This window comes from Amyelois transitella, chromosome 17 (genome assembly GCF_032362555.1).
Source record: "Amyelois transitella isolate CPQ chromosome 17, ilAmyTran1.1, whole genome shotgun sequence".
Lineage (NCBI taxonomy): Eukaryota > Metazoa > Arthropoda > Insecta > Lepidoptera > Pyralidae > Amyelois > Amyelois transitella.
Window position 1 is genome coordinate 6,343,890 of NC_083520.1, and position 124,398 is coordinate 6,468,287.

General features: G+C 34.4%; 3 protein-coding genes across 6 annotated transcripts; 1 reads left to right on the top strand and 2 right to left on the bottom strand.

The window, feature by feature from the left end:
* Nucleotides 1-3,971: 3,971 nt before the first annotated feature.
* On the bottom strand, nt 3,972-4,988 carry LOC132902751 (uncharacterized). The gene has a single exon (XM_060948983.1). It carries the CDS (start codon nt 4,986-4,988, stop codon nt 3,972-3,974), a length of 1,017 nt encoding a protein of 338 aa, XP_060804966.1.
* Nucleotides 4,989-21,343: 16,355 nt separating this feature from the next.
* Nucleotides 21,344-26,109, top strand: LOC106134250 (UDP-glucosyltransferase 2). Of its 2 annotated transcripts, none has more exons than XM_060948930.1 (10): nt 21,344-21,461; nt 21,874-22,029; nt 22,146-22,230; nt 22,679-22,850; nt 23,263-23,457; nt 23,748-23,967; nt 24,279-24,498; nt 24,969-25,188; nt 25,475-25,578; nt 25,893-26,109. In XM_060948930.1, the coding sequence occupies exons 2-10, from the start codon at nt 21,889-21,891 to the stop codon at nt 26,066-26,068; spliced, it is 1,533 nt and encodes a 510-aa protein (XP_060804913.1). In that variant the 5' UTR covers nt 21,344-21,461; nt 21,874-21,888; the 3' UTR covers nt 26,069-26,109. The 2 variants fall into 2 exon arrangements, with proteins under 2 accessions (XP_060804913.1, XP_060804914.1); XM_060948931.1 differs by lacking the exon at nt 21,344-21,461 and adding an exon at nt 21,511-21,611.
* Nucleotides 26,110-53,586: 27,477 nt separating this feature from the next.
* LOC106134299 (histone-lysine N-methyltransferase PRDM16) lies at nt 53,587-120,046 on the bottom strand. Of its 3 annotated transcripts, none has more exons than XM_060948786.1 (8): nt 119,901-120,046; nt 90,954-91,372; nt 76,726-76,854; nt 75,041-75,134; nt 64,699-64,804; nt 57,463-57,619; nt 56,871-57,041; nt 53,587-56,472 (listed from the first exon to the last, which is right to left on the bottom strand). In XM_060948786.1, exons 2-8 carry the CDS (start codon nt 91,275-91,277, stop codon nt 54,718-54,720), a joined length of 2,736 nt encoding a protein of 911 aa, XP_060804769.1. In that variant the 5' UTR covers nt 91,278-91,372; nt 119,901-120,046; the 3' UTR covers nt 53,587-54,717. The 3 variants fall into 3 exon arrangements, with proteins under 3 accessions (XP_060804769.1, XP_013189761.2, XP_013189760.2); XM_013334307.2 differs by having other exon boundaries at nt 56,871-57,014; nt 90,954-91,375; XM_013334306.2 differs by having other exon boundaries at nt 90,954-91,375.
* Between the last annotated feature and the right edge of the window lie 4,352 nt (nt 120,047-124,398).

Genomic DNA, 124,398 nt, shown 5'->3' on the forward strand with positions numbered 1-124,398 from the left:
ATGTCAATCTGCTATTTATTACATCATACTGTAAGTAGCAGTGAGAATACAATATGCACTAAGGCAATTATAGTTTTTCTGATTTCAAATCGATATTGAAACTAACCAACACGGTTTATGCAAACATAATCACGGTAGATTATTCAATTTAACGTTATTGCGCCAACTATTTATCGTTTATAGCGGCGCACGTGCGCGTCCGTGTTGCAAGTGTGCACCCGGGCTTATAATGAGAGTGATTTCAGTGAATCACCTGACTATTTTGGAGAAGAGGTGAATCAACCAATGAGTATATTAATTGACCGAGCGAGCAAGATCTGCCAGTGAATTTGGGGCGAAATAATTTTTTTTTGAAAAAAAAAAAATGAAAATGAAAATGCATTTATTTGCTACAATAAACATAAACATGACCATAAACATAATTTACAGAGAAGGTTACATGTATATTGCAGAATATTTGCCTATTATGCTTAATATCTATGACTTCCTCACTAGGCAAGCCTGTATCGAGGAAGTCAATTACAATAATTCAACATACAATTTCTGAGCCAGACGGAATTTAAAAATAATTAGTTACTTAAACTTAAATTAAAAACTAGATAGTAAGTGGGTAGGGAATATTTCGACTCAACTTTCAATGATTAATATTTCTTCTGTTTCATCATAACTTAGAGTAGACAACCAATTTTTAATAAGCCTCTGGGCTTCACGTATAGATTTTCTCTTAATATTGCAGAATTTGATTACATAGTTGTAAATATATATTTTAATGAAGATGCCTAACCTTTGCGCAAATCTTGTGTTAACTAGGGGAACCGGTACTCTAAAAACTCTTCGATTTGCAAGATTTTCGTAGTTACTGGCAGAAAGAACTGATTTATGCATAGCAACAGACATTTTTAATACATAAAGTTGGCGCACGGAAAGCACACCAGCCACCCTATAAATATCATCTGTCGGGTATCTATATGGTTTACGAAGCATGGTTTTCAACACCGAACGCTGAGCCCTCTCAGCTCGAATAATAGTAGTCTTAGCAGCATTTCCCCAACATGAAATACAATACATAATTATTGATTGACAAATCGCGTAGTACACAGATTTCAGAGTATCAATACTCGCAGCATTTCTAAGATTACGCATTACATTAACCACCTTTCTTATTCGAGCGGAGAGAATCTCAATATGTTTCTTAAAATTTAGATTTTCATCTACGTGAACACCAAGGTATTTCATGTACTCAACGCGTGTAAGAACGTCACAAGAACAGTGCTGCATATTGCATAACCTGCTATGAATTTGTATTTTTAGATCTAGGTTAGGGGCAGACGCAGCAGTCCTGTGAAAGCACAGATACATGGTCTTATTTGTGTTCAGGGTTAATAGGTTATTATGAAGCCATTCAGAAACAAGAGTCATACCACGTTCAGCGGCATCATGAACTTCAGCCCATGTAGCACCGTGAAAAATCAGTGCAGTATCGTCTGCGTAACACAGAACAACGGAGTTTGGAATTTCAATATCAAATATATCGTTGACGTACAGTAGGAATAAGGTTGGTCCAAGTATACTTCCTTGTGGAACTCCAAATCGTACCGGCTTAGTTTGACTAGAGACCTGACCAATCCTTACACACTGATTTCTGTTCGTCAAGTAACTCGTAAACCAATCAAGACAGAGGCCACGGATTCCCATGGACTCCAGCTTTCCAAGGAGAATAGGCACTGACACGGTATCGAATGCCTTGGTTAAGTCCAAAAACATACCAATACAGTTCCGTTTTTCATCAAGGTGAGATGCAACCGTGTTTATTAAGAGAGAGACTGCATCCTCCGTACTCTTACCCCTTCGGAAACCAAATTGTTTTGGGGATAGTAAATTGTGGCATTCAATAAACTTTAATAACCGCTTGTTGACAAGCTTTTCTAGTAATTTAGAGAAAGTAACCAAAAGTGCTATAGGTCTATAGTTATTTACTGAGTCTCTAACTCCATCCTTATAGATTGGTGAGATACAGGCAACTTTCCAGGCAGTTGGGAAGACGCCACTCTGGAGACTTAGGTTAAATATATGTACGAGAGGTATAGCAATTTCATTTTTAATATATTTAATCAAAGAGTTTCCCAAACCGTCGATACCCGGGGCTTTCTCATTTTTAAGACCAGATATAAAACCTTGAACTTCCTCAGTATCTGTTGGAGTAAGAAACAATGAATTTACGGGATTATTTTTAATTTTAACGTTTGCCACAAGTTCCGCCTCTGTCTTGTTAGTTATAGAAAGTATGTCGTTTGCTAGTCTTTGTCCTACCGTTGAGAAATGCAAATTAATGCTATCAAGAGACTGCTGCACGTCGCGACACCCTGGTTGTTTAAGTAGTTCGGTTGGCTCTTTCTTAGAGTTAGTTAAATTACTTATTTCCTTAATGATACGCCATAAACCTTTAGGGTTGTTTTTATTTTCTTTAAGTTTCTTATCCTCATATTCTGTTTTGACCTTTCTCAAAAGGTCTACAAAGAAGTTATGGTAGCGTTTGTATATGACCTTGGCATTTATGTTAGAAGGGTCATTTTTTGAACTCAAATGTAAACTATCTCTATGCCGCATACAACGTATAAGCCCTGGAGTTATCCATGGCTTAAGGTTAAATTTAGATCTGCTTACTGTTATCTCTCGAGAGTGTTTATTAATGATAACATTCAGTCGCTCCATAAACTTATCATTCGCGATATTAACATCATCTATAACGGTAACACAGCTCCAGTCAACAGTTGCTAGTTCCAATCTTATAGCTTCGTAATCGCGCCTTAACTTAACACGACTTGGTCTGGCCGGTTTTTGATTTTGGACGCATATACCAACCATTACCATAGAGTGATCAGTTATAGCATTATTCCATACAATACCCTTCGCGACCTCAGGATTGCGTATATTTTTGATATATATGTGGTCAATGCAACGTGAGCCTCTAGTTCTCTCTGTGATAGCTGGAAGGAAACCGTGTTCCGCCATGAAACACATGTATACCAAATCATCTGAAGTACTCAGACTATCCAATATATTAACATTAATATCGCCTGCCAATAAGAAGGGTATACCATGGTCTACAATACAATTTTGGAGAGAAGAAAGGAAATTTTCAAGATGTTTAAAAGAAGGCGAACGGTATATGGCAAGAATGTCCATGACATTGGGAATGTGGACTTTTAAACTATCAGCCTCTTCTATGGGAGGTTCAGATACTGTGGCGCACCAGTTATCCTTGATGTAAACTACAACTCCACTATTTTTGTTGTGAGATCTATTTGTTCTGTGGTGAGTATAACTAGGGATGTGAGGTATAATTGTTGAAGCAGAAAGCTGACACTCTGTTAAGACCATAACGTCAAAAGATACGTCAAGAGACTGAAGAGCTACAAGCATAGCGTCGATATTCTTTCCTATTCCTCTAATGTTAAAAGCAAGAAGTTTAAAATCGTGAACTGGTTTAAAAGACCGTTTGCAACTGGTAACGTCGTCAAATATCTCACAGTTAACTTTTATAGAATCCAATTTCGATGTGATTTCGTCGTTAACCAGGCCTTTTAATATGGTAATTTTCCAATTTTGGATGTGTTAGTAGTATCAAAAAAAAATATATGAATATTATTATACCTCCAGTAAGCCATATCCTTATTTTCGAACAGAATAAAATTAACATTTTGTTTTTTGACGCGTCAAAAACACATGGATAAAACATAATTGGCAGTATTAAACTTACAGTAAACCCATTGACACAAACATTACTTGAACATAGATACATTGCAGAGAGTGTCACCTTGTATGAACCCAGAAAGTATTCCTTTGGAAAGCTTAATTTTACAAATTTATTCAAAACAGCTTTGTTTGCATAAACTACGTTGCTCTGATAGTAGCATAACCTCTTAGAATAGCCCAATATAGAAAAAATCAACACAAGCACAAGAAAAATCCTAATGTTCTGAAGTTCCGGATGGAGATTGCACAGGAAGAACACGGTCCAAATCGCTTTTCGATGATATGCGTACAGCCCCCTGTCCCTCTCGCTGTCTGATGTAGATGGTGCTATGATTACACCAGCAAAAAGCATATCCTTGCTGTTTGGCTCTGGCCCGGGCATCACGAAAAAGTAATCTGCCCTCTCTTGTCAATCGCTCGTTAAAAAATACTCTTCTGGTACTTCCTAAGACGTCCAGGTCAGTACTGGAAAGATTTTTCCGAGACTTCGAGGCTTTCAGAAATTGGTCGCGTTTTGTACGACGCAGAAGTCTAACCACAACTGGACGAGGGGCAAGCAGCCTGTCCTCAGGCAAGGCTGCGGTTACAGGGGGTCTTTTGGGACCCACCCGGGCAATCCAGTCTATGTCGTTTTCCTCCAAAGATACTCCCACCTTCCTTGCCGCCAAAAGGACAACGTGATGCAGGTTTTCATTGGTGTTTTCTGGTATTCCCACAATTTCCATTTCATTGGAAAGGTTATACTGCGCTTGAGAATTTAATTCGTTCTGGAGATTATTAATTTTTGCCTTCAGGATGTCCACTTCTAAGTCCCTTTTCTCCAAATATCTAATTCGTCCCTCGGTTTCAACTATTTTGGACATTATCTCATCCATCCTTCCGTTAGTGTATGATAACGAGCGGGTAAGGTCTTCCAGATTTAATTTTACGGAAGAGAATTCTTGAGTTAAGGTGCGTAGTTGATCAGTTAATTGACTCAACTCATTTCCCGCTGAGTCTGACTTCTTACGAGTCGTCACATTTTCGTTGTTGGCTCGAACTGGTGTGAGGCTATTATCACCACCCTTCTTGCTAGTGGCACAACACTCAGGGCATTTCCATAGTTTTTTACGGTCCGCTGTGAGATTTGTTATGTTTATACATAAAGAGCAAAAACTTTTTTCACAGGAAGACGATGTACATTTTACAAAATTTTGATCCTTAATAGTTTTCATACAACCAGCACACTTCATATTGGCCGATTTATGGATTTCGTATAACAATGTCTATTAGGCAGCGATATACGACTCTCAACCTTGTTTAATCTATGACACACACTCCACTGTGACGCACGAACCGCGTTTCGCCGGTACTGCACGCGATAATCGCACTTGCGTTGACTGCGTAACCGCGACGATGCCCTGGCGGTCGAAACACAGTAATGTGAACACTGTACCCGCACAGAAAAAACAAATCCAATTCACGTCGACGTAATGATGTTAATTACACTAGTTTTGTTGAATACTATGCGTTAATATATTATTTACGGTTGAAACTAATAGGGTTATTATACTTTAAAAATTAGACTACCACTTTTACACTGTTTATTTAAATTAATTCATACGGAGATCAAAAACACGGTGTTGACTATCTGACTCGGTTGAGATGAATGATTTTGCATAAAGGTATGTTAATTTGTAACGCGATAACTTTCAAACCGCAGGTATGACTTTGATGAAATTAAAAGTGTGTGTAGGATTTATGAATAGATTTTTTAAGTTCTTAGGGCATCAAAATCGGTAAAGTAGTAGCTTTTGAGATATTCACAATTTTGTAAAAATGTTCTCGGCGAACGAATAGTTTAAACTTACATCCCAAGCGACAGGGAGATTGTCTTCTTCTATCGTTTCAATGTGTTCAAAGTAAGTAGGTATACCTATATTGAGCACATAATGCAAAACACGACGTGACGTCCAAAGTAAAGTCACAACCAAATTATAAATAAAAGTGTAAGTAAAGTACTTATAAAGACAACTGGGGTACGACAGATAACATACTTCCAAAAACCCCAGGGGTTTTACAGGTGGCAATTTTTCCTCATTCTTTTTTCAAGTGCGTACATATGTTTTATGTTATATGCTTTCATTGCTTTCTTTTCTTTGAAGATTTGGCTGACATATTGAGAAAGACAGAATATCTTTTACTTGAGAAAAAGTACAGTTCTCGATAAATTTACCAGTTTCATAGAAAATTTTGAAGTACCTAATCTAAATAATAAAGACTAGCAGGCGTCCGCGTATAACAAGATTTCTTTCTCATTGGACCCCTAGACTACAAAAGGAATCTAAAGTTTCCAAAGCCAAATTTCAAGTCTTTTTAGACCGAGTGGTTTGGGATTTGCGTTGTCCGTCAGTCACTTAGTACCAGTAGAGTTTCCTATATATTGATAAGGCTGTAAAAGAATAAACTTATTTGTTGCTAAGTCGATATTGAGTTGAACAAAAATAACATTTTACTCAAGGCGTAATAAACGAAACTGTATTATGCAACTTATTTCTCTATTGTCTTACTTTGTGACATCTGTTTTACAAAATAATTCCGATTCGACCGATTGAACTTGCGATGTTTCGCAAATTTTAGAAGATCATTAAAATATTGTCAAGAAACCCATAAAGTAATAAAGCTTACAAATTTCAATTTAAATATCTTACTTACCTTTTCAGCTTAATCTTAATCATCCTTCGATTGCTTATCCCGTTTCAAGCCTCAAACCCTAATTCTGTAAAACATAATCTAGAAATCCAAGTTTATTATAAATATAATATTTCATTAATCGTGGGAGTATTTCCCGGTTTTGCTTTTATCTCCGCCAAACCGTGCGAAAGAAAAAAAACCGCGTAAAACCGCGATCGTCGTTACGCACCGAATTCGTTCGGCGCATAGTAATCAATTAGTGAATTTTCACGCACAATCGAATTTCGCTTTGCTCTACTTCCTTGTTGCGTCACTACGCACTGCAACCTTAATGTCTCAACCTCAGCGACGTGATCCTGCAAATGGTTGAGCCGAATCTATTGCGTTTGCGCATAGTATACTTTATATATATATGTCATATACATATCAAGTTTACACTGACGAGTAGTGCAACTGAAACATTTCGGGAAATTTCTATGCGAGATCGTCGGTTTAGGCTATTCTTGACCTGGCATTTTGTGAAGTCGTTTTGATAAAGGTGCAATTTGAATCAATTCCCACGCGTGATTTTTTTCTTCTACAGCACGTGTAGCAAAAGAAACCCAACTTTTAGCAACAACTGAAAATGCAATTGGGAGTGAGATTCGACCTCGCATTTCATTTGTTTGGTTATTCTACACTTACTACCATGAAATTACAGCGATAAACGATCTCTAACCTAAACATAAGTTTTATTAAAATGTTATTTCCAAGATATAGTGAGCACAGGTGTTTATTGTAGGTAATTGTATTTGATTACGTATTAGACAAGCTACGGGGTTATCTTGGTAGAACAATGCGCCGGTTATACCACTCTAAGAGGTGGTTACGCGGTCATAACAGCGTATAGTACTTAGCTTTCCTCTCATTTGAGAACATTAAGCTTTACAACTGTTGATTCAGCTTAAGAGAGGCGTGTTAGATCGTCAGATCGTAATTGATGTTTATCAAGCGTTTTATGACACCGGTTATTGTTTGTTAATACTTTTTATTGTTAACTTTAATGCTTTACAAAAATTACAGTTTCTATATAGGTAAGTTCGAAATTTATATTTTTTAAGTTTTATTTATGTTTAATCTGTCTGTCTTTCATCTTAATGGCTTCCCTGAGAAGCTTGGAATCCGCGTTTGTTCGCATCCACGATCCTTGGTAAATTACCTTGTAGAAAAACCTCATCCATCCTATTCTAGTTACATCGATTATTTCCGATGTTTACGCTAAACAAAAACTATGCGTGATCTAAAAGCGAGCGATCGGTAATATTGATTCATTTATCTTATTTGACATTTTGTAAAATTAATAAATCTAAATCTAGTTTGTGAAACAAAATCATGGTCTGGAGGCGGATTGCACTGAGCGCCATGTCAGTTCAGCTTGCTCGCTAAATTAAGTTTGACAGATAACCAAATCTAGCAACAAGTTTGTTAAGTTCTCATATTTCTAGTTTAGCAACGCTAAATTAAGTCTTATTTTATTTCGGTAGATAATGTCAGCCTTGGAGATATTAAAATAAATATAGCCCATTTTAACTTAGACGACCTGCTCAACCTAATTTAGAATATTACACTTACTGTTCACCCTGAGAAAGGAATTCCTAAGAACTTTGTTTTTGTGGTATATAATACAATAGTTGTTCAACAAAATCATAGCTGTGTGCAATGCTTTGAGCAGTACCTACTTAAATATCTCTAGCTATAAAAACACAAGCAGAAAAAAAAACAGAAGATGAAATGCATTAATACAAATAATTTCAAGAACAGTGTTTAATATATCCACTTTCATTTCTTAATGAAGTTCTCTGCAATTATGCTCCTGTCAACTTTTCCGCTTAATTCGTACTTTCGGCCACTCTGCAGTCCATTAATTTTAAGATGAATTAAAATGCATAAGATCCAATGCATTATTCTGATGTATTCTCGTCACTTTAACATATAATTTATTTTACTCGACTGCAACAAATAAAGTACAGAGTTGTAAAATGTATTAATTACAATTATGAAGCAATAACGTCCAATGTATAGTGAACATTCTATATTGCGCCCGCGATTCGTGATCGATGATAATCTTAATAATTTCTGTCGCCCAAAAATTGGGAAATGCTTTTCTTAATCTCCATATACAAAGGCTATCTCGACTTACCTGGCTAAATTTGAAATCACTTAGACCCAGTAATTTAAGCTGTGTGTTGTATGTCAGTAAATGTCCATTTATAAATATTTAGAAGCGGAAGATATTATCTTGCAAAAATATGCTGTATTAGATTTTAACATTAAAATTAATTAAAGAGAAGTTACATGATAATTTTACATTCAGAGGTCAATAATGACTTTAACTAAAAAAAAATCAAAACTCCTTTTTTTATGCATTTTCTTTTTGTTAACATTTTGTGTTTCCGTCATCAAATAGAGAATATTATTTCAGTCTACCCGAAAATATATGACTTAAAAGATTATAAAATTTATATTATGGATGGACAAAGATATTTCACTATCAAGGGTTATTAGAGACAGTATATCTTCGGCAAATGCCAGATAATAGAACCTTATTAAGTTGCCATTTGCGATATAAATCATAACATATTAAAACATTCGATACGCGGTGCTTCCGAGTTCAAATGAAAGGCGAGGTCAGATTATTAGTTAGTTGATTAATCTTTTTTAAACCTGAGGAAGATATTTGTTTTATATCATAGTAGAGATTATCGAAGAGATAATAATTTGTTGCAGCTTCTGAAGATAGATTACATGTTCTACTGAAATTACTTTATAATAGAATACGATTGGTGTTCATTTTCTTTTAAATTTGTATGTCAATGTAACTTTTGACTTCGGAATTGACGTCAAATTTTTGGCTTTTTTTTGTAAAAAAATCGTCAATACACGAGTAAATAAATCACAACGATGTTTAATTGTTCACAGTTTAAAAGCGAACGACTAGACTAATTGTCATGTGGGTAAATAGATTTCGCTGTTTCCTTAAAGAATTTTCACAAACTTGTATCAACAACAGCTAAAATCAACCTAAAGCATAGCCCTTGTTTTAAGTTACGAAGATATTTTGCACCTGAAGAGAGGAGACAGAAAACAGTGGTGTTGGGAGACCCGCACCAAACTGAAGAAGTAATTACGACATGTTGATCTAAACTCGGCATAAGATCGTATAGTAGAGCAGGTACAGAAGGCTTAATAAACTATACTAGCAGATGTAAATGGAACGAGCGAGGCCCGAGGCTAGGGCGGGGTCCGGCAACACTTTCATATTATTACGGCCGCATTGCACGCACACAAACAAACAGACACCCACACACACACAACTGAGATTAGATCGAGCTGCGCACGCGATCCGACCACTTTCAATGATTCGTTAGCAAAATCATTAGATGTATAATGTCGGCGTATTGTAATACGTGTTTATGGTTATTTAAATGATTTATTTTTATTGATTGTTTTTGCCTTGTTGCGAGACAGAAAATAATGATGGTTGCTTTGAAATAAGGCTACTATTGCGAAGGTGATCGCTACTATGTTATTTGTTTGGTAATGGGAGTTGGAGAAAATGAGTTGTCAGGTGTGCTGAGCTCGGGTATTCGTCATCATCATCAGTCATCGCACTCTAGGACAGTTTGTTGACTGCTGGGGGCAATCATTTGACTGATGAGAGCAGCTAGGAGCCAGGGTCGAATGTTTGAAATAAGATTAAAAGTAAAAGGATTTTTTACGTTTATTTATACGTGAGCATGTTCCTTATATTAATATTAGCTTTATTAAGAAATAGGAAACATGTATAGGTATCTTGTCTATATGCATTACGGGGCAAACAGAGCTAAATAAGACGCGAAGTTAAACAATATTATAAACGTACATACAATAATTTTTTTTAAAGCTTTAACTTTAAATAATTCTCAGACGTATAATAATCTATTCCAGCAATTAGGGGAAAACAAAATGCTGAAAGAATAAATAAAAAAGACTATTTGCGCATAAAAAGTGCGGGCTAAAGATATATAATTACGTCCCTGCAGTATAAGGTAATAATTGAACGAACCTACAGCGAATCAACCTATTTTACGGCAAATTACACGAAAAATATCATTTCTGAACTTAATTCCATTTTATATCACTAATATCCCACTTCTCACCATAAAGTGTCTTATTATTGCCAGTAATACGAAATAAATGAGAGAAAATATCCAAAACAGAGGGCATCGAATTACATCCAAGAATACAATTGTCATGCAATAGTGGTTAATTCTGGGTAATAAAATTTTACAGTGGTATGTGCAGTTTACAATTACCACTGAGAATGTAAGTCTCGATTGCTTTATCCTGCGATCGTTTTACAGATAAAGGTCCGTGCACACTGTGACAAGAAATGGTCATAAAGGCGGGCGCGACTGATGGTACAGCGGGATATTTTTGGTGAAGGGCTTAACGCTTATCCTAACTTAAAAACATCTTATAAAGTTTTTATAAAATATATTTATCTAAACATTATTTTCTAGCTCTTAATTTGGAAAAAAACTTATACCTAAGCATAAAACTGATTTAAATTATTATGCAGTACTTACTTTATAAGTACGCATAAAAGACAAATATTATATAATAAATGTATTTTTTTAATTTGTTATGCACAGTCGATTTTAGACGTAACATAAAATTCTCCATTCTGCCAAATTTGGCAGAACTTTTCGTATATTTCCTTGACTTCAACCAGTCAAAAAATATTATTTACCCCAAATTATTGATGAAACTGTTTTGACGTTTCACCCATTCGGGTCAAACTTATCCCTGTCAAATCTCATACAACACAGGCCATCCGACATGTCGAAACATCACAATTACCGCGTCAACATCACAATGTCAGGAGCGGACAAATCCGGTCCAGCGACGGTGTACTCCTCTTGGACCTTTCCTTTATCCTCCCATTAAGGCGTTCCACTTCTGTTGGCCCTACTGAAGGTAAAACTAGCTTTATTTTTAGAGAACGTAGTTTTACTACTATTTCGAAGTTAACGTTTGATTTCGATGAAATTTTGCCAATGCATATATTTTTGATTAGGGATTTTATGTGAAGTTTATATACCTTTCACAATCTGCACAAGAAAAAAGTCTTCTTCTTAGTGGGACCCCCTTGTCAGAGTGGTTATGGTTGCGCAGAGCAATACATTAATGTGTTAATCACACATTATAAAAATAATGTGTGATTAACGCTGCCCTTAAAATGGAAGCAGTCGAGAGCATTGTGAGGACACGTGATAATGGTAGACTTTTTACCATCGAGGTGCTGTGCCCAAACAACTTCAGTATTCGTAGCTGTAGTCCATGAAAATCGACGAAAGAAGAGAAGCTGGCTCGTACTATGTTTTTCTACTACATACAAGATCTCTGCTAAAAATTACACTGCCGAAATTCACTCCAATTGATTGGTACAAACAAGAACAAACTCCAATGACCAAGGTTGTCCCTAATTATACCTTTCGAATGAGACGTCATTTCCTCGCGCTTACGAAACATTTAATGCAAAAAGAGGCTTTTTCGCTTTTCGAAGGTGTGAATTTAAATAATTGCAATAATCGAGTGCTGGCTGCATGCGAACTTAATGATTGGTTGGCAGAAGACAGTCGGAACCGAAATATAAATGCAATAATGCTCCTGGCGGTATCGTCGAGTGTACTCACATGTTTTAATACGTGCAGGAAGATGGCACACTTTTTTATTTGAGAAAATAAACTTTTAACTTGCCCTAAGTTTGTGCAAAATCGTGAAGCGATATAGTTTTTCACATTTTATTATTTAAACTAAAGATAAAACTACTTATAAAAAAGAAAGAAAAAAAATGATTACGAACTTAAATTTAATTTACTACTTGTACAGTCCCTGCATAGCATCAACATTGTCTTTATGTCTTGTAATTTCTGTCTGGAATCTAAATGAATTTGAAGTTATTGGCTAGACCAGGAATTTGGAAATTTCTTTTGAAAGTAAGGCTCAGGCTTTAGTGTATAGTTTACCTAGAAGAAAAATACAGATTACCTTATTTGTATAATATATTAGTCATCGCAGTATCACTGTATCACTAAGTATGAATCACTTATTCTCTTTTTGTGTTGTGGCTTGATTACATACATGTTAATTAGTGACAGATTAGGAACTATCATCTCGAATCGATTGACACATAACATCAAGTCAATTAAAAAATGTTTTCCAACACTGCTCGATTTGGATATATCGAGCAGTGCAATGTTGTAGGAAAGCCGAACAGTATGCTAATTTTCTCGTTTGGGCTCGAAGTTATTTAAATTACGAGTAGATAGTTTTTTTTTTATTCCAATGAGGTAAAACATCTGCCTGCAAATTCAGACAATCGAATGTGTAACGGTTATACAATACTGATAAGATTTCCCTGCAAAGTTGTAGTGAGGTGGGAGTAGCGTCGTGTAAAAGCCTGACTTACCCAATCCAGGATGATACGCCCGAGCGCACCTTGGGCAGGAGAAAGAGAAGTATATACTCGGTGATATTGTTTAAGACTAAAAGTAGCCATTTACAGCTCTTGTAGTTAATAAGAAAATGTAAATTAAGGCTTAATGATAGAATTGAGATTCAAATAGTGACATTATCCAACGCCAAAAGAAGAATCTCAAGTTTATGAGCCTATCCCTTAGTCGCCTTTTACGACATCTATGGAAAAGAGATAGAATGGTCCTATTCTATTTTTCTTTTGGTGCCAGGAACACATCAATTTTACTATTTACCTCTATAAAATAAAAAAAAACGATAAAATAGACAAATAAAAAATGAAGAAAACAAATTGACTACTGGGAACATTCAATGCTACTCACTAAGGGTTTACTAGTAAAATCCACATAAACCAAATGCTAAATAAAGACGTAAACGCGATTATAAAGACACCGAATCGCGATACTATCGATACGAATACAGATTGTATCGATTACCGGTCTAGTTGGGCTCATTCCAAACTCATTATTACTTCATTTACATTTTAATATGAATATTAATACGATTCGGTTCCTATATGTCTAGTTGCAATGAGATTTCTTTTACCAGAATAAGCTAATTTGACTACTTAAGCTTTATTGGCAAAGTTATTAAGCCCTTTTTGTAAATAGCAACTTAATTTTGCATCATATTAAAGCAAAAAGTAGAATAAAATGAACATCGCATCGGACCGATTCGTTGATGTCTTTAGTTCCTTTGATTTTTGCCTACCGTAAGTCGTCTTCGTCCTAGCGTTAATTCTGGTTGCATCCTTCCTGGGGGAGCCCGAGATGTGCTTTTTGACCATGATCCCTGGTGTCCCTTCGTTCCTTTTGTTTCTGTATATTTTAAGTGATAAGGGCGAAGTATGTATATTATATAAAGCAAAAATGATCACAACCAATATAACAGACCCCCCGCAGCCGGTGCACAGATTAATAAATTAACAATAACATCCTTGGCTTCCGCAACCGTCACCCACTTTGTGATGTAGTCCAGCGGTATCGATTCCTGCCGTCGCCTTGGACACGCCCAGGGCACTAACCCTTGTCGCAATAAGCATCGCAGACTTTAAAGCTCTTAGAAGTGACTAAACTTGAAAAATTACCACTGTTCTGTGTATTAAAATAAAAAAATATGCAATATTGTTACGTAGATATTCCATTTAAATAAGTATCATTATTATTTAAGTTACACTTTTAAAGTGTTGGTTGTACCATATTATTTTTACGATAACCAAACCATACAAAACTGTCAAATCACCTGAAGTAAAATTTGTGTTGCGCTATTTCAATTTTCGTGGCATGTTGCCTATATTGTTACCGCTAAAGTTGAATTTGACGTGAACTCTAACCAGTAATGGTTGCAATTCACCCTGAATCTTAGAGGGATGAGAAAAGTAAATACTTACTTAAAACGAATACACAAGCCACCGGGAAGTGGATACACCATTATAACTTTTATTTTGCCAGCGATATTTTATAGCAACGTTTAAATTTTTGAAACGTCTATGAGATTGCTAAGCCTATGGCCAACTATTATGCACCCAGAGTAGGCGCACACTAGCACTAGCCAAACGTCTAAGTGTGTAGTCCAGTAAAATAGATGGCCACCCTCCCTTTCACTGGCGTAACAGTGCCGCAGCCATAGTACGGGCAATTATACTATACTAAGTCATATTTTGATAAAGTTATTTTTTTATATCTGATTAATCATACATGGCAAGATCAGGCTAAGAGTACCATGAACCGACGAGCTTGCATGTAGTTTAATGTGAATGATTCAAAAGAAGTATGCAGGATTTAATAAGTAATTTAGTTAGGGTAAGTTAGGGTTGGATACAGTTATGAATATTATTATAATGTTGAATTCAGAATCAAGTACTCCTGTACTTGCCTGAAGATTCAGAGTTCAAAAAGCAGTTGAACTGTAAGTAAATCTAACAAAAAAAATATAACAAACTGCCATTGTATGTAATTATTTTTTTTATTGCGGTCATATCAGGAAGCTCATTACAAACACAAACATTTAAATGACCTTTAAAATCCTCATTGCAATATACATTTGACACAGATGAATACTGCAACAAAACCAATAATACTACTAACAACATTACTGATCTTGACATTACAAATCGTGCGCAATTTGTCCAAGTCCTGCAGAAAACAATTAAAGAAACTAATGTATGTAGAAACTTAAGCCAATAGTCATCAGCCCTTCGCAGAATATATCATTCATTCGTCAGCTATTTAAGCATGTGTAATACCTCATTACTATTTGTACGATTACTCTTGAAAAATGTACTGTAAACAACAAGAACTTTACGTTTGTAGCCGTAATAAATAACATATTGTATCAATTGCATCTCTTTCTGTGACCATTGTAGAATTTAGAGAAGAAAGACAGTTTGGATTCTCCGTTTAGGCGATAGACATGGACTAATAACCAGCCACTATTTAGGTTTTTTTTTGCCTCTATGCACCTCGTATAGGGTAAATACGTGACATTTGTTTGTATTTGATAAATAATCACGTTTTTATTACAATTTCTTCAAATTTGGTGAAACAAACCCAAACTTAAAAAACTATCAATAAATTAATAAAAAGTGTACATAATCATTAGGATTTTTTACAAAGCCACTTGCAGTTACCAAAGGCGTGCCATTATTGCTTTATCATAAATAATCTCGATAGGCTAATAGATTTAATGCAATACCAAGTATATTTTTGAGCCCGACTTCAAATCATGAACTAAGAACAAAAGATTAACTGCGGCAATTAAAGGCAACAAAAGCCCACTCTACGTGCAAGGCCACCCACCGAACTATAGATACGGGCAGTCTCCAATAAGGTATCTATCCTTATACTGATAACAGATAAGCCTGTCACTGACGGGGCGGCGGCTGGCCACTAAATATATCCGATGTGATATACTGCGCTTGCGAAGCTAGCGACGTCTACACGGTTGCGAAATTGGAGCGAGCGGCGCGCGCGCAGCGCCCGTGCCTCTTATCTGGCCAATTCCAATTTAAACGCGTGAATAAATAGACTATTTTTATTGCTCGAAAATTAATCTGTGATCAGATGGCTAATGATATTTTTTTAGACTTTGCGAGAAGATTATTATTATATTTGCATGTGCGCAATTGACCTGTGCAATCGATTTCTAAATTTTAATGATAGAATTGAGTTTCAGAATGATAGTTTTTCATATTTTTTTGCTCTTTTTACTCTACTAACTTTACTTTAGCATGAACTTATAAATATTAAAAGGTATAGATTTTACACAATTTTCTTCTAAATTTCAACTACTAAATACTTGTTCATGAAACACTTCGATGTTTAATTAGATGCTGTCAAACCTCCCACATAAAATTAATTACTAATTAATATGCATTTCAATTCGGAAGATGCAATTTCAGGGTTCATTTGTATTATAATACCTACAACTCATTAATCTTAAAAGTTACACGAACGTCTATCAAGTGTCATAATTCTTGACTTTTGACCTGTAAAACTTTAACTTAAGACAATTGCAAACGTAATAAAAATCCTTCCAATATATTTTAGGTGCCATTACGAAGCTTCAATGTCATAGATTTTATACTTCTGTCCTTTGCTTTTAAAGAATCCAACGAAAGATATTCGTATGAATTTAGACAAGAAATAAATCTACCGATTGTCGGAATTTTCTATGGAAATTACCTGTTGGAGGAGTGCTTTTATTTCATTGCTGCAACATACCATTTTCACATTTTTAATTTTATTCAATCATAGAAAACAAACAGAATAAACATTTATTTATTTAATTTTCTGAAACAACAAAATTTCGGGTAGCGCCATAACTACGTCTGCACGATACGTGTAAAACATACTAAAGCATTTTCCAAGTAATATTCATAAAATTATTCCTTAATTGTCACGTAATAATTATAACACTTACATCTACTAACTATCCATCTATTTTCGAACAACCTACCACAGATCTCTATAAAGCAATCAATAATTCCTCCGACGACTATAAAACGGACCTATTGACCGTAATCATTACCGTACATTATTTATAAGATAAATGAGCGACTGAACAAATTAAACACCCACGTGATGGATCGATTCTCTGCATTTTTGAGTTACCCACCTTTATTAATCACAGGCCATCTTGGAATTTATTACATCTAAGCGAATCTGCTTGGAGATTTATAAACTGATTGTGTGGGCCCACTCATCGATGTGATTATGCATGTGCAATGATTATATTTTAATTATAAAATCAGGGTCAATATTGTCGTCCAATTATGCTGCAAATTTATATCATTTTTTATGTAAGTGTTGTAGAAACCCTAAAAAGTTAGGTACCTACAGCAAAATGCACAAACACTTAATTGCAAAACTTATAACTAACAAAACATTGAAATAATAATTGGACATTTATTTTGCTGCTATCACAAAATAAATTAGAAAACTACTAGGTGACTAGTCTTTTTAGGTTACGAACGAAGTTGCTGACAACTAGTCATCACTATCTGTGAATTCAGATTCCATTATTATGCCATTTATTCCTATTGATCCTATGATGTTCGAGTCAGTGAGAGCTGAAGTAATATGCAAACAATATCTGTAAGCGATGGATGGTCAGGCCAAATAAAACACCAACGAGTGGTCAAAAAATTACTTGATATAGATTAGACTGAATAAATAAAATAAAAAATAATGCAGAGAAACATTTAGGAGCGATCGGTTCATTGTGCGCGGATAGGTTCCAATTTTAAAAATTGGCGCGAACGTGCGTTGTCACAGACAAATTCGGATTTCTTTTTCGAATCCTAAAATATACCACCAGTAAGTCCACCTTTTGTAGCTTTGAGGTTCAATAAGGTTTTGAATAAATAAATAATGTGAGCGCCTCACTCTTCAAAATCTTCTTACATTTCTAATGATAACCTAAGTGATCGCGTCGCTAACATTATCAACGTAATACTTGCTTTGGCCCTTGTATTTTACCCTCAGCATACCAGCGTTGTGTTTTCCGCCATAACAATATGCTCAGAAAAATTAATATTTAGAAAAAATAAACTTATAAGGATTAGAAAGGATTTTTTTTATTTTTTATTTCCTTCCACATTATGTTTATTGTATTTAAGTTTGAAAACTTTTTTCTTTCATGCTTATTTTATTTTATCAAGTTTTAATTTTAGTCTTATTCTTTTGTTATAGGAAGAATTTCTTCCAGCTATTTTTAAACTAGCGCCTATTCTAGGATACTAGTCGCCAGTTGCTTAGTCGTAGTATGATAATAGATGGCGCCGAAGTTACGTCTTTTTTTGACCTAAGAAAGTAATGTTAATTTAAAACTGATGGTATATGGATATGTTTTTATATATAGATTATAAGAATACAAATAGAAAGAAAATCAAAAGTCCTCAGCAAATAATAAAAAGACCGAAAAGTCAAAACAAACCGATATTGATTAATTATTCCTAATTCTACTACTCTTCATTCATTTAGTAACAATACCTACAATCTTTTTTATAATAATAAAAATGCACTGATTTAATGACAATCAATCAAAAGTCTCGGCATACTATACCTACAGTACTCCACCTACATTCATCAACTTCCTACGAGTTTGGCAAGGTCGTCTTGTCCGTCGGTACAACGGGAGTCTTGCATAGATAGCTTAATAAAAATAATAGCTTTATAAAAATTTTGCCATGAAAAATGCAAAAATATACATAAATAAATTTTTATATTCCTTTAAAAAATACTCAGGTTAAATATCAGTCGGATGATACAGTTATTTAGACTTCAAAGCATTTTTATTTTTTACAATATATACCTACATTAATAACTATATAGGTGTATTTCATACATCCCTTGAAGCGTTTAACAAACGCAAGTACTACTAGAAGAAGGTAGATGAAAATGATAATTGCAACCAATTTCATCATCCACGAACACATTCAATCATTACGAGGTACATACTTGTACAAATACTGACAAAAAATTCTCGTTTCATTAAATTAGCCGTTATTTTCCTCAATCAGTATAAGTTTTTTATGTCTAAAAAAATCATAATGTGGAAGTGGCATAGAACTCGGAATAGTATGAGATTGTAGAAGTGGTCAGTACTGGTAAATGCATCATCGCAGTTAAATCAATCTCTGTAAGAATATTAAATTCCTATGATTAACTTATTATTAATAAACATTATTTCATGTTTGATATTATTATTAAACAGTAAATCTGTAATAATTACGTGAAAAGCACGGAAATATTTTATCTGTTTTATGTTATATACCTGATGGCGGAACATAGCGAACTTATTTTTATTTTAATGTACCAAACTGTTTATAACCTATGTCTGACAAAATAAATGAATTATATTTTACTTGTTTTTTCTCCTGGCTTTCACCACTCCGGAGAGGCAGGCCAGGGGTACGCCTTTGACCACCATTTCTAAAGCTTCAAATACAATGTAGCATTTCTATTGTCTTATTGTTACCGACTACTATGACTAGCAGTCAGTATCATCAATGTGATGTCCTCGACCAGTTATTAGTCACTACCACAAAGTGGATATACGACTTTATATCAGAGTATACAGTGAAGACTCTTTGTTTATATTAATAGTGTCTAAATTGCAACGTGTTTGGGTCAGCTGATGCGCTAACACTGTTTACACATTAGAACATCGTATGTAATATTAAACAATTTGTTGACAGCAGTCAATTCAGTCAAGAGCATAGGTTGATGAGAATCGCGTGTATATTGTGAAATATTATTTTAAAGTATTATAAAATTGAGTGTAGTTACTGAGTGTGTTTATAGGAAAAGGTTTGTTAATACTACATTTTTAATACGAACTTTTGTGTTTAAAATATCAGCGCCATTATTTTCTTCAAATTCCCACGTTTGCATATTTTTTTCAATTCCATATAAAATCCTGAAAATAAATTGTAATTTTTTGTTCCTTTAACAAATGTCAATAATTTTTTACTATACCAAAAACTACTTAAATCCAAAAAAAACGTGTGAAAAAGCCCTTTCTTGAATGAATAATAATTTGTAGTAGAAACAGGTTTTAATCCAAATATCAAGGTCATAGCGAATTTGCTTACATATTAGCGCATCTGCCTCGTTATGGGTCCGTCCGTCATTCTATTAAAAAAAAACTATTGGAATTCTCATGAACATGCTAAAATGTTTTTTACATCGACAACTATAGGATATTTTTGGTATCTTAAAATTTGTTTTATTAATATTATTCAGATATCTTTAAACACAGACATACGTGTACTAATAGTAGCGACCGATAAGTCTTGTGATAAACAGAAATAACAAATGATTTCACACGTATTTATTACTAGCTTTTTCCTGCGGCTTTTCTCCAGAACTAATAAATTCTGGGATCATGTCCATAATTTTCTTTTCGACCAGTACATTTTCTATAAAATGTACACAATAGTCCTACCGATGTATATGTATGTTTATGAATGTAAACTATGATATGTAAAGTGCTAAATGTGTTATAATTTTTATATTATTATTTCTTTTATAATTATCGCACCACCCCTAATCTATCTCAGTTAGGTCCAAAGATTAAAATGGCAGAGAATAATACTTTTATGGCATTTAATCCACCTGTTTGTACATTTTATGAACATAAAGTTCAAATAAATAAATACCCATGGCTTTATAGAATTACTTCATTGGAAAAGTTTTGATATCAATATTTAATGTAAATTTTTAGTCTTTCAAAACCCTCTTTTTTACCACTTCAAAACTATGTCAGACCGCCAATACTCTCTATCATGCAGCAAAACGAAACCCTCTCTCAGCTGTAGACGCGTGATAAAATTGTTTTGTCTCTCTCTCTCTCTCTCTCTCTCTCTCAGCCCATCAAAACTATTCAGCTCTTCAAAACTATGTCAACGTCACCACAACTCTTTCTCCACTCTCCGTGGGTAAAAATTACCCAACTCTTACTTGCTTCCCGATATTTTTGTCTTCATTTTGTGTAGTCATGCTCAATTCTCTTATCGGCATTATTATTGTTTATAAAATCTTTGTTTTAACAATATGTAGGATGGGATTCAAAGAAGACTAATCATAGACAATATTAAATGCCGTAAAAACTCTATTTTTTTCGTAACGTAGGTAATATCATTCAGGCAAAGCTTCGAGCAAAAACTATTCTAACGTAAAAATTTATTTTAAAATTTCTAAAGGCGACCATATCATAAATAATAAATTACTTAGAAGGTAAATCAGTATTTATCAGTTGATAACGTAGCCATAGTTACACAGATAAAAATTATAAATCGTATCGTACTACTTGTACTATGTACGGCCATAGATAACATAATATCACTTTATGACACAGAAGTTATCTTAGACCATTCAGTAGATACACATAAATAATAAGAGGTGCACGCGTTTATAAGTTTCTAGTGAACTCATCCGCGTGTTTTTTGTATACGTAACGACCTAAACGATGTAAATTTTATTTTTATTTAAATATGATACTAATTAAATCGTGTATTATAATCTTGTTCAGTTTGTATCAGATAACACAAGTCTTCACAGATAGGTTCATATTCTAGTCCGGCCGTTACCGATGAGTTATTTCTTAGTTATTTACTCACGGTGAGGAAAAATAGTGTAAGGAAATCTGGATATTCGGACAACTCCATGTGTAATCATGGTCCAAATATGGTTTCCTGCAAAGGTTAAAAAAACCTGACTTAACCAATCCAAACTTGGGGTCACAGGACCACCTTTTGTCCATCTCCGGAAAGTTAAGGATGTAATCGGCACTCATGCCAGGAGAATGACGCTAAAAACAAGTCTCAGACTTACTTTATAAAGTCGTTCCTAAATTATCATTAATACTTTTTTAATTTTTCAGAATTTGGCTCTTACAATGAGGGCAATACTACTTCTTCTCTCAACCTTATCAGTGGTGTATGGCTACAAAATATTATGTGTGTTCCCAGTACCTTCTCCTAGTCATAATACCCTCGGCAAAGGAATTGTAAATGCGCTGCTCAAAGGTGGACATCAGGTAAATATAAAATTATTGTTGATGATATAAGTCTATATTTTGGTAATTATCTACGTCATATTTTTTCTTCATAAAAATTAAACTAACACCGTGCTTAATATATTAATTCTTTACAGGTGACTTGGGTCACTCCCTACCCATTCAAGAATGAGAATAAAAACCTTACCATAATACCGTCTCGAACAGAAATGCTTGGAAAAGGTAAATAATCAATTCTTCCAATGAATTAATTTATTCTTTACGAGTAAGTTGATCATAGTAACTTTCCTCATGCTATCAGTATTCCCGGTAACATTCTTAGCGGCAATGTTTACCCAGAACCTATTTAAATCTAAGTAATTAGGCAATAAGTACCTTCATCAAATCTTCAATCGATAAAATCAAGACGTCCTGGAAAAAGGTCAAATCAAGATTACCTGACACCAACGAGCTTGCATGAAGAGAATTATAAATGTAGATAAGCCGAAAGAAGTATGCCTACTGCCTACCCTACGGGAAAGAGACATGATTTATGTATGTATGTAATGAGCAATCTAAGCTAGAACAGAAACAAAAACTCGATAATGCTCATGTCTTATGTGATATCACGGAATAACAAAGCCTCAAAACATGTTGAAGATTAATATTACAAGAAATAAACACTTTCCAGATCACAACATGGCCGATCCAAAGTACGCTAAAAGTGGCATATCCTTCGTGAAACAGTTCGGCAGAAACATATCGCATGCCACCATAGAAAACGAGTTGTTTAGAAAAGTCCTGATCAACGAACAGTTTGATGCTGTTTGTACGGAGTGGTTCTTCAATAAACTTTTCGCTGGGTGAGTAAGCCAGTAATATTAGCCAATACCTTGTAACTAATTGTTCAGAAATCATTTAATCCCCATAGCTGGACATCGATGGATTAATAATATTTTTTACTGGCCCCATCTATGCCCCCGATCCAAAATGGAGAGATCGAGTAACAACAGAGACTATAGACCAAGGATCCTTTTAAAAAATTCGGGCGTTAACTAAAAACATTTTCAGTGGAGCTTTAGATCATAAATGGCATGTTTTAGTCTCTTCTCAAACTTTAGCTCGCCTACTGTCTTCCCCGCATATCCTTTTACGTGTCTCAAATAATTCCATAATGATATTTCCGTGGTCACTCAATCACTAATATGACCTGCCATAGTCAACACGCTAAAAGGTAGAAAAAGTGACTTGATTATATATATTTTTATTTTTCAGTTTTGCCGCCATCCAACAGGTTCCTTGGATCTTATTAAATAGTGTGACTTACAACGCATTCATGGAGGAAATAGTGGACGAAGTGCGGTCCTTGTCCACAATTCCTTTACTTATTAATGATGCTCCGGTACCAATGAATTTACTTCAGAGGCTGAAAAATACTTGGATTTATTCTATGGTGGCTGTCAGTGAATGGTGAGTTCAAGTTTTGATTGGCAATAAAAAATTTACTTAATACATCAATAATTTACCAGTGGCTTTGCTTATATCACTCATTTTGTTTCCAAAACATGTTTTTTTCATAAATGCCAAAATCAGCCTGTTTTAACATTATACAGTTTACAATACAAAAGGACTATTGGTTTTATCCCGATGAGAAGTACTGTTCCTATGGAATGGAAGGACTAAACTTCAGGAAACCCTGGCTTCTACGAACAGCTGGTGCATCAATTAAATTGGAAATTACTTCATACTTTTTATTCCAGGCTGGACAGTTTTTCAGCTCAAGAAGAATTCGAAACTTATTTCGCTCCCCTCGCCGCAGCCAGAGGAGTCCCATTGCCTCTCTTCTCGGAAATAGAGAAGAACGTATCCGTGCTCTTTGTGAACTCACATCCATCGTTTGATGTGCCATTCCCCATGCCGCCGAATGTTGTCCCGATTGCAGGGTACCATATACCGGAATATGTACCGCCTCTACCCAATGTAAGTAAAGGACTTAATACTTCAATTTAAATATATCTCAAAAAAAAACAAAGTAAGTTTACCGCTTATTAATAGTTTGACTTCTTATATCAATTGTATGTTAAGTGAAATGTTACGAGCAACATATATTATACACGTACTTTTACCACCATCCTGATTTTTCGAGACTACTGGCTCTGCCTATTCCGTAAGGTGTAAAGACGTATAAAAATATTTACAAAACAACGCTTAAATACATAAAAATCATTATCCTAAAGCCTTTTATCAAACATGGACTGGACAGTAGCTGTACTAACATTTTACTGTCATAGGACCTGCAAACTATTCTGGACAACTCCCCAAATGGCGTCGTTTACTTCAGCTTGGGATCTGTGATTCAAACATCAAACCTTCCGGAACATACCCTCAAAGACCTGATCAGAATCCTGGGGGAGCTACCTTATACTGTGCTGTGGAAATTTGAGAAGGAGTTCACAGGACTGCCGAAGAATGTGCACATTAGGCCCTGGATGCCCCAGCCAAGTATTTTGGGTAACATCTAATTTTTTCTGTAATGCATGACATTTTCATTGTTACCTTAAACATAAATATGATTCAACTTTTAGTACCAACATCACGTTTTTTTCCTAAAGGTGTACGCAGCGACTACATCTTTTATTTTATCACAATTCAACCCAGACCTTCTAACAAATCGTCTCCGATAAGAGCAATAGCGCTAGTGAACAGATTTAACCTACCCCTCCGGGAAAGGGTGATTTTATGGGTAATTTTGCTCATATGTGACCCCGAAGGTCCAAAGCAACACTAGGAGGGTAACTGGGAATATGCCAAAATGAGAGAACGAAAGTCATCATACAACTAATCTTGTCTTTCGTAGATGTTGAAGAAAAATTAAAGGTATTGGAGAAAAATTGGATCATGTATTCTATCCAGTCATTACAACATCACGATTTACATACTTCTTTGATGAACTTTAAACCAACCTACTTTTTTCTCTCCAGCACACCCCAACGTCAAGCTCTTCATCACCCATGGCGGTATGCTCAGCTCATTGGAATCCCTACAATTTGGGGTACCACTTCTAGCAGTGCCCGTGTTCGGAGACCAACCCAGCAATGCGGCCAGGGCTACCAACGCTGGGTACGCGAAGACGGTACCATTCTCCCATGATATGGGACCGAAACTGCAGGCAGTACTGAAGGAGATGTTGAGTGACGATAAGTGAGTTTTTAATATTGTACTATAAGCCGTTATCTACTTTTTTAGTAAGCTACAGATAAAACCCTCTATAGGACCAGTACTTAGTTGTCATATCAACTTTTTGAAACATCTGTTAGTAACTACTTAGCATAAAGTGGATCATTTCACTGCTTGGTAGAATAAAACTCCTTGTTAATATTTGTTTTGAAAATTAAAGGTTTGGTCTCTACATTATCTGTTCTACAGTGTTTATGTTTTTTAATTAATTTCACCATTATCTTTGCTTTAACAGTTACTTCTGTTTCAGATATTACAAGCGTGCCAAGTACCTCTCCGCACTGTTCCATAATCGTGAGGTGGCACCTTCTAAACTCATCTCACATTATGTTGAAGTAGCCATCGAGAGCAAAGGTCAGTTATCATCTATCAAAATACTTCCACTAAGACCGACACCAGAGACTATATATTATTTGACCTTTTTAAACCTAGATCATGTCATAGGTAATAAAGTAATAAATATAATACTATATACTCAATGGAAAATTAACTGCGAACTAGTTAATACTATTGAATAATAAGAAGGTGTCGTTTTAGTTTAATTTTGATGAAATGAACAGTTGTGCTATTTCTAATATTGATCCAACAACTAGTCGCAGGATATCTATAACTACTAACTAAAGTTATGAGAGATTTACTATTCATTATGTATGTATATCTTTTCACAGGAGCATATCACCTTCGCTCTCCAACCCGCCTCTACGCCTGGTATAAACGATGGATGTTAGACCAACTCGCTATTCTTTTAGCAGTGGTCTATCTTCTAGTGGTGATAGTGAAGAAGCTTTTCTCACTCGGCTCCTCAAGCAAAGAAATGAGCAACATAAAGAAGAAGAGAAATTAAATTGGTCGTGGTGCAGTATTATTACAAATTACTGATAAATTATTCTTTATAAATGAAATTTTGTTTTTATTTTTAATTACTTAGGTACTTACGGATTCAGAAAAAGTTACTACCAAACTACTGTTTGGTTTATACTCTAACAATGACATTCATTCATTCATTCATATGATCACGTCTATATCCCTTGCGGGGTAGACAGAGCCAACAGTCTTGCAAAGACTGAAGGCCACGTTCAGCTATTTGGCTTAATTATAGAATTATGATTCAAATAGTGACAGGTTGCTAACCCATCGCCTAAAAAAGAATCTCAAGTTATCCCGCTTAAAGAAGAACAATGACATATTATAACATTTCCTCATCAGCTGTATTTAAATTATTTTTATCAGCAATACACTTCAGCCGAAGAATATACTTAATACATACATTATGGCCTTTTAATCTTTTCGAGACTGTTAGCTCTGCCTATCCTGCAAAGAATTTAGTCGTGACTATATGTATGTATGTACCAACACTCAATAAGCTTGTCATAATAAGATGACTTTACTATTAGCCTACGCACGTTAATTACGGTCTGCCATCCGACTTTCTAATTCTATATACAGTTGATTGCATGTGATTTTAATCTTGATAGATTTATACACTTCCGGAGAGCCGGTGGACGAGTAGTTGAAATATCCGACTTGTATGTATACCGGTACTATGGTAATCGGATTCAAATATCACTGTGATCATGTAAAGCAATAGTTATTTACTGGTTATTTATTTCTCAACTAAAAAGTATAGTATAAATGCTTACCGATACTCTTATGGTGAAGAAAATATATTAAGAAAATCTTTCCATTTAGGCAGCTGTTAATTGTTACCTTGAAAGATCAATGGAATCTTATCATTCAATGACTCTATACAAACTTACAAGATATAATTTATGGCCGTCAGTTATAACACTCTTGGGGATAGTAAAGTATGACATAAATTTTCATCTTTTGTGTATGAAGAAATGCCTGATGACTGGATGGGTGAACTTTGGGTGATAAATATAATAAAAAATGGACATTGGGTACATTTATTTCTGAAAAATTTATAATTGCTGACATCAAATTTGGAAAGCCAGTAGAATTTTTAACGTTACGTACAGCTAATTCTATTTTATTAGTAAAGAGTGATTCCTGGCACTTAAAAATAGGGCCATCTATTTCCCATGGATGACGTAAAAGGCGACCCAAGGAATAAGAACACATTCGTCTAGTGCAAGTTTTCATGCTGGTCTGTTAGCGAAATAAAAACATGTGTATACCAGCTAAATTCCCTTCCCGTGAAGATTGCGAAAATTAATCTAGGGATAGGCTAGTGAACTTGGGATTCTTCTTCTAGGCGATGGGCTATTAACCTGCTACTATTCGAATCTGAATTCCATCACTAAGCCATACAGCTAAACGTTGGCCTTACAGACTTTTAAGACTGTTGGCTTTGTCTACCTCGTCCAGGTATACCTCGTAGGGATAAAGACATAACTCTATATGTAATTATTCTATTTTATCACAATAGACTATGAAAACTTAAAAAAAAAAAGTATTATTAAAACCGTCATAGAGCACGTGTCAATCGCATAACGGTTAAGTGGGTTCGAACCCGCTACCTTATTGGACGGCCCCGACGCCGCGACGATATACCTACAATAGCCCTGGATGTAACTATAAAATGACCAAGGACTAAACACCGCTGTCTCTTATTTGAGACTAACTTGCCGGCGATTTCGTACGCGTGGAAGTCTACCATGGTACTTCATCAGGTGTTAAAGTTACCAAAATGAATTGCGTAAGTATCTTAGAGGTACCTATGTTGTCAAGGCTTTATGGTTTTAAATCAAAAGAAGTTTCATGAAATAATTATATAGGTATGATTTGTTTAAGTACAGCTTTATGTTTTCTTATTCAGAATAGTTTTTGGACTTCTATTCATAGAGGTGAGAATGAAGCCGGGATTAATACGAGGAGGCAAAAGAAGACAATGGACTTAAGCATAACCATAATTTATTTTTTTAATTCTTAGTAGATACCTATTTTTTTAAGTATGGTGATTTGTGGAGAACTAAGTATAAAGATATTTTCGATTATAAAAAATGAATTTCTGTTCTAAATTTGTACCAACGATAACTATCCAGTAGCTAAACTTATGTTGTTTAGTAGCTCGTTTATTTAACATTATTGTTCTGATCATCTTACCGGTAGCATCCGATATGGCGGGTCCATCTGATAGCCATAACAGCTCACTGGCGATTCAGACTCCTTACCCTTTCCAGACTTCTTAAACTGTATAAAATTATCGTTAAAGACGTGCTAGTTATATTTTCTGGTTACGTTCCTAAAGCGGCCGCTCAAAATACTTAGTATAGATAGTATAAATTTGTAATATTTTGTGGTTATGTTTTTAATGCTGAAGATAAGTTAAAATGAAAGGTATGAATAAAATGAAGATTGTACAAGCCAATATACATACAAATAAACACACTTCTGTTCCATTGCGGTATTTAAAAAACAAGCTAGGGTTAATATGACTCCTCTCAGCATAGTGAAAATGTAATTGGTACTGACGACAGGGGGATGATAGAAGGTAGTATGGGTCACACTTTCAAATATTCAAATATTATTGGCAAATCATTAAATTTAATTTATTATGTAAATGACAATACTAACCATCCTTCTGACTGATTAATCGAATTATCCCATGACCAACCTGCTTATCGTAACTAGATAATAAATAAGCACGTAATGACGTTATTAAATGAAGCAATAATGGTACGGTTTCTATTTGACACAAATAGATTCATCTGAAGTTAGTTATTTAATCAAGACAAGCCCGCGTGGGTTTCGGTCGGCGATGTCCTGCGGCGCACATCTGTTTGTGTAAAGGTGAGGCTACACTGTTTACAAGACGTAAAACTGACACCATACAGAAACTTACTCCTTCCAAAGCTAACCCTTTAAGAGTCAAGATTCTGTTAATAGCCTAATACGGCGCTAAGAGGTTTGCGTACTTACCCGCTTTGGAGTCATTCATACCTTCCCTTATTTGAGCCTATATAATTCTTCATCATAATGAAAATAAAATTGTTATTACATAATTGAATCATATGTTGTTACTAGAATCAGAACGTTGCTGATAGGCATCGATCCAAAAAATAAAAAAACTTTTTACCTTAGTATAAACGCGGCCTAAGAATTTCAACAATCCCGGCTCCCGGCACAGATAAATCCCTCAACGTTGGCCCGTGTCCGCGATGACACAAACGTATTGTGCTCTCTGATCCTCCGTTAATAAAGCCCCGTTGATTCCACTCGAGTTATGGTAGAAAGATCACGACTCCTGAGTAATTGTATGTGGTGGAACCGGCCTGGAAGCGTAGTAGGTAATCGTTTTCAAGTTTCAGCCAGTTTATCACAATGGCTTGCGATTTGACAAGTATATTGGTTACAGTATTGCACGCGATTTCGTTCCGTGTATTATTATTATGCTTTACGTCATTAATTACGTATTTGTTTGACTCCTAGCCGGGTCTTTTTTTAAGAGAAGGCCGTCTAGAATTTATCAACGCCATAGTATTTACAGTGATCAAATTTTAAAAATAAGGCGAATATAAAAAGATCTAACAACCAACTTTATAATCAGCGTTTTGAATTCAATCACTTTCAAATTTGATATTAATTAATATTGGTACGTAATAGTTTCTAACTGCTTGATCCAACCCATATGCAGTAGTTAATGCTGTTTGACATGCTTACTTATCTCAGTAACAAGCGTGAAAACAGTTAGCCCCTGGCAACCTTTTATCTGGAAAGTTAATAGAAATAACGAGATCGGAGAAAATGGCCCAATTTTGTTTTAAATTATCCACTTATTTGTTGTACTATAACAAGACCGCAATCAGATTTTATGGTTTTGAGTAACACGTCTATAGTAAGTTTTAGATTTTAAATTCAACAATTTTCCAAAATGAAAGCGTAGTAAAAAAGTATATTCTTCTTCCTCCTGGCGTTGGTTCTGGTTACGTCCTCACCACTCTGGAGTCTCGTCTCCTGGATGTGCATTTTGTCAGGTTTTAGTTTGGTTTTTTCAGGTCAGGAAGCGACTCTAATTTGACCACCCTTATTTGATCATAGCTGTATCTAGTTGCCTGAATGACAGGTTCCTATCGATGGTGTCCGTCACTGTAAGAGCATCTGTTAGCACTCAAGCTTCTATGAATAACTCAGAAAAGAGTCATTGGTAATTCCCGAGGTGGGATTGTGATTACAAGAAATGTATGAACGTCTATGTACAAAATAAGATGTAAAGATAATCTCTCGTCTTCGAGAAGTTTATAAATGTTGCATTTTGCAAGAAACATACCGGTGTTCAATAATTTATAACCACATCCAAATATCATTATATCCAGTTTTTGAGACATTTGTTGTCCATACTCACTACAATACCGTATACATAGACTGGTTTCTTACTCGCCCAACCCAATTTCGGAGTTAAATGTTAATATACCGGCGTACACAATACTAGTAAAGTTACTGTTTTATATCGTGATGATAAAATACATAGGTATCTAAACGAAGTTTACGTTAATATGGTTAATGGTTACACATATAGATACTATCACGTCTATTCCTTACGGGGTTGACAGAGCCTCGAAAGACTGAAAGGTCACGTTCAACAAAGTGTTTTTCGGTTACACGCTTGCTTAAATTATATGTTCATTTCATAAGGCAAAGACTTCCAAATTCACACAGCATGGAAATTGAGGAGTAGAAATGAATAATGAATATAAGTATTTTTGCACACATAGGAAGCGTTCCCTATATAAAATTTGGTGAGCTAAAAATGTTAATATCAAAAGTGATGTCATCGGATATCAGACCTATCACGTATCACACAATAAGAATGCCAAATTCGTATCATGAGATGAAATATTATTCTTGACTCGCGCTTAACTAATTTACATACACGACTCATGCTATTTTTATTACACTCGCCTATGATAGCTCATTGGCTGCAGTCAAAAAACTTGTACCTACATAATCCTATAAAAAATAAGAGTGTAAATATTTTCTTCAGGATGGATCACATTGTAAAAAATATAAATTATAGATGTTGCCATTTTTGACAACAATAAAAAAGATATGACATTTATTAGGTTTGAGTAAAGTTCTATAAGTTATGTTTTACATAAAAATTGATTTTAGATTTGGTTATTGGTTTCCGTTATAATGGAGTAGGATCGAAAACCTGCCTGTAGATAACGGTCATAAAAACCTTGCCACAATTTCAATTGGTAGTTACGTGATGTTCTTATACTGTTACTCATTGCAATAGGGAATAACCTATGAGAAAAAGGGAAAGAGAAAACATATATAAATGATTCAATAGGCAGCTCTTTTCGTGTTGAACACGGAGCGGTATTTAAACAAAGCTTCATGAAAGTAGCATCGCCGCCGCGCAATTCTAACTAGACTCACAGAACAAAATAAAGATATGATAAATACAGAACTGACTTAATCGACTTCGTGTTATTTTTCACATCTTACCTTTATATAATCGGCAATGTTGTTGTTATATATACTAAGAACATTGCATACCATACAAAGTGGAAAACGAAATGGTGGAAAGCGGTCTCGAAGCATAGTTGCTGAGAATGCAACCGCAGTTGAGACAGAGAGTTGTAATCGTTATAGTATTTTAGATGAATTTTGTTCCTGTTTGTCACTCGGTTTTCTGAGGAAGGTGATATCTATAATTGCTATCCGTGTGAAGCCTTGGTATAATATAATATTGACTAGATACTTACTAAATTAAAATAATTATCCCTCTTGGTAATTAAACAAGTATTTTTCTTCACTTACATTATTTTATGACCATACACAACACATAGGGCATTCTCGCTGCGAATAAGGCTCTCAGGCCATTCTCAGCCTATTGAGATGTTAGGCTAGCTGACAGCTTGGTGTTCAAAGGTATTTCAATAGAATGTTACCAATGTTAGTAGAAACCAGTCAGCCTTAATGAGCTAGTGTGTTCAGTTAAAAATAACCATTGTTTGTCGTAGTGGGGTTTAAAAGCTTAAAATGTAGTAACAGATTAAAATACAGCTTTTGCGAATATTGACAAAGCACGTAAAGTATTTTTACGTTCTTTCACATTTTTGAAGCTTACTGTAAATATACTTCTAGTTACTATTATGTAAAGTTAAATATATGTGTTTGACTGATATACTAACAATTTTCCCACAAGATGCCATATGAGTAACTGTGCTCCATATAAGCTCAACGAAATTAATTTCATGTCACAACAACTATCGAAGTAACGATATGTCATTCAAGTCTCACAATTTTATTAATTGTCAGCATTAATAAAACACATCGTTAAACAGTATAAAACGCTTTGAGATAACTGTCAATAATATTATTTATGACTGAGAAGGTATGCGCTTTAAGTAAAAAAAAAACCTCATTAGTATTGATTTTCCATAAAGAAACCGCGTGCGTGACTCGATACAAATACCGAACAAAAACAATTGTATGACATGACTCTCTCAATGAAACTGTGGATTGTGACGTCATGAAATGTTAGAAATCTCGACCTTGACATAACCATAAGGCAGATTTGAACGCGTGTCAAATCAACGCGTGATCCTAATCTCCATATAGTCACCTTTCACACTGACGTGCGGCCAATGCATTGCTCCATAATATAAAAAACAACAATCAGAAAGTTACCAGTAAAAATTTTATATCCTAGATTGTTCTAAAAGATTTACAAGATGGACTAGATTCAAACAAATAAAATTACAAAGATCCTTAAATTTAAACATATTTTTCTTTTAACGGTGCGAAACGATATGCTGATTATAAGTTGTTCTTTCTGAAGACATATTCATAGCTCTCAGGTCTCTTTCCAAATTATTGCATCACCAATCACCAAAGGTTATTACAATAACATAAATTATATTCAAAATCAATTATCCAGTATTTTTGAATATCTTCATACTGTGTTTAATATTCTGGATTAAATGCTATTCAATACCTATTCTATATTCTTTTTAATATTTAAAAACTGTATAACAGATTATTTTGGACCTACTCATAACTAAAAAAAGGGGTCAATTAATAGTAATAACTAATAGCTAATATGGTGCAACCATCTCTCTTAAAAAAAAAAAGTACTCTACATGTTGGCTTCGTCCCCATGAATCCCAAATGACCTCTATAGGTCCATGTACATTTTACATCTACCAACATAATAAATAATATTCTCTGTACTGTTCTGATAGAGTGAAGATTGTCTTCTGCTCGATTTTCTTATGCCTTCGCTCATGCATTACATCATTCTATAATATCATCAATCAAACACTACAAGAGCCGTATGCAGATTTTATTTAAATCCGAAGATTACCGGGACTCACCCACATGACAATTTTCGTAGTCTATACTCACCACACAATAGAAAGGTGAAAAAAGAAAATCAAATCAACACCAAATAGTTAAGGCTGCTATTCGAATGATGATACACTGAAGATTAAAATGACACTAGTGAAATGCATTAGGTTGTTTTGCATACAAAGCATTATAAATATTTTCTATGGTTAAGTCCTACCCTGAGTTTTGACAGCATGGATGACACACGATGATGCATCCGACTGTATTTTATGCGTTGAAGTGGATGTAAATGTATGTAAAGTAGAAGTCGTCTTGTCATGAAATATTCTTGAGAGTGGTGACTATTTATTGTATCCTAGTTCGGTAGTGTGTTTGTTAAGTTGGAAGCTCCTTGACTTTATTCTAAGAATAATACTTACATTTTGTTAAAAAAACTTCTCAGTTTACAAATCTGATTAAAAAAATGTAAATTATTTATATTTATATGGCAAATCAATTAATGCCATTTCTCTGTGCAGATTTTTCATCCTTCTTACCGTTTATATATCCTCTATTACCATGACAGGAGGACATAATTTTGATTGCGCTATTTTCTGAGATTCTATTTTTGGCCAATAGGTAATCAATTATAATAAATAAATCGATACTCAACCAACAACCAATGTCTTTTGTCATCATGTTTATTAAAGTGTATGTCTAAGTCGTCAAGAAAAGTGAGTGCCATTTTTTTATATCGATAGCATCACTGGCTTCGCTAGCAAATATCCGACATCGGTTTCCTGTAAAGCTATCGACAGAACGTATTTACGTCTAAAACAGTTAATATTTAAATGGGTCCGGCCAGGCGGAACACTTGTTCGATTTGACAGGTGATAGGAACGCGCCCAGTGAAATATGGCTGTCGACGGGCGATAGTGCGCGGGCGCAGCTGGACTTTGCGGTAGGCCCCCAATGACGTATGTTGCGTACTGAAATTAACGGTAACAATGACTTATTTAGTAATATCGTTTTGCTCTGCGTAGAACATAATTAATTAAAGTAAAAAAAAAAGAAAAAAATAGGAATACGGATCGTGTTAAGACAATCGAGAACAAATTGTAACTTCCTTAAAATAAGGAAACAAGAAGTGTTAAGAATATGCGATAGTGCGTCGGTCTGGCATTTTAACCTGAATTGTATTGAGGGTAATGTGTCACGTTCCATAAAATTCTTGGTAAATCATTGGATTAATCACAACTCAAAACATTTTTTGCGATACCTCTGTTTCCCTAATCAAATCTCAAACAATACATAAAATATTGGTGTACCCCATAATAGATAGATGATAATAAACTTCGGTACTCGAACAATATTAAATAGAACAATATTAGCATAACAAATAAATGAATTTAGCGGCTGCACAGGGGCCACTCGTGAGATCTGAAACTCGATAATCTGAAATTCTGACCCCAACCTAACATTTAGTAGGCGTCTTTATCTAGATCCGTTAAACAGTCTCATTATAATCGTAGAACAAAAGATAGCAATGGAACCTACGGCGATACCTTGTTTGTATTCTGCTTTGTGAACTTCATAGTTTTATGTGTACGTAAGTACACGGTGTAATTATAGAACTTTACACCGTGCTATATGATTATAATTAAAATTATTTGGCGGATTTCGCTCAAACTTTGTTAAAATGCTGTAACTCTATGAAATTCGTTTATTATTTTTGGATGTATATTATAATTATGTGAAGCGCTTTCAAAGCTTTCAAGAAAAGGAATATGATGCAGTTTACTTGAAGAAATTCTGTCCTCACTTCTCTTTCTCCTAACCAATAGGGATAATTGGGCCTTGGTGACACGTTTACTTTCTTAAAATGTAATGTAATTTTCCAATCAATATAGGCAATGTAAGTACTAACGTTATTCGTTAAATAGACATTGATAGATATGAACCTACGCAATGTGTTAGTATTCTAATAAACTTTAACGATAAAAGCCAAATCTCGTTCAGTTCATATAACAACTTATATGCAAGTCGCATTATCTAGCAAGACAAATACATGCTAATGTTGTTATTGAGTAATGTAGGGTTTTAGTGAAAGCATCGTCCTACACGCATGCGCAGACTGGTTAGGGATGGGATGCTATTATATCCTGGCAATTTTTATGTATCTTAGTATGAAGTAATGAAATGGATTTTTCATACATACGGATTTTTTATATATTTTTGCATTGTTGTTTCTTATTACTTTCAAGAATATATAATACTACTTATAAAAAAATATTTGTATCGTGTTTAAAGTAAGGATTATTTTATCTTGTTCGATCTGTTGCTAAACCATCGTAACACTGTTTCCTGTATGAGCAACATACCATTTGAGTGCCTTTCTTCCGTTGAATGTTGTTAGAAGGCAATTTAAATATTTCTATCGTACAGTTCCATTGTTTACATTTAATGTTTCAGTTTTCTAAAGCTCCATTATATTTCACTGGACCAACATCATCCTAACTTCTGTAACGTCCATAACCTCTCTGGAGATCTGGAAGATTGTGTGAATCAGATTTTTACACGAAATCATTTCCGTCTGACCTCCGTAACGTTAGCCTCATTGGATCTAATACTTGAAGTTGGTGAGGTTATTCATTCAGTTGCCTTAAAATGTTAGTCTTCTTGTTCTTCCTGTACTGTGTATAATAGTCTAGAATTCTTATAAGTGACTGGTCTGGTCCTTGTGAAAAATGTCAGCTTCTCCTTAAATAATTATCTTAATTCACTTGTCTTTTGTTCACATTTGGTCAAACCCTAGCACGCGCTAATCAGCTGAGCAAACTAAGCGGCGACGCAATTATACTGATTTGAATATTCTGTCCGAATTAGAATTTGAAATCGTGATTCATACAATGAAGACATTGTGGCAGGGGTATGCATGGCATGCTGAACTGATCTGGATTGTCAAGTCCGGTGAAGGAAATGAATCAATATAATCTTGTAACATTGTTAAATAATTTTTATGATTTGAAGTAAATTTATACTAAAAAATTATTGCCTACTAAAATTATAAATGAGTAAGTGACTTTGGTAAACTCGACTATTCTCATGCATACATACATACATATAATCACGTCTATATCCCTTGCGGGGTAGACAGAGCTAACAGTCTTGTAAAGACTGATAGGCCACATTCAGCTATTTGGCTTTAAGATAGAATTGAGATTCAAATAGTGATGGGTTGCTAGCCCATCGCCTAAAAGAAGAATCCCAAGTTTATAAGCCTACCTATTCGCCTTTTACGACATCCATGGGAGAGTGATGGACCTATTATTTTTTCTATTGGTGCCGGGAACCACACGGCACTCATTCCTTTAGTTTGAAGTATAATATGACATATATTTTTGTTCAATTTCTGTATTCTTTTTCCATTTTCCCTCCTTATCCTCCTCTATAACTCTCTCTATTTCGTTCTGTAATTTTAAATACTCAGTGACAGGAACTAAAACACTTAAAAAAACTTGTCTATTATTTCATCATATTCAGTGTCTCAACCCATTGAGTGTTAACTTTCGCAAGCTGCTTGTAATTATCGTTAACGGCAACAAGGTTCTTCTTGAACCCTCGGAGGTGCTCCAAGTATGCTCGGAGACTGGAGTTCATCGCTCTGGCTTCTATCTCCTCCATGAGTTCTGTTGTGACTTTTTCACGTTTAGACGAAAAAACAGAAACACTCGACATGTTAAAGTTGATGCTAAATTGCTAATAAAATTTGACTTGGCTTGGCTTATTATTTATAGCGAAAAGCGAATAGACCGCCAACCAACCAAACCGCTGAAACCGCCAATTATTTTAAACGATGAATGTGGATGTGAATGAAGATATTCTCATAAATTTAACTAAAACGTTTCCTCCTATATTACATACACCTTCGATTCCTAATCCAAGGCGAAAATGCTGGAAAAAGGAAGCCAGGTCTCAAAGGAGATGCTGGCTTGCCGATCTCCGCCAATGATTCCACGTCAAGTAGAAGACTGCAGGCTCTAATGGCCTTTATATTGGCGCCATTAAACGTGGTATTTGTATACTATACTGGCTGGCCCCGTAAGGAACAAAGCCATGATATGTGTACCCAAGCTACTAACTTAAATTATCAGTTGGAAAAAACTAAGTATTTAAAAAGACTAGGTACTCCCGTTCTGGCTCGTTTTTGGTGCAAAGAATGGCCATAGTTATACAGCGTGGTAATGCAAGTGTTCTGGGCACCTTTGCACTGGAAACTCTAAAGGATGGGTTGTAATCTATACTTTTATATTTCTTGACGTCCTTAAAAATTTACCTTTTTATAAAGTATTTAAGTCATTTACCTAAGCCTAACCTACTCGCCAACAACCATCAACTTATAGCTTTCTACAAGTAGCTTTATTTAACTATCTTGTATGAAAGTATGTGAGTCGTCGTTAGTCCATAATCAGTAGTTTAGTAATTATATGTTATGTCTAGTACAGAGCCACCTGGCGGCCTCTAAGGTGGCATTATTACTCCTTAGGCTGTGCTTTAGGTGTGTTCTATAATGATGTGGTACAGTCAGTTATTGACGATACCTTTAAATCAAGTTACGTATAACTAATACGCTTTATAAACAAACAAAGTATACTATAATGGATACTCCATACAGTTTAAGTAATTTCGATTCTTATCACAACTATTCAAGCGAAGAAGAAAAACAGATAATGTATTGGCGTGAATTGATAGTTGGGGTTCTTCATTTAGGCGATTTGCAAGTAAATTTTTATTAACTATGCAGCCAAATAGATTTGATATAAGCAGTTTTGATTCTGAGAAAGATCTGCTCTCTAAGGGATGAAGACATGGAGTATATGACTCAGCAAAGCATTAAAATTTCTACGTACGGGTGTTATATTATAGCATACTAGAGGCCGCCCGCGACTTCGTCCGCATGGAAACCCTATCAATCCCGCGGGAACTCTGGGATAAAAAGTAGCCTATGTGTTATTCTGGGTCTTCAGCTACCTACATACCAAATTTCATGGTAATCGGTTCAGTAGTTTTTGCGTGAAAGAGTAACAAACATCCATACATCCATACAAACTTTCGCCTTTATAATAGTAGTAGGATAGTAGGATGAAAATGGCACACTTTTTACAAGTTTTGCAATAAAACATTTGAACAACATCACAAGGATTTGTTTAGCTAAATTCGATCGGCGAACTACAAAGGCGATCACAATAGGATCTAGACAGCGCAAACGAGATGCCTACAGCGACGCACGCAGGCGGTGTCCTAACACCGACCCCTGTTTGTGAACTAGTTAGACCTAGCTTGACTGTTATGTAATTAATAGTACATTGTCATCTGAAAATAAAACTAGAGCAGAAGAGAAAAATCTTCGTAGTCAACATCGACCGCAGAAATTTAATGATGCATATACCTATTACGCATCTCTATTGACTATACAGTATTTCTTTATAGGCTTATAAAATTGGGATTCCTCTTGTAGGCGATCTTCTAGCCACCTGCCAATATTTGAATCCCAATTCCATCATAAAGCCATACAGCTGAACGTCTTTTCAAAACTGTTGGCTCTGTCTACCCAAGGGATATAGACGTGACTATATGTATTTCTACTTGCCACGATATCAGTGCATACTTCTTGTTCCTCATCTTCATTCATTAATCTTTTCATGCAAAATTCGTTGACTAAGAATACTCTAGATCTGTCCATAGGTAATTTTATAATAGTTCAAATAGTCTTACTGTTAATAATTAACAATAGATTGATATTAATCTTTACTTTCAAGGTAGTGGTAGCTAGGTAGGTGACGGGTTTTCACCATCAATGTTCAATTCTAATCTTCTTTATGACATGTTAGAATGACATCGAATCATGTATTTTATTTATTAACATTATCCACTCACAAACTTCTGAATCACTTATTCTAAATATACACAACCTCTTTCTCCTTTCCTATTCGGTCACAATTTGTACCGTAACTGGATTTTCGCAATGTTTCAATTGAATAGGCCACTTAGCCCGATAAAGTTGAATTTATTATTTTGTTGCCGTTGTCTTGTACTTTCTTGTTAAGGTGGTCGGCAAGTTTCGCCAGCATCCATTGTGGTCGATTGAAGACTTGTCGCAAGATTCTCTGAGACTAATTGCAACACTGGATTGGAAATATCACCTTTTGTTACGTTAATATTGTTTAATTATTACCTAATTGAAATATTTTTTTTTACTTATTATTCGATATAAAATAACTAAAAATTTAAATTTTAAACTAATTTAAGCAAGCATTCGATGGTCATCTACAATTTATTATGACAAAGGTGCATTTAGAAGCAAGCAAGTTAGAAATACAAGGCGACAAAATAGGCTAATTTGCGCGAGTGAAATACGAAATATCAATCCACTTGTTTCTCTTATCTTGGCATATCAAAGTTACTTAGTAATACTTCTAGACCGAACAAAACCTAGAAACTGACAGAGAATTGACACACAATGACATGTGAACAAGCAATTATCGCGTATTCGGATTTATTGTACACGTCATTTATACGCAACCAACGTATATTTCAATCTGACGCATGTTTAATGAAATATTAATGTGCGCTTACCCTTATCTGGATCCAGTAAATGACCATATAGGGAACAACCAGATTTTTTTCTAGATATATGCGTGATTAATTTTGTTAGATGCTGGTATTTGCAAATTTTAATTACAAATGAGAAAATTTTGAATTTCACTTAATGATAACATTTACATATTAGCTCATGACTAAGATAAGACACAATTTTATTATGCAGTAACCTAAATCAATCACGGCAAATCCTGCCATTTATTTTATTTTTCTAAGTTTACAATTACATTAAAAAAGACATTTTGTTCATCTTGACCTGTTAATCTTTTCTAAAGTAACATTCCTAAAGTTAATTTGCACACTTTACAACTTTTCTAATTAATAATGCTTAGTTTATTCTCCCTTCTTTAGTCTTTTTCACCCCTTCTTGTAGAATTAACATAATCCTTACCTAACCATTATCAATAACGTGTTTTTATATTAATGTTACCTTTCGATTTATGCTTCTTCAAAAGTGAAAAGTTCATATGAACAAGTCGAAAAAAAGCTCTAATTCAAAGCTGATAGATATTTTTGTGTCACATTTAAAACAGGGTAAATACATTACCCTTAAACATTACCACATTTAAAACAGAGTAATTACATTACCCTGTTTAAAATTCATAGAACCAGTTTCGAAGCAGCGAAGAATTTAAATTTATTGGCACTCAAAGATTGATGCGCATCGAAGGTAAATTCTAAAATTGCACACCTTTTACGGCAACCCAAACAGCCAGATAATTACTCTAAATCTATTTACTAAACGTTAATTTCGTTACAAACTGTTTTCAATCCATCACTTCTCAGGTACTCGTAAACATCAAGTGAATAACGCATTCCGATAATCCATTTACCCGATTAAAATCGATTAAATTGATCCTTGTATATCGTTAACATCGATCCTAGTCCATGCGTGGACGCAGCGCAGTATAGCGTTGTGACATCTTCTACATTCCGAGCATAGAGTCGCGTACGATTGAACTAGAGAAAAAGATTTACTCCCTTTTGTCCCAAAGTAAATGCAGTATTATATAGAAATCTGAAATTTTATTAATGCTTAAGTATTTTAAAATACAAATATGTTGATTAATTAAATAAATATACATGTATAGGACAAATCACAAGTCAGATTCACACATCGTAGTTGCGCTTTTATTTTCAAAGGTTATTTGGTTTTCAACTTGAATTTCAATTTTGAAGCTTGTATACAATGTTTTTTTTTTCTTCTAAAAACCATTTTTTTTTATTTCCTCTAATAGTTAGGCAACTTCTTTATTCACCCTACAATAGCATTCCCATCACATCGGCTTAATAGGATGGAATATTGTTTAAGAACAGTTTTTTATTTAAAATTGGTATTATTTGCCCCACCTGTAAGTCGAATAAGGTACATCCCAACCTTAACTCCTATCCGTACGATTTCGTTAGGCGTTCCAAAGTTGATTAAAACATTTATGGATTGTAAGTATGGCCAAAAATGGTGGGATTTCTTCATGCTGATATCAACTTTTTGGGATGCTGTCTGGGAAAAATTTTTTGCAGAAAAGGGTGATCGAGATATCCCGTGATTAGTATGTCCAAGGCTTAGCATAGGTAAATTTTCATGTTTTATATAGGTAAGTACCAACATTTTAAGATAGATAGATAAAATTCTTTATTACACCATAAGAGTAAAATAACAAAACAGACACAGATGATACAAAGTCGGACTTATCGCTAATTCAATCTCTTCCAGTCAACCTTTGGGTGGAAGGAAAACAAACTGTAACAGGAGATTGACGTTGGCGCAGAGCAAGATAAATAAATACTCAAACATTATATAATTCAACCAGAATATAACTAATAATAACATTTATCAACTACAATTATAATAACATATATATAATAATGTGCCGTGTGGTTCCCGGCACTATTACAAAAAAGAATAGGACCACTCCATCTCTTTCCCATGGATGTCGTAAAAGGCGACTAAGGGATAGGCTTATAAACTTAGGATTCCTCTTTTAGGCGATGGGCTAGCAACCTGTCACTATTTGAATCTCGGTTCTATCATTAAGCCAAATAGCTGAACGTGGCCATTCAGTCTTTTCAAGACTGTTGGCTCTGTCTACCCCGCAAGGGATATAGACGTGATCATATGTATGTATGTATGTATATATAATAATCCCGTGTGGTTTCCGTTAGAATAAAACCACTCCATATCTTTGCCATGGATGTCGTAAAAGGCGACTAAGGGATAGGCTTATAACTTGTCACTATTTGAATCTCAGTTCCATCATGAAGCCACACAAGCTAAACGTGGCCTTTCAGTCTTTTCGAGATTGTTGGCTCTGACTACCCCGCAAGGGATATGGACGTGACTTTATGTATGTATATAATAACATATACTTAGGATAGAGTAGAAAGATAATGAGCATTCCATAAGTCATTTCCTTTGGAAAGGACATATAGAGTAACTATATTCCCGCCGAAGTGAAGTACTATACGCGTGCCAAAACGAGAAGCAAAAGCTATTTAAATAAAAACTAATAAAAATGTTCTTTAACTTTTCATGTGCTTTAGTAACTAAAATTACAAATTATTTTTCTTACTGACACGTACTGATAAGATACTTTTTATCTCTAAATTCCATCAGTTCACAGAGGAAATGTCACCTAAATTCTTAAAAAGATGCTTCATATCAAATACGTATTTCCAACAAGCGTGTTGAAACATAACACAGAATGTGCACATAGAATTTGTGAGCAAAAAACCTAAGATTCATCCACGCTGGACAGTTTTTCTATCGTATAATCGCCTGTACCACCTTATAAAGAGTAGGTGCGTGGCTAAATAGCGCGAGTGTAGCTTTAATACCACGTAATTAAACATTCATCTGCACTAATTGATGCTTAAGCTAAGGCAGGGCTGACCATTATCAAAAAATTTTGCATTATTAAAGGAAATTTTTTAATAATGTGACGACATCACTAATGTCACACACCAACGGTCAATCTTAGCGAATACAATGACCCCCTTAGCCAATAGCAGCGATGAGTCTAAATCACGCAAACAAAAGATTTTACGGAGTGGAGCATAAACATAACCTCCGACTCAACATCGTCGGAGTCGCGGTTCCCCAAGCATAACACCTAGCCTGGAAGATTTTCCCTTTGGTGGCGGTCGAACCGAATCTAGGCTCCCGCTACAATAATAATTAATGTTTTGTACCCAATATGTGGTGTGGCATTAATGCGGATAACGCCGAAAGAGTGCGACATTTGCTGCATTATATTTTTGAAATCATTATAATTATTTCAGAATTATTACAATATCAGCCCTACTGCAGTTCAGCCCAATATAGCAAGGTTTTTTGCAGTGTCAACGATCTGCTTGAAAAAAAGGGCAAGCATATCTAGTTAATACATGTATGTTCCGTATATGTACTATTTTTGATAATTTTAAGAAAATAATCACATAAGAATTAAGTAAATACTTCAGCATAAATATGCTGAAGACGACTATACAAAAGCATCAATATCCTTTCTTTTTTCTTCCTCAGAATGCAAACGGTGGAATCGACGGAATTATGTACGTTTATCTATATTCGTATTTATGTATGATTTTTTCACTTTAAAATTGACATCTATTTATTTATCTGTTTACTATTTTCTAAAGGTTGACTGGTAGCAATTGCTATCAGTATAAGTCCACCAAGTCATGTAAGTTCTGTTTGTATTTTTATTTTAAGATATCTTTATTAATTATTATACAACTTATGTACACAAAATCTGAAGGAATTTTAAAATTATTAGTCTTCTATTCTGCCATAATTTTGCAAGTTTTATTAACCACTCAGTGGGTGGTTAATAAAGATATTACTTTTTTCGTTATCATTCTTTTATCGATTTAACTGAACAATCGCTGACTCATTAGACCTCGTGGTAAGTGAAGGCTACATGACAACTTATAACACAATGTTTTTCGGCTTATTTTCTTGAGTACTAAAAACGGTTCATTAGTCGTCATTTCTCAGAGAGAATATCTTAAAGTGCGCCTACCATCACACGAAACTACTCCCTCCCGACTGATGTACTGTTTAGTTTTAACCTGTAACCTTTGCAGGGTAAAACTTAACCGTGTTAGATGATGGTTACCAAAATCCAGTTCCTGAATATGGAGGTTTCCTCAAGATATTTTCATCGCCTTACGAGTATCGGTGAACAATTAAACAATTATAAAAAGTATTACCTCTTTAGTACTAAATCCATATAAAAGCCTCTAAAAGCCATCTATATAGAATTCTCCGACCCGAGCTACAAATAAGATCGCGAGCGACACGTCATGCGGATTGTGGAGATTAGGTCAATTCGAGAAGTCGCGGTAATGTTTCTATATTCAATCTTTACTTTGAATAAATAATTTTAAATAATATATACAGGACAAATTACCCAAATGGAGCTAGCCTTGAAGAAAATTCGATACTTTTGTTATGGGATATTAACTCCACTACCCAGGTTAATCAAAAAATATAGCTTTTCTGATTGGCTTAGTTTTGGACTCGAGATCTGCGGTTCTGAGATAAGAACTACCACTGCCCCATCCTGAAAGAATCATATCAAGGTTAGGGGTAGTAGCTACAGCTAGGTACAATGGAAAAACTTCTTAAAAAAAAGGAATGTCAAAGTTTATTTCAAATTCCACGTGAACAGTAAAGATTTTTTAATTTTTTCCCATGTTGTTAGAGTTTAATTATAGAAATTTTTACCGTTAACAAACGGGTAGTTTTTCGATGCATTTAATAGTTTGAGATGAGAATTTCATCCAAATCCTCTAGTGCATGCCTGCATGGAAAAAAATCACCACAATATGCACTACATTCTGGTGATTTTTTTTCCATGCAGGCTACATTAATGATGAAATTCATATTCAGAAGTAGTGGACACGAGATAGCCTATCGCCTAAAAGAAGCATCCCAAGTTTGCAAATATAACAATTAAAATGGGTCAAATACACAGACATCAACAGTAATAAATCGCGGAACACACGAGCTCGCGTGCCGGGGTTGCGACACCGCCGCGCCCAGCCAGTGATGTGCGTGGCGCCACTCGATATCGATATATCGACATACTTCCGCGTTCTATCATGCTCTCATTTGTGGTTTGTTACTGTTATAAGGTCGTCAATAAATTTAATAGAGATACAATACTTTTTTAAAGTTCGCTTACCCTTGCTTGTGTGTGACAAATAAAATTTTATTTTGACTTTTCCGTATTTCTCATTAAAAATATACATACGCATTTTTAATTTTAAAACCTATATTGAATGTAAATCTCGATAGCTACAACAACAATTGAATACTTTTAAAAAATCGCCATAAACAATTATTTAAAAAAATTATATTATATATTACGTTAATCACAAATTAACCACAAAATTTTTTTGAAAGTTTAATCAAACTATTACAAACGGCAATTCAGAGTAGACACATGAGCGCATCACTAGTCCAAAGAGATAGTACAATAAGATGTTTGTATTTTAAGCCATGGTAGCACGCGCTGAGTAGCCATTATAGAAATTTCCACCTATTTAATTTACATTGTTATACACTTAATCTTTCAAGTGTATCTTGTTGCAGCAATTTAGGATTAAATGGAAAATAAAATAAAAGTGTCACACAATCTAAATACCTTTCACACAAAGCATATGATTGCATAAAGATATGTATAAAACAATAAAAAATTAACTAATCGTCTCTATCTTTATTCTTTTTACGATTTTAATATAATTGTGATTTTACATTCGACTTTGAAAAACAAAATATTTTTTTGCTTCAAATGTCACAGACTGTTTAACCCATAATTGTTTACCTCGCAGACTGCTGCTGGCGACTGCTAGTTAAATTGGTGAAAAATAATAATGAGGCACGAACTTTAAACTGTGAGCTAACAAAGTACTTTGTAGCAGTGTAACAGAGCTTATTACAAGATTGAGGCGGTCACGAATTACATCTCATTGTTTTATTAATTGTGTTGGCACTACTGCCGTTCCGACGATTACTTGTACCGATATAGCGGCAGAGCTTAGACTGCGTTCACATCACTAGCTGAATAAGAAACCAATGGATGACGAAAACATATTTTACTCTATTTGTTAAAATTTTAATTAATACAATAAAATCCTTTAAGTTACAGAAGTGACTGACGCACAAGCAAACCTACTAAGAATCTATTTGGATTGGGGAATTTAAAAGCACTAAAAGAAATGATCATACTGTGTTCCCAGAAATTAACATTACCCTTTCTACAAATAAGTAACTTAAAGCATAATCGTAAAACCAATATTATGACTTGTCTACTTGTGCCTGTGGACTTTTATACTTGAAAAATCAATATTGAAAATTAGTAAATTGATTTTTTAGATTGAAAAAAATATCACTCCTTTTAATTTGCAAAGTTTAAGCCAATTATGTAAATACACCCTTAGCATGATATAATCTGTACCGCACGATCCATCACGGACTGTCAAAAGTACTTAAATCAAGTGAACCTTGTGTTACAAGTATTTTGAAACTTCGCACGAAATAGATGTTAATTAGTTAATTAACGTCCGGTTGTCATTGATGTACCTATAATAACAATATCTATATAAAAGTATAATAATAATCAACTGGCAAACATCGTATTAACCATAATCCCATATGTGTTAGATTACGAGAATCTAAGTTTGCGGAGGTCAAACGGGTGTAGCTTCATATAAACTTAGTTCATCCAGGGTCGTGACCATAGGCGCACCCCGGGTTCTTCTTCGGAGAGGTGAGAACGCAATCAGAACTCCCGCCAGAAGGATAATGGTGACAATGGGCTATCAACCTGTCATCGCCTGGATCACTCAATTTCCGATCGATTTTTACATTTCAATTCCATCATTAAGCCATCTTGCTGAATGTGAGCTTTAGGGTTTTTTGGGCTCTATCTACCTCGTTAGGGATAAAAAAACCAAAGATATGTAAAACATCTTCAGGCTCTGACTACTCCGTAACGGATAAAACAACGATAAATAAATAAAACATTATAGAACTCCATATATAAGTATTGTATTAATAAAAAAAAATACATATAATGTTTTTATCCCTAATAGGGAAGGCAGAGCTAATAGTGACCAGCCTCGAAGGCCACGTTAATAAAATTGATATTCAGACAGTGACGGGTTGCAAGGCCTAGCAAATATTTTTGTCGTGGTACATTTCTTAAATGCAAGACCCCGCCTAAAGCCCGTTGTAACAGGATGGAAGGAAGTCGCAGAAAAGTCAAAAGTGCCGAGAACTACACGGCACATATTTATAAAACAAAACAAAAATTCACATGATATCGTTAGGTCATGATATCATATTTTTTCCATCCATCCGCGTTTGTCCCGTACATCCGCAATGTCAAACAACGCGTCATATCAAGTAATTAAAACGGATGTGGATAAAATATTATTGTTTTAGACTTATGGGGACTGGTGGGTTCGTATCGCTTGGTGGTCACGTGGTTTCGCCACTATGAAATATTGGTTTTCGTACTAGGCAACTAAAGCATAGATTAATAATAATTGGTTTAGGCAGAAAATACTTGATTAAAAACTTCTTGAAGTAGTTATGTACCGTATTGTCACTTGCACGCTGATAGAGAAAGTAACTTATAGTCTAAATTATTTACATTAAATTTATTACATCATGTTTATCTCATGAAGACATTATCTAAATATTAGAAATATTAGTTGTAAAATGCATTATTTACCTATGGTCATTGAATAGTTTTATTTATATCTGCCATATAAAAATACATCTTTACTTAAAAAGTTGACAGTAATTAATGAAACCTGAATTATAGCGGCAAGGAACATGTGTTCTCAAAAAAGCTGACATGAAACCCATACCCATCTTGACAGTAAAAGATTGAACAATAAAATCATTTGGAGTAAGAACCGCTAATTTACCTTTAGTGCGAAACCTGAATTATTATGAATCTTACTGTAACGAATGAGAGTCCCTTTTAAGAATCCGACATCTAAAGACTGGTACACTTAATGACATTAAAGGTGAATCAATTTCTTGACATTTTGTCACATCTCAATCATGATATTAAAATGTTTCACGTTCCCATTCTCATGATTTCAATTGAAAAACTTAACGTCAGTGAAAAGTTAATGAAGTTCTTAACGACGACGAACGAACAGAAAGATTTATTGCCAGTATAATGACTGGTGGTTAAAAAAAGGAATACAATATACGTGAAGAGAATTGCACCGAACTGGTTTCGCACAAGTCGCCTATAAAGGCGCCAACACACGAAAACACGCGTATATAAAAGAAACCGCTGAAAATCTTTGGCGAGGTTTTCAAGATCAACTGGCAGCCAGTAAGTTTTTTACTAAAGTCATATATCAACATTTAAGGTGTCGATAATTTTGTCCTTAAAGTAAAAAAGTTAATTTGGAAATTGCGGTATATCAAAAGTTACCATATAGGTAAACGTAAAACGTTTTAAACTTATAGATAAACGTAAAACGTTTTAAAGATACGTGTGCACAGGATCTTATTTTGTGGTCGAATGTGGAATTCACATTGACTTGATGATACTCTTAATGAAACATCCTTTTTGCGAGGCATTTTATTTGCTACCGTTTTTTGTTAAAACCATTTGATATATTTATATTTTTGTTCATATCGATGCTTGTAAAAATCTTACGAATCCGTAAATTTATAAAATAAACACGAGAGGTCGCAAATTTTTAAATTTGTGAAAATGTAGATGTAAGATACCTAATACAATTCATCTCTCAATTTCATCATTATTCATCTTCAATATTATATAAACTGCTTCTTTAGTAAGATAACTTTAAAGAGATATAATTTTTAAAAGAAAACAAATAACTTTCAGAAAAAAAATTGACATTATTTGCCAAGTATTTTTTCAATTTAATATTAATAATAAAATAAAATTATTATATTTAAGAAATCTTAGTAAACCAATCTATAAAAACATTGCCAAGCATTTATAGTATGTATAAAAAAGTATCTTTAAAATTAAACATGTGAAAAATACTAGTAGGTATCAGCTAAAGTAGCAATCCAAGTAGAATAGCATCATCTTACAAACGGTAAGATGATGCTATTCTACACAAGCATGCATTCATCTCTGGTATTTTGGTTTTCCGAACATAATTTACTTAGGCATATAGAACGTAATTAATTTGAAAAGATGTCTTGAGGCCTTGATGTGAGACAAGTAAAAGACTGATTCAAATTGAAAAAGAAAAACCAACATCCATGACAGGACTTAAAAGAGGCATGGAAAAGGCATATCATGATGATATACTAGGCACGACAAACATAACCCTAATACGAGTAAAATGTCCTACAAAAAGAGTTATCGAAATAGGTTAGTTTTTCTTTCGTTAGTCCTTTTACCACAGCTTGGTAAAAAGAGTATTTTAGAGCGTAATAAATAACAAGCTGAATTTCAAAGCAACTAATAGGACATTTCTTGTATGCTGTGCCCCGCCGTGGTAGGACGCACAATGGTAGCCGTGTCAGCTCAGTGGACCATTTTATGGAAAGCGTGGGCGTCCAAAGGTGGAAGTATAGTGGGATAATTTATAACACATAAACTAACGTTTTGTTAACCGCTTATTAAATTCAATTTACAATAATGTAAATTATTTACCATTAATGAAACTGACAAATGGATATTATGTTTTGAATTCTGCGTGGTTTCCGGAACATGTGGAATTCCCATTCTACATGTCTTCCTGTGATATCGTTAAAGGTGACTAAAGGACAAAACACTATAGAGGACATTAAAAAAAATCCGATGGCGAAGACAGAGACTCAACGAAGCAAAACGTCGACTTTGCAAAAAAAAATATATTTTAATTTTCGATAAAAACAACTCAAAATTTCTGTAAGTATATTGATATTAAAGCAAAGTGTACATTATATTTTTGGTACTATGTTTTATTAACAGTGAAATAGGTTAGTCACTTTTTAAATTAAATTTAAAAGTTTGTAATTTATTTTTTAATTAATTTTATCTTTTTTTATCCTAAGTAGCCAATTATTCATACTTGTGGCCACATCTTTGTTTGCTTCGTTTCTCATTGATTGAATATCAAATTAATCAATATCTACTGCAGTAGGTACACACTCTGGTATTATGACGCAAGACTTCGCTCCGTGCTTTTTCATTCCAGAGATAACTTCATTTTTTTATGTACATACATACATACATAATCACGTCTATATCCGTTGCGGGGTAGATAGAGCCAATAGTCTTATAAAACTGATGGGCCACGTTCATCATTTTGACTTAATGATAGAATTGAGATACAAATAGTGACAGGTTGCTAGCCTGTCTCCTAAAAGAAGTATCCCTAGTTTATTTTTATGTACATATATAGTATCTTACATAACATGTAATCACGTCTATATCACCTGCGGGTTAAACAGAGCTAACAGCCATCAAAAGACTGAAAACTATATAAAATTAATATATGAAAAGTATATAGTAAAAGATTAAAGATAAAGCCTTGGTGTGTCGTCAACATAAAGAGTATTCCCGTTCGGACTCCGCCGGTCAGCGGAGGCGGCTTTTTAGGCATCCTGTGAAATGTTAATACGCCAGTTAATGCGATAACAAATACCAAAAGAGTACACTGTATTTGCGCGGTTGCTTGGTTTATCATTTTCATTAATACATTGTGTGACCAAAACCACATACTAAATCGTTTATATTACTTATTAGTTGTCCCAAATTGTCTTATGCTTATCGATACTCATAGAAATAATTATTTACATTTGAATGTCTTCATTCTATGCAGAGTTATATTTCGTGCACTTACTTATATTTGTATTTTTGTTTGTAAGGAATAAATTCCAAAGCGACGAACCTGATTTCGATTAGATAAATTTGGGAACTCTTTGCCTTTGTAATTTGTGAAGATCTATCTGTCTCTACAGATAGACCTTCACAAATTACAAAGGCTGCTTTAATCCTAGGATTTGTCAAAATTACTGAAAAAAATTCGAGACACCCCGTTTATTATTTTCAATCCCGGAGTATTTTCACTATCCTGGGTAACTTTCATTTTTAATGTAGCCGTATTTTCAAAAAAATATAGAAGTACTTTGAGCATATGGCTTACATAATTGTAAAGATATTAACAGTTGTCTTGTATAGTGACGTTATCAATGAGAACAAAATAACTAGAACCTACCCGGATTTGGCCGTCAATCCTTGAAGCGGATATCTCATAAATGATTGATCTAATTTATAAGTTAATCTGTGGGCATTTCAACAATTACATACATTATCATAATGACGAAGACACTTGGTACGAGTATATCTTAAAACAATGTTATAATATTTTCTACTAGATAGATCATATACTCTATAGATCATCGAGCAATTAAAGAATGCTTAATTAAGCATCTTTAAAAACTCTAGTAAGTTTTAAAAACAATTTTACGTTACTTTAACATTACTGAATCTCTGACTAACAGGCTACGTAAAGTTAAAACAACACATACAATACATATGTAGCTGAAATTTCACACGGGCATTCTATTGGAGGTGTGAAGACGCAGCAAGCGAGGATTTCCCGAAACTCTCGGTTAACAGTTAAATATTTTAGTAAGAGCTGGAAAAACTGTTGTTTTCGTATAATTATTTAAATGTGGTACTTAATTTATACAATACATATTAATAATTAAGAAATATCAATTCATTTAACATTTTTCAATAGAACCCATTACCTTGCCGTTTAAAGTAAACAACTTTACCACTACCACACTACTCTTTCTAATCAATCAAATATTTTATTACAGTCATCTCCGAGCATTTAAGCCTTACACGAAATACCTTTTTAATTACCTAAACACCTAGGCAGTTCATACAGTTAAATCTAGATTAACCGCAAGGCGTGCCCGGTCTCAATAACTAACTATTACGGGTCTACACCACAGACATAGGTCTATATAGATACCACCAGTTCCCATCTGTATGAAAGTCTAATTTGACAATTTGTTCTGCTTACTGCGAAAGTCGCTTATCCTCAAAAAAAGAGTTAGTTTTAATTTGACCTAATGTTTTCTAACGTATTTTAGGATTTTTAGGCGACGGACTAGAAATCTATGTATGTAATGGTATAAATCATTCTTACGTATAGTTGAAGTTAACCTACAAATCCATTCAAGACTGTTGGATCTGTCTACGCCATAAAATGTTATATTAGTATGTTATTGGGTCTATTATAAAACTATTTTCAATATTCATTTTAAGTTTCAATGTATCCAGGTAGTTCCATAGTCATTAAGTCAAAAAGACTGCAAATTTCATAGACAGGGTTTTTTAAATTTCTTTTTTATTATTATCGCATCTGGAAGTCTGGACAATTTAAAAAAATAAAGATGTGAGATCGGTTAATGGTATCATTTTTTTACATAACTTCCGTAAAAGCGATTACGGTGTCTTCTTATTTTGCTCAGCAATTTGTTAAGCAAAGTAAATACATACAAACGCGGGGTCTAGCTATTTCATGTCTCTGGTCTGTACCATCGGCGAGCTGGGTAATAAGTGTAATTATCCTATCTGCGTCCTTGCTTTCACTGATAACGGTTCGAGGTTATCTGTTATATAATAGAGTTTTAAAGGTTACAATCATACTTCGCCAAACAGATTGATGATATTTGAAGGATTTCAGAAATAGCGGACGTATAAATATTCTAAAGAAATTATTGATTATTTTATGATATAACTTTAATACAACATATAGACAATTACATAAATCTTTTTATAGGGTTCATTTGTATACTCGTAATTATTTTTAAGGACTCGATTGCATCAAGAAGCCTTCCTTGTCTGTCCTTAATATGTGTATATTGAAGAACTGAATATAAATGAATATGAATAAAATTGTAAATAATACAAAATAAAACCTTGAGAATTCCATTTTTGATGTATTCAGATTTTTTAGTAAATTCCATTGGTAATAATAAAAATAAAAGAATCAACTAAGTTGTACCATTTTATTTTCAATGCATTACAGTAGACATCTTGCGATTGAATTAAAAATTAAATTACAAGTGTAGATTCGCTTCGTGCGATTAAACCTCTTAAATTAGTTTATCTAGTGCCAAGTGATCGTTACAAATGGTAATTAACATCAGAAATATTGCATTTTTATTACAAGACAAGGAATTAAGTACAATACGTTCAAAAATCTATATTACATTCCTTTCTATCAATCTATACAATGGATAATGAAAGCTAGTTTGATTAATGACTTACTAATAAAAACAAAGATGCTCCTTGCTTTTGCTAAGTACGATATTTGTATGTAATATCATCTCTACGTGTTTTCCTCATGCTATATTTCGTAACCTGGGTTCAATTTTTCTTTTTGTAATCACCTTTATCATCAGAATATATGTAGTACTAAACTAGATTAATTAGTGTACCCAAGTTATAACGACTATTGTAGCAACTAATATTATAAATAAAGTTATAATTTTCATTTCATTTTATATCTTTCTTGTGATTAGTAAGCCATTTCGGATTCCTATTTTGATGAAAATATGAAACATCGATTCACTTATATCAACTAATTCAATTACTGATTCATAATACAAATGTCTAAACATTTTGAGCTTTGATTTCTAAATACATGATATGCTTCCGTTAATTTTGTAGTTTATTTACAAAAATAACTGTATTGATAACAAATTTAACAAAATATGTTAGTTTATCTAAAAACGTGCTTACCTAAGAAAAATTATGTCCAAATTTTGACTTGTCGGAAATATCAAGTAGACTTTGTAGTAATTTAAAAAGAAGCTTTGGTAGGTTTCGACTAAAAATAAAATTAATTTGTATCAATTTAAATAAATAATTTTAGAATTTAATGGAAATTCTACATAAGAAATTTTACAATATATTTATTTATAGCACATCTAAGAAACTGATAGAATGTGGAAATATTGATAAATATGTACAATTTTAATAATATTTACGTTTATATTATTATCTTACATTTACACTAGGAACAAATAATCAATTAACATTATTAACAATAAGTAATCCTACTTAAGCTTTAATACTTACTGGTACCTACGTGTTGCAATGTAAATTAAAATAGTAGATATAGAAACATTATCAACTGTTTCTCAGATAATTATTATTCTATGTTTGAAAGTATGCCCTATGATATCGATAGTAAACTAAAAAAAAATTCCAATTTCGCTTTGGATTATTTATAAGTAATGTCACTGGTGCAGATACTAAATGATTCCGATATTACTGAATTTCAATAACTTCCTCTACAGTGATTGCAGTTCTCTTTAACAATATCAGAAGACAGAGGCCAGAAAGCTTTTGCAGTTTAAGTTAAATATGAATTATTACTCAGTATCGATAGAACAACAAGTAGTCAATGTCGTTCTCTCATACCTCCGAGACTACTTTGATATTTCATTTGATGAAATATCTACAGAAATATTTACCTATAATGTAAGATGGCCATATAAAATTGATGTTATTCAAATGGTTGTTGCCAGAGCGGCGGTGGAGGTGGCAACGAATATAGTGGAGGCTATGTGGAGATCGCGAGCGAGGGCCGCGGCGGCGCGTGCGGCGGGTGCGCGGGGAGCGGCGGCAGCGCGCCGGCGTGCGCGCCGCTGTGCGGGGACGACGGGGGCGGGGTGCCCGCGCTCGGAGAACATGTCACTTTTCCCATGAAAGATCTTATATCATCAAAGTACGCGTCTTCACGCTCAGTATCGGCCGAGCTGGGTGAATCACCGCCTTCCGCTTCATGCTTCTTCAAGTGCCGGTCCAAATTAGTTTGCTGACCGAAACACCTATCACATAAAGGACATCTAAACGGTCTCTCTTTGTTATGAATATTTCTGACGTGACGTTGCAAATTAGATGAAATTGAGAACGAACGCTCGCAGTACTTACATTTGTACGGCTGTTCTCCAGTATGTGTTCTAAGGTGACGAGTTAGGTTGGCGCTGCGAGGAAATACTTTTCCACAAAATTTGCAGGCGTACCGGTCTCGAAGTTTGCCAGAACCGGCGCTCAGTTCTCGAAATTTAGCATATGCACTAGGTTGCCGTTCTGGGCCATCAGTACCGAGAAGTGGGGATAAAAAATTAAACGGGCTCGGAACGTAGGGTGAATGTGTGGAGCTCAAAAGCGAATCAGCAGAGTGAAAAGGAGGAAACCTAGGTCGATACATAGCATCAATAATGTTATTATGCTGTGGATGGACGGGCATCGGAAATGCTAATGGTTGTGAAACCATGGCCGGCGAATCCTCACGTTTTGTCTCCACTCCCTCTACATCTACATCCGTCGTGTCGTTTTCAGGAGTTTTGCTTCTTTCTGTGGGACTTTCTGGTGGAGAATAAGACTTCACGGATGAGTTGCGAAAGGAACGATCATCATTTTCAGCTTCTGAATCTTTATCACTTTGTTTTCTTGATACAGATAAATCTAAGGGTTGATCACTTTGGTCTTTCTTATGGTCTTCTTCTACATCAGAATATTCAGAATTTTTATCTTCACTCGTGATACTTTTGGATAAATCTTTAGGAGAAGGTGAAACAGATTTATGTCTTTTCATATCATTATTGTTAAGTTTCAGTGAAAAATTAAAGGGTGACTTGCGTTTTAAATCTTCTCTTTGAAAGTTGAATGGTACAATGGGAGATGGCATTGTCATAATTGGAGATGGGCGAGGCTGAGAAATATCTTCAGATGAAGGTGGAGATTGTTTGTAAAAACTTTGTACTTTAGTAGGTGTAGCCCTGTCTGAAATGTCGTTATTTCGCCTGTTTTCAAATTCCATTTCTTTGTTCTTCTTATCATCTATGGAGGTGGAGCTATCAATACTTTTAACAGATACCCGACCATCTTGTTGTTTTGATACCAAATTTGCATTTGATAAAGCAATGTCGTGTTCCATTGCCAGTCTTCCTTGAACATTGAACAATAATGGGTTCAAAAAATCTGGCTGGCAAGCAGCTGCCGCAGCCGAGAACAGTGCTGGGTAGTAAGTATTGTATGGTAAAGGTAATGCAGGTCCCCTGTATAAGGGAAAAGGGTTTGGATTATTTGGGTTATTCATTCCGACGTTTGGTAGAGGAGGTATCTGGGGTAGTCCCTGTGACATCTGACCGCGGAGGTTGACGCCGGCAGATGCGGTGTCACAGAACCGCTTGTGTTTAGTGAGTGAGGCGTAGGAAGTGAAGGACTGGCCACATTTGCCACACTCGACGAGAGCTCTGCACGCAACGTGCATTCGCTTGTGACGACACAAGTTGGAAAATTGGGTATATGCCTGTAAAAAGAGAAAGTTAAAATTAAAATAATCTATCCACATAAAACATATACTTTTACTAACAAATTTAAATTTAGTGATATATAAATTTGAATTAATTATTGTATTTCAATTCCATTTCAGACTGTTGAAGACTGTTGGTTCTGTTTACCCCGCAAGGGATATACGCGTGACTATATGAGCTATAAGTAATTTTGAATCTATAAGTAGAGCAACATCAAAATATTTAACACAGTATAGCGGCGGGCTTATGTCCGAGTGATATTTCATATACTACCTTCGAATTCAAAGTTAAATATTAAAAACAGATAAAAGCGTACAATAACTAATTCAAGAAAGTCCATGACTATAAAAATAAACAAGTGTTTTACAAAACTATTAATGTTGTTTAACCTCACCTTAAAGCACACCTTGCACTGAAACGGCTTGACGCTGGAGTGGATGTGAGTGTGCTGCTTCAGCCCTGATGAAGTGGCGAAGGTCTTCCCGCACTCCGGGCACGCGTGGCTGCGAGCACCCACGTGCTGGGCGCGGATGTGGCGCTGGAGGTTGGAAGGATCGGTAAATACCTGCAATAATGTCAGGTTTCGGCTACCGTCATACTTTGACTCAAAATAAACTATAGGTACTTTTTTAAGTCTGAGTTTAATTTGCTATTGGACTTCAGAAAAATAACTTTATTTAAGTGATACTTGTGAATTTTGATTTAAAACAATTAGTTTGATTATAAGCAGACTTCAACTATAACTTTCAGAACTTTCCTCCAACTTCAAGATAAGAATGCATCATTCTATTGGACATTTTTAATGATAAGATATAACTAAACATCTGCCATTGAAGATGTCAAAAACTAAGAGAGAGAATTAGTCAATCATTTACCAATATTCATGATATGTAGCAGACTACATCAATTCATACGAACACTTGGGAGGAAATTTCTCTTGCTCGCAAAAACTAATTGAAATAAACAGAAAAGGTACAAAAACAAACCTTAGGGCAGTTCTCGCAGGGATATTTCCTGATGTCAGTGTGGGCTAAAGCTCGGTGTCGCAGCAGCAATGCCCGGGAACTGTACGCTCGGTTGCAGAGTTCGCAGTGAAAAGCGCCTGGGGTCTGGCCGTGAGCTTGTATCAGGTGACGGTCAAGCCTGGAAACACAAATTGAAAGTTATTATCACAATGTTTTAATCTGTGGCTGAAGGAAAAATATGGGAAATGTCAGCAAGTAAAAAAAACGCATAGTGGACACTTAAAAAATTACACTGTACAACTAGATGCTCGAAGATTTTATTGTGAACTTAAAAGACAAAGACATACATAAAATAACGAATCTTTCCTAAGGGGGTTGGTCGAGACCACATCTTTCTACTTGCCACCCTGTATACTTATTTGCCTTCATCCAGACTCAGAAACATAATAAAAAACGTGAAAAATTCAGAATCGAATAAACGTCAGTAATAATTCAATTTAGTATTATAAATACAGGAAATAAATTTAACTTTGAAAACAAATTAGTAAGATATCCATGAAAAACAAAACAGTCGTACTATAATCTCTTATCAAAAATAAGATACTTGTACATTCCTTTTGTAAACTTTAAGAAATTGTTATCATAATAAAGTACCTACCAATTTTTACAAACATTTCATTTTACTAAATATCCTGGTACTGGCTAATTGGATACATAAGTATACCTACTTAGTCCAACAACTCTTTGCTTAACATGATTTGCATAATTAATCTCAAAGTTCAGTAATGGGCGCTACCAACTTATAAAGTAAATTAAGCTTTATCACGTTATAAACGATCGAATGGGTCCAATTAAAAATGAATTACTTTTTTGATTATATGATCTTCAAAAGAACTGTAAATAAGGACAACCTACACGCATAACGAGAAAATGAGTCAAGTATTTCAATTTGATATTAATACTTATTACAGAAACCATAAGAACGATCAATAACAAGTGGAATTTTGGTCTTAATATTATGAACAGTGCTTGAGGCTAATTCAGTGGCATGTCTGTCTTATAAAATGCCCTTTGCATTATAAAATTTATTGTAATTTAAATGCATCAACGCAGAAATGATCTACATATATCAACAACTTAATCGATCAAATTAAATTTATTTGAGCGATTAAATTTTATAGGATATGTATAGTGGTCTTATATGTGATGACTTGATCATATTAAATTACTTAGAAGGAAGGAAGTTATAGCGAGACCTGAAGTTCGAGACCAAAATCATTGATAAAATTGTTTAACATATGCGGCAAAAATAAAAACTCAAAGAAAGAAGTATTTACTTCGTAATGTATTGTAAAGTTTATTCTAACATTAAATTACTCCTAAAAACGTACATGGAGAAGTTATATCTATGGTTTAAGTAGATTGTTGATAATATCAATATCATCAACAACTTCATTGGAAAGTGAGAGCACTAACGAACTAGACCAAGCGACAGTGCTCCCGGTTGAATTACTGGAAACACAAAGTCAACAACAACTACAAGTATATGTAAGGAGATCGCCAACGCAAGGTAACTTACGATCTCGTCCAATACATAATTCAAACATGTTTAGATTCAATGGCGAACGTATGTATTGAAATATATAATTGTATATTGATATTCAATATAATTTTCATGGACACAAATGAAGTAAAAAGCAATGTATAATATTAGAAGTGAATGTATAATATTGGAAAAATTGGAGGTGTCAACAAATAGACTGCATAATCCCCAGAACCAACTACGGAAAAAGACGATACTATTTGAGGGAGCACAGCTTCCAACAAGTTGCCTAATAAACTTAGAACAAGTATGAGTATAGATGTATTTAAGAAAAAACTTAGACTACAGATTGCGACCACTACCATATAATTAATTTGTGATTTGTAAATATTTTTGATGTACCCTACTCATCTCATTTTAAGTGGAATGTAATTTCTTTATGAGAATAAAATTCTTTAAACCTAACCTAATGTCATATTCACATTATACATTACTAGAGGCCGCCCGCGACTTCGTCCGCATGGAAACCCTATCAATCCCGCGAGAACTCCGGGATAAAAAGTAGCCTATACAATGTTATTCTGGGTCTTCAGCTACCTACATACCAAATTTCATCGTAATCAGTTCAGGAGCTTTTGCGTGAAAGAGTAACAAACATCTGTCCTGATATGTTAATATTATATTCATTCTATTAATATTATAAAACTTTCGCATTTATAATATTAATAGAATAAAGATCTTATGAAAATTAGCCTAATTTTTCTTCGAATAGAACGATGAAATAAATTATAATAAAAACATTTGTGCATGTCTTACATACCTATTATCATGTCTTTATCTCATATGCGGTAGACAGAGCCAAGGGTCTCGAAGAGGCTGATGGCCACGTTCAGCGTTATGGCTCAGTGATAGAATTGACATTTAACTAGATTTAATATCTTTTCTTCACTAAAATTAATTCGTCCATCATCACATTTCCGTAACTTAATTGTGTCGACAGAACGATTTAATTCCACATCTGATGGAAAACGTTTATCATTTGCAAAAATGGTCTCATTGACTCTCCTTGGCATAACTGGTCTACCACACGCAACCCATGCTGCCGGCGGCGATGTTTTAACATTACACCTGTCGTATTCCAAGTTATGGCAATAACTATTACTATCGATTTCATTGCTGCTTTGATTAGTTAAACATGTTTATCGAATGGAACATTTAGAGGAATGTTAGTAGAATCAATCGAAGTAATTGTTCCTGTCAACTTATTCAAATGACGCGTTTTCACTCTCGCGGACGGGCGGTCCGTCGTCGTATCTTTTAATTAATCTAGGAATAAAATCTACCGTCAGTATTGGTTCCGTCGCTTACAGCTGTTAGTATGTCCATTGCGTAGTCGCACTATACTAGATCCATTGATAAATTAGATTTATAACATAACATTTTTTTTTTCAAAAAGGCATCTAAACTATTTGAAGCCTTTGTAAGAACTCAATTTTCACCGGTATTAAAAATTTACATAAAAAACTAAAAATTAACTCTGTTAGTTTGTTTTTTTAACACTTGATGAAGTTTTCTTAAAAATTTTGTATTAGAGTCCCACCCCACATGACTGAACTAGTAGACAGCATTACATACAGATTATTATTTAGTATTTCAGGTGCACTACTGAATCCAAACCAATTTCCCAATTCTCATCAATTTGAATGTTGTTACCGCCTCATAGAAGTCCATGTGGAGACCAGATAAGATGATATCTGTACAAGTAGCGCACCACACGCAATTAATAGCTCTACGAAATAGGGCCCGGGGCTGCTGAGAGCAACTGCTTGCTATCAAGCCATTGGATCTTCTGTATGCTTAGTTTGGGGATCCTCGTAAATTTTTAGAACTTGAAGCTTGTTACCTTCTCTTTTTTCTTTTATATATGGAATATTAGACTAGCTGTGTCGTCTGTAATCATCTCGCTTCTACTTCTAAAAGTTTAAGTCTTTATTACCTACTTATATGTTTCTTCTGTATAAAATTAAAAGATATTTATTTATTCATTTATAATCTTAGTTATTTTGTAATTATTTATCTAGGCTTAAGAATGATGATATTAACTAAGGTTTAACTATCCGTTCAGCCTAGAAATAAAACTTTCATTATCTTCGAATCTCGTTTGTGTTTCGGTTTATCCAAAAGACATATCAAAAAGTTGTACATTGTTCGCAAGCTTTTATGAATTTCCTTTTTTCTTTGTTTTTAGTAAACAAAATTATTTATACAGAACCCACAACATTATAATGACAATGTTGCCCAATGGCCACTATTACAACCCACCAACATCTAAGTAAACGTCTTTACTAAGATCGATTGTGTACTTCTTAATTGCGTATTGCGTAATTGTTCTTATCTTGAAAGTTGGGCAGTGCAATGTTATAATTTATAGATACAATGAATAGGCTTATTGAACATTTGAGACAGGTAAAAAGTAATAATAAAAAGTATGTACATAAGTTAGATATACCGTATATTGTCCCGTATATATATATATATATATATATATATATATATAAAGATAGGTTGATTTGCCTTTAACGAAATAGTAAAAGAGATGACGATTTTTGATATGAACTCCTTAATATTTATTAATATTTATGTATATTAAAATTAATAATAATGAACTTTATGTTAGTTTTATATAGCTCTTGGAAATGACTATCAGCAAGCGATGAGAAGACAGACGTTGCGAAAATAAATTAGGGTAAGGCTTATTTATTCTTTTAAACAAACGCGTAGAATTTGGTATTTAAAACAAAAAGACAAAGTAAAGTAATAAATGCGTTACATTTAATGCAATCTTGTTCACGAATCAATAACATCTAATAAACAACTTTCGTTTGCAGTTATTAGCCACGCCCACACCAGCCACTGACATTAAATGAGCCGCTAAAATGTTACATTCTAATCAACGAAAATTATTCTAATAACAACAATATTTTTTTATCATTTCTTTTAAGTCAAAAACTCTAGTACTTTTATTTTGAGCAACATATTTACATACGAGTATAATTACGTTTTTTGTGGGGTAGTCAAAGTGGATATTCTGCAATAGGCTTAAAAATCACGTTCAGCTGTATGGCTGGGATTCATCGCCGACGCCCACAAGAAGAATCCCAAATTCAAGACGTTTACCTCTCTTGAGCAAAGCTGTTCGTTATATAAATCAGACAACAAAACACAACAATTCAGATTTTTACTTCAGTAAGCAATCGTAAACTGAAAACGAATAATGCAATAAGTACCTATAATTTTGAACCATTAATTTCAATCCCAATTTACTTAATATTCACGTAATATTTAACATTTCGCACTAAGTAACTTTCTGTATCAAAATCCGGTAAGAGCTGAATGCTCCACATACTAAATGGTAGTAAATTACCGAAAACAAGTTGTTAAAGTATAAATAACGAACATTTATATTATTTTGTGACCTTTTAGTGCAACTGAACTTGTGAAATGGTAGCTTTGTGAACTTTGACATATTAAGGTGATTGTAAGTAGATCTCTTTTGGCGGCAAAAGTTTTATGCTAACGTCAATCATTAACAAGGATATTTTTTTTAGTATCTCATTTTATATTGCATAAAATTATATTGTAGCCCCGTTTCCAACGTAGCAGGCAATTTCCTTACCAAAAGAAAGTCATCAGATGCTGAAAATTGATTTAACAAAAAATCTTTTAAATTACCTGTTGAGTTTTTTGGTAATAGAAATTTTTTTTTCTATTATACTCTCAGTTCTCGATCATGAAAAACAATTATTAATATAATTCAACAAGATGTTGTCGCTAATGCGTGTCAATACGATACCATACAATGCAACATTTTAGTGACCGCATCACTTATGATAAATACTGCTAGCGCAGGGTAAGCTTACATTTCAATAATCGAATGTAGATCCCTAAGTACAATCGCTTAAGAAATTCTATAAATTGCTCGATTTAGATTGAGGTAACGAAACTATATTCATAAGGAATATTTGTATACATATATATTGTTTTTATACAGAAGTAAAACGAAACATGCGTTCTGAAATGTTCTTTTTACTAAATAATCTTAACCATTTGTATTATAAAATCATGAAAGGGACAATACCGCTCTTTCATAATCACTATTCAATCTAAAGAAACAAACGAAAAAGACACCATTGAGACATAAGAATAAAAAAGGCAACACGACAATACTAAATACCGCATTTTAATCGGAAATATAATCAACTAAGTAACTAAGTAAAGGTACTCTTTGTCAAAGAGTACCTTAGGTTTTCAATTTTATCTCCTCGATTCATTTAGATGCAATCTTTTTCAATATTGCTTTGACTTTACAACTAGCGATCAAATCGATACGGATTCGAGGTGTGACAGACATGATCATTCCATTGACAGGCGACTTGTGACGAAAGTAAAAGCATCGATAAAAGATCTCTTTCGTAATGACAATACGCCTAAACAGGTATTGGGAGCACTCGTGACGCTATAATTTGTGATATCGATAAAATATCAATATTGATGTGTCTGTTGTTTGTTACAAGTACGCAAGTATGTACGTTTGTTTGTATATTTACATCTAAATAATTTATGCAATTCCCTTTAAGTACATATATTTTCTTTTTTAAATGAAAAATCATCTTCATACATATGTTATAATATGTATATATAAATGATAAGTTTAAAACGTGTACTTAATGAAAATTTATGCAAGTTTGAAAATTTATCAGTCCGTCGAAATATGAAATTAAAATGGGCATTGTTTTACAATATGCCTCATTATTCCGTAAGTCTCTATGGTTACACATTTCTATAATACTTACAAAATAAAATACAAAAACCTAATAATTACTGATCGATGTTCTGATGTCCCACGAATGTTGGAAACGTTTAAAACAATAGTGATGGCGCGATAAGCGAGGATATGTCAAAGTGTGCATGTCGATAATCTCGATACTGCATTATTGATGAAAGCGACGCCACTTCGATAGAATATGATGACACACCATTGCGGCCTTCTGTTGCTTGTCAATTGAAAGAAATACATACATTAATTATCAAATGATGGCCAGGAATTCCACAAACCCCTAGACCACATTCATAATAAATCTTACATGTCCAATTTCAATTCTCTTAACCTAGCGGTTTGCACTGTGCGTCGATATGTTGGTCAATCATCAACCTCCTCTTTTATTTATATTAAATAGAGTAATATTAACTTATTCTGAAAAAAGACTTGATTTTTATCATATAAATATTAGCGTAATTTTATTCAATATCCAATTATGTTGTTAGTGATAAAACCGAAATGGAAAATGATCTAACGTCTGATCACAATGTAACTCGCAGATGTCTCGTCGCGTGCCCAAGGCATGCCAGCTCGACAACAAATCGTCGTATCTAATGGGCACATCTCTAAATATATCGATGCTGCTCTGATGAGACTACCAAAGTAAGTTGATACCGAGAGCTTAACAGTCACAGACGGTACAATTATTTTTATTAGTATTGTGAGGTAAATTGTACTACATTATAAAACAATCCGGAAATCTAATGTAATGTCGGTTGCTCCGTGCATAACCAAGAAGCCAATTGGGTCGCTGTTCTATGGACCGCCAGTCCTATAATTTCAGGTAACATGCTGATAAAAATGTATCTTCTAAGATGAATAAATAATGACTTACGCGTCAATGTTTGGAAAGGGCGCGTCACAAAAGGAACACCTTGGCTCGCTATCTTCACGATCCTCCTCTTCAGCTTGCGAGAATTTGTTACTCGAACTTTGGTGTTCTGTAAACAAAAGTAATTTTTATGACTTTTCAATACAAATAATTACTTCCCTCTACAGAAAATATTACCTATTTCTTCAGTTACCATAAAATATGGAAGGACTGCAAGAAAAAATTGTTTAGTGAAATATATAATGTCCTGTACTTGTAAAATTTATTTTATTTATGTACAACAAAGGAAAGAAAAACCAAAGCAAAAAAAAGTAAAAGGGCATAATTTCTTTCATAGTGTAAACCCGCGGCAAGAAAATGGACAGAATGACTCTATGAACTCTAATTTGTTGTTGAAATAAGTATTTCAAAAGTAAGACTTAATTAAACCAACAGTATTAGATAATGTAGCCTTTAGCGCCACAGCATAACTATAGCAGATGAACAAGATCCAGCTCGGAGCGGCATGTAAATCAATAGAAAGCCTGCAATTAAACGCGAACGCTTTCCTAACAGGACGCATAAGTCTATGTCGGCGATGCTGCATATTGACACCAGTTAATTTGTTATTTATGAGACCACTGGAAAGGTTACTTTGTCTGTGGTGCCTCTACGTTGTTCTCATATCTAGATTGTTTGACCGTTCTAGTTGAGGTCGGGTTGTGATGTTATTCATGTTTAAGTTGTTATTAGTCTGTGTTTCATTACATTTTCAGTGTCGTGCTTTAATTTCATTATAGATAGATTGATTCTTTCAAACATGGTGTAAGCAATTTCAGTATCGGCCTACAAACAAATTTTACATAACTAGGATTTAAAATTTTTCTAACGGTCCTAATTTACCACCAAAAAGTTTATCATCCTTTTATTCGACTTTACTCAACTTTGACCCTTTAAATGCCTTTCAGTTGACATCATAGGAACAATTTATTCAAACATAATAAACAAGCTGTGCAATACCAGTATATCACGATACGTCGGAAGTATTGCATTGACACATGCAAAATTAATTCGAGTCACGAGAGAAGCCACGCCCCGGGCATTGTCTAGCACGTGGCATCCGACACCAAGGATTTCTGTTAGATAAAGATGCCTTGGTCTTGTTTTGTTTGGGGGAAATTATGAGGCATTGTCAAACATACAAAGTAAAGCGTAAGGTTTGTAGCTAGCTGAATTTAACTTAGGGTTTATTTAATTTTCCTAACATTGAGGAACGAAACAAAGACTGTGTTTTCAAAATTCTCATCGTATTTGAAGACAGCAGATATTAGGCCCAGAACTATATCCACTCAAGACTCCGCCTAAGAAATATACATTTGAACACCTTTAAACATCAAAACTTTCATTAGCAAGAAAAGTATAAAACAAGTCTTTTTTTATTGCTAACAAAACAACTAACAAATAAACTATGTTTAACACATTAATAATAAGCGTTTATATTAAAATAATTAAATCAATAGCAATCACAAACCACGCCCAGAATAACAAGTGGCATCCTGTAACTAGTATGTTGGCCTAGATGCTGATATCTCGGTGATGTCAGGATAATCTGCTTTACATAGCTAGAAAGTCAGTCACGACGCGACCGTGGTGAGAGGTCGATTGTCTTATCGGTTTAACTTATTGTTGCTTACACAATATGTTAAACCCTTAGTTTTAGGTCATGTGTGAGTATTGGATAAATTGTTTATGTACGAGTAATCAACTGCGTATTTAACAAACACATTCTTTACGCGTCGCAATGAAATAGGGACCTTGTCATGATTTAAAGGTAAAGTTTTGTAATATTTTTGGGATATGTAATAACGTGTATTCACATTTAAGTTATTCGGATATTATTCGCGTGATATCTTTGCAATAACAGTCCTAATCAATCTTAAACCAAATTATTTCTGGGATTCATCAAAAAGGGTACATATTCAAATAGACAGATGTCTTTTCTATGCGATGTATGTTTTTCAATGAAAAATTGGCTGTTTCTGTATAAAAACAAAGCAGAACTATGTAAAATAAAATTCTAGAATATTATTTATATCTGATTAAGTTTTGACATTCAATGAAAAAAAAATTGTTAAAAGAAGACTAAAGTAAAGTGTATAACTAAAATATAAAATTTATCATCATATACATTCTTAATATCAATATATCATTAACACAACCATAATAAAAATTGAGTAAAAATACCTTCAACACGTTTTTTTCTTCGAAATAAAAAGAAAAACAAACAGAAGACTACACTTCACAAAGAGTTCAGAGGTCACTGTATTTGCTGTCGGTTGTGTACTGAAGTGTTAGTGTTGGTTACAAATTATCAGGGGCAGGTCACCCCCACCCCACCTGTCCGCGGGGTTAATTCACTTGACACGGGGGAAAAGTCATCAAGCGTGGTAAACATTAGCGGTTTTGGGACAAACTGATTTGGTAGCATAAATGGGAAAGTTTTAGATGATCCTTATCTTTTTGCTGAGTTGCTCTCTTTATGAGAACTTGAGGTTTTTTTTACAAATAAGTAACCAATTTCCACGATACGCAAAACCTACTTGGTTTTGCGTATCGTGTAAATTGGTTACTTAAACACAAAGTAAAAATGGTTGTTTGTGTGAACATGCTTAGATCACATCTTCATCAAGCGAATAATCATTTCGAATCCTATTGTACTAATTGAAATACGATAAGAAAAATATCTATTGATTGAATGATGCACAAAAAACAATTCGCAGCCTACTTGTCATAAGGATTTGAACTTGAGTATATCTAACAGCAATTTAAATTCGCGTACCACTACGACAACGTAAAAAGGTTTGCGCATAAAATGTCGTGGATAAAATCTTATTCTAAAAACAAATGAAGCTATTACGTTTCAGCTTGTAAACTGTCAGCAGTGTGAAAAGCAGTATTAAAAGCCCATTTTGAAATAATAAAGCATCGTCGATGACACGCACGACAACAATTAGTCAATACTCAGGGGATTTTATCAATCAAAGCCTAGTGGCATCACCTCATCGATTTACCTAGTAGGTAGTTACCAAGCTATTAGTCCTTGTGGCATTTTGGTCTTGAGATAGATAACGTTTACGCAGTCTTTATATTTTTTTCTCTTCACTTCTGATATAGAGCTCTGATGATAACTATTTTTAGTTCGTGAATAGCAACCTTAATCTCTAGATTAGTTGAAAACAATGTGAGTTGTGCAAAATCGTTTTGGTTTTCAGGGTTGTAGTTGTATATCCAGAACCTAGTGTGCAGTAAATTAAACACCTCCTAGAAGCGGTTTCTTATTTCACTTTTGATCATAGCCATCTTTATTATTATAATTTGAGGTGAAGCATGTGAGTGATTTGTATAAAAAGTTAAAAGGACTTTTTCAGTTTCAAGACTTTTCTGATTTTATTAGCGACTATAGTTAAGAAGTTATAAAATTGCAACGTGTATCACAGAAGTTTACAAAAGTAATATTCTGTATTGTATGCGTGCTCATTTCCTTAGTCAGAGGCGACAAAAGAACAATCAATCAATCCTTCAAGCTAACATCTACTGATAACTCAGCCATAGAGGTCAGTCATTTCTTATAATTACAAGATAATGAGAGATCAGTAAAAAAAAACGGTTCTTTTAACTTATTCTTTGTGGTCTATCACCCAAACAACATGATCCAAATTTGGCAGGGTGTGCGAGCGTTAAGTTTTCCCACGACGCGACGGCGGTGGCCAGATGTCGCGCGCGCGCACCGTGACCGTGCCTTACCGATCCCTGACAAACGGACTAACAGACGACACCTGTTATTTCTCCATGTAGAACCGTTTGCTTTCATATAATTATGCCAGTAATTAGAATTTGTCTTAAAGATCTAATATATAATCCAACTTCATATCAAATTCAGGACGGTGTAGTGAGAGATCAGGTCAAGAGCATTTTAAAGACGAGCTTGCCTAAAAAGATGAATCTTATGGCAAATGGAAAGATGTAGTTTGTGGCTATCCCCCGAATAAGAGACGAAGTCATCCATACAATGGTTTAAGGCGTGCTCGTATTTTATCATGCTCAAAGCACTTTAGAGACAAGTCCGCCACTGGCACCTATATAGATATTTGATTCCTTCCACTGTCTCATGTTTTATTTTCTTTTTAGAGACACATTTTAGGGTTTTGGTATTAATACTATAGATATCAAGGAGAACGCTTAAACTAGTGTGCCTAAATTGTCAAAGAGTGATAGCGAAAAAATCTTCTGTAGTCGCAGAACCTTTGAACCATTGTCATTATTTTTTGCAGCTGCACGATTTTTTTTTTATCTCATCTCATCGCATTGCTCAGATAATAAACTACATGATTAAAATTAATTTACTGGAAGCTAATTCAAAGCAGATTATCAAACGATCCGTAATATCATTTCGGAGTCACGAAAACGTATCCTATTGTGGTCAAAATTATTCAATTTCGCGTGACATCAAGATAGTCATTCTAATCAGTGCGAAAATGGGATGAATAGCCCCCCCGACTAGAGAGTTAACCCTTTACCGAGGGCGGTGTTATTAAATTGAAATATTTTTATTTTATTGTCCGTAATATTTATTTGATTGTTAAATAAATAGGCGATGTGGGACGCCGAGCGATTGTAGTCGGTTTAATGGGGGACACGGCTATTGTTGTTGGTTAATTTTTTGATTAATCATCCCGTTTCTGAGGGAATAGACGGGACGCTATGACGTGTCAATTTTTGCGTTCGCTTTTGTTGTGCAATGGCGCGTGTCTTGTACAATATGTAGGTGGTTAGAGTTTGTGTTGGTTGCTTAAAGTATTAAGTTAAGAAAGTTTTACATTACATCGTTTCGTTTCAAAATATATCGGATAGCTTTTTGTGCATATTTATTTTTTATTAAATTAATGTTCATTTGTTAATTTTGAATCTTTGATGTTTCTTGAAAACTCTGGGACTTATCTAGCTATCTTATAGCTAGCTAGATAGCTTCTTAATACTTTAAATACAAATATATCTGAATTATTTTTATATATTATTTGATGAATAAAATTTTATTTACATTTACACAGTTAGAAATTATCGTTCTGATCACGTTTGCCGATAAGACTGCTTCTGCATGCGACAATAGAGCTTGCGCGCGCGTCGGACAAAGCAAAGTCATCAATTTTAATCTGTGCGACAATTGCGCGATGACAAATGTCAACGCTACTCATTCATTATGCGCACGCGTCCACGAAAAACGGCACGGCTAATAAAGGGTTAAATTTTATTATTACTGCCCATGACAGGAGACGGATTATAATTTTTTTAATAATATTTTATATTTACAAACAGTACCGTTTAAATGCTGTGCTCATGTGATTTTTTCAACCCTTACCAGTGCAAAAAAGTTACTTTATTATACGTGTAGCTATAAACATTTAGGTACTCGAAAATTCTAAAAGAAATTATGTATCAAACATATGTAAAAAATATATTTGTGTTATAATTAGTACATTTATGAGCTGTTAATTTCACTATCTTGGTTATACAAAGACAATGACAGGTTACCCGTTTAAACAAGAAGGTAATCATCTCATTATAATACATCAATACTCATAGAGAAAGCGATTCCAATCATAGTATAGGCTTGTCATCGCTATTATCATATACATTAACGCCATTAACAAATACTGCTCAGTCTCCATTTGTCATTATGCGAACAACTTCATAAAACCGGTATACCATAACTGTGTGCGAAGATATAAAAAGTTTTTTAAAAAGATCATGTCCTATATAATAATCATTGAAGTGATTCTGTCTGTGTGTGACATCTTTCAGATCAATAGAAATATGAAGAATTTGCTTAATAATAAAAATTAGTGCACTGAAAATTTTCGGTACACTAATTTTAATAGCACACGAACAAAAATTTGTATGTAATGTATTATCAAAATTGCATTTTTAAGTAATTCGAAGCTAAACGCAAACAACGAGTGCGAAAACATTATAATTAGGTCCAAACAGAAGGTGATATTTATTTAACCTTTTAAAATCGTTTTATTAGCGTACGTTATTGAAACAAACTGAGGACATGCATAGCATATCTTAAGATAGCAATGGATTAACGTCTTAATAAGATAGCGATCGTTTCAAACAATGCAATACTGGAGAAATCCTTGTAAGTGAATCCATAACTCATTATACTGATAAAGTTAGTAGCAATAAATCTTATACTTTCTAAGGTAGGTTTGGTATCTACGGGCTGATGTAGAAGTCTTCAATCTTCGCTGATGCAGTGTCATTGAATGGTCGGTTGTGCATTCCGATAGACACCTATATTCAATCATAAATTTCCTACCTTACCTTTTTGTAGTACCTTAACTTTTTGTCCGACATTTTATGAATGTTACCATCTCCTTTACCGCTCTTCTGATATTTTTTTCTAAGTACAGCTTTTTAATTTATATTTTAAAAAAAACTTTAATATAAAAAAATAAATTTTCTTTTAAGCTTGATTATTATTTATTACATGCAGCATATGCACCTATTTTGTTCTCATTAACGACGAGTCAATATTTTCTAAAATTCCATAAAATTAGATGCATTGAGGAACTCGATGCAAGAACGCTACACACAGTTCTGAGTCAAAATAAAACTCACAGCCGTTGAAAGTTGAATACTTTGATTGATTGCAAAGATGTCATTACCATCCGAAGTATCGAAAATACAAAATGAACCCTTCCAGAAGATCTGAATTATGTGAACGTGCCAATAATTTCTATCATCAATCATGTCTTGCGCAACCGGGCGTCATGACGAATGCAAGAGCGAATCGATCCTAATTATCGATATTAAGAGTCATTATGAAAGAGTCATGCGGTGGCATGTGGGCAAACGTATCCTTACGGTCATACACGCCTTAGAACCTTAATTTGGTAGAAAAATAATAGCCATAAGCCCATTTTTGAGTGCCCTTTTAGAGACTATTCGGACCCACACAGTTTGAGTTTGAATGTTGACTTTTTGTTACATACCTGATTATAATCGTTTTTATCAAGGTTGGTTCAAAAATTACACGCGCATAAAGGAAAAAAAATATTTTAACTGATCGTTATTTGCAAAAATCTTTTCTAGTACTTTAGAAAACTATAAGAATAATTTATTGACATATAATTAAGCAGTCTATCGATTCGCAAGTTAACCCCCGTAATATTATTAAACAACACATAATTACGAACAATTGGAATCGCGTAAATCATGACGCCGACGCCGCGCCGGAAGCACGCGCAGGAAGTCTGAAGACCCTTGCTTATATTCATCTAGATTACTAGATGTCGTGTCTACACTGATATGAAAAGAAAAATTATTTTTATTTTTGTTTGTATATACTCAAAAACTACTAAACAAATAACTGTTTACTTGGAGAATCACATTTTTTAGCAAAGAACTTTAAAGAGAAAGTCGTTAGTAGTATACATTTCTGATTGTATTAGTTTTGCCGATTTATATATGTGAAGACTCAGTGAACTTAAATATTTACTGCAAGAGTTTTTCTGAAAGTCAAAATAAGCAACGCACTTTCATTTTACACTATTTTATTCTTCATACAATAACTGATTATGTGCATTTGCCGACATTTAAGATTTAAGATCTATATTTTTAAATTGAAATCCGATAAAAATGCTGTAATGTGCTTCCGCCGCTTCTTCCACACCTGCGCTTTGGAAGCTGTAGTAAATATAATTATAAGTTATGTTGAAGTTAGATAATAAATCTATTTCATTAATAAAATATTGGAAAATAAGAAGCAATGAAAAAGAAGAAAGGACATAAAGACTTCACTTTACGTCATTTCTTCTTGCGTTTATGCGTCAGTTGCGATTCGGAGAAGTGAAATTAATTGAATCAACAACGATAGCTCTTGTCAATGCCTAACTTGATATATAAAAGAAATGTTAAACTACATAATTTGATGCAGGCCACTTCCATATATTTCTACAAAGAGCAACGACCACCCTTACGATAATAGAAGCATATGCGTGATTTTTCACAGACCCACGGGCGGCGCATACGTCGCGATTTATCTAAATTAAACATCGCATGCGCGTGGCACCGGTGTGACCAAACGGTTTTTTGTTTTATACAGCGTGATGTGCCGAGGCTTTCAGAAATTTAAAATAGGACTATTGCTACTTTTCGTTGAGTCTCCTCCCTTTGTCGTGGTTTTATTAAGGTAGAGAACTTATGCCTAATACACAGGCTATCGGATATGCACTGTTGTTGTTAAAACTACAACAGTTGAATTTATTGCTAAAAACAATATCAACCATTTTTAAAGAATATTGTTAACCCAAATTAATGAGCATGAAAATCATCATAATAGCAGATGAAAGGAACAACGCTTAATTAATTAATGTGTGATTATGGTGACCATGATAAGTTATTCTTAAATGTCGGAACTTTTTCAATAGGGTACCGGACAGTAATCGAAAAAAAATCTAAGTTGTGTTTTAAAATAAAGTTTGTTATACAAGAACATCACATAATAAAGATTTTTAAGAAATAACAATGATTTATAATTTTAAATCAATAAATAAAGTTGCAAAAATCCAATATTTTTTATCTGTGCAGCGTAAGAACCCAAACACCAATCACAGTGAGTGACGTCATACGTAATGAGTGATAAGTAAACACCACTGCTTTGTATGTTATTTCGAGTTATTCTACGATTTATTTGCATTTTTCTAAAAATATTTAATTGTAATTAGTTACGAATTGAAGGACTTTACTCATAACAGAAGTTGTCGCAAGTGCTTGAAGCCGCCTATCAAGCTTTTATCATGGAACAAGGTTACAAACCGACAATAGAAATCTCCCAAAAGATTGATATTTTCATGGTGGGCAGTTCCTTTGCCACTAATACCGACTTTTATTTGCTGAATTAAGCAATGTGGAAATATTTGTGTAAGTATTTCAACCTCTTTTTGTTTATCTTAACAACAGAAATGATTGAAGAAATTACAAACGAAAACATAACCTAAAACTAGTTTCATTGTTTACAAAGTTATTTTCACATATTTTTTTCTATGATTTTAAAGGTTAGATATTTATGGGTTTTGCATGTTTCTAGATCTGCGAGAAAATACTTAAATTATCCAAGCACTGATCACTTGTAATATGGCTTGTAGTTTGTTTTTCAAACATATGACGTCACGCGATCAGAATTGACGTAAAGTGCTGTTTTCGCGGCAATTTTAAATAAATTACGTTTTTCTCGTTTTTAAATACTCCAAAAGATTTATTTATTTAAAATAATATTTTTTATGGATATATAAATAAATAAAGATTATTTTTAAACACAATCTGAAAAGTTGTCCGGTACCCTATTATCGTGTATTAATAAAAAGGTTGAAAGAGATATAAGACTATTATTATTATTCCGATATCCATGGTTAAATCCTATACATAGATTTAGATATCAATTTATAATTGTTTAATGAAATAGATTTGTTTCACCGAATCAGAACTACCTGTAGGTCAGATAGTAGGGCCAAGGGTCAACACTGTCAGGGCGCATAGCGCACGAGGGCAGGTGACTCCAATTAACTGGCGAGCCACCGACGCGTGAAGCCCGTGATTCAACTGATGTCAAACGGGACTCATGAGGGTTTCATGGGGGAATCTAGATAGCGGAGTACATTATAATTTAATCATATACCATGGAATACTCCTTCTCGTTCCCATGGATGTCGTAAAAGGCGACTAAGGGATAGGCTTATAAACTTGGGATTCTTCTTATAGGCGATAGGCTAGCAACCTGTCACTATTTGAATCTCAATTATATCATCAAGCCAAAAAGCTAAACATGGACTATCAGTCTTTTCAAGACTGTTGGCTCTGTCTACCCCGCAAGGGATATAGACGTGGCTATATGTATGTATGTATGTATATACCATGGAATAGGTAACTTCAGATAAGTGGTCTAGTAAATAAGCAACACCAAGCAGTTAAATAATAATACCTGAGTTATTATTCCTTAATCACAATGATGTTCATCTTTCCAATTTTTCCATATAGTGATGTTCGGAATTGGAAGGTGTTATGGAAGTGAAATAGTGGGTGTTAATACGCATGTCAAAGTCTTAACTTCGCACTTTTTCTATGATTTTTGTTAACCTCAAAGTTAGAGAGAGGGAATATTTATGAAAACTCCTTGACATCATTTGTGAAAATGCCCACAGATAGAAAACAAAATTAGACTTACCTTTTCAACTTTCATGAATCGTCTATTGTAACAATCTAAATAAAATACACTTTAGGTAAGTAACTGATAATAAACACTTACCATTTGGCAGTACATCTTGCAGTGGCAGAGGAGTCCTAGGTCCAAGTAGCAGCTCCTGACCAGACGGGATCTCCCGGATTACCTTGTACCAAACCTGGAAATATAGTGCAGAACATTTCAAACAAGACAATGTGTTCTTGATTTTTTTAAAGTTTTAATAGCGGACGTAATTTCATTTGGATATTTGTAACGGCATTAACGAAAAAATGCTTTTGATAAAGCTTAACTTTTACTTTATTTTTTAAGACGAAAATATACCTATATATATCTATGTATAATTTAATATTGTGAAGTTGACGTTGTTGAAGAAAATGCTGCAGTGCAGTTTGTTACCGCTTCTTCTGCACTGACGCCTTGGAAGCGGCAGTAAACTTAGTTTTTAAGTAATTTATTTGACGTCAACCAAGTTGTTAAACCATACGACAATTATTAAGCGATATAATAGTATCCTATAATAATGAATAAAAATTTTGAATTTTGAATTTGAATTCGAATACTTTACAAAGTATTTTATTATACGTAAGTTGTATTTAATTCCCACAAATGAAGGAATACACGGTAAGTGTTAAAGAAATGTTCTTAACCAAGTATTTTTAGTTTTAGTTAGAAATAAGAAAATTAAAATTCTTGGAAGAGAAAGCAGTTTAACTTTTAAGTTTTTGGCAAGCTGTAACATACTTGCTATTAAACATGCGAAAAACATAACACTTATTTTCAAGTCAGTCAAAAATATTCATAATGTAGGGTAGTCAAAAACAGATTTGAATCAGAGGGGGCGCGAGTGGATCTAATCGCGCATCTGTCCTGACCGGAAACGGGTCGCAGTTGTTTCCAACACCGATTTTCAGCTACCGGAAGCAACGTACTGTTCCACATTCAAATTTCATTGGGGTCGCACAATGGTGAGTTGTAATGGGGTCGTAATGACTCGTTGTCATTGTCGAGATATTTGGATGTTAATTGGTAAAGTTTTGGATTCGGGATGAAACGGAACGACTTTGAGATATTTATTGCGGACAAGCAAAACGTTTTGAATGATAGAATATTTGATGAGTTAAACAAGATTTTAAGTGGATTCTGAGAAGATTTTGTTAGGTTTATGTAAATTTACATACATACATATGATCACGTCTATATCCCTTGCGGGGTAGACAGAGCCAACAGTCTTGAAAAGACTGAATGGCCACGTTCAGCTATTTGGCTTAACGATAGAATTGAGATTCAACTAGTGATAGGTTGCTAGTCCATCGCCTAAAAAAGAATCCCAAGTTTGTAAGCCTATGCCTTAGTCGCCACGCCACGCCACGCGGCACTTACGGCACACATGTAAATTTACATTATAAAAAACTGATTTTAAAATAAATTTTACAGTAATATCTCAATTTGTGACTAGTTTCTTGTAGTTTGTCGAACAATTGTTTAGGAATACGTACTAATATGGATTTCTTAATAACATCACAATTTAAAAAATATCTTTACAGTGCGCTGTTTGTGAGAGAGCGAACGCAGCAGCGCACTCCTCCCATGGTTCGACTCGTATTTCCGGAAGGTTGGTAAAACCATAGAAGTTAGTAGGAGTGCCCGAAAAGGCTGAAAAGCCACGCTGGCTTAAATATATTTTTTTTGCTAGTAAATAATATTAATAAAAAAGTACCTAATCTAAAAAATCATAAAATTAATCATACCTCTCCAGCATGCAATAGGTGTTGCAAATTAACGTCCTGGGTGTAGTTTGTGGAGCGGATGAATTTCAACCAGTTGGCCTTCTCAGTTGTACCGTCCAGCCAGCCCCGAATGCCATTCTTTCCCACCACCTGTAAAAAAATCTTTTTGAGCACTAATTTTACTACAAATGCTCCCATTCTTATTTTATTTATTAATTTCATTTAGAAATAATTTTTCAAATCAAGAAGAGATACGTTAATAGTTGATTGCAAAAGTAAATAATTAGTTCTTATCGATATTCATTTTCATGCGGATTCTTTATAATTCCGCATAGTTCTTGTAGGCACCTACTCATGCGAAGTCGGGACGAGCGGGATAGCCTATAGTCCAATTAGCTCATAAGCAACTGACATACATTAAGTTAAAATTAATTTGATTTTGTTTAATAGAAGTAAAATACGATTTTTATAAAAAGCGACATCTACACTATCTTAATGGAACTACTGCCAAAAGAAAAAAGCTTGACGACTTTCCTTGGTGCTTGCTTTTATGTGCAAAGGTTCTCGTAGAATATATGTAGCTTTGAAAATTATTCTTATCTCGACATTATTCAAAACATTTATAAAAAAGCAATCTTCAACTTTAGCTCTTCAAAACATAGATATTTGTTTACATTTATAAGAATCACACTATTAAGAATTAAAGTATTTGTAAACATTGATACATTATTAAAAGGCAAGCAAATCAATTTTAATTTTAAATGCGACTTAACTTTCAAATTTTTAATCGAAATAAATATTATTTTACAAAATATAAAAGTAACAAAATAACATAGGTAATAGCGCCACCTAGCCGCACCTATCGACATCATTTAATTTAAACGTGTGGCGTCCATGATAGATGGCGCTATTAGTCCCTGTCGAGATGGCCTGGTCCTTCGCGGCAATTTGTCAACACCCCAGGACCCCACACAATGCATGATGATTCAATTTTTATAGGTGTCAAGTTTTTATCATATTTTATAAAGAAGCGATTGTTTGATCAATAGTTATTGTTTAAATGTTTTATTTTTCTAATATTTTAAGATTGTTGTGAGTGTCGAGAATTATTTTCTCTTGAGTGAACTTCATTTAAAAATGATACAAGGGCTATGTTATTATTATATGTTCCTCTTAGGTACTAAGTAAGAATCGCAAGTGTGTATTTCTTAACCAATAAACCTAATAAGTAGCTATTTATTCATGTTCTATATCTTTAAAGCGTATGCTTTAAAGATGTTGAACATGACGAACACATGACGAACACGACGTTGTTGTATAACAACGACCAAACAATAATTCATCAAATACATCATCCCAAAACATTTGATGAGATTTCGCAAAACAAATCATCGACAATCAAATATTCGATTGCGCAATACAATCCACCGAAAACGCACTGTAAATCACACAAATTATGAAAATTATCCGTCTCATCAGTCGCAACAGGCCGCGCGCCATATTTCATGGGGTAACAAGTGTCCGGCAATTCGCATCCTTGACTGGGCTTCATCGATGAGTGATGGGCTACATGTGCTGCCGGCACCCGCCAACTCATCGTCTAATAGTTCAGGGCTGACACGAAATTTGAAAGTGCAAAGAACTAAAAGAAACCATAATGATTTACAAGCTTTTTACCAGAGCAAAGCCAACGTAAAAGTTTTCAGAAATAAAAGTTTTTGATAAAGACAAATATTTTGCTAATATTTCGTAGTAAAAATAAGTAATCGTTTTATAATCGGAAAAAAACTACTTTATTATTTAAATCGCTAAAAGGTATGTTCTGGATAAAGATGTACCTAAAAGTGAAATAATGCTTCAAACAAACTGGACTTGTCTTGTTTTGAATTATACCTATTATTTTCCTAGAGTATCAGCGCCAGCCCTAGTTTAAGACGAGGGTTCCCTAAGATAATTATCTTTTTTACAGCACCCGAGTTTTAATACCGTGATAAATGCCGCGGAAGGCTTGCCGTTGACGCGTAACCAAGGGTTGCCAACTCCACTTTTGATTAATACCTTACTTGTTCCGTCATTTTGTGCAACAGATGCTTTTTATTTTCTTTTTTTTATCTACTTTTAATTTTACGCCATATTACACTGCCTGTAAGATGCATTGTGATCTTATTTAATGGGCAATTTGTTTGTTTATTGCTTTTCTGTTTTTCTTATCGTATTGTCCTTGTGCGATTATATTGGTACGAGATTTTAGTGATCATAATGATTGTGTTGTTATTGCCATGTAATTGGATTTCGTCTTATTCTGCGTCTTATCATACGGCCCATTGGTACTAAGTACAATCTTTATGTCCCACCTCTGATTAGATTTTTAGTAGGTAGACCTGATGAAACAATGATTGGAATATTGAATTAGTCTTAACATTTCAAGATATTCAATTAAATTTAAATAGGTAGGTATATTTTATGGATTTAAAAAGAGGCAAAACATTTAATTTTCCATCTTCTTTGATGTAAGTGTTATCAATAGTTTTAAAATAAGGCCATATTTTCTCTAAAATGGCTTATGCGAAAATAACCTTCGTAATTACTTGGTACAATAAAAAAATAAATACTCGTATAGTACGTGACATTCATACTTAGAAACAAGGCGACTTATAAATAACACCGTAAAGAGGGTGATCGGCACATGAAGTATCATAACATCCGATCAATAGAGCCACCCACAGTATTTACCGAGCAATAGATCAAGTTAAAAACCCTAATTTCCACTTAAGTAAACACGAAACCCTCTATCAGGCAAGCACACATCTTCGTATAACTCGGCCAATTACAGTATTATGGCTCAATCGATTCATGTAGACTGAATTGAGTGTCTACCTTAAATTGCGGGTTGCAACCCTCGGTAAGTGATGCATCCTCACTGCCCTATGTTTTTTCCATTCGAATATTAAGTGTTTGTTCGCTAATTTATTATGGGGTATGTTTGTTTAGTAATGTGAACCCCTAAGAAACTGTTATTTTTGTATTTGTATTTTTCTCATGATTCGATGCAGTACATGTCTTTCAGTTACAAATTGATCATACTTTTTAAGCTTAAATTCTTTGGCTATAGCCAAAAGAAAACTTTTTGTAACTGAAATGGTGATTAGTTATTGTCATACTCTTAATCCTAGTTGCGTCCTCACCTCCCTGGATGTGAGTCCGGGGTGTACATGTGACCGCACTCTTAGATTGGGAACCTATTTAAGGTTTTACATGAACTGATTCCTAACTGACTTAACTCATACTTATTGTATCATGGTTACATATAGTTGCCTGAATATGCAGTTGCGAAAAATCTAACAAAAGAAAACCTTTGTTTGAGCTTCGTAACATATCCATCCGTTGATAAAAATAACCTCCGAGTCAATTTATTATAAGTATTTACAGTTAAGTACTATGAAAAATACTTCAGACGTTCTTCACAATTCAAGTTCAAGGATAAATTAGTAGATACAATATGATGACACACTACGGCTTAGACACGTCGTAGACTATACAGTCTCCACTTGAAAGTGACGTTTAAACGATAAGAGAGTTACATTTTAAACAAAATATATAATAAAAAACTAAGGTTCATTATTGCTGAATTTACTTTTATTTTTATAACAGCGTTTATAAATCTGTATTTAATGCCGATCAACTTAATGTTTTTAACTTGCTAAAATTCTTCATTAGTTTCTAAAAACGAAACTTCATAAACTATTCTGCTTATATTGCATGCCATTCATTCTCATAATAATTCAATAGAGGTCAGACATAGACATTCCATATAGGAGCCTAATATATTCAAACCAGGATTTAAATCAGAGGATCATTAGAATGACGAGTGAATAAATTTTTCCAACTCGAAATTTGAAGTTAGAACTACACCTAACGAACGAACTAAATCGCATATTACTCGTACATAGAGTAGGTATATAAGACATAGAGGATCCAATTTGGCGCAGGCGTGGTAAATAAGCGCGCACACAAATTGTTATCTTGTGAAACGAGTCGTGTGATGCGAGCAACGACGCGTGATCACCGCAAGCGGAGCTCTTCAGCGGTAGGGGTGGGGTGTGGTCGATGAAATGTGGTAGTGCTACGATAAAATAGTTGAAGCTATTATTAAAAATATCTATGAAGCACATAACAAAATATGAGAGAAATAAAGAAAAAAAAATTATCGTTAAGTGAACATTGACTTAATCGGCTTTTCACAAATTTAGGATACAAAAAAATTTCAAAGGAAATCGCAAACAAAATAACCCATGAAAATAATATTTACTTATTTATAATTTTTAATTGTAATTCAAGTAATTCTTAAAGTTTCTATTATTGTACATACATACATACATGTAGTCACATCTATATCCCTTGCGGGACAAACAGAGCCAACGGTTTATAAGCCTACCACTTAATTTGAATTGAGCTTTGTGTAAAATGGCAAAAACATTTCTAAACTTATCACCTTCCATAAAACTTCGACTGCAGGTTCTTGGCAGGCAACATAACCACGCAAGCACATCACTAGAATTTATGAAATGTAATTTTCTGACGGGAACGACTCCTGAACATTTGTAGCTTTCCCGAGTGTACCGGGAATTGCGATCTCTTGTCGGGAGCAAAGCGTGAGATCTATGTAGCAGCAGGTCGCTTAAATTGCAGTTTTTATAACTGCTATGTTCGCTCTATTTCCTCTGTGATTTTAGAATTATTAGTATCCATCATTTTTCAAGAAACGTTTCGGTTGTACCCTCACTAGGCAGGAGGCTTAGAATTGCCAAGATAGTATGGCTATCTTGGTGGTCATACGTGAATCCCCAAATTAAGAATAATGAAGACTGATCAACGATATAAGATAAAAAAAAATAACATGAACGTTACTTTTAACAAGATTAATAATGCCACAGCAAGGTCCTTACAACCCCATTAAATTACACTACCAAATGGCTTAACGAAATGTTTCCGGTCAGTAAAATTTCCGTATGTCCAGGGAAAAATGTTAAAGACCCCTCTTTCTTGTTTTTTTCGCATCTTGATCACATTTCAGCTACGTTTCCTCTCCTGTCCTGTTTATCGTCGGGGAAAGCATGGCTTCCGGTGAGGAAAGCCGACCACACTTTTATTTACTGGTTTTTGTACGCCGTTATTTTGTCTTGTTACCGATTAGATGGAAGATAGTATAGCTGTGAATATCGCTTATTTCTGACACATTTCCTCCGGTGTTTTTTTAACATGCTTTATGATATTCAAAAGATTTCGCAGACAATTACGCAATATAATTCAGTTAACAGTAGGTATGCTTTGATTGATACACTTCTTCGTGTTCTCAAATTTCTGACCAATATTCTACATTCAGGTTAACCATACGACAAATTCATAGAGGTAACTTAATAAAAATATATCCAACTCACTCTGTTTTCTACCGAAGAAATGATTGTCGGTGTCTGCTCAACATCCTATGAACTTCTCAACACAAATCCCTCGCAACTAAACAATTAGTCACGGATTTGAAATCATTAACGCATTCGCATATCGTCCGTTTGTCACACGCCCTCATAAATAACCTGTGGATCTGCATCCGACGGCATTGTCACAGGATCCCGAACAAATTATTGAGAAATTACGAACTCGTTCTTCGGTCACGTTTCGAACATTAAACTGGAGACAAAACCTAATTCCTGACACGACAAAATATCCACGAAATGCTATCATTGCGCAAAAAAGTCCTTATAACAAAATTGGGCTTGCGGCCGAAATTGTGAATTCCCAACTCTATTTTCTCAATACTACGTGTAATATGTATGTTTTAGCGCTAGTGTTGTGCCAGTGGGTGTTGTGAATACGATAGTCTATTGATGTAGCATCGCTCCCCATTGATGGACACAAAAGGCCCTATCGATTGTGCAGTGATCGAACAATCGCTGCTCCCAATTGTGGATCCTTGTTTTGTTATATCAACACCGATACAAAGGTAGCCTGATGGATATATTAGACCAGTGTGTATATGGCTTAGCAATGCTGTTTGCAATTTGTTAGTCAACAAAAAAATAATGCTTCTGTAATTATTAAAAGTTATACAATGTTTTGATAGACGAATGTTCTCTTATCATGTGAGTATCGTTTATTTATATTTTAAGTTAGTGAAGTATTTTTTTTACATTGTATATATACCTAGTATAATACATTACCGTAATTTCTATCATATTCTCTTAGTAATACACCTCTTTACTAACTCTTTACTTTGTCCTTAACTTAAAATTATTGAATAAACTATTGCTTATATAAGCAATAAAAATAAAAATTGTTCGCTATCTATCCTACCATTTACGTATAACATGTCGCTTGCATCTCGAATGACAAGTGAATTTTAGACCAATATCTCATGGATAATATAAATGATTTTTATTACTCAAAATCTATAAATAAACTCATCAAATCATACATCTTTTATAAAAAAAAAATTCCCGCCACCCGAAACCAACTGGCACACCTATCCTTTGGGAACTAAACTATCAGATCTACACCAGTCACATCTGTACGTGTTAAAACGGATTAACCAGAAGATTACACGAAAAAACCGTACACAGTCAAAGACACCGACTCGTCACGGTGACAATTGCCGGGATCCGGAATCGGGACTGGCTGTTTTGTTGTTTTTTTTTTATTATTTATTTGCTGCCGTTTTTATGTTTCGAATTTGGAGCATTGGTTGCAATTAAATCTTCATTATCATGCGTATTTTAAACTACAATATGAAAATCGCATTACTTAAGTATATCTAATAACTTTACTATAAATATCCTTTATCTAAGTAAGTTAGTAGTGGTAGCCGTTTTATTTATAATTAAAGCAATGATAATTTATAAAACTAGAAGATAAGTTCAAGCTACCATGCTTGTCGGATAGCGAAGAAGTTGTTGTGCCAGGCGTTTCCCTTCCATGCAGATTGTAAAAGTCAGTCGAGGAATTGCTAGCTGCAATTTTTAAAGTCATATCTCATTTATACATTGACGAGGTAAAATCAGAAATAGCAGCTACGTACGCAAACCAAGTTGGCATCAAACGCATCAACACCGCCTCTGCCGAGCTTCAAACAAACAACGAACCTAACCCAATAACCGGCCAATATCACATTGCTTTCTGCGTATTCCATATTTTGTCTACATCGCTGGCGATGGCATGCAAACTGTCCAGTCGAGAAAGAGCCGGATTCCAATACATATCGAAGGAAACTCAGGACTCGATGTAAAATGGTGGAGTGTAACATTGTGGCGCGAACGTGCCGTGGCTTCAACTCCACAAGCTATTATTGTTCTGACCAGCACATATGAAATATTGCCCCACAGTGTACCGCACTGTTTTTGCGAATGCGAATTTTGTTGGGAAAAATATTAGCGCAAATAAGAAGCCGCAAGACGATTCGTGAGCGAACTTTGCGATGAGGTATTGCTGCAGTTATGTTTCCGGGACGTGCTCGGGAACACAATTTTCTCATGTGAAAAATCAAACAAAAGTTATTACTTAAATAAAAATCGTATGTTGCCATCAGACACACGGTTCTAATTATATCATCATTGGTGCTTTTCATAACAAATCATTTATAGGTCCAGCGATTTTAATGGTAATAACAATGTATTCTCTCGTCCGCATTCTATCGTCTAATTGTAAGTTTGGATTATTGTAGAGATGACGTTTTTGAAGAAAATGCTGAATGTGCAGTTTGTTACTGCTTCTTCTGCACTGACGCTTTGGAAGCAGCACTAAAGTTTATTCAAAGTAATTACCTAAGTGAAACCCAAATATATAACAATTAATAAGTGATGTTCGAAATGACCCATAACGATATTCTATTTTTGTTTTATTTGAATCAACGTTTTTCTATTTTAGCAATTAATTAAGTACCTTTAAGTTCCTTATGTTATATACTTTGTATTTAGTATTTTTCTCTAGGATTGTTGGTAACAGGCAAGCAAAGAACCTAATTTTGTATGCCGCCTCTTGCGGACCAAGTTACATCATCTTTTGAAACAATGGCAAGAATAAAGGAAGTAATGGGAAAAGCTATGCAGCATACATAGACTATTTTTCCTTCGAGTAACTAAAGACATACCAAAATGTGTACGAAAACAGATCTTGAACCAAGAAAGTGGCCTGTTGCAGTACAATTTAAGCGAAGCGCGAGTTCTTCCTCACATAGGACTGCTATAATTGCGCCTCATAGTCAAACCACATTATACTTTTAGCTTCAACCACACAATTATCTACTTAATTTTTACTTTCCAACTGACATAGCACTAAAATCTGTAGATTTTTGTTGTTATAGCTTACCAAGTTATAAACGTACTTATTTAAGTAAGTCGCACCATTTACCAGTAAACATATTCCTTCTTAAGTACGGAACCTCAAAAACACCCCAATAATTATTAGAAATCGCCCGCGAGCGAGCGGAGCAAGTGACAATAAAAACGCGGTGTAAGATAAATTTCTATAACGCCGAGATTAGCTCTTTGTAAGCCAGATTAGCTGATAAGTGTAATAATAATAGATATGTTTTGATGCTCCTTGGGGTGGCTGACGTAAGTAAGATGCTACTGTTGAAGCAAGACATGATGACGACGGAAATAAATAAAACAATAATGAAGTAGTAAATTAAGAATTAAAGAAATTGGTCAATCGGCCGAAAGTAGTAACAATTTTTTTTAAATTTAAGCGACTTGGAAAAGGAGTATCTATTTAATTACTTTTAAATATGCTCAGAAGTAAGTATTATCTAAATTCATAACTATATCACTCATCGGTATTAGAAATTGAATCAACATATAAATTAAAATAAAAATTAACTTGAGTATTGAATTTAATAAATAAAATCAAAAGATATATGTAAAGAAAGCTAGCTCTGAACAATGATTATAACATCAATACATAAAGAGATTCACAAATAATATTCAATTTATCTGCGACTCTCGTGTGGACACAAAAACTATCGGTTTTGGGTATTGAAACCCATCTGCCATCTCGGAAAGCGGAGACTGCGAATCAAATAGAGCTTCAGATGGGCTCCCTTTGCAACCAGTCAGTTACATTAGTTTTATTTTGCAGTATTAGAATAATAAGAACCGGCAGCCAGCTTGAGATTTTTATTATTTATTGCGAAAGTCATCAAATATGTTGGAAAATTACTTATGCCATATTTATATTGTTTAGCGATTATTTTCATATTATTACTCCGGTGGTATTATTTGTCTTTTAAACGTAAAAAAGAAGAGTAGGTTTAAGTAAAATTCTAGAGCTAATAAGATGAAGATCGGTAAGAAGATTATATTCATCTGCAGTAGTTACTGCACTGCCTAATATCAAAAATCAGGTTCGAATTTAAAAAAACGAGTCCTAAATATATCTAATTTCCTTTCATAATCATATTTAATAATATATATTAATACATCACAAATTCACAAAAATTAAAACATTAGCATCAAAGAGAATAAATCAACAGTAGCAATGTGTACAATAATAATATTTTATAGTTATTATTACGAATATGACAATAGCGCTAACGCCTACCGTAATGAAGATGTAATGGGGCTGTAATCCTTTCCCGAAGGGGGTGGCCGGTGAAAGGATGTCACGAAATGACAGTATTTTGACAGATATTCTGACAGTAATGCAACGGATATGTCTGGCTAATAACGCTTATAAAATTTTAATTCTCAATTAATAAAGACTGACTTTTGTGATGCATCTGCCGATAGATCCATCTTTGTCACGTGGTAAATGTTAATTGAAAAAAAAGATAAAGATTAAGTAAATAAAACAAACAAAAAATAAGATATATCAAAAGTTATGAAGTATTAGTTATCATTTTAACTACATTTTCAGTCAGGTTCAGTTAATAGATCTAACTATTAATTTATAACTTTTCGTTGTATAAACGTATAATAAAACGGTTTCATTATTTTTAGTTTAGTTATTTAGAAGTTTACAATGTTGAACTAAACACATATTTTTTTTTATTGATTCATTATGTTAGTTACATAATAATTAATCAATCTATCTGTTGTTGTATCTGTTAGTTATATAAACAAATCTTACCATTTTCACATATTCATTAATGTAACAATTTTTGTATAAATATTTGCACACAGAATGGAGCGTAAAATTTTGGTACATTAAGAAACAGATTTGCTTCATACTAAATATTAATTTATAATAGTACCAATTACGACAGAAGCTAACCGTATCTAGTATTAAAAGTTTAATTAATAACAATACCTGATAAATTTACCGTGTCAGCATTTTTTGCCAACAAAGAGCACGTCAATTTGAAATATGGAAACGCAAATATGACCGCCATTTAGACCATCGCACATTGTTACCCTTTACGGAATAAAATATACTATTGACATATTATTCAAGCGCCGACGCTTCGAAACGAAAAATCAACAGAAACGTATAATTTATTCACGGCCAATTCTCTTCGACAAACCAGATAAAACCGACACAATCCAGTTTTTATTTCCATATTGGTATTTGCAATAATAATTAGAACCATTACTTGCCAATTTCCCATCAATTTTGACAGTAAAACCCCGAGGAATACGAATCAACAATTTGATTGACATTTTTTAAGATGATCATTTATAATAAACAAGTTCATCAAATTTTGAATCCATCTAACAGATCCTTTAAATAAATAATGTATAAATTACAATGAATCGATATTTGCATGTTGTTAGGGGTTCATAATTTAGAGATAGCTTATTTTTTACTATTTTTGATTGTATCAATAAATTATGAATTCATTTCAAAAATAAGTCGCTCTTGAATCTGGTGAGAAAATATTTGCAGATCCACCAAACGAAGCACTTAATTGAATAAAAGATTTACTGACGATTCGGACAAAGAAAGAGATGCGTTTCAAGAGATTTGGAGACATTTTAAATTGTAAAAAACTTGCCAATCAAGTTTCCATTTTAAAGTATGAATGTGACATCTTTGACAATTTTACCGTTAGCGTCTTTTTGGTGAAAAAAAGTGTAAATTGGATAAAAAAATTGTTGACGGGGGGTCACGCCTAAACCGAAATTAGGGTTTCGTCATACGCAACCTTTTCATTGCACTTTGACATTGGGATATTCAATTCTTTGATTACCCGTATTTTTTATGTTTTGAAGATTTTTATTGAGATATCGACATTTGGGAAACGGTGGTTAGATAAATGTTACCATAGCGGATTCACAATAGAACCCTTTAAGTTTACTTAGACATGTGAAATTTTTGAATTGCCTACTTAATCCCATGATATACGGGTAGCTTCATGTATTCAATTTAAAATGGCTTTATTTAAACTCTTTTTAGATCGCAAAACCAAGTAACAGAAGTACGGTTATAACAACTCACAAATCGATGACAATGCAAATAAGAAAGTGACAGAATTTACCTGCTTTAGCTTTATGATTTGAAAAATGTTGATAAACAGAAATACTATCTATAATTTGACAAAAAGTAATCTTATGATGAATCATTTTTATTTCAAAGAGACAATAACAGGTGCCATCGGCTTTTAAAATAAATAATTATGATTGTTCCAAAGTTAATATTGTACTTCTGTGAAGAATATTTCCGTAAAATTAATAATAATGTTGAAACGTAGTACTGTTACTGTGTTCAGTTTCTTATATCAATTTACCTCTTTGCCTATGGATCATATAATCCTGGGTAAAATTTGTGCATAGATTAAAATGCCAAAACAATAATAGTCACAATTACGTTTGTAGGTAACAAATAGGTACCTGTAGGAGTAGACAGAGCCAACGCTACCATGCCTACACATGGTTGAAACAATTCAAACATAGTCAATACACTTTACCATTAAAAAGGCGGAGAAGCATGGAATATTCTATGATTGCCGTCTAACACTGTCGTTAACAGGGTACAAGCCACATCAACGGTACAACATCAAAGGCCCTTTATGCCCAGTGGTTTGGAAGTCGCGGTCAGCAATCACTAATGATGTGTTATTGGCACTTTTACTTGCTGCCACGTTCTCAAACGTCGATACAGCAGTTTGGGTAGCAATGTCCACATTACAATGCAGATAATAAAAAAGAGAAGTGATAGAATATGCCGAATATATACGCCGTCATTATGTTAAATATTTGTAGCTACCATTGATTTACACAAAGTGGAGAGCTGCCGTTGTCCTGAGATACAGGCTCTCCTTAGTTCAATCTAGTCTGTCCTATCTCTCAAAATCTTACTGATTTATAATTTGGTACCCTCAACATAGAAGCGATCTTTAGATTGTGAAACATAAAAATATTTTATATTTGATTTTATTTATGAATAACAAACATACATAAGTCGTTACATCTTCATCTCGTTAATTTTATTTAAGCACACATTATGGGTAACATACTCTTTAAAGGATAGACTATACAATAATGTTTTTAACATTTAGTTTGCTTGCGCACACAAATAGATTATATTTTGCATGTAAGTTTATTTCATTAAATACTTACATTTTTCTCCTTGAATCAGAAACTACACTTTCCATTAACTTCAATCATTCTACTTTTGTTTCATAGTTTTCATTATAAGTTCTTAGACCTGACGTTTCATCAGAACGTTACTGATTTGATCAAGGTAATTGAAAAGAAAGTAAAAAGGTAGCCAGTGAATAAAATATAACCCCTGCTATTATGTACGCGTCAACCAGTAATATTCAAAGGATGTGGTTGGCTACGGAACAAATTTCAGTTCTGGTGGAAAACTTTTAACCAATTATATATTTAATCAAGATCTAACTCAGTCTACATGCTTAGATATTGATAGATTTAAATCGAACCACAAATAATATTCCAATAATAATATTTACTTAGATGCAGACAGACAATTTTGCATAGCAAAATTTCAAGGCGTACGAAGGTGGGCGTACAGAATCGTCAATCTGCAATTGTCATAATAAACCGGACGTGCAAAATCGGGATGCGCGTACGCATATCGAGTAACAGACACACGAGACACCGCGCCGTGTCGTGGGTGTCGAGTTGCGGAGAAACCACCATTGTTGGCAGACGGACATTTAGTTCCGGCCTATTAAAGGGCCGTTGTTGTGTTGACATCACTGTCTGTAGGACACAGAAAGATAACAAAAGAGATAAAGTGCGCAATTTAGTTTTTTTTTTGCATTTTTTATGCTATACACTTTTAGACGATGGGCTAACTTAATTTTATTTGCTAGTCATCGTCGAAATATTACATTTAGGCGATTGGCTACTAATCGACTCGATGTGAACCAATCTTTTAGAAACTGTAAACAATAAAGACGTAGTATTTTTTGTTTTATGTTTGTATGTTCATTTGGATATAATAATGAGAAAAGAATATAGAAAAGTACAATAAACAACTTAATTATTTTTTTTTAAATCACATCATTCGTTGTTACGAATATTATTTACGAATGAAACGCATTCGTAAATATTATGAAATACCTTTTAATTAAATAAAAAATCTATTTCAAAAACGCACTTAATTAAGAAATAGTATAAGTAAGTCTACGGCAAATATTTCAATACTAAGATCGACATGCCTTATAGGTATGCCTGATCGCGATCGTAAGAAATATTATACTTTCAGAATCTAAGAAATCCAGGATTCGGGATGAAGAAACGAACAATTGATTTCCGTTTCCTCAATAGATAACCGCGGTCAGGCCACACCCCGACCCTCGCCAATTCATGATGATCTATTTCATTCATCATACGAGTGTTCCAAGAATATAGGAACATAATATTTCGCGATGAAATAGGTATATAATAAGTATATTTGAATTTTCTTTTATTTGCTTTGAAGTTAAAAATATTTTAAGCAAAGGCAGACCCGTCTATAGCACACTTACAAAAAAACAAAAACAATTGAGCGCAATAAAAACTATAATTCACTCAACCTAATTAGTCTCATTCCAAAGTAAAAAGTTGACGGTACTTTTAAAATGACCAAAAAAAAAGATAAGCAAACGAACACGGCTACTAAGAGTGCTCAATAAAATCAACACTTTATTACATCCCTGCTTGACGTTCCTCAATTTCGGCATAATTTATAACAAGCGATCGTTTCTGACACTCAATTTTCACACTCGAGTACAAGTGGTTCATTCAAAGGTTATATGTTAGCTTAACAAGGAAGAAAGAGGGCCTTGTCATCACTGTAACAAAAAGACTTACCTCCCAAGCGTATTTGGCATCCAGCGGCTGCGTCCCCCATTTGCCGATAAAAGGGCCATACTTTGTACCAACTAAAATATTGGATCTAGCAAATACTCCGCCACTTTTCATTATCAATTCTTCTGGTATATTTAAAGTTTCTTTGTCATCTTCCGGTGGTTCTTTGATATCTTTATCGGGGTCTAGATATCTTTGGCTTTGTAGATCTAGTGGTCTTTGTAGGAAGCCAGGGCCGTAGTCGGGGTAGTTAGAGGGGAGGTATGTGTCTGAGAGACTGAAATCTAAAGACCCGTAGTACTCTTTGATGTCGGCTCCAGGTGGCATATTCTCCTGCTTTATGTGGACTAAGGTAGGGGCTGATTCTGATGCAGCCGAATCTGTCGGGCTGGGCGGGGGGCTACCGGATTCCTGGCTGTCTGCTGCTGTGAAAGAAAAAATATTTATTAAAAACGAGATAAGTATAAATTCATTACAAGAACCTTCTCTGGAAAAGAAACTCATCTAATTAAGAATAGAACTGAAAGGTTGTTTTTTTTTTTTTTTGTAATTGGCGACTACGTAAGGGCTAAAGACTTTATTAATTAGTGTGTTTTGTATGTAAGCATAGAACTAAAATTATAACGTATTTAGCAAAGAGATGGCACACTTTTTTGATTCGAACCAAAAATAAGTATCAGCATAATAAAATCGGCATGGCAACACGACTGGAACACGGCCTTAAAAAAATAAGACAGAATAATAAAAAATGCTTGGAAGACGTGCAACCGGCCTTTGTGCCTATTTCCGCTCCGCACAAAGCGCTTCCGCTGTCTCTTGTGTCTCGGAGCATCCTTATGAAATGCAAATCTAGATTTGTTTACTTTTTTTAATAAAATTTTTTAGTAAGCATGACCCTTCAATTCTTCTTTTATAACTTTATTTTCAAAAAATTAAAAGTATGATATAGTTTTTTGTAAATAAATATGTGAATACAAAAATTTTGAATTTGTAAGTAATAATGTTAGTGTTCGCTTTTAATCTCTATCTCCTAAATTAGTAAGCATTGGGACCGAATAAGTTATTAAAAAAATAAGTTACAAAATGTTGGAAACTCTTTCAATGCTTTTCAGCATTATAACAAGTTTATATCCATTATCGTACAATCATTTATTATCGTACCACAGAATTATACGTTTAGGAACTCTTATAATAATGTATAACGAAGGCAACAAATTCATAACACGCGTGTCATCAATAAAACATCACCCCAGGCAAATACAGATGAAAGAGACACTCTATAAATCATTACCCACCCCATTACTGCTAATATAGTTGTTAAAACAACCCCTATCTTGTCCATTCGTCTTTATAGCACGTGACGGAGAAAAAAAAGCTATAAAAATTAGTCGCTTGATAAACGCGCTATAGAAAATGATAACTGCTTACCATGACAAAGGTTTAAATCCTGCTTTAAAGCATAATGCACAGGATGCGCAAGCGTCTTGTAAAATACAAGTTCGTAGTTGCTAAGTGAATTCACCTGTCGATATGAACTTTTTTATAATGAAATACAGATGTGATGTCTTTATTCTTTATGGGGTAGACAAAGAGGATAGCCACAAGACTCGAAGACCACGTAAAGCTGGTTATGGATCAAGATAGTGACATGTTGCTAGCCCGTTGCTTAAAGAACGAATTCGTAGAAGTAATTGAAAAATAACTCAATTTTTGATTCACTATAACAAGTGTGTGTGGATGAGGTCTTAGTGGTCAGACATATAAATTATGAATAAAGAAAACAGGCAATTACCCTGCTTTGTTCGAAAAGTAATAAGCAATGATCATCCATACGTATTTATGGTTTAATTAGTGTAAGCAAAAAAAAATAAACGAAAACTAAATATTCACAACGTTAGTTACTCTTACTCATAGGTAAGCTTAGTTCATTTAAGCACCTAATAATAAATGATGCAATATGCTAAAACAGACAATATAAACCGGTAGGTTTAGGTTACATCACCTGTCAATATATGAGTATATACTTAATTAATTTTAATTGTCGCTGGCTGGCTGCACAAAGTGTTTAAAAAGAATTTCAAATTCAAATTAACTGTTGTGACTCGCGTTTGTCCGCGAATGCTTCGTGCACGGACAATACGGACGAGCCGTCGTTAAATCTTCGGTTTCCGTAGAACTCACCCGATTTAAAATAAGAATTATACTCGTAGTTTGAACAAAAATTTGCGTAGAGTGGACAACATTTGCTTTCTAGATTAATAATCAAATAGTTTTTTGTTTTAGGTCAAACATTTGGCAAATAAATCTTAGATCAGAGCACTTTAGTTATACCCATGTAATTTTAATGTCTTTGCGAATTTTCACGACTAGTGTATTCTTAGTATATTGAATAAAAGGAAGTTAAAGCATTGAATCACATAGCCATTCAAAATTAGTGCGTCCGATGATGTCAATCAACGTGATCGATTTAAATGTTATTTTAAGAATCTGGTGAAACATTAAACTAGTACTTTCTTTTCCATGTAAAAGTAAATGTAAAATTTCTTTAGCGGCTCTTCAACTCTGTGCGTCAGACCCCACTGCTAGCCGATTTCACGAGTTATCCATGGGACTGACAATAACCAGGGTTTACGCCGCTGTCACCGGGTTCACGGTCTTGGCGAACCGAAGCTAACGAGCTATAAATCATACCACAAATGACACAAGGCTTAAAATTGTTTGCTGTGTATTTTTAACAGACCCGCCGTAAGAACATTTACATGTTTTAAGAAATTTTCTTAACTAGAACAGCAATTTCTTATCACATTTCATTTTGAGTCTTCGTCATTCTTACATCTTGTCTGATATCGTCAAATGTTTTTTGATATAAGGTAGATTTTATATATCCATATTATTTCTTTATACCTTACGGAATAGACTAAGCCATTAGTACAGTAGTGATAACTGTGGCAGGTGTCTTAACGGCCATACATATTTAGCTAAATGATTTACCTGATGATTGAATTGAGATGCGGATATAGTGAGTAACAAGTCGCTAAGCCATCATAGACTTCTAAAATTTCCTTCATTATGTATAAACATAGATTTTAATGATATTAATTTTGATATTACAAATGTCACAAAAATTATTAATAATAAATGGTGTCTTGGGTAATAAAATTAATGCCCTATTTTCAGATCGAAGCTCAAAAATGGATTAGTTTAGATACAGAAATTATCATAAGATTGTTGTGCTTTTTAATATTATAGGTAATTACTTCAGCACGTGTACCAATTTTGTCTCATAAGACACAAGACAATGTCTTATAACCTGAAGAAAGTCTAAAGATTGAAGGCGTGAAGCATGCCTCATCCGAATTCATTGGCCGACAATGGAGGAAGAGTTTCGTGGAAAAGCTAGGCTTTCTAACATTTCTGCGGTAGAGAGTTATGGCTAAAAATTTCTTTGATGCTTTTCTTGTTGGTTTTGTTTGCGTTTTAAACAACAGTGTTATAAATACAGATGTCATAGATGAATTTACATTAGTTAACGGTTTCCCGTGTTACTAAAAGGCAGAGTATAAACTAGATTTTATACATACATACATACATATGGTCACGTCTATATCCCTTGCGGGGTAGACAGAGCCAACTGTCTTGAAAACACTGAATGGCCACGTTCAGCTATTTGGCTTAATGATAGAATTGAGATTCGAATAGTGACAAGTTGCTAGTCCATCGCCTAAAAAAGAATCCCAAGTTTGTAAGCCTATCCCTTAGTTGCCTTTCACGACATCCATGGGAAAGAGATGGAGTGGTCCTATTCTTTTTTGCATTGGTGCCGGGAACCACACGGCAATTTTATATAGTGATCTAAACCCAACCAACCCCAAAACTATCTAACCTTCAAAAATAAATCTTGCGCATATAAATACCTACTACACATATAAACCTTTGGTTTTATTGTATTTAACGCTGACTCTTGACAATGCAATATAATAAACAAATCCTAACAACTTAAGTTGCGTTAATAAATTATACAAACAAGCTTTTCAACCCGGCGGCGCCCGCCAAAAGACGACACCACTATGCGGTTACAAAAAATGGTTTTGGTTTTCGCACACCCTTAACAGATTCGGAGATAACACTTGAAATCAGAAAAAAACGGTGAGCTGACTGTTTATCTGTGGTTATATAACACGCTTTTTCGTCATCGCTTTGATTTCGAAATTTGAAAAAAATATATTTTTTAAGTGCCAGTCTCAATAGCAGGGTTCCCCATACTACGGATATAGTGCGACAGCTCAGTAAACCGTTCGAATTAGTGTAGTGAAACCATTAATTGAAAAAGTACAGTAAAAGTGCGATTAAAGACCTATGAATAGAGTGAACATACCAACCAATGCACAAAGTCATTTTACTTAGTTCTATAAAATTATTTCTCTAATTTTATAGAACTAAGTAAAATGACTCATTAGCTTAAAAAATATGGCTTTATTGTAGGTAATGAAATAAACGTACCTTTAGTTTAATTTGATTCCGCATGATGATTCTTACGAATTATCTGTTTTAATAAGTTTCATTCAGCGAAACTTTTTAAGCCAAACAAAAGAAGGAAGTCTAAAAAATTGTTGTTGAAATACAACAGTATATGTACCTACATAAATAGATCAGGTAAATGTATTTCACATTTTTTTAAATTTTACTCTAATGTTTAACAACCCGATACGTGATAAAAATTAAGAGGTTCCGCTACCCAGGAACCCTAAATTTTTTGAAAGAAGGTTCCACCTCTTTACAATCATACCTAACTATTCTCAAACTAGCTGATTAAACTATATAGGTATTTTCTTATTAAATGTACCTTAATTATGAGGCCGAGGTATCTATCTTTGACCACAATTCTGAAGTGTGTGATTTGTAATCACCGCAGTCTGACTATAAATGGCCCTGTCAAGGGAATCTTAATCAGTTTGAAAATAACACGTTCTCGCTAAATCGGCCGTTTTTGACAATCAAACGTTATTTAACATATAACATTTAGATTATATACCCAATAAGTTTTTTTATAAATTTAACTTTACATCTATAGAGTAATACGCTAGTACTAATAGTAATTAATAAGGAAAGTAATTTGCTTAGGATATCATTAAGACTGGCTTTTGCGCCTCCAACACAGTTTTATATATTCATTTCTGCTATGTAGGTATACCTACTTATAACTCCCAAAAATAATTAAAATCATCAATTGTTTGAATAAAATAAAATTTGTTTCTTATATGGAAGTACCTATAATAAGTGGCATTTTAAAATAAAAAAATGTTTATTTTATTTGGACCTAGATACCTTACACTTTTGTTAGTAAATAAACACACTACACATTTAAAATTGTCAATAGATATATTTTTGCGAAGCCCAAATTTTATTTCCAATGATTTTTTAGGTTGAGGAAAAACATCCTCAGGATTCCTGCAATTTCATGCAACTTATCATACATACTTAATACCTACCTACCTATTTTAAATGCAAAAGCCTGTTTATTCCCATTTTGATGAAAATGAATTGGAATACTTAGTTAATTTTATTAAATTAAAAATGGCTACATTTTCTGAAATTCCCATGGGAACTGTAAAACACGAATTTTGTTTACTGCGAGAGAAGCCACGGGCAAAACCTAGTGTAACCATAATTTAATCTGGTCAGACACTCAGTACCCTGCAGGATCAGGGGTTCAGACTACAGTCGCTACCTGTTACTATACGCTGAACATCTATTCCCGAGTCTTAGATCCTCTCCAGGACGAAAGCGGGACATGTCAGGATGTTGGTGAAGCTATATTGATTACATCTTGAGAGTGCAAATAATCAATCTTTCTCATTTTAGTATTTAGTTAAATTACGACATTCGGATTTTAGAATTTCTAGAAACATAGCAGTAATTAATGGCTAGAGTCATTATCAATATCTATGGATAATAAAAATAATCAACTTACCAGATATCTTCATTTTTGGATTAGTATCAAAATTCAACATTTGACGAAATTGTAGCATGTTCTTTCATGGTCCATTAGCACTGAATGCTTAATTTAAGCATTTTTTGATCGTCCACAAAAATAAGTATTTATTACGTTCACCTCTGAATTAACAGTCTTTGTTACAGATTTAATTAAAATCTTTTTTTTTAATATTTTTTTTACAATCACCGTTTTTAATTGGAATAAGAACAAAAAAAAGAATTTGCTATTTACAGCACACGATTTCGCACCAACTCGAAATTAGAACACCACCTCGTTCGGAATTCAAATTGTTTAGTGATGCGAACGTGTCGAATAGTCGCGTACTAATCGGATATCAGGCACCGCGCGGCGCGGCGAACGGGGCCCGAATAACGAGAACGGGAGGAAGCGAGAGCAAGCTCATCCCTAGAATCCCGAATCATACCCTCGCCCGGGTATGATTCCCCGCCCCCCGCTGCCCCCTCTCGCCCCGCCTGTATCTTTGTTACCCCTCTCTCTCTTTTGGGACGCCTCTACAAGGTTGTCTGAAAATAATTCTAGCGCTTTTTCAGCGGACATTACTTTATTCAGTGATTTTAAAAACTAGGGATTTAAGATGTGGTCTGATATATTGTGTTACCTACAAAAATGAATTTTCTCAATCTATCAATATTTTTATAGCTTTAGCTTAGTTACAAAACCGTTCCCTATCTTTCATGTAACAAATATCTTATTTAATAGGTACCTACGATAAATAAAAAATAGAGACTACTTTAATTAGCTTAAATCTAAACAAATGAAACAAGCGTAACAAACGACGAATAAGTAACTTACAGTTAAAAGATTAAACAAAAGCTTTATTGACGCAAAGTGATTAATACATTATTTTACAGCGAAATCGACCTACAAACAGACCTTCGGTTATCGATAGGAGCTATAAAGGCCACAATACACACAGTATTGAAGACAAGCGCGGATTCAAAGTAAAGAAGGCTCTTACACAGATTAACTATATACTATTAAATATAGGCAAAAAAGCCCAAGCGAACAGACTCTTGACTTTATATTTTATATTACATATTACTCGGGCTACTATAAATTTAGCTGCAATTACTACTACTACTGAAGTAAGTCCAGTCGGAATGTTTCTATATTCATTGCCTTCATGTTATGTTATAAGTACCTAAGTAAGTAAATGCTTTATTGTTCACTAAAGGAGTACATTACAAATATAATACAGTACAAAGGCGGACTTATCCCTAAGCAACTTCCAGCCAACCTGACAATAAGAGGATCGCATACAAAATTGAGGCAAGGTATTAAAATTATACTTAGGCACATCAATATATAAAACAGTGTTTATTGGAATCCATAATTATGTAAGTACTTTATGTAGCGAATTTACCAGCGCTAATGGAAATATATGTGTGATGTTGCAATTTTTTTTATGCTCATCTATTAACTCGTAGCTCGATAACTTGAATAATATAGCTCAATGTGTTTAGGGACCTTTATAAGAACCAGAATCTTTAGACCTCAGATACTTCATTCAGCTTAATCTCGCTGGAATAGATTACAAAGAAATAGAGAATGAAGAAGTTCATTTGTAACTGGTCTGTGATACGAGACAAAGCGCCGATTAAGAAAACAAACTGTTCTGAATAAATTGCAATCTCTGCTCAACGACGAATACTTAATAGGTATTCGTGGTTCATATAGCAACTGTACTTTCAGTGTATATAATATCGACCCAAATACCTACTAATAATAATAAAAAAATAAACATCCATTATCTCATAAATTAATTAATCAGAATAAAACCCGACTGGGGATCCAACTTAAGACATTATGGCTTAGATACAAGCACATTCCAACTGCTCCACAAAAGTCTATAGGTAAATTAGCGTTTATTTTTAAGTACTTTAATTTTAAGTTAATTATTAAGATGATTGAGCTACAAGTTAATAAATGCGCATACAAATATTGCTACATCACACATATCTTTCTATAAGCTTACAATCCTCAGAAATGTTTCTGAACAATAGCAGGTCTTACCGAAAACTTTTTTAATTACCAGTTGAAATGCCCATCAATTCTTTCACGAAATTTCCACGCCTGAAAATAGCAACGCAAGTGAGACGGCAGATAACTAGATAATGCTCAAGATCTGTGCCCGGCGCTGTGATTGGTCGACGACGAGGGTGGGCGTACCGCGCGCGGATGCGCCAATAGGATGATCCTTATTATCTGCCCAGCGGAGTCTGTGCTGAAGTGGCGCACAGGTGGCCCGAGTGAAGAGGACATCACTACGCGTGTCATTTTACAGGTTGAGGAATGCTGTTCCAAATTTAAAATTATGGAATTGGTTTTAGCTTTTTTCATCTGTTCTATGTAAAAAAATTCGACGAATATTAATCAAGGTAGCTAAAAATATTTATTACGTCTACCTACTTGCCTGAAATCTATGTTGTATAATTCAATACTACTAGATAAGATTATTTCTATTGATAAAATATTGAATAGGTTAAGACTACATTAACAAATTGAATAGAAATAAAGCAGTACCTACTCGTACAAAGTACCTACCTTTTATAAAAAAAAATACATTGATTAGATTTTGCTTCACTCGCTCACATGAAGAGCTCTAAGTTGATGCCACTTTCAAATACATTAACTTATTACAAATACCCTGATCGATTAGGAATTTTATTAAATTCTGACATACGGATAGTTAGGTAGATATTAGCAATCCGATATCAAATCAAAGGCGACAACTAGAATCGATTTGCGACAGACACGATGGCTGATAATCGATTTCCTTGCAGATGCGGTAATCGATTTATCACGGCTCGCGTTTATCGAAGAGCCCAGCTCTTATGAGATCATTTTCCTGATAAGAATAAATTCTTTAATACAAATGTACCTACTTAATTTATACTTATAGCATTTATTTATATTGGTTATATACCTACCTACTGATAAATAAAATTATTTATTATAGAACCTACTTATATAGATAACAGATAGGTACCTACTTATCACGTGTTCAAGTTCATAAATAAACCTTTATCTTTAAACTTCTTCCGAGTCTTGTGACTACTGGCTAACTGGCTGGCTACTGGTTAACCCGTAAAGTAAACAGACGTGATGACGAGTATTCGTCATCAGGCTCATCCACATAGCTTTAGTCCCGGTTACGGCTTCACCTCTCTGGAGAGGAGCCCAGGGTTAGTCTATGACCATGATCATGGATTTGGTTAGTCGATAAATGTTTTATTCATGCTCTAGCCGGGACTCGAACACGGGCCCTCGTGTTCCAGCGGCAAGAACCGCTGACTGAACCGATTAACCTTAAATTCATTCTAGCTGGTAACTGTGATAAATGTCATAATAAATTTCTTTGCGGTATCACAGGAGGCAGAACCTAATAAATTCATGAACTTACCTTGTAAGTATATTAAAACATATAAATCCTCATACAGCACGAATTTAAAACGGTAAATAACGTAGAAGAGACGGCACGGATATGGGGGAATGTAACGTTCAGTTCCAAAAATAAAGTCCACTTGAAAATAGTATACAAAACAAAGAATTTAAATAAATAAATTATATTCACTTACATATTATAACGTCTGTATAGGTACCTTACGGAATAGACAGATCTAAACGTCTATTCAAAACTAAAAGGCAACTTTTAGCTGTTTGGTTTAATGATGAATTTGAGATTCAAATATTGAAAGGTTGCTAGCCCATCGCCTACAAGGGTAATCCCAAGTTTAAAAACCTATCCCTTAGTCGCCATTACAGCCGTCATTAGTCGTATTAAAGCAGAATTTGTAACATGTACCTTCTCTTTTAGAAATCGATCTGGCTTGTCAGTGTTGAACCGAAAGGTCCACTGTAATTATTATTTCAAAAAGTATTTCCAAAGAAATTCGGAGGTTCTAATAAAACTACATAAAAATATGTCCGTGTAGCCACTTACGAACAAACTTGAGCCCGGCAGAGAAGGGAGGCTACCGGACAAAGGGAGGTTATTGGGTAGCTCGCAAACACGACCTGCCAGGGTTGTCAAAACTGTAATGGAGTATTCTAGTAACTGTTTTAATTCAATTACATTTAAATTTATCGGTAGTACTTAAATTTAGGAATAAAACTAATTACGTATCTGATTTTGGGATAGAGTGGCTGGAAGAATTTTTTTAACCTGGCCAAGGCCCTTCCACTATCGCCGTACAGAAGAAATATGAACAACGGTTAGCGTATAAACTAATGTAAGTACCAACGTATGTAGCTGAGGAAAGGGTTACTGTTGACTCAGTGAGATTTTTGTACACCTTGTTAAACTACCTACATGCTTTTTGAGGTAGATCGAATCGTGTTTTCGAAAATGCATATATAGGGGTAAGTACTATGTGTGTACTTACCCCATAGGTACTTACCTACATAGATCCAACAGTCTTGAAATTACTGACAGGGCACGTAAAGCTGGTATGGCTTTATGCTAGAATTGAAATTAAAATAGTTGATTGCTAGCCCGTCGCCTTCAGACGAATCTCTAATTTATTAGCCTATCCTTTAGTCGCCTTTGCGTCATACATAGGAAACAGTGGTTCGATTCTAAAATTCCGAAAAGCACACGCACACTATGGTTTACAGTTCCTGTCAAATTTATTTTTGTCCTGGAGGCAGCCAGCCCTACTTACCACAAAGTAGGTACAGCATCACGTACCGCCGTGATTCGTATTCAACGCGGCGCGAGACCAACTGCGAGTTGCCTTCGAGTTGCGATGGTAACTGTCGCCTTGTTTGATTTACTCAGCTTTCGAGTCGTAGGTAATGCTTAGTATTTGCTAGTGACGTCTGTGTTGTTTGTAGGTAGTTTGAAGATTATATATCGCAACATATTCTCTCTTACGAAATGGTCTTTGTGGTTGCATGGAAGAGATTGCATAATGCGATAAGGCCGCCTTTATTAACTTTCCCTTAACGTAAGCTAAGGATATTTTTACAAAAATTGCTAGTTTGTAAGTCTGTCCCTTTTTTGACTTCTACAGTTGAACGACGCAGCTTACACATATTTTCGACGCGTTACTGAAAAAGTTTATTTTTCTATTCATTTGTTACTTAATCCTAAACATACCTACAAAAAATCACGCCTTTTCCCGGAAGGTTAGGCAGAGACTACATCTTTCCACTTGCCTCGGTTCATAACTCTCTTCATACAAGGTCGGGGTTTTCGGTTACTCTTGACCTGACTCTTTGCCAAGACGTCCTTAATTTGACCAAGGTACGTTCGTCTAGGCCTTCCCACTCCAGTTAACCTATCAATATTCACATAAAGCAACTAAGAGTATGTACCTTATGGCATGGCAATACGAAAACAATCGTAACACGTAAATCTCTCAAACTCCTCCATTACTAAGCCTTGAACAACCGAACTTATCCAAAGGGCTGCATTGTGACCGACCTCGGCAAAGCACTTGAAACCCTATAAACTATCACTGTCCATTCGAGATAAGAGAACTTTAAAATGTCTCTCTGTAGACCTGTAATCGGTTCATTTTTCAATCAGATTGCTTTGACAAAGGACGGCTGATAGACGAATGTGACTTTTGAATCGGTTGATTTTTGTAAAAAAGAAATTGATACTGGATTTCGTTTGACTTGACTTCTTTGGTGTGCGTTCAATTTAAACTTAAAGATTTTAATGATATATGTAGTGTAACATTTCAAACTTAGACATTTGAGAAACTAAATTTTAGATGATTTTTATTACCTGCTAACACAGAAATCTTTTTTATAATAAGAAGATAATAATCTAATAAAAAAAATACATTTAAAAATAAACGCTTTTTATAATTGAATTTGTTCATCATGTAAAGAAGTTTGTTCAGGCGTTTGAAAATCCATACCTACTATAATAGATACCTTAAAAATCTAATACACATTCTCCGCAACTTACTAAACATAGTTCACGCCATCTAAATCGCATCACATCGCGTTAGTTCTTCAAATAGCGAATTTAAATCGACGGTACTTACAAAGGGGCGACCATTTCAATTTTGAAGTGAGGCGAACTCTAAATCGAACGATAGCCACTCCAAGCCTCCCGGGGCGACTCGATAGAATTTATAGACGCAATAAAACAGCATTAGAAAGAGCTGTTTAACGTCCAAATCGAGACATGTTCGTGATTTGATTCTCGTGTGTTCTAAAAAGGACCGTGGCATTTTTTCACAATTTTTTTTTATTTTTAGAATGTCTTCTTTTTTGTCTAATTTACCTTAATCTAGTTCAAGTAGAATCGCGCGTGGGAGACTAATATTTTGCTTTAATCTCCTTTAGAACTAGTGTTGCACATTTTTATTTTTGCCTATTGTACAATGACTAATAGCAGTAGCCATCTCTTCGATGGTGATTTTATTCATACTTTCGCGAAGAAATACATAATTATAATAAAATGGACGAAAACAAAGTTGAGAGAGTTCTAAGAAAAAACGTGACCAAAAAAACTATATACGCAACATGTTGTTCATTAATGTTAAAGAAGTAACTTATTTCAATTAAGTATCTAATACAAGCCTTGGTGAACCGGGGGAACATTTTCAAGCGTTAATTTCTCAAGTGAAGCCACCCTACCCGACCCCTCAAAGAGCAAACGTTCAGAAAAAAAAAGTTAAAATTGAAATATTGCCACAAAGAAAACTCTTATTGAAAAGTGGCGACCGCGAACACTGCACAGAAGGAAAATTAGGATGTGAGCTGTCAAAACTTCAAAACCAGTCCATCAGGAGTGGGGATGTCGCCCCCACATTACACCTCGCTTATTATTTATCACATTGTCGCCGAAATTAATGGGGCACCCTCGTCAAAAGATTTTTATTTTATAAAATAAAGTCGTGGCGGTTGGCAGTTTAATCATATCTTTGTTTGAGTGCGTCTAGTCTGGGTGATTTGTCGCGTAATGCTCGCGCGTCGACTGTGGGCGAAACTGTGACTTGCACTATATTGGTATTAAATGGTAGGAAGAGCCTAAAATATATTGTCAACGACCGAGTGTTGCAAATATTTTTGAAGTAAATAATATTACATATGCTTTTATTTCCATACTAGTTTAGTAAAAATTAAGGCAAAATATGTAGAGGTTATTTGATTTTTAATAAAATAAAATAATATATACAGGACAAATTACCTTCTTCGTATTTATTCGAATTCACCTACCATTTAAAAAATTAAAGATCACATTCATCACGTTGACAAAATCCTTAATATTTCCGTTACTGAAATTATTTGCATTAATTAAAAAGAAATATCTACAATAATATTAACAGACACCAAACGGAAAGTAAAATAACCAAGCATTTTATTTATTCACGCGACGCGCCGCGCTATATTTTTCCTATCGAATTTACAACCGTCGGGCTAATTGTCATTAATCATGAATTCCCCAATACAAAGAATAAGAAATACATTTGAAGTTTCATCTGTTACCCCGGCTTCCATAAAATAATTACCTTTCCGATAAAATATTGGCAGGGCTTCGCGACGCCTCTCCCCTCCACCGAGCCACAACTGTCGATGTCACCTTAATTTACGACCTCCAATTATAAATTTTACATCTTCCGACCTTAATAATCCATCACTTAATTTCAGACTCTATTATCAACAAATTTAAGTTTAGAATAACAAAATCATATCGTGCCACATTGACGGAAATTTGATTTTCCACGCGAGGGCATCGATGGAAGAATGATATTCTAACTTTGACGATACAAACATACAATTATTGCGTCTTTATCCCTTAAGGACAGAGCGAACTGTCTCGAATCTGAAAAAACTGTCTCGAATCTGAAAAGCCACGTTTAGCTGGTTGAGTGACGTTTAGATAGTAATAGTTTGATAGCAAAAAACAATAATTCCAAGTTCATAAGCTTCATTGACTTTTAAAATCTGAACGGGAAGAGAAGCAACTACACTATGTTTTTTTCTTCCCTCTTCTTCTACCTGACCAGCATTGAAGCTAACACTAGGTAGATAAGTTGCCAGAAGGGTTAGGGAATGATATAGAGTAGCCCAACTGCACCGGGAACCACACGACAGTTTTGCCGTTTCGAAACTCAAAATTCACATTTATCATTACAGATAAATTTTATTATTGTTAAAATAACAAACGAGATAAAATATGTATTAATGATTGATAAGTTTTATTTTAATGGGGACACTAATACAGTTCCCCGTAATTAAATGGTGTGTATGATAAAGCTGATGATTAGGGATATTTTAACGATGGTGTGTTTACGGCGTCGGTTCAGTGTAAAAACACGATTTCCTCCTGGCCTTTGACATTAGATAGGATTTTAATTAATCATCTACGCAATAGTCATTATTTATTGTATTAATACTTATATGGAGGTTATTTTTCTGGTGTTCAAGATAACGATGTCCACAAATAATATTAAAAAGGTTTTCAAGGGCATCCTTATCTGAGTGAAATCTTTAAATATATTATCAATATATTTAATATGACACAAACATATTTTGATACAAAAATATATATCTCTGTTACGCTTTCGCGACTAAACCGTGGACCAATTTAGATAAAACCTTTTCAAGAATACCAACCTATACCTACTTAATTTTATAAGTTTACTAGAGGCCGCCCGCGACTTCGTCCGCATGGAAACCCTATCAATCCCGCGGGAACTCTGGGATAAAAAGTAGCCTATGTGTTATTCTGGGTCTTCAGCTACCTACATACCAAATTTCATGGTAATCGGTTCAGTAGTTTTTGCGTGAAAGAGTAACAAACATCCATACATCCATACAAACTTTCGCCTTTATAATAGTAGTAGGATAAAAACAATTATAATCTCGAAAATCTATTCAATCTATAAATGCACCACTGCATTAAACCGCTTAATCACCTACTAAATAACCTAAACCACAAAGCTGTAAATAACACACACAGACCGTTATGTAGATCTCGAATCCGGACATAACCGGTTTGGGATCAATCGATGCCTCCCGCTGGCCGCTTTAATTCACACCTTGGCTGAACCCTTTGACATATTGAACGTTGACAGGTCACAGTAGGAAGCCTAGCTCCCTGACGGCCCTATTATCTGACAACGGAACGTAACAGAATGGAAATGCTTGGTGTCACACATTTTTAAGTTGCTATAGAGAAAGGAACAGCGTAAAAATGTACTCAGGGATGAATAATTTGGAAAACAATAATTAAAAATGAATTCTCACGTATTTTCGTGTCACACAACTTTGTATAGCTAGCTATAAACACCGAGAGACTCTCGCTGTGACTTTTCGCTAGTAAATACTCTAATTAGATCAAAGTACGATCGTCTTAACTTTGCCCCTCCGAAGCCCTCTATCCCTTTAACAGCCAAATTTGGACCCGGCAGGAAAAGTTATTATCAACGTCTCTAGTTTTAATTTAATTGTGCACCTACGAGTATAAATCACGATAACACATCCAAATAGTCACGTTCACGTTCGATAAGAAAAAACACAAAAATCCCGATGTTAAAATTCTTACTCACTTCTTATCTTATCCTTAGTTTGTTAATGTGTCATATATGATGTTCTTAATACAAATAAATTATGTCTGTAATAATTCTGGTAATTAAATCTCTAAGTGCAAGAAGTTATCGCGGTCGTTTTCATCTCGAGACAGGGATGTGACCCACGACCCAAACCTATGACCTTGCGTCTTCCGCCGGCACGAACCAACATTCACTTCATGGAATAGATTGTCTAACTTCATTTTACGGCATATGGCAAAGAATTTAATAACAAAGAAATCGTGTTAAAATGTAACTTTTGAAAATATAAGTTTTATGGCCAAATCATGTCATCCACACATCGACTTATTTAACATTAAAACTTTTTGACTCCAAACTGTAAATATCATGAGATCGTGTTGCTATCAAAATTGCGCGCAGCAGCCGGCAGTATCGAATTTCACAGAAAAACATCATTGTCATACAAATGTATCAGTAGTTTGGGCGCGTAATTGCTGGCCCGCACTGTAATTTGCAAAGGCCCTTTGTGCCAAACTGGGGACACACCCGACTATAGAGTTTCTCAGCCCAGTCTATGGATAAGGGTGTTGCCATTTTATCAGTTTTGTTGCTTGTTAAATTATTTTTGGACATACATATTTAAATACGACTTTTTAAAGGGCATACTTATTTACTTAATTGTTTAACGAGTACTTGCCAAATGCTTTATGTGATTATGTTAGTTACACAAAACTTCTGTATTCACTCGCCATAAATTTCTTTACAATTTTAGCGAAATTATAAAATAACGGTTATAAATAAATAAGTCTAGATCTTATTATTCTTCAAATGCTATTTATTTGTGATAACTGTACGTGACAACTGAAAAACAATCTTCGCAGTTCTCAACTGCAACTTGATTTATAGTTGTTTACAGACATCCAGACATAATGAAGCCTCCCCTATTGGACGCGTCGGGAACCGCAAGACGCATTAGCGAGATTTCATCTAATGACTACTAAAACTTAAGTGAGGATAACTCTAGATTACGTTAGAAATTTTGACCCAAGTCAGGAGCGGAAATCGTAGAGATTAACACAAAAAAATATATAAAAATTATATCGGTAATATATCATTTTTATAAACAAAATCAGTAGAGTATATGATTACACAAACAATTTTTTTACGACTTCATTATTTGCACTGCATTTAATTTTTGAATGAAATGTATTGAAAACAACAAGCGACATTTACCCAATAATGCGACTGTATAGGCTAAAAAATATGGCTGAAAAATCTGACACCACTGTTGGTCAGAAAGAAGAACTTCAAGCAGATTTTCATTTGTAATTTAAATCATTTTTAAGTAAGATATATCCTGCACAGTTTCAGTTCATCTGCCGTCAGTCCATGGCTTGCGCCCCTAAAACGAATCCCCAGTAGGGGAGTGTTGATTGATGAGCTCTTGCGCCGCGATCGCCGGGCCAATTACACCACGATTACTTAATTTGACATGATACTGTGTTCTGACGCGCCCCGCTATCAAACTGTTTTACCAACTAAATCAATTGAAATTTGTTTAAACGCGTTCGTGTGAATTACACGAGACTCGTGAAGAATTGGTAAGTAAATTCAGATTTTTTGTTTTATTCATCAGTAGTAATGTTGTTCTTGAGATAGATTTTTAAACGCGTATCACAAATTGGAGAATTATTGCATCTTTGTGCAAAATTTTGGCTCTGAACCCCATGGTCTGACACAAATTATTTGATGAAATCTGAAATCTCATGCTTTGATACACTTACACAAGAGGGTAGTTATATCTGTTTGCCTCGTATCTATCCGTGTCGTCTAAAGGAAAAGTCGTCTTATATGAAAGTAATATCCTGTATATTTATGTTTCTATAAATTTTTTACAGTTATTGTACCACCCGTACATCCATCTCACTTTGGTCCAAAGGTTCGACTGGCAGAGACCTGTTGTGCATTTAACATACATACAGTTTAAATAAATAAACCGCAATATGTAATTATTCAATGATTTTTCTCCATTTCCATAATACATCATTATAATAACATGCAGATAGATATACACTAAAAGTAAAAAAGGCATTTAAAAACCCTTCAAATATTAGATTGCCCCACCCTGGTAATGAAGTAATAAGTCAACAGATATCGGTTGCATTTGGCGGCAGTAAATCAAGCCCTGCGCGTGATCCGTGAAAAATCGCTTATTTTAAAATCCGCCATTTTTCCACATCTATGGACGATGTACTGCATCAAAGTGTATGATGGGGTTCAAAAATAGAGTACTTATGTCGTATTTTTTTTAAATGTAAGGATTCAAAGTCGCATGGCTAGAACTAAGATTTATTTCACACTTTCACAAACAATGCATTAGATCCGGAATAAGTTAAGGCAGGTTTTATATGATGCGACTGCTGTCTCACCCCCGCGACCTTCACAGTGGACTTAACCAATATGAAATCATGGCCACACATCCAGTTGTCAGAATTTCTGATTTCCTTACGATGTGTTCCCTTGCCGTAAAAATACCTTAGTTAAAATTTAAACAAAAAAGCCATGTCCTCTTTTTGTGATCCGCGTCACAAACACGCCAAACAGGCCTCCATATATCATGCAGGACTCATCACGTTTTTAATAAAATCCGGCACGCGGGTTGTTTACATCCATTTTTTATTGCATCGCTATGAATACTAACATTCCATTTGTAATTCTTGTTTAGTTTTTTCAATTAATTGGTCGTTTTAATTTAATTTCACTTATTGAGTAAATAAACAGCTGAGCTTAACATCGGTCATTTCGAGACTGTGGGCTCTATCTACCCCGCAAGGGATAAAGACGTGATTATACGTAAGTATGTATCTATCAGATCAAGTTATTGTTAATTATTTTCCTAATTTTGTTCCCACAAAAGTATACTTATAATACGAATTTGGACCAAACAGCTCTTTACTCTTCTTATTATTATTTCATACGTGTACCAATTTAGATTTCTTCATCTGCCGTCAAATTATAGTAATTATAAACCATGGGAGCACTCAAAACCTCTCAGATTCCTGTCCAAATATACGTTAGGGTCGTTATGGGTACTACAATCAAAAGAATTCTATCGACTAACTTGGACCCCATATCTATTCTTTAATGCCCCTGCCTTAAGACATCTTACAAATACTCAAAATGGACTTTATTGTAAACCATTAAGGTTGTATTTTCAAAGAATATTTACCTGAAATAGTATGAAATCAGAGTGTCTACCAAAGAAATCGTCAATAAACAAAAGTGTAAGTTAAATTAATGCTCCACATCTTGCTTCTGTGATCGAAGCACAGGGTGTTCATAAGAGGTGAATTATATTATAATACCTAGATGAGCATCAAGTATAAGATTATATGGAATCAAATATAGTACTATCCTTACTCCTCTGAATATGTCTATTATTGAAAAAGTCGATTAGAGAATGAGCATAAATTAATTTCCGTTTATGTAATATATCCTATCATAATATATCACACGAGATATCAAACTGAGAATGATATAATTGCAGCATCCATTTTAAGGATAGAACATCTTCGAATAGGCAGTAGTACAGAGTAAAACCTGTAAATCAATAACATGACTGGATGCCAAATACGGTTCAAACGGTACGGTCCAAATTCGTTTACTAAATGTTGCGTCCAAAGTTACAAAAGCGAGTAAAACGAATTTATCATTAGTATAGTAAGTATGAAATAACAAATTACGAACACCATGTATTCACCCACGAAGAACAAAACGAAACTCACTTGATAAAGCCCTTGAAATAATAAAGGCATCCGCATACAGAAGTCAGTCGAGTCGGGAATCGAACCAGACCCACGTACCCGATTGTTTTCAACCCCAAACCGTTTGCAGGACAAAGGATGGCCTGATAAAATCATTCCCTGGCATAATACAACTCATTTGTACTGATTCTTTGATTTTACTATGAAACTGAGGTGATTTGTGCACTTTGATTGTTAGATATAATAATTAAGTCTTCGGAGGGGAATAGGAGAACTTATATTAAGGAAAGCAGCTTTCGTTTTGTAGGCCACTAAAATTTTACAGCCATCATACAATTAATACCTATGTATAAATCTCTTTTGCGTCACAAAAGGCAAAATCTAGTAAAAAAAATATAAAATGAACGAAATTGACTGTCACATATAGTTTTACGAATTTTTTCGACAGACTGAATTTAAAAACTTTTCATTAAACAAAACTTAGCTGTAGGCCCATTTTTTTTTACATTTTCAAATTCCCGTATCATGCATCGTTGCATCCCTCATTGCAAAAAATCTCGTTTTACAATCAAAATACGACATGGGGGGTCACGCCATGGCATTACCCTTTCGTTTTGGCATTTTTTTCTATGCTTTTTCGTTTTTTTCAATTTTTTTTCTTCATCTTTGTGTAAAATTTCGCACGGTTGCTTATGACAACGGGGTGACACGGCGATTTGAATGTGGCGCTAATTTTGGTCTCCGAAACCCTTTAATGCTGACAATGCTATTATTAGAACTATCTCGGGTATGTCTTTATCTTCTACCTGTCCTTACTAGGGCCTCAAAAGGGTTGATCCTTCGATGACCTTTTGACACAGAATTTTTGGGGTTATTTTTTGTGAAATGTGTGAATCTGCGGAAAGATAGTCCCCAATCAAGGTCGATTGTTAAACTCTTATCTATTTGGGTGTGAATTATTGCAATTCTATTTTGGTTTCATTTATGTCGTCTTTTTCCATGGGAGGTTATAAAAGTACCTACATTTTTTATCAAAGAAAAAGAAAAGGATAAGATTTTTGTTGAAGTTAAATTTGACGACCATAATAAATTACATTCATTGGAAGATTCGAATCTGGTAACAAATACAAATACGCATGCAATATTAATATTAATACTGTATGATGAAAGTAGATTGCTTGATTGATAAAATTTCTACTATTCGCAGCATTTAAATAAACATCTTGTTTTTAGAAAACAACGAAATCTTAAGCCTGCCAATTAACTGCGAATAGCGATCACAAATACGATGCAAGTAAAAAAACCATACCAAATCATCAAAGCATTTCTATTTGATACGAACAAAATATGATACAAAGCCAAAACTCAATATGCGTAGTCAAGTACTTTCATCATACAAATCAGAAATAACACGGACATTACAAGCCAAATTGTATGGACACCCACTGCGATCCATAGGTGTGCTAGCTTCAAAAACTTGTCGCCAATTTACCTATAACAAACTGTAATAAATCATATAACAATACATATAAGATCAAAAATGCAATACCAAAAACTTATAAATGCATAGCCACAGGGCGTATCTGTTTTGTCAAGGTAGTGATGTGAATAATTTTTCTGAATCCTTTCAGCGATTATCATTTGAATGACAATAAAAGTCATGTTATGAGGGGACAGGACAATGGAGCAGAAATAATAAGGTGTACTGTACATAGCTCAGCAAACATTCATAAGAAACATCTTAATAAGTCAAAACCACTAATGCGTAAAATAATTTTATTGAGAAATGTTCACTATGATAAATAAGAACGAGATAAAAAGCTAGTAAATCTTAAACTTTATATATGTCATTAGGTATTGTTATATTATCATAGAAATCGCAGAACCCTTAATAACTCCATATTTAAAGAAAGAAACAAAATAATGTGTAAATAAGTTATCTGATTTACTTAGTGTGAGAAAATGGAATGAAAAATTTAAGTATTGAAAATGAAATACATATATGAAGTCATTTTCTATGTATCTATTTGTATTATTGCCATGGTAGTTACTTATAATCAGGTAACATATGTGTCAAACTTATATTTATTCGTAAAATAGAGTAATTTAGTTGAAAAAAAAAAACAAAATTGGTTTGGCAAAACCTGTAACGTAATGAAAGCACATACGCTACGGCCACAGCTCTACGACCCGCCTACGCGCTACGCCGTAGACACAGATCGATTTGCGGCTACAAGTGACAAAGTTTTTCAAGATGGCGCCGTGGGCCGAGGGGGGATGCGGGATGCTCATATTTTTTACTGTCGGTCGGGGTGAGCACTGAAGCCGATCGGTACAACGCTCTCCACTCTCTGGCCCTAAAAGGTTCTCATCTAAAGACGCTCGGATACATATGACTACGTTCGGATACATATCGCCTTGTTCACGTGGCGGGCGGAATGCATTGAGTTGCGTTTTACTTTGTAGTCGGTGGGTGGGGGAGGATTTTATAGGTGGACTGACGATAACTTAATGATGTTTTGGTACACCACGTTTGAATTTAGGACTGAGATTTCGCTAGAAATTATCTATAATATCATAGTATAACTACTCTATTCTAGGATAAGACACTCAAAGAGGTTATCATTATTCAATGTATGAAGGAAATCTTCTCTAATAAAAATAAAGATCAAAAATAAGATGAAATTGTCATTGTTCTTTCGTTCTTAATGTCATTGTTGACATCATATTTTTTAATCTCGTTCTATCAAATCGATACAAACAATGAAACAAAGAAACTCTTTCTATGTAGAAATCTTTAGGCAATCATTGGCATCAACCAATGACCTATTCAGGTTCAAATAATATATTAAGGAACATGTTTAGATATGTATATTAAGAACAAACAATTCCGGGAACTTGGATTGTCTATAAATTTGCGAATATAACATATAAAATCAATGAATCCTTCATTGTGTAACTAAGTTGTAATTTCTGATACCTAACAAGGTTACATTTGCTACGTGATAAGATACTCGTACTATGATAACAAAATACTATATTACAAGTACGTTACGTACATTTTTTTTCTAAGTGCATTATGATGATTATGTAATGATTTAATGGATATTTAATTCCATACTGGTCTGGTAGCGAAAAAAGACAGCATGTGTGCTTAGTGCAAATAAACTATTATACACTTCAACATTCGAGCATTTATCTTTTTATAACTTCACTGAGCCTTTAATTAAAGACACAAAGGATGAACAAAGTGATAAAATATTATCCACTAATAAAATTTTAGAATAGCAACAGTGACTGTAAGAAGGTAGTGCCGTGTGGTTCCCGGCACCAATACAAAAAAGAATAGGACTACTCTATCTCTTTCCCATGAATGTCGTAAAAGGCGACTAAGGCTTACAAACTTGGATTCGTTTTAGGCGATGGGCTAGCAACCTGTCACTATTTGAATCTCAATTCTATAATTTTCAAGACTGTTGGCTCTGTCTTCCCCGCAAGGGATATAGACGTGACCATATGTATGTATGTATGACTGTAAGATAAACAATACGTACAAGTGTAATAAGACAAACTGACAGAGAAGTGGACTGCTACAAATGTCCTGTAGCTGTTTGCTGGGACAGGCTATGGGGAAAAGGTGGTAAGTAATTGTAAATTTATGGATTAGATGGCTAGTAAATCATGTTTGTATTAATCAGTTATCATAAATTTTGCATTTTTTTTTATTACAAGGTTGAAACTCTCTTTTAAAATTGTAAGTGTGTTAGAGAAGACGTAAAGGATTTTCAAAAGACAAATGCTATAAAGACAATGAGGATATATAAATAAGATATCTAATCTGATTCTCAATTCCAACAGTCAACCATCTTTACTTGCTCTTTACAAAATAACGTATTTAAAAGACTGACTGTGTGTATATTGACTACTACCTACATTTTAAGAATAACAAGACAACAAGATAACCGAAACAATGTAATGTTTCTCTTCCGACTCTATATATCAAAATAATCAGCTACCCCTTTCTGACCGTAATATCTGGTTACAAGCAATGTACACAAATCCGGGAGCCGCTCGAAATTAATTTCATATAGCCCCGGGCTACGGGGGTGTTGCGGGGGCGGGGGTATAGACACGTGCGATGGCGGAACTGGGATAATCATGTATATCCACAGCCTTAGGCCGCGACGCTAATCAAATTGTGAATTAGTTATTATAGTGCAATTTAATGGTATCTATATTGTTGTGGTCTGTGGTTGTAAGATTGAACAATATGCATTGAGGGCTATTCACGAGCGTTTACAAAGTACTATTTCGTATGATCTCTCTTTACCTGACTATATGGTTAAATGGAAAAGATGGAAAGAATAAACGACAAGACATTTGCCTTATCACAAGCAACGCACTGTATTTTGTCAGATAAAGCTATACAGAGGTCATACATAGTTGGTATTCTGTTATAAGCATAGTATAATGCTTTGGTATGAGACATTTTTAAACATTTTGACGCTAACTGGTACAAGGACTGTGAAAATTAAGTTTGGCAAAATTCAATTATTCTGAGGCTGAGAGAAAACATACTCATTTTGGATCATGTAAACTACTTACATTTCCCACATCAGACAATCTTATTCCCCACTTCCAAGTAGAATCCATCCAGCGATTCACCGCTTCGGTGCGCAACAAAGGGGGGGTTAAAACAAAAAAAAAAGAACAAAGGCAAAACAATGGCCACTGTTATGTGCGAGTTTGGCCCATTATGTATGGGAAGAGATGTTAGCGTTTAATTCGAGAGGATTCTATTTGACCGTTTCATTGTGGGGTTTGTTTTTTATTATTATTAATTTAGAAGCAACTGACTATAACGACTTTGTACCTAAATATAATAAAGAAATTCGGAATAACATAAGACTTTAGAAGTCGTACGTACTGGACAAAGTGTCGCTGCGACGCCATAACGTTTTAGAACGTATGATAATCATGTCTTTATCCTTTACCAGAGAGACAGAACCAAACAGTCTTGAAAAGGCTCTAATTCCAATTTCAGGTTACGTTTTCATATTGCACCCCAATTTATGAATTCAATTAAAACTTAGGTTTTGTTTGACAGCATTAAAACTACGCAGAAAATTTTCGTCGATGCAAGGCTTAAGTAAAATCATTTCTCTACTTAAACTGTTGTGATTTCTTAATTTATTTGCCCTCATCGTAAGAACATCGTTAAGCCAACAAACTAATAATGTAACTTAAAACAGAGAGGGTGGAGCTTATATTCCCACGGTACTATTCAAACCTAGTTATTCAAATTATTTTATTTCACAAATATCTTTATACTATTAATAATACAGATTACAATTTTAAAAGATAACAATTACTATAAAAAAATATTACATAGGTACTTAATTTTAACAAAAGTATTACCTGCATGCCATCAACCTGCACGAGTGTGCCTTTAAAATTTAACCAAAGATTGTCGTTGATATAGTATAGTGCTTGCTAATAAATCATACGATATTCTAATACTCTTATCACCGTATATATTCTATGCGAATGTGAATTACCAATATAGATAAGATTAAAACTTTGTTATCATAATAACGACCGCGTCGTATCTAACTATTTATCATTTCTTATTGAATACGTGTCATTTTTGCGCATTGCTTATAATATGTTTAAATTTACAAGAAAAAAATGTAAAATTTATCTTCATCCTTAAAATTATATATTTATTTTCTTATTTGTACAATACATAGGATGTAATATCCTCCTAATATTATGAATGCAAAAGTTTATGAGTATGTATGTATGGATGGATGATTGTTACTCTTTCACGCAAGTACTACTTAACCGATTACAATGGTATGTAGATAACTGAAGACCTAGAATAACACATTGGCTACTTTTTATCCCAGAGTTCCTGCGGGATTCATTCCACGCGGACGAAGTCGCGGGCGGGCTCTAGTAATAAGAATAAAAAATTATGGCATCGTTTCTATCTGACTTGTAACCTTCCTACTTAAACTTCAAAATCATGTAACGCATAGACATATAACGCAGTTCTCAATAATCTAGGCACATAACATAACCAAACAAAATGTACGACAATTTTCCACATCCGTGAATCCGCGTTAGGGTTGTCAAAACTCCCCTTGAATTGATAAAATAGCTCGACGCACAAATACCAAAACGATAGGAACCCCGACAAAAGGCTGGAGGCCCTTGAAAACTCTCAGCCTAAACGCTTTAACTATGTCCCAACCCCATACTCCAGGATTGCTCACTCTACTTGTCTCCAAAAACCCGTGAATATTTCACACAATTTTACGCCTAATGACCAGGGATGAAGATCTGATATGCCGTGGAGTTGTCGAGATAATGATGGCACTTGAACCGATGGGTTGGTATTACTTCTAATTGGTGGTGGTCCTCATGCAAAACTGTTGCACGCACCACCCTTATGTACAAGATATTAAATGGGGAGTTAAAAGGTAGGTATCAAATATATATTTTAAATATTGTATACACATGCCATGTGGTGAGGCAGAATCTATTGCTAAAAAACAAAAGAACTATGATATAATCGTCAAATATGGAAAGTAATAACTACTCTCCTTGAAAATAACGCCTTTTCATAATTAATAATACTAGATGTACTGTAAAGATTACTTTAAACTTAAGATGCAGCTGTTCTTTCTTGACCAAGACTCAATAAGGCTGACCACTAATTGGCGACCGCGACAAATCGCACAAGAAATGAAATGAGAGAGCGGTCTCAGTATTAGTTCCGCGGAAGCAAAGGGATATTTTGCTCAAACCTTGAAATATTAATTGGTATCCAATAGATAAATAAGTATCAGCAAAGAAAATACAATACAATACATAATTATCAGAAACATACATTACGAATATATTGAGCAAAGGCGGACTTATCGCTAAGCAATCTCTTCCAGCCAAGCTTTTGATAATGAAAGGCGTATCTACATAAAATAAATATATATAGTTGGTGCTAGTTGAAAAATTATACACTTGGTAACAGGAAAATGATTAAGGTACTTTAACTACAAAGATTGCGTTTTACCCAGATTCCGTTGTATCATCCGGTGTAATATTTATTGAAGAAATGACACAGATAAACTGACTTAGGTACTTTAAGGTCGTGATCATAAACAGATTCCGAGCTCCAGGGAGAATTCAACCAATACATAAGCCAGGAATATAATAGAAAAATTTAAGACATAAGCCTTGTCAATGTTCATGAAATAGACAGACAGGGCGGTTGGTGTAAGAAGTGTTATCAGTTTACACATTTAATGTTATAAATATAAGGTACAATCCCCTCAAGAACAGTGTGTGAGGGCGTTTATCGCGGATCGTGCTTCGTGCCGCATTCCTGCGCCTGCGACCCGCGACTCTTTACGATCGCCTTTAATGACATACCTCTACCACCGCAATTTAATGACATGCGACCAGGAAGAGATTCGCTTCAAACCAGCTTATTGTGCCCTGAAATAGATATTTCTAAAACTGATTTTAATAAAATATAACTAGTCACGAATCTTGAATACTTTTTCTGCATTATCCATATTCCTCTATCTTTTTATACAAACTTCAGGCCGGTGTAAGCAATGCATCTATATATTGATAAATTTCCTATATTATGGAGATATAGACCTGATTGACACCTGTGTTTAATTATAAACCTATTATTATTGTTTACATCGACACCTGGCCTATGTTTACGATTAGATAATATGAGCATAATCCAGGTGTCATCTACGTAATCATGAGTTCTATAATTCGAGTAAGTGTCATCGTGCATTGTCAAAATAATCGATTGTTAATTAGTTTGCTGTTTAAAAATCAAAGATAAAGAAGTATACTAAATATATTATCAGCTATCAGGAAATGAAAACATGATACTCTGCCGTGACCCGCATTTTGCTTACTTGTAACTTGATAGATAAAGTTATATGGCGTTTCATTAATTGTTTTAAAACTTTTCTCCCGCCATGACCACCAGATGACATGGCGATCAACAACACAAATTAAGTGTAGTCTATTCTACCCACTTGTCCATCAAATAACTAATGTCTTATCAGAGCATTCTTCATATTATTTGTACCGTTATATGAAGAAATTAGATTAGATTACACTAAGTCAATCCATTATCAAATTGTAGATGTAACATGGTCTTATTTTAGTTAACCCAATACGATTATTTTATCTTATTACCAACGTTATCTTAAAAAGATTGTATGAAATATTCCAATCAAATAATTACTTGTTGGAAGTGACGCAATAATGATAATTTTTGGTGATTTATCTAAATCAGAATAACTCTTTTAAGCGACAACAAAAGGTATACTAGCTTCTGCGCAGCGCCTCGCTTTATGTATTAAAGTAGCTGAGGTTACTCTAGCTTTACAGGTCTAGTCCATATAATGAGATATGCCAAATTCAGGTTAACTAATTTTGGGGATATTCCTCACAAACAAAAACAAATCCTTTTTAGAATTTTCTTTATAATACAAACATATAGCTGTGAATTTTTTTTTATTTATCCTCGATTTCATAATTTTCCCCGCAGCTGACTATCGGGTTTGTCTATTTCGCAACAGATAAAGTCGTGACAATTACTCTACGACACGTTTAGCCGGAAGACTTCATGGTAGAATTGAAATCCAGAGATAGTGACAAGTTAGTTCGCTAACACAGCGATTTTAAAAATAATACTAAGTCCATAAAACTTTACTTTATCAACTATACAACGAAAAAGAAGCACAGGCACTTATTAAGATTTTTTAATCGCTACCAGGCTACTGAAAGCCGGAAGCAAATGTTGTACTTGTAAATATCAAATATTATAAAAAAATAAAATAATGACGGCCTCTGTGGCGCAGCGGCAGTACGCTGTGTCACCGGAGGTCCCGGGTTCGAATCCCGGCCAGGGCATGATGAGAAAAGAACTTTTTCTGATTGGCCTGGGTCTTGGATGTTTATCTATATAAGTATTTATTATAATATATAGTATCGTTGAGTTAGCATCTCGTAACACAAGTCTCGATTCCTCAAGGGATATAGACGTGATTATATGTTTCTATGTATGTAAATAATTTAATAATTTGTATGTAATAATACCTATAAAAAGTCTTATTTTATTAGTGATTTCATGTATGATTTTGTAGGGAATCAAAAAAGGGTGCGCTTAACCGGAAAATTGGTAATGCCATAGCTAGAGAGAGAGCTAAATAGCGTGAAAGATAAGTGTGCCACCTCTTTCATATGTCTAGGTTATAATATCTGATTAATATAGGTTCGGTTTTCATCATATATTATTCGGAATAAATTTCTACATACATAAATATATTCACGTCTATATCCCTTGTGGGGCACACAGAGCCAACAGTCTTGAAAAGATTGATAGGCCACGTTCAACTTTTTGGCGTGATAGATTGCCAGCCCATCGCCTACAAAATATTCTAATTTTATAAGCCTATCCTTTTACGACATCCATGGGAGAGAGATGGAGTGGTCCTATTATTTTTTTGTATTAGTGCCTGGAACCACATGGCTTTCATTCTACTTCTAAACAATTTCTTTGGAAGATATACATATAAATGAGTCTCCTTCTACATATATTCAGAAAAAGATAATAACAATGTATGAAACTTACCAAGGAAGCTCCTTCAAACGAATTTCTCACTCGTACATTCCTACCAATACTCTCTTACTTGACAACGGAGATTTATAACTGAATATGTATGTCAGTACATACTCGGAGAAGCAACAAAAGCGACCACCTCTCCGGAAAATCTTACACATCACTGCCAAAATATTATTATCATATTACTATCTATCAGATAAATTGTAGATTAGGCAAATCAATTGTGTCCGATAACCGGTATGTGTATTTGAATGTCAAAACTCGTATTGTATGCTGTAACACGCAGAGTGCCGTGTGGTTTTCACCACTTTAGAATAGCTGACTGACTGAAAGGTTCAGCTGTATGGCTTCATGTTGGAGTTGAGATTCAAATAGTGACAGGTTGCTAGCCCATCCCCTACAAGAAGAATCCCAAGTTTATTAGCTTAACCCTTAGTCGCCTTTTACGACATCCATAGGAAAGAGATAGAGTGCCCGTATTCTTTAGTGCCGGGAACTACCCGGCACTTACTGCTAATAGATGAAAATTACCTGCATTGTCTTCTTTATCAGCTAATGGATGTGGCTCGTCTTCTGTTCCTGGAAAAAAGGGAATGTTTAATATTGATTACAAAGTTAATAACCGTTTACCATTACTAGATACAAACGTTTAACACACTTAATCGTACCTACCTACGGAAAGATATTTATTAAAATGTAAAATCCTTTCTGATATATTTACTGTTGAATGCAGAAACTTCAGAGTGCAAACTCATCATCAATTCCTAAAACATTATCTGGCGTAACGATTAACACAAGAATAATGGTTTAAAATAATATTTTAGCTCTGGACTTGAGTAGAAATAATAACAGTGAATATTCAGTTTCACACGAATTTATTCCTAAGCCAAACATAGCTTACTTATAGCTTTTAAAATTCTTATTGCACTAGAAAGAAGAGCGAAGGTGAAGATGGTCGCTTGGTTATCTCTCATCTTTGCGGTTACCAAATTGCACTCTGCCCCGAAGCTTTAGGACCTAGGGTTCGGTTCTTAACGTTTCTCTTTTTGCCATTCTTCAATATTGTCAAGCTAGGATCTTATTGTTTGGCCGAGCCCGCCGCGCCAAGAATGTAGTGGTTCAAGCCCCACATAACCGTCCCGTAGCTGACCGGGTAGACACTTTAAAAAAAAGGATTATATTGTGTATTGCTAGTCCCAGGTTAATCGATCATGCGCACCGATATACGCTATCAAATTTCTAATCAATGGCAAAGATGGTGACTTAATAATGTTATCATCGCACACGTTTAAACCTTGTCTTATCTAATCCTTGATAGAACAATTCATGAATTTCCTCTACGATTACAGTATTTGTTGGTGACATTAAAACTATTTTAATGCAAGGCAAATATAGTTTTATCGCTATGTTATAAAACTACGCTATCGGTTTTTGGTAAACGACCACGTCACCTGTGTCTGTGAATGTCGCAGGGGGCAACTAAAGACAAAAACGGCATGTTAAATATCCCAGGGGGATAGGCTTCAAAGCAAACATATGAAGCGCTACAGCTATAACGAGATAGGAAATCTATTTCTGATAACTTGTACCATAATAATAGATTTCGCACAGACTTATAACTAGTTTCCTCGTACAATTCTTTTAAAGTTTTATCAGATTTCATTAAAGCAACAAGTCTTATTGGCTGCATAAAGCACCCAACTCAAACCGCTCACAAAGGATCTAATCATATCTAAATTACGTTCATCAGCTTACCCCCGAAATCAAAACATCTTGAGACGCAACGGTACACGAACACCTTTCCACCTTCCGCCTACCAGGCCATAATAGGCAGTAAGGCACGCGACAGAGGACAAAAGGCGAATGCACTCCAAACCATCATTAAGAAACCGAAGAAAAAGAAGTCATGCCAGCTGCTATACTACTTCCTCTTTATACAATAGTAATTCAAGATGGACGCTTTGTCTGTCGGTTTATTTTAGGGCATTCATTATGGTACTCAATTTGGCGCGTGTTATCTTTGTTGTGTGCGTGAGGATATGGACGCGTGCCGTAGACATGACTATTATGTTATGATAGAGGGTTTTTTAATAATATTAAGTTTCACGCCCAATAGACACAGTGATAAATAATTCGATCGCTTGTTACCAAAGTCTATCAGTTGTAATTTATAATAAACTAGTTTTTTCTCAAAACTTCGCTCCCTCCAATTTAGCGCCACCTACAGCTTAATCCACTCGAATTTAGCGCCACCTACGCGCGCGAATTTTACACCACCTACCGAATACCGGTTCTTACTTATTTCCTTCTAATTTTTCGTTTCTATAATCAGCGAATCCCACTCAAATTCAAATTCAAAATTTTTATTCATTATTATGGGATACTTCATATCGCTTAATAATTGTCAAAACTTTTGGTTTCACAACATTGGTTGACGTCAAATAAATTACTTAAAACTAAGTTTACTGCCGCTTCCAAGGCGTCAGTGCAGAAGAAGCGGTAACAAACTGCGCTGCTGCACATTTCACTGTTGAATTTATAAAGTTTTCCTTTCAGTAACTAACTATTGGATATCTCTGGCCTCATTAATCCAAAAAAGGACATAGGACCATACCAGCTCCAATTGAACATTTGAAATTACTGTTTAGATTGTCTTTGCGACTTAGACAGAATATCACCAGTAAAAAAATTGTATAGTAAACTTTAAACAAATTGTTACACCAAATCTGATCACATTACTCTACTCCCTTATAAGTAACCCTACAAATGGTCGAAAAATCGCGATTATTAAGAACCAGTTTCTCGACGGCGACTGCAAGACGCCATCTGTCGGGGGCGGAGCGCGACGTCTTCCGTTGCATTGTACCCGCACCGGTCTGCGGCTCTGCGCACGCGCCGCGACAATATGCAAGATTGGTTTGAAGTTTATTATTTCTTTGATGTTAATATTCAATCGGCTATTGTCTTTTTTATACATAAAAGGGAAAGGTGACTGACATTATATTTGTAGGTATTATTATTAATTTTAATTCATAATGGAAGAATGGATTAAAATTGCAAAAATATGTCTTAACAAGAGGCCGCCCGCGACTTCGTCCGCTTTAAAACCCTATCATAACGTAACAATCAATCCCGCGGGAACTCCGGGTTAAAAAGTAGCCTTTGTGTTATTCTGGGTCTTCAGCTACCTACATACCCAATTTCATCGTAATCGGTTCAGTGGTTTTTCCGTGAAACAGTAACAAACATCCATACTGACATCCTGACATACTCACAAACTTTCGCATTTATAATATTAGTAGGATATTTAAAAGGAAAAAGAACTATGTCTTGAACGCACAAACAACAAAATTAAAAACGGTCGGCTGTGAGAATGACGACTTGAATCACCTAGACTCCAACTATAGCTCGCTTCTGCTAAGTCAGGATTTTCTCTTAAAATTATCATTTGAGCTGGTCAAATAAAATTATGAATATTATTAACACAAACGAAAAAACAGTATTAACACGCAAACAGTGGCGGGTATCATTTCGGCCACCCTTGTTTGCTCGGAGGCTAAGCCGGTGTAACGGTGTTGTCACAGAATTTATTGGAACCACCCGGACTGTCACAAATCTACTTATCTACCGACACCACGCCTTCGTAATGTTGGATGTGGACATCTGTGGTGTTGGGAGCGCTAAACCTGTTGCTGGGTCATAAATGTTATGTTTTAATAAAAGGAGCTGGTATATGCATTATTTTTTACTCTTGCTGTGCAATTTAAGAATAGGAGTTGTTTTGTCTAAAATATGTACACATTAAAGCTACTGTCAACAGAAAACTGTGTGTGTGAGTCTAAAAGTGCCTATGTACTTATATTTTTAATTATTATTGATCATAATATGTTAAAAAAGTTTGCAGCCATCAGCCAGTGACATAAAAGGAGTTATTTCATCGCATACAAGTAATTTCTCCGCACATAAGGCTTTAATCTCTGTACTGTGCTAACACAATAACGCTTGTGTTATGTTACATAACATGAAATCACGAACCGACGCACACAGACTTTAGATGAGTGTATTTATCGTATCGGAGGCACGGGCATTGTCCATTGTATCGACGCCTTAGCCATTGTTCGAGTTATGTACTCATATGCCCCGACCACATCGATCCACTTACATATACAATGTTATGATGTAAACTATGGGAAGTGTAGAAAAGTTCTATAGCCGCATCTGTGCAGTTTTGCATTCGGAATAACTAAGGTAATTCAAATGACGTATGAGGCTAATTCCGTAATCATAAGGGGATTCCACAACATATAATTTGACTTTGTTATTTTATTTTGATTTGTAAAGAAAACATTAAGAGCTGACATCTTATTCATAAAAGTTAAAAATCTATTGATATAAACGTGTCACACTTCCACACATTTTTAAAGTACGCCTGTACTTTACAACGACGACGACCACGCAAGGTGAGCAATGTACTAATAAAAACGTAGATGAACGTAAACAAAGGATG

Bases quoted from the DNA above. Each gene is read 5' to 3' on its own strand.
- LOC132902751 (XM_060948983.1), bottom strand. From the start codon at position 4,988: ATGAAGTGTGCTGGTTGTATGAAAACTATTAAGGATCAAAATTTTGTA.
- LOC106134250 (XM_060948930.1), top strand. From the start codon at position 21,889: ATGAGGGCAATACTACTTCTTCTCTCAACCTTATCAGTGGTGTATGGC. The intron at 22,231-22,678 runs GTAAATAATCAA...AACACTTTCCAG, and splicing joins AACAGAAATGCTTGGAAAAG to ATCACAACATGGCCGATCCA. The intron at 22,851-23,262 runs GTGAGTAAGCCA...TTTATTTTTCAG, and splicing joins TTCAATAAACTTTTCGCTGG to TTTTGCCGCCATCCAACAGG.
- LOC106134299 (XM_060948786.1), bottom strand. From the start codon at position 91,277: ATGCCACCTGGAGCCGACATCAAAGAGTACTACGGGTCTTTAGATTTC. The intron at 75,135-76,725 runs GTATGATTAATT...CTATATTTCCAG, and splicing joins ACCTATTGCATGCTGGAGAG to GTTTGGTACAAGGTAATCCG. The intron at 57,620-64,698 runs GTAAGTCATTAT...TTGTGTTTCCAG, and splicing joins CCCTTTCCAAACATTGACGC to GCTTGACCGTCACCTGATAC.